Source organism: Onychostruthus taczanowskii, unplaced genomic scaffold (assembly GCF_017590055.1).
Source record: "Onychostruthus taczanowskii isolate IOZ18803 unplaced genomic scaffold, ASM1759005v1 scaffold105, whole genome shotgun sequence".
Lineage (NCBI taxonomy): Eukaryota > Metazoa > Chordata > Aves > Passeriformes > Passeridae > Onychostruthus > Onychostruthus taczanowskii.
The window spans coordinates 1586484-1730662 of record NW_024497078.1 but is presented as its reverse complement, the minus strand read 5'-3'; the positions used below and the strand labels follow the sequence as shown (position 1 = coordinate 1730662).

Below are 144179 nucleotides of genomic sequence, written 5' to 3'. Positions count from 1 at the left end.
ATAAAGATTAATCAGAGCTGCAACAAGAAGCGATTAATGTTGTCTCACCATACATAGAGCAGGTTTGATGCTGTGCAATTACCTGTGTGTAAGTTTTCACTGAAAACAGTCACTGTGAGAACAGGTCTGAAACTGAAATCATTCTCTAACGTGCATCACCCTCTTTCCTTCTTGATACAAAAATAACTGGTCTCACAAGGGAAAAATATGAATGTCCTGTTGGTGATGTCAATGGATTTCTCAAACTCAGTTGATGAATCTCTATATTCCTCCCACTGACCTTCAATTTTGTGAGTATAAATTAACACAAGAGGTATCCTGAGAGGTCTGGAGTCTAAATTTCCCCATCCTCTCCAGTTTACTTGTCTTAATTTATATATGTATATATATTAACCCTAAAGAAAGTAAGCCATTCCAGAAGGTTTCTTCATCCCAATATATTATTTGGATAGCTCTCTTTATAACAGCTTTCATTTTGTGCCAATGACAAGTCTCACTCCTTCAAGGTTTAGGCTGGTGCCTGGAGCTTTTGTCTTGAATATGCTTTAGACTGAATGCAGCTAGAATGCAGCTCTTCAGGTGCACGTATCATCTCCTTACACACATTACTACACATAATCCTATCCTACACATAGGATTCCATTCACAAAAGGTGCATTATCATTTTTGGAAACAGGTGTATTAATCAAATTCCTATTTTTCAAAATAAAAATATCCTTCAATATGAAAACTAGATTCCACATTTGCAGGCCCAATAAGTTACATGTTTTCCTGTGTCATTCAATGTCCACACAGCTCTCTCAGGAGTTATATTTTTCTTAATATTCCAGATCTTTCTTCCTTTCTTTTGAAATTAAGTTCAATTTCAGTCTGCTTTCCAGGGTAGGAATATCCTCATCACAGGCTAGATTAAAGGGAGATGCTTAAAATACCCTGTTGCACTGTGTAATTGCCCACTTGAAAATCTAAATCTAATTTAACACTTAAAGTTTGAGGCTTCTGTTTCACAATTTTTTTTATAATGTGAAATGAAATTGAAAGTCTTAACAGAGAAAGAAGTCAGAGGCAATCCAATTCCTCATCAAGTGGAAGTGTTGATTCTGTAGATGGCACTATGAACCAGTTTACACACAGCGTTGGTTGCAAGAGCCACCCCTCACAAGAGATGCGCAGTTGAGGTCCTGACAACTTCGTGAGTGTCAACGGCCTCAGAGTAATTGCTGCAAGAAGAAAATTGTTTACACAAGTGTCTTGTCCAAAGAGCATCAGCTAATAACCACTGGCAGACATCCAAGGGAATTCAAAGGGTCTTGTCCATCTACTATTGGGTGACCACGATATCTATCATATTTTTCTCAGAGCTACATCTGACAAGAACAAAACATAGCTCACACCACTTCTGTTCACTTTTTACATTGTGCAGATACTAACAAAGGACGATTTGTAAATATATAGATATAGAAATAGCATTGGGTAGTGAAGAAAATAAATTTATCTGGCACCTTCTAGTCTTTTTGCTATATCTGGAGTAGAGACTTCGAGTATACTCTATTTCCTTAGAGAAGATCAAGAACTGAGCTTTGGCAGTATACAAGATTTCCAATTTCTTTGAGAGTACTGCTTTTATAATCTCTGTGTCAAGAAGAAGAGATCTGTAGGAAACATAAGAGGTTACTGATGTTCCTGATCAGGGGCATCTGTCTGAAATAGTTCTGGCAGTTGACTTGGGAAAAAAAGACAAGAAAGCCTGTGTGGTATGAAAAAGCTGAGATTTCTGGGAAACATCACCCATTCTTATGGTGCTTACTTTTCTGTCTGGTTTTCCCAAATTGATTATTAATTTATTTATTATTTATCTGCTTGTTAATGGATGGCACTGAAGAGTGAGAGAATTATGCCTTTTTAGTAAAAGGAACTTGTGTTTTCTAGGGATTTTGAAGCAAAGTCATATATGTATAGCAAATTAACCTGGTATATACAAAACAAGCAGGTATTTGGTGACCAAGCTTGCCAACGGGAAGGTACAAGGGCATAATTTGGCCAGATTTTGGCCTTTTGCAGAATGAAAGTTAACAGTCATGTACAAATCAGCATGTCCTGTTACAGGTAAATGAAGAAAAGCAAATGCACCTAACACAGCCTCAGCTGTTTTTGACATATGTTTACTAAAGGAGGATTGAAGGCAGATTTAGGAAAAGTCAGAAGTACAGTCACACTTACTTCACTGAAAACTGTCACAAAGATTAAAAATTGAAAACTGCTGTCATTCCTCCTCAGAAAGACAAAGATTTAAAGAAAGGGATACTTCATCCAGTCTTGAAGGACTGGTTTGAGGTAGCTGTTTAAAACACACTGGGCTTTATGCACAGAGCACTTAAGTTAAAACTGAGGAATTTTCTGAATTCTTGGCATTTTACATGGCAGTATGTTCAGGGGATGCTGTGTGTTCTCAGTGGGGTGCCTTACACAGAGGAAAATCCCCAGAGGATGGCAGGAGTAGTGCTTGCCCCTGGATATGACCAGCAGAGAAAAGCTAATGAACTTTGGAGACTGACCATTAAAGAGACTCTACATTTGGGGGGTGGGGGCGGGGCGGGGGGGTGGAAATCTTGGTTCAGCATATAATTTGCTAAGAATTGGATTTTCACTAACTAGTCACTAATTGACTGTTCTGGTAGGGAGCAAGTCGCTTGATGAGAGATATTCAATAAATGGAAGCTGAGAAGGAGAGAAGAGCTGAGGGATCCACTTTTGCAGAAATGAGGTTATTTCCTCTGTGGAAACAGCAAAGGCGGGAGGAGATGGGCTGCAGGAGACATGTTGAGGAAGAAGCCATCTGCAGAAGTGCACTGTATTCCCCAGAGGACTCATGGAGGAGGAGGGAAATGAGGCATTGAATTGTGTACACGTGCTCTATAGTTGAGCCACAGTCTACACAACTCTGAGCTAAAAGCAAGACCAGTTTTTTGAAAGAGTCTACAAAGCTTGGGCACAGTTTGCTCTTATGCATCTGACCCTGGAGACTAAACTGTAAATTTCATCTGCTTATGATAGAATTTTTTAGGAAAAAATGGTATTTAAACGTTTGGCAGTCTGAAGACACAGCTTCAGTGCAGGTGGTCTGGGGCTGCTGGGCTGCAAACCTTCATCTCAAGAGAAGGAAACAGGCAAAGACCCTCTTCTGGGCAGAGAAGCCAAAAGGAGCAAACAAACCACAGTCCACTCAAATGAGGAAATACTAAGGGAATATGGATCCAGCCCGCTGTAACCCAAATGCAGCAGCTGAGGAAGATTTCCCCAGGAAAAATGGTTTTTCATTACCAAAAATTAAATGTTCCTAATGAATATGGACCTTTTCTTAGAAGTTTTGTGAAGCAATCCATAGAATCCATTACTTCTGAGTCACTTTTAGCCAGCTGATCATCTGTGATGTGTGCCAATGGATTTTTGGACTGTGTGATGGACCATGTAGGTCATGTGAAGCCAAACATGCTCTTCATGACACAAGGGGAAGGAGAAGAGTGAACAGTGATTTATGCATACAAAATAAGCAAATATTCTTCAAGAATAGGTTTTCTTACTTTCATAAAATGTACAAAGAACATACACAGATATGCTCTTTCAAAGCAATGTACAGCAATTTATTATGTTTCATGGAATATTATAAAGACCTAACAGCTGGGATCTACATTTCTTTGTCTACAGAAATACAGTAAAACTACCCACAATTTTTGATCTGTTCAATGCAAATTTAGATTAAATAAAAATATAAGAACTTCCACTCTAGGCCAGATCAAAGGTCCTTCTGGTCCACTAACTTGACAAAAATAGCAATATGCATTCAATAGCCTTTATATACTCTTCTGACTTCTAGTAGGACGTGAAGAATTTCTTTTCTGGATGATAGGTGATGACAGAAGTTTTGTCTTTCATTTCAATGCGAATTTTTAACTAAATGCTTTCATTTTGGAGAAAGAAAAGTAATGCTGAAGGCAAATATCTCTTTACTTGGAATTATTTGACTTTTATTTAGTTCTGCCCCTGGGTGCACTTAGGAAGTTATCAGGAGTGAAGAGCCAGACAGACCATGGTGAGATGGATATTCCAGAATGACAAGACGTGAAATAAAACATGGAATTTTCTGTTATGATTTTCTGTTAGAAGCTTTCTTATAAATGTTCTGTGCCAGTGACTGTTTTCTTCTCATGCGTCATATTCTGTAGATCATTAAATGTCCAGTTGTACTGCTTGGAAAGTAAAAGCAATGCTCAAGAGTATCTAAACTTTCCCTTCCAAAGAGGAAAAGAGCACAAAACTTGCAGAAACTAAATAGATTTTATTTCAAGTCAGTCAAATCCTTATAAGCAATCCTGTGCTCCTCCGAGGAATTCCTTCCCAAACCCAGTATTGGGGGAGGGGTGGTTGGAGGTTTTTTTTTAGGGAGCTCCCTTTTGGAGATTTCCCCTAATTTGTCCTAAACCAGGACACAATCCCATTTACAACAGACACGTTTTCACCCAGGTTTGGTAACCAGCCCCAGTGCCCATTCACAGTTGTAGGGAAAGAGTGCATGCTGGTTTGAACTAATTAATTGAATGCAGACTCATTTTAGCTTTTCATTGAGAAGACCTTGGCTGAGTCAGAAATGTGTACAACACTAGAAAATGCTTCTAAAAGAGAGACAGGGAACCAGTGTTTTTTGTCTTGATATTAACTGCCTAGATTTAAAAAAAATAATCATATAACTGTAAGGCAAAGGCAATCAAAAGTTGCCCAGCATCCAAAGGAAAGACCTTCCTATTGAACTTCTGTTAATACAAAAAAATTTGCACCCACAGCTGCTACCTGCTGTATTAACATCCTGTGATCTAGGAATCTAGTTTGCATTATCTTTGTTTCCTTCCTTCATTAAAAGCTCTTAAACTTCAGATCTCTGTTACATTATGCAATCAAATTATGAAACAAAGCTATTTTAATCAAAAGACACAGGACACAAATGGTTCATCTTTCAGGGTTTGCTGTGAGCTGACTTGGCATTCTATCCAAAGGTGTCTATGAGACATGCCAGTGTGCACAGTATTATACTTTAATGCATGAATGCTTGAATTCTGTGTGCTATTGATCATGATTTATTCAATCATGTATCCTTCCTTTTTCCCAATTGGAGCAATTGCCTGTTTTTCAACCAAAAGATCAAAGAAGTCCTTTCAAACTGAAGATCAAATAACTATACCCCAAATTTTGTACATTTACAACATTGAACTACCTTCTCCCCAGAGTGACGCTGATGCCTGCAAGAGAAGAATTTAGTGTTGGGTTTGCAATATATTTACCATTAATTAGGGATTTATTATCATTAGCAGTTGTATTGAGAAAATGCTTACTATTTGGGGGAATTTAATTTAATATTGTCCGTTACGTGTTCTCCATTTAAAAAGAAAATATTCTTTAAGAAAGCATAATAGGCACTCACTGTGCACATCTCAGGTCCTTCAATACCACATTCTTTTGGGGTGTGACAAACATGGGATCTTGATTCCAGCTGTATGAAAAGGCTTAAATAGCACCTCTGGACACCCAGCTAAGGATTCAAACCTGGACCAGCCTCCTGATATTCATATGTTAAGGTCAGGTCTGGAACAAATTTAAGTTTATTGCCTTTCTACCATTGTATCTAAGAGAGCCTCAGATGCATCTTCTGAAACAGACTTCTGCTCCCAAGTTGTTGCCTTTCTGCTGGGTACACAACACTGCCTCATTCCTTGTTTTTAGGCTGAAGGTGGTAGAAAAGGCTGGTGATCAGAGCAATCACCCAGGGAGGGGGAGACACAGATTTCAGTCTTCTTCAAGCTGGATGAATTGGATCTGATCACCCTCTTGTCAAGGGAATGCTGAAACCCCTGGGACAGCACCAGGGCTCCCACAAAATCATTTTTCACTCCTCTTGATGGCTCTGACCTCCCAGTTTTTAGGGTACATTTGAGGAATCAGAAAGCAAATGAACAAAGAGGAGCCTTTGTAGCCCAATAATTAAAGTAGAGAACACAGAGAGAAACCCAGATTTCAAGGTCTGATTCTTCAGAGATTTATCTGGCATTACCTTAAGCTACAGTAACTGAAACTCAAAATGAAGTGTTGGGAACAGTCAAACATTTAGCTCTGTATCTAGAGCAAGAGATGCAGTGTCCATGGTTTTTTGAAACACCAGGGACAAGGGGTCAAAATGGACAAACTTGAGAGCTGTGAGGTCTCACTGGGGATGGCAGGAGCAGCTCAAAGGAGCAGGCAGTTGTTGGCAGCTCAGATCATTCTTGTTTACAGAAATTGTTACTGGAATAATTTGTTCAACTCAAGGACCTGACCAAAAAATTGAGATTTTTTAAAATATTAAATTAAAATTATTTGAGGACTATGGAAAATACTTCATAAGGCTAAAGCATTCATTGTGGTTGCTTTACCAAAGAGGAGACTGGAGGGTGACCTGACTGCAGAGATGTTCAGTACCACATTCTTTCTTCATCTTGCAGAGAAAAACATTAGTTGCAGCAGCTAGAAACTGAAGTCAGATGCATTTAAATGAGAAATAAGGCATGCAATTATGAGAACAAAGACGGTTAACCAACAGAACACATGACCATGAAAAATGGTATGTTCTCTCCCCCTTTGTAGTGTCACGTGAAGGCTGGATGGCTTTTTTGAACATTATGTGTGGCAAAAGACAAGTCCTACTGTGATCAAATACAAACTGCTGGGTGCAAAGCAGAATGATAAGCCCTGTGGTTTGTAGAAGGTTGGGTGAAATATCGGTAGCACCTATTGAACAGCAACTTCTTCTAAGCATATATGTTGTTAAATGTATATAAGGAGATTTTTTCCAGTTTCCTTCTGAGCTAAGAGCACAGAGCACTATGCCTTGCTGCTGTGGTCAGGCTTTCTCCATAGGAAAATCAGGATGCAGTTGTGCTCACCCACCCCTGCCCTTGCCAAGGAGGTGGGGTGCAGGCCAAGCAAATGCCAGCACCCAGCAGTGTGCAAGTTTAAACTACAAATGTCCATGGCACAGTGAATTTGCAGGAGGCCTCGGGAGCTCCAGCCCTGTTTATTTTTGTATTTAATTACACCTCTTTGAAACAAGAAAGGGAAACCAAGCAGGGAATGAAGTGTCCTGTGGAATATTAATTTCTACATTTTCTCGGTCAGCTTTCATGTGGAAATGTCCCTTCTGTGGGGAGCGGCACAGTAAGTCTCTCTGGATACCTGCTGGCTAGTCAGAGTAGATGGGCTGAAGCAGGTGCTAGCAGGGAGAAGTGGTGCCCAAAAGAGGTAACATGGCATGGTGGTTGCACTCCTCCCCAATCCCAGTCCTCTTTCTTTATAAAGGCTGTGCTGTCACAGACAAAATTATGCCCATACCTCTTGGGGTTCAGGAGAAAAAAGAGCTATGCAGGTCCAAGGTTGTCCCACGGTGACTCTGGCAGCACACACCCCATCTGCCCCTAATCAGAAGGACATGGACAATCCATCCTTGTCAGCCCCTCTGGGACAAGTTGTCATGCAGATAGACCTTGGAACAAGTGTTTCAAGACTATTGCACATCTTCACAGTGACATCAAAACTGCGACAGAAAAAAAGAAACAGAAAAGGAAGATCCCACCTGGGTGTCTTCACAGCAAGAGCAGGAGAAAGGAGATGCTTAGCCATGGCTGTCATGTACAAAACGTAAGTTCTCCTTTGAGTATTCATAACATTATCTTTGGTCCCTATGAACTAAAAGCAATTAGTACATGCAGCAGTAGTTAAAATATAATAGAAGTAATCCATATGGGATATGCTGGCTTCTACCAGTTGCTCTGCTGCTTCTTAGCAAGCAGGAAGAAATAACTCATCATTATAATATTTACACCCCATTTTACAGTCTATCTTAATGCAGGCTCTCAGAACCATAAAAAATCCTCAGGCTCTCAAGACAGAAGTTCATATCATTGCTCTAATTTGCCTTGTTGAGAAATATAACAATGTGTCAACACACTAAAAAAAAAAAGTAATGCTTGCATTGCATAAAAGAGAGCTACTTAGTGTCACTATCCACAGGGTTTTATGAGTAGTTTGAAGAGACAACTTTGCATCCATGTTGGCAGCTGGTAGTCAAAGTTACGTGCATGCTTAGTCTCAGGGGCACATTTTCATCCCACGCTGTACTGGATTAATGCAGGTAATACAGACAAAGAGTAAGATGGAAATAATCTACAGCATGTACAGTCAGTTTGCAAAGAAAGAAAGGTGTTTCTTCCTCCTTGCTGTTAGGAAAGAAACTAACACAACGAGCTGATATTAGTCTCATCCTGGGCAGGCTGTGCCTTGCCAGGGGACTGTGCTGTGGCTGCAGTGTCACCTCCTAGCAGGAACACACAGGGAGGACAGGAAGCTGTCAGCCAGCTGGGAGTCTCTAGGGGAGCACAGCCTGCTGCCCTTCAGTGCACACACGGGGCTACATCTTAGGCAGGGAAGGGGTATGGGCCACTTCTCCTGTGTTGCAGGTAAAACAGCTGGAAGTAGGCCACCAAATAAATGAGAACAATTTATGGTAAGGCTCAAGTAGCAGGGACAGCACAGGCTGCCCACGGTCTCAGTTGGGTCAGGCTCAAGGCAATGAGAGTACTATGGAATGAAAAGCACCTTCTCAGTGGGAAAAGAGGAATAGCAACCACTATGTCTAAATCTTTGTAGATCCTTGAACTTTCAGGTTATGGTATTCTCCCAAGTGGGGCATTCAAAGAGAGTTTGGTATGTTTATACCCATCAATTTGGAGTGAAGCCAAGTGATCTGACATGTACAAACCTCTTGCTTGATCTGAAACTACCAACTTGAGTCTCCACAGGAGAAGGGAGCCATTCTAGTGAAGTCTAGGACAGTCTCACAGATTTCTGTGCTCTGCATTACATGTACCTCACAACAATTGAAAACATGGTCACTGACATCAAGGTGGGACGTGCCACTGACCTCACACACTGCCCCTGTGAGTACAGCCATACCTGGCATGGACATTTTCTCACTGGAACTGGGCAGCCAAGAGGGCCAACCCTGTCCTGGGGGCATCAGGCACAGCATGGCCAGCCGGGCAAGGGAGGGGATTGTCCTGCTCTGCTCTGCTCTGGGGCAGCCTCACCTCCAGTGCTGGGGCAGTTCTGGGTGACACCATATAAAAAAGAGACTAAACTATGGGAGAGTGTCCAAAGGAGGGTAATGATGTTGGTGAAGGTCATTGAGAGGAAGCCTTATGAGGAGCTGCTGAGGTTACTTTGTCTGTTCAGCCTGGAGAAGAGGAGACTGGGGAGAGACCTCCTTGCAGGCTACAGATTCCTCATGAAGGGGAGAGGAGAAGTAGGCACTGATCTCTTCACTCTCTTGACCAGCGCCAGGACCTGAGGGAATGTCCTAAAACTGTGTCAGGGAAGGTGTAGATTAGACCTCAGGAAAAGGTTCTCCGCCCAGAAAGGGAATGAGCACTGGAACAGGCTCTGCAGGGAAGTGATCACAGTACCAGCCTGACAGAGTTCAAGGAACATTTGGACAGTGCTCTCAGGCATCTGGTGTGAGATGGCTGGTCCTGTGCAGGGCCAGATCTTGGACACAGAGGAATACTGAATGAGTCCTGTCCAGCTCAGCATGTTCTATGATTCTGTGATTCTGTGAACTCAGAGAGAGATGTTTCACACTTCCAGGTCCCAGTGGTCCTGCAGTTCACGGGGTCTGACAGCCACCAAGCCCTCTCACAACAGGCTTTCTTCCAGAACATCACCAGATGAGTCACAGCTGTAATTCTGCCTGCTCTGCCACTTCTGACTTGCAGGGGTAAGAGCACAGTTGACCTGCAGGTCTATAGACTTGTTCCCAGCCACCACTTTCCAGCTGATCTCCTGAGAGGGACATATAATTTGGGGGGATATATTAATCATGCTGCAGCAGGATAGAAAGGAGCTTTTCTCCACCAACAAAGACGGACCTCCTCACCAACACAGATAGCTCCCAGTCACAGTTAGCTAAAATTTCCTGGTTCCAGCATATGCTGAAATGATCATGGCTGATTGATTACAGTTGTCATCTAATCTATTCTGGATTTTAGTAGTGAGGTTTTTATTGAAGAGTTCAACTAGTCCACTATGCTGGAGAAATTAACATGACTGGTCCATGCTCAGCAGCTCTTCAGTTCTTAATCAGTAACAGCAAAGCTCTCCTGGAATAATTTCATTTCCTTAAGTTGATGTGATCTGTCAATTATTCTCCTGCCTTTGTATCCTGTAATCAGTCAAATCAGTCACCTGCCCTTGATGAGCGCTCTGTCCTTGGCTCAGGTGATGAAGCTCAATGCCTTTCCTGCATCGCTCACACCAAAGTGGATTAAAAAATCAAATAAGCAACCCCTCTCCTGACTGTGCTTTGTGACACCTCTCATTTACTGAGTTGACTCTCACACAAAGTCAGCCAAGTCATGAACTTGCATAAGCTCATGGAAATTTGACTACAGTGAAAAGTGTTCTCCAATGAGTGATCCATGGCTATGCAAATTTCTTACAAAGTTCTATTTCCCAGCCTTGCAGGAACTGTACCTACTTCTGTGGCTAGACCTTTTTTTTTTTTTTTTTTTTTTTTTTTTTTCCCAGTCTAATGGCTAAGACTGCTTTTTGCTCTGGTGATTAATACCCTGTAAATAGGAAATAGAAGCATTTACCCTCTTGAGATTGGAAAGAGAGGTCATATCAGCTTGACGGGTTCTAACAAATGGCTTGAGAAAAGATGCTAGCTGGAAATTAGTTTCCATTTCTACTGACCAGGGTGAATTTCCAAGTGCTAAGCTCTTCATAGCAGCCTCCAAACACTTGCCCATAGTTTGAGCCATTCCATTTCTTCTGAGTATTGATTTTTTTCACCCCGAAATATTTCTATTCTGCACAAACATGTTATCCAGCGGCTGTTCCATAGAAAGAGTTTTTATTCTTACTTACAAACACTGAATTTCAGAATAAGTTCCAGAAATATTTAAATCAGAAGGAAGAACTTTGTATAATTGCAAATGTCTCCCTTGACATTTTGCCTATTTTCAGATTTCTTTTTCCTCCTCCTTACTCTTTCTTAGACAAGAATTTCACATCTGTGCCTCAGCAAGTTTGTGGGCTGTGCTAGTACAATAAAGAATTTTTTTCCCCTCAAACTGTAGCAGGCAGGAAAGAAAACATTGTCAAGAGCTACAGACCCCCCAAGGAGGTTTAAGTACCCTGCGGGTAATTTTGCCTGAAGAAAGGTATTGAGTAGCAAAGGCAATGCCTAAATACCAATTATTTGTTCATTGCTCATTTGAATAACATCAGCATAAACATCCCTCTTACGTGATCCTTTTCTCCCTTCTGAGAGACTGAGGGGGGTCTGGAGAGGCAGGAGGGAGCGCTGTGCTGCTTTACACTGTGCAGCATTCAGGCACACCACGGGACCCTTCCCTCTCAGCACAGCACTTAGCAATAAATAGCACCATGATTACCTTAGGGGAGTGAACAAGAGAGGGCTGCCTTTAGCCAGATCTTGGAAATGTGCATCCCCCACAATGGGCTTGTGGGAATCTCACAGCACAAAGAGCTCAAATAGCACTTGTCGGTCCTGGTGAGAGTGAGCCAGGTGGACTCCTTTCCTGAAGAGATTGCTGGGACTGAGAATGCAGCAGGAGAGCATTTTCTAGGCACAGAGCTGGGCTGCCACAGCATGCCTGATGCTTATGTCCACCAAAGGCTTTACAGGTTGATATAAGAAGAAAATGGATTTGGAGTGATTTCCCCTGTCTCTGAACCCAGCATGTTCAGCTATGTCCCTGAAGTTTCACACCCATCTTTTCCACCAAATCCCACAGAACACAGAATCTCTTTGTTCCTAGAAAGGCTGTTATCATGTAGGGGGTAAAACCTAATACATCTGCACTCATTCTTCACTGCTGCTTGCAGCAGCTATCAGCTCCCACTGTTGCCTTTTCAATTCTTCTAATCTTAGGTGCAAAAAGAATCCAAGCTCACAAGACAGCAAAAGTGTCCCTAAAGGGTTTGAGTGCTTCCATTACTCAAACAACCAATCTAGACAGATATTTTTTATATTTATGAAATGGAAGAAGCCACTTAGTGTCATTCAGCTGCAAGGATCCTCTTTGCTATTTGTTCAAATTACATGTTCAAACGAGAACTTTCTCCCATATAGCCAGATTCTTATGATTTCACCTTGTAAAGAAGTAATAATCCTTTGTTACAGTGGCTGGTCTTCTACCTTACATTCTGCTCAATTACAAGAAAAAGCAGCCTTCAGTACACCTCAGAGGAGTAAAAAGTGACTGCACTGCTCAAGGAGGAAAAGGCATGGCACAAACTCCTGCTCAGAGTGGTCATTTCACTGCAGCATGCATTTGACTCTGAAAATTAAGGGCATGTTCTGGGCAAAATTTGAGGGATTAATAATTTACCAATGATTCTTTTCAGAAAAGAGGCTGCTTTTGTTTTATGTAAATCATCATCCCCCAGCATAATAATTTTAAGATCAATAATATCACAGAAGCCAGCAATGGGTAATGTTCATACTGCAGTCTGTTAAATGCTCTTAAGGTACATCCACACCAGGGCTGCAGATCAGATGAAGAACGCACACTGCAGCCACACACTTTTTCTGGCCATCACAAAGGGTGTCTGAGGGGATATAAACTGAATCCTTTCAAATAAAAGTTAGCTAGAGGGCCGTGCCTGTCCCTCCCCACCACTGTCAGCACCAAAAGGACCAACACTGAAAGCAGCACTGGTGTCCATAAATGTCCTTAGCCTGCTGACCACAATTGTGTTTCTGCCCCACAGTTACTGGGATCAAAGTGTACTCCAGTAAGCACAAGGAGGGATAGGACTGTCCTTTGTCCTTGACATGGCCACAGCAGGGAGAGGTCCCCAAAGCTACTAACACGTCCAAACTGCTGTGTCTGTATTAGGAGAGATAAGTCCCACCTTCTTTCTCTGTCCTTGGGTTGCAGGAACAGACTGGCTCTCACACAGACATCTAGAACTAGACCAGATCATTTCTATCTTTCATGTCCAGGCACGTGCAAAGAGCAGAGGACAACTTAAGATTCAGACATACCTACAAAAAACACATGTTTCTCTGGAAAAGGCACGGGGTCTGGTAGACAGGGACAACCCCAGCCATGGAGCCAGTGCAGCTGGAGGTGCTCAGAGCCCCTGAGAGCCTGGGGCTCCCTGCATCACAGGATGGATAATGCCTGTGACTCGGGTGCTGTCTAGCATGGCGCAGGAGGTACCCTGACTGCAGGCCAGCAGTGACCATGTGAGCAGGAGGCTTCTGGCAGGAGCAGGCTTCAAGATAATCCATAGAAGTTCTGTTGAGGAAAAAGGGCAGATTGATTCAGCAGTATTGAAAATCGTGTGCGTCCTGGTGAATGTAAGATAGCACTGAAGCTGAGAGCTTGGCTCTGTCTGCCTCAAGTCATTAAATGTAATAGGCTTGATTTTAAAAAACAGCAGTGTGGTACAGCAGAAATCTTGGGCTGCTGGGCAGGAGGGCTCTTTGTGTTACTTTAAGCCTCTCAGTCAGACAGAGGTGCATCCTGGGAAAGTCCCTTATTGTTCTGTATTGCTTAGGATGACATGTTTAAATAGCAGAAAATGAAGTGGGTTTCATTTAAAGAAAGCTGTGAGCATCTGCCACAAATCCTCCCAGCAATGCAGCACCACTCAGAAATGGCAAATTTACCCCAGGATGTACTGGAGCAATTTTTTCCACTTTCCAATTATTTCTCTTTCAGATGTGTCACTGCTGGTCTGTGCTCACCTGTGCCTCTGCAGATGGCACCCACAAGGTGTCTCAAGTGAAGGACCCTCCCAAATGAAGGACCATTCTGTGATAGTCTGGGGCAGCTGGAGGGGCTGCCAGCAGCCAGGCTGCCTGCACAGGGACAGGGCAGAGCATCTCTGCTGCCATGGAGAGCTGTGGCACAGCTGAATGTTATCAGACAGTCACTTATTTTTCACCTAGTGCAAAAGGCTGTCACATACTTGTGTCAAGGTCACCGATGTCCCACTCCACCTGATGATACTCATCAGAGAGAGCTGAGGAATTCTGCTGTGATTAATAACCTTATCTATCCCCTTGAGCTTATTTTTTTCCCTCCATTTTTAATTTTATGTTCTGCTTACCAGCTGCTCTTGCTCATTAAAAAAACAAACCCTCTCTAGTTCTCATTAGCACCATATGTCTGCTGGTTATTTGAGAAATGAACGCAAAATATATTTAAAGGATTAGTCAAACCATGATAGGCAAAAGGACTGAAAGGCAAAAAGCTAAGGAGATGCCATTAGACTCTGTCTTCTTGCTGCTGCTCCTGCTGTCCCCAGCTAAACCCAGTATAACACCCCACCATAATCCTCCTTCCCTTCTCCACCAGTGCCTCCACAGCCACAAGGAAACTACAGCCATGTCTCTGGCTCTCATTTAATCCCCAACAGAGGGATTTTTTTTCTCCTCACTCTTTCTTCAGGGAAGTTGAAGTGACCCAGTGACCCAAAACCAGCTTTCAAATAGGAGCCAAGAACTAGTGTTCATTGGAGACAGTTTTTTCTAAAACTTACAAAGTTTCTCAGGGCTGCTCTGAAGCATTCAGAAACCTGTGCAGCACAAAACACAGCTGGCTGCTGTTCTCTGCTTCCCCCCGACAACCCTCAGCACGCGCTGTCTGGAGCACTCTTCTTCTGAAATCTCTCTATCGCTCCACAACCAAACATATTTATTTAATTTAAACTGTGAACATAGATAATCACTTTTCTTTGAGGCATAATAAGGCAAAAGGTCTAACCTATATGTCTCTCTCCAAGAGATTCTGTCATGCAACACATCCCATTCCAGTATTTATAAATTCAGTCTGCATCCTGATACCCTGATTGGTAAAGAAGAATATAAACAGCCGAGAATTTGGCTTAACGCCTCTGCACTTCTTCTGAGAGGGTGACATCTCATCTGATGTGCATTACCTCCAGCAACACACAATCCCTTGGCAAAATGAACGTGTCCAGATTTCTTAGACAATCTATTACCATCAGTCCCAGAAGCAACAGAGCTGCTGAGTGACGCTTTTACAGCACTGGCTTTGAAATTCTTTGTTGCAGACCTGCAAACGGCTGCGCTGACAGGAATGAAAATCTGTATGTTTATGTATAGATTCACAGGAAAATTTTAGTATGTCAAACTATATATTTCCTCTGGCAATTTAATCTCTAATATGAACAACATTACCAATGAGGATACTTTGGTTTTTTGTTTATTGTTTTTCCATAGGAAAAAAATAGTAAGCAATTAATAGCTTGAGAAGAGACTTCCTGCCCAGAGGATACAGGGAACAGTAATGGCTCTAACTGGATCTTCTGCAACAGAAAATCTTGTTTATGGTAATAACAAAAAACTTGCAGTTTCTCCTAAGAGGCTGAGCCTATGCTGGAGATGGGTTATTTTTGTTTTTCCCTAAAGCACACCTGGAAAAAACTGAACCATATGAGTCACTAAAGATAATGCATGAAAATGTTGAAAAGGAAGGAAAAAATCCAATTCTTCTGATCACTCAGAATGCTGCACAGAGGACTTCTTACAATCCATTACAGGAAATTCATGTAGTAGATGGATGGTAATAGTTTAAGAGACTGGACAAAAGCAGTACGGTGTAGAAATAGCTTGCAGTGGGTGCTGCATGATTAATACAATGTTCATACTGGCCATGGGGGAAATTATAATATCTGAGTTTAATGGTTTATAGCATCAAATCTTCCTAAGGTTCACATAAAAAATATTTAATAGCTGCCTAGATTGATGTAAGGGAAAACTCCAAGTGCAATTTAATTATATTCAAAATATTTCAGACCATGTATTTAATTTCTTAGATGTATGATTTTTTTGTTATTGCTCCTATTACTCTCAGCAATGCTTCACTAACCCTGCTTCAGCCCGAGGCTGGAGACCTCTGACTTCTGCAGCTGACAGTGGGTGCCAGACCCACGCAAATATCGGGATGCACCCAGGCTCCCCTTGCCACTGCACCAGGACCAGGTTTGCCTGGAGTGGATCCAGGGGAACAAGAAGCATCCCAGGACTGTGCTGCACATCCAATCACCCATCCCTGCTCCTGATTTCCTATTGATGCTGGGGCTCTCTGTGCATCCTGGGGAGCCAAACTCACCTGAACATCAGGCTCACCAGTCCGAAACCCAGCATCACCCATGGCTCCAGTAGAGCTCTGTGGGTGCTCTGGACTAACTAAGAATTTCATCTTGGGCAGAAAGGCCATGTATACTTTACCTTCTTGCTAAAATGATTGTTGCTTGTAAGAGGGAAAGCATTGCTATGTGGTGATGGTTGCTAGCTTTTTAAAAATAAATCTATTTGGGGATTGAATTTTAGAGACTGTAATTTGATCTGTTTTGGGAAAACTGATAGTTTGAAGAGTGTGAATAACTGCAGCATCAAGAACAGAAGCAGTTGAGTTATGGCTCTCAGTACCAAGAGATCTGTCTGCACTCTGCTGCTAACAAAAGTGCATCTGTTTCTTCCTCCATGGGCAAACTGTGATGCAAAAAAGAGTACATCTTCAGTTTTTTTGTTTCTCAAACCAGAATTTCAGGACCAGATTCTCAAGGGTGTCTAAGAATGACTGTTCTGGATCACAAGATCACTCCTGGGGACAAGGAGTCTGTGGTTTTGTATAGTTGAGACTCAGCATTTTATGACCAATCTAAGTTTCTGAGCAGTTGTCAATTAAGTGTCATCTCCCTTCCCTTCCCTTCCCTTCCCTTCCCTTCCCTTCCCTTCCCTTCCCTTCCCAATCCCTTTTGACACAACTGTTTTATTCTCCGAGAATAAAAACCTGCACCATGGTGCATTTCCAGACACTCACAGCTTAGACAAATTTTTCCTTTACCCATCTTTGAAAAATGAAGGGCACTTGGGATGAAATTGGCAATGAAAAGCACTGAGTGTACCAAACCAGTATAAATCTGATATTAGAACAAAGATTAAATACCACTATTACCATGTGTCAACAGATTTATAGGAGTTTGTGAATTAAGCTGGTGTAGCTGTAATTATGGAAATAACTGTTCTGCATTTTTAAAATGCTCTTTCAAATTGGCATGAACACTACAAAAATAATATTATTGAACACAAATAATGCATCTTCCAGGGGTTGCTGTACTCAGAGGTAGTGTGGGGTCTTTTCTAAAAAGCTGCCCACTTCTCATTAAGGACTTACTGTGGATTTCTGATGAGATTATTGCACAATTGCAAGCACCCAGGCAAGATGCTGTTATGATTCCATGTGTAGGACACTGATGGAAAGAGGGCATTAGCATTCCTTCGCAATGTAATGAAGAGCAGAGTGCCTCTTGGTATCCATACTAATAGATCAGTTCGGCATAACACTGGCAGTTTATTTTCTGAACTGGCTGGCCACCAAAAATACATTTATTATTTTTAGAAAAAAACAGAAAAAAACAGCTTTTCCTGAGAGAAAGTCAGACCAATTCAAAAGGGTTTTTTCATTATGGTCCTGCAAATTTTACTATTTCTTTCATATACTAAAATGATTGCATTTATCTTGTTAGTGTGAAAATTATGGCAAGAACCAAATCAATGTCTGAATGCACAGATATATGTTTTTCCACAGGTAATTTAATCCCTTACCTGGATTTGGTACTGCAGGGGAACCTGTGGCATAAAGCTGAAACTAGTTCATTCTACTAAGGTAGAGGTTAATGCTGTGGTGAATCTCAGAATGCAAATGTAAGGTCTCAGATTCTCCTGTGTCGTTCCTGTAAATCCCTGATGACCTTCCTTGCAGTGCACAGGCAAGGACGTGCCTTGTCTTTATGCAGCAGAGATCTCAGCACAGAGAATCTCTGGGTCAGGGACAGCAGGAGATTGATTTCAGCCTGCCTCTGATTAGGCTGCCCTATTTTCTGCATCTTCCACTCAAATCATTTCTTGGTATTTGTTGTACAAATGTGCTTACTGGCACATAATGGTTAATTTTAAAGGAAAATGGCACCTCTGGCAGCAAATCATCCTTCTGGAAAACTGACCAGTCTATCTATTGACACCTTAGTGGTACTAATTTAATTTAATAAGTAGATTTTGCATTTCTGTAGCTCCCATAGGTGTCAAGCTCAGTGCAGTGACAGGCAGTACACTCAACCAGCCTTTCTGCATGTGCCTCTGCTTGATGCATGTGTCTAAACTGGGTACTTTCAACACAACAATTGATGGCTGCAGCAAGATGAAATGAGATCCCATGCCTTTTGCTCACTGATCCAGAGAGTTTAAGTCCTTTTGGGAACAGTGGGTTCCCTCACCTCACCAGAGATGTCACAGCCAGTACAGGATATTCTGGTTCTCCTCCTAAGTCTGGCAATCTGTGTTCAGTCAGAGTCTTCCAGAGGCATATCCTGCGGATGTTGGGAGTCCTCCAGAGGTGGAGACCCTGCTCTTTCCCTGTCTGCCTGCTCTAACAGCTATTCATATCAAGTTCATATCAGCACCTTATTTTTTCCAACTCAAATTTTCCATCTTGAGCATCCAGCTGCTGTAATTCATTTTACATTCCTCTGTCCTGAGCTTAATGAGCCATTCACTAACTGATATTTGCTTCCTATCAGGGTTTTCCAGGTCACAGTCAAACAATGTTTCAGTTTTATTTCCAGCAGCCAAAACCTTTGAAGATCCCACATTTCAGCATTTCCTCTACATATTACATCCTCTTTTTTTTGTGCTTTCTGTGTTTTCAGCAGCCTTAGTGCATGCTTTATAAAGCCCATGCTTTAGGCTGCAGCATGTCCCCCCCCAAAAGCACCTTCAGAGACTGAAAGGACAGCAGAAGATCCTGGCTCAGATGACTACCACCTTCATAGTGAAGAATTCCTTCCTAACATCTAATCTAAACCTGCCCTCTTTCATTTTAAATCCATTACACATTGTCCTCTCACTGCATGCCCTTGTAAAGACTTTCTTTCCAGCTTTCTTGTAAGATTTTGCTATATTTGTGCAGTTAAGTTCTTTGAGCCAAATATTTAACTTAAAACAAGATGAGCACAATTGTTTACTGAGATAAATTAAAGTTTGAGATGTTAACGGACACATATTCCCACATGCTATTACAATTCCTGGATGGGATAATGTCTGGTAGAATGCCAGCAACTGAGGAGCAGGGCTGTGAAACACAGCCAGAGTATTCCCAATAGTTTTGGTTGCTCCACATCTTCACCTTTGATATGGGGACCATGCCTTGATATCCGATCTGTGGCAGGGATTTTCCTGCTGGCCTTGGTGTGGAGGGAAGTCTGAGCAGAGCAGATCACAGAAAATGTGAAGAGCAAAGGTGAAGAGCAGCAGTCCTGCAGTAGGACAGGAGAGGAGAGCACCAGTGTGGTTCAGCAGCCAGAGCTGTCTGGAGGAACAGGAGAGGGGCTGGGACACGGTTGTACACTCACTGGAGACCAGCAGCAGATGCCGAGTGTTAATGCAGATCTCCCTTGCTATCATTTTTGGCTGGAATGGCCAGAAGAGAAAATGGATCCTCATTTAAGGGAGAACGAGGTGAGAAGTGAAGCACTGAAAGAGTACCCAGTGTATTAATGACATGTAAGTGACAGTGCATTTTGCAGAGCTGAGTGTAGAGCACAGTCTATAAGATCCTTGCCTAGTGCTTATCAGTCCTCATCACATCCAAGTCACGTATTTTCATACAATTTGCATTCCTTCAACCTTTTTCCTGCAGCCCCATCTTACAGGCCTATTTCACAATCAGCATCCTTCTGCAGAAGAGCTCTGTATTGACAGACAGCCATAGCAATCTGCAGCACGTCATCCCTGATCGGAATCCCCCCCTGCACATACACAGTGTGGTAGTACACACTATAATATACAATATTGAGGAGAAACTGCTGCAGCACTTCCCTAGGAATTGTCCAACTGGTGAGCCCAGCAGGATGGCTGCTGCAGGGGTCACGCAATTTGTATGTGGTCGGTGTCTGTGATAGCACATGGCTCGTGCTATCAGCTAAAACACAGCAAACCACTTCAAGACAGGTCAGGGATTTTGAAGAATACTCTTTTCACACTGTGTTTGCACATCCTCTTTCATGATCCCCAACCCTAGCTGGAAGCACAACAGAGAGGAATCTCACTCTGGACTGGGAAGTTAGATGTTTGCTGCTTTTCTCCTGTCCATTTAGACAGCTGGCGTTTGCACACTGGCAAGGCAGCTCACAGGTCACAAGTGTGCGCTCTACTCAGAGTCACCGCTGACAAATTCAGCACATTCACAAGGGGACAGCTGTTGCCATTGGGGATCCAACACTCCTCTCCTCATAATGCCATTTAGTGGGGGTGAAGGCAACAAGCTGGCAGAGCCAAGATGTCACAGAGATGCTCCTGCAGGTAAGGCAGGTTTTCAGGAGGTTTCTTGCCCTTCCCAAGAATGCATTCTCCTCCTTCCCTGCAACAGCATGCAGAAGAAGACTTCTGCCTTTGGAGACCTTTTGCTTTTGCTGTACCTTGGTGAGTTCAGATGAATCTTATGGCCTCAGTGCTCCACAGGGTGACTAATGGCTGGACTGCTGCCTGTGTTGGCACCCAGCCATCATCTGCATGATTCACAGCTCCGAGAGATAAAGAGGGTGCAGGGTGAGTGAGACCATGGATGGCATACCTCAAAACTCCAGTGATGGGTAAATTTTTCCTTTTCTGCAAGTGCTTAAAAGGACTGTGAATGAGCCAACCAGTGCTTCTTTTGAAGATCACCTGGAGGTGATTGCCATGGTCCACAAGAAAAAAATTCTGTAGGAAGCACTTGGTACCCTCATGGTGACTGACAGAAAGAGCTTATGGAAAGAGCAGAGCTCCACTTCTCCTCAGTAGAAGTCCAGAAAAAATATCCAGGCTTTAAGGCATCCCCAAATCAAGCTCTAACCCTAATTTGTCCTTGGCTCACAGGTGTTTAACAAAGAGGCACTTTGGTGCCAAATCAAAATTTGGTCATAAAAGCGATATTCACTTCAGACTGCAACATCACAGTAAATAATCATCTAAGCTGCTGTAATGTGGCTCTAAGCAGTTCTTTCCCAAGATGTTGCATTCCTAGGGTCCTTTAATCTAAGCAGAAATTGTACTTATTTGTGGTTAATGTTGCTACAAGGAAGGAAAATATGAATCCTTAGCACTCTGGAAGTTTTTGATATGTTAGGTGTGCCCCAGTGTGTCTAGGGTCTTTAAGGAAGCTGACAAGTGCTGCAGGCACTTGGACTGTTTTGTCATAGCAACAGTGAATTTCCTTCTAAGGTGGATCAAGACTTTCCCTTGCTGTTCCACTCCTTTCCCATCTGGAAAATCTGACTAGGACTCCTCAGCAGGTCTGGAATGTCTCTGCAGTCCTATGTCTTGGGAGAGCTGGTGGCATTGCTTCACCTCAGATGAAATGAAGTGTCATCCAGCTTTGGCCATTTGGATCAGCCAAAGCATGAGATCTGACTTGCAGCTTGCCTGATTAATAGCTTTATCTTCATGGGTAGCTCTAAAACTTGAAAGGGAGACATTGGCATTTGCATGCCTCTGGTCTTTGGTAACGATTTAACTTCTGTTTTTCGAGTTTTGTGATGTTTTTTCCTTTCTCTCACAATCCCAGGAGGTGGCACGCACTTGCAGTAATGCTAGAGAAGCACTTTCTGTCCTGCTGAGCTTTCTGTTCCTTGTTTAATTGGGGTACATATCCTACATGACAGGGGATCCTCTTATTTCATGGTCTCTAGCAGAAATTGGGAGAAAGGTTCATAAGAATGTCTCAGAGACCCACTTTTCATCAGATATGTCACAAAGTCATCAAAATCCGTGGCTTTGGCCTGCATTTGCCTGCACCCAGAGGTGATGCTGTCAGGCAGTGCCATTCCTGTCTGGTGCATCCATCCAGCACAGCAGAGACCCTGGCTCTCCATATCACCAGCAGTTTGATGCTGCTCCTGCAGCATCACTGTCAGTGCTGACATCAAGGACACAGCTTCCAGGGCAAATGGAAACAGGACACTTGTCATGTTGTTGTATGAAATAATGCTCTAATTAAATTACTTCATTGTATTACTGTTTTTTATTCATCTCATGAAGTTTAGTCCCTTAAAGGACAATTATAATGCAGACTGAATACTATAAATGTCTATGCAAAAAAAACCCAAAGGTCTCCTTGGGAAGAGGAGTTTAACTATGATTTCCTATTCACTATGGGTTTTCCTGCAGTTTTTATGCCATAATTTCTTCCACTGCTTTTTTGAACATCATCAAAGACACTGCCTCACTACCCACCATTGCCTGTCCCTGTTTTTCCTGTGTTGATTGACTCTAGGCTATTTGAGTACAGGATGGTTTCTCCCAGTAGGAACACACATAACACATTTAACACAGCTACCTTCTGATACCTGCAGCTCAGGAACATGCATCCAGATTAGCTTCTTCTTAGGAAAGCCCAGTGCAAAGGAGCAGAAGCAGAACAGCAGGAAGCACTTTGGAAGTGACAAACACCACTTCAGAGGCTCACACTGCTCCAGAGTATGGATCAGGCTCAACCAGCTTAGACTCCTACCCCAATACAACCTCTCACCTGCTGAGGTCCTGCACAGGTGGTGAAGGAGCTTTTCTCCTGCTGCAGTAGCTCACAAGCATCCAATTGGTCCCACCACAGGAGTCCCCATCCTCTACTTGTTCAGGGATTAGTCTTTGCCATCCCTTCCTCCATGCAACACAGGGCTTGGGGTCTTGCCTCAAGGGACAGTTTCCCTTCATCCTACCTGATGCTCTGTAGTGGGTTCAGCTCCTCCATCAGTCCCTCCACCTGGAGGTTCAACAGTTTGACTGGAACATAACCCTGGCAGAGATGTGTAGATCATCCCTGCAGAGTTCCCAGATATCCAGCTCCTAGGATATCCTGGCCTTGCCAGAGCAAATCTGTATTAACTGCCAACCTGCCTGGGACTTTCTGACATTAAGCTATCTCGAACTACAGTTTAAATTAATTGATTTAAAAAAAAATAAAAACCCAAAATTTCAGGAAGTAACTCTTGGAGGTAAGTATGGGGACATGCAACAATAGCTCATCTTACAGCTGTTTCTCACTCTGTTTTATTTTCTTTAGTTTTTAGCTGTTTTAGTTTTGTGTCCCCTCTCAAGCCCCTCACTCACTCCTGTTTTGCAGAGTCCTCATGAGCTGGGTGCCACCCCAGGATGAAGGAGGACAGCTCTAACTAGAGCTGCTCAGCCCCTCCTTCTCTGCCCATGCCAGGAACATGAAAGGGACAGCTCTTCTCCCTCCCTGTCTGCTCTGCCCAAGGAAAGCGTGCAGGACAGCCAGGGAACCAGGGAGAGATTTTGCCTCATGGAAGCAGAGAGTCCCCAGAGCAGCTGCCATTCCTCGGGTCTCCACCAGCCAGTCCTGTTTTAGCCCAGCTGGGAAGGCACTGAGCTCACTCACAGGGATGTAATGAGAGCTGACAACTGTTCCATGCTCCCACATGAACTGGAGATGATGCAGAGTCTGGGAATTTTGTGTCCAGCCCTTGATACCCGCTGGCTTTCTGGCCGTGGACAAGCCCATCTGCTTTGCAGAAGGGACTGTGTGCACAGAGAGCCCCCAGTGTCTGGGGGGCTGTGACCAAAAATCAGTTGCCATTAACACCCGTTAGCCATCCACAGCCAGCAGTCCTGAATCAGCTCCTTGGAAGATTTTTCTTTCTCTGCCTGGATTGTGTAACCTAACTGCAAGCTGAAAGAACTGCATTTTACCCTTTAAACAGAGAACAAACAGGGTTAGGATATTGCTGAACATCAGACCTATATAACAGAAGCAGAAGATGAGGACATTGTCACTGATGGACTATAAATTACAGGTGTCCATATTCACTCAAGTAAATTCCACCTGAGGGCACTGCAGTTCATATATCTGTCATTCATAATAAATAATTCTAACAAGAAAATTCAGCCCAACACCTGCTTCTGTTTAAGTGTTGAAAGTGACAAAACTATCCATGCAGCTGCATTAAACTTCTGTTCAGTTGCTTACATGAATTGCAGCAGCACATTATTTAAATTTTAAAAAATTAAATAACTGCATACAGTGTTAATTAGATGAATCATTATTGTTTTGTCCAGATTTTATTTCAACTTGCTCTGCTCACATTCTTGAAGACACTGAAAGAGCAGGCAGGGTTAAACACAGATCTGTAAGAAGTCATCCTGCTAGTGAATTAGCAGAATCATTAATGTTGGAAAAGACCTCCAAGATCATCAAGTCCAACCTTCGACCAAGCACCATCATCCAAATAACCACAGCACTAAGTGCCACGTCCAGTCATTTCTTGTACACTTCCAGGACTGGTGACTCCACCACCTCCCTGTGTAGCCTGTTCCAGTGCCTGACCACCCTTTGGAAAAATTTCTTCCTGATGTTCAACCTGAACATCTCCTGGCACAACTTGAGGACATTTCCTCTTGTCCTGTCCCTGGCTGCCTGGGAGAAATGGCTGATCCCTACTTGGCTATAACCTCCTTCCAGAGAGCAATAAGCTCCCTCCTGAGCCTCCTTTTCTCCAAGCTAAAGGAAGTCTTCAGCCATGACCTAGGACAGTGAATGGGGTCCTAAACTGCTAAGAGAAGTGGGGTGAAACTACACAAGAAGAAACAGATTGTTAGGGAGAAATCCTTGTGCCCAGAGAATCCCTGCTACATGCTGGTAGTCCCAACTATGAAAGAGAATATTTAAAACTCATCGTGAAGAACACTTGAAAATGTACAACTGAAGGCAATACAGGCCTGGGGAGAGATCATCAGCATAATTATTGTTTCTGTTCTCGTGGGTTTTGCACTCACTGACATGCTTTGGGAACAAAATTAAGGTCTTTTCCACCTATAGCTCACACAGTTCTGTAAGGTTTCTCTAGAGGTTTTTAAAACTAAACTCGCAGGGAAATGGGATTCCAGAAAATGTCTGAATGCTGCAAGGCAATTCTGCTGTGTGGGATTTAAACTTATTTTGCCCCATGTGACAAACTTGACTGGGTGACAACTGTGGCATTCTTTTTGTCAGCATAAAAAATTATTTGACTATTCACTGTGTATTTTCCAGGTCTGTGAAAGCTTTTGGGGATTATGCTGAAGGAAAGATTTAGTTATGTTTCTATGGAAACCATAACACTTATATAAAAGCCTGCTTAACAAGCAAGAGTGTGACATTGTATCTCATTCAAGGTGAGCCACCTCTGAGGTAACCCATTGATAAACTTCCAGCTGGGTTTTAAAACCCAGGAGGACACCAGTGGATTTCTTACACCTCTAATAGGAGTGAGACTCAGCAGGTACTTCTGGATAACTACTTAGCACAATAGCATGGGTGTTATAATCTCACATGGAAAGTTGCAGTCATTTGGTTGGACTTGAAAGGAAATTTTTCATCAGGTTGTTTATACAGTAATGATTCCTAAGTTTATGTCTTTCTTACTTCTCCCTTACTTCAGAGATTTGCAACTTCACTAGCATGACCCAGAAGAGAAACCCAGTTACACTTTTGCCAAAAGCACTGGTGTGTTTCGAGGTATTTGTTTGAAAAAACTAGATATAGAAGTGATATTTTCGTCATTTAAGTACTATTTTTCCTGAGATGGAAGTCTCCTTTAAAATTAGAAAAGCTGTGTCCCCTTGACACTGCTTTTCCCAGCAAGCACACAGAAGTTGCTGTCACAGTGAAATGCAAACAATGTAGCTATCAGGAGACAGAATTTATTTTTGTCTTTTCTCCTTAGAAAAGAACATGTTCAAATCAACTTTTAGAATCTATTTCATGTTTTCAATTGACAGCACTTCTAAACATGTTGTGGATTCTATAGCAATAAACTAGAATTACTAAAGGTGGTCTTATTTGATAAATGGTAAAAGCTGAGAAAGAAAGTTGCTTTTAAATAACTTTTGGTTATCTCACTATAAAAACTTCACTGACATTAAAAAAATTGCTGGTGCAAGGATTGAAAGTCATTCTAGACACAACATCAGATTGGAGAATCAAGTTTTTAATCTACTTCTACTACTTGCAAAAGTGAAATTGGTTAAATTATTTTTGAATGCATGAAGAGACTCCTTTAGGGTAAGAGTGGCCCTTTCTGGATTTCAATGAAGCCACTTATGCACAGTTTTGTCCATGGACTTCCAAGTCATTAATGGGCAGCAGCTCCCCCTGAGAAAGAGAACAGCAGAAACACAAAGGGGATGTCTGGGGCCTGTTCAGGACCTGATCCTGAAATGACTCACACAGTAACCTGACTTCTCATACTGTCCTGTTCCCTTTGAAAGTTATTTTTCACAAACTGAATTAATAAACTCCTGCACTTGTTCCTGTGGCACTGTCGCTTTTTCCCTTTTTCCCTTTTCTACACAGCACTAAAGAGGTCATTGGTGTCCATTTTTCTCATTTGTGTTCATTAAGAAATGCACCAAACTACCACTACCCCATTGCTACTGTTGAACTGGTTTTGAGTGATCAAAAAGAAATCTCTGCTGGAGATTTAAAAATAGCCTCTCTGTTGGAGAGGCCCAGGTGCTAGTGGAGCCAAATGTCACCCAGCTAGGTGGCCTGCTGCCAAAGCCACCAAGCCTTATCAAGCAGGACAGAGTCAGTCTGTGTAGAATGTGGTTATGAGGTGACTGATGTCTACCAAGTTTTGCTCCAGTAGAACATGGAAAGCTCAGGAAACACACACCAAATGCAAAAGTCTCTAAGAAATATTCTACATTACCTGCTCAGGAGCAATATGTATTCTGTATATCTGGTGCTGCTGCCATGCTGCTAATCGTGTTTATGCATTGTCATACAGCACATGCGTTTCCCCCAGCTTTCAGAGCCAGCTACTCCTTCTTCCTTCCAGGACAGCAACTTCCAGCATTACTTGCTGGAGCCTGTACTGCCTTGGGAAGGCTCCCTTTCTGCAGAGATGAAGACAGAGGAGGCAGGTACAAACCACGCAACAACTCAGACAAAAAGTGTTCAAGCTCAATACCATAGGTATTCAGTCCTGCAGGACAAAGTCATGCCCACAGTGTTGTGGGGGAGCATGGAAGCCAGAATTCAATCCTTCATGAATCACCTCTCCAGAGTCCTGATGTTTTTCTTTTCATGATCCATAGGTTAATGTTCCTTGCTCCTCACATTCTGTAACAACATTTCCAAATAATGATATTCAGAAAATTCAAAACCAGATGGTTTTAGTTGTTTCTTCATTGGCAATCATACTAGTTAATTAGGATTGGTTTTATGGGGTTGGAAAACTTGCTAACTATGACAGGTTGAGCATGAGCTGCATGGTGCACTCATCATGTACAATATTATCAATGAAATGTAGCTAAAGCATCTTCAGGTGTTTCCCCTGCATCTCACAAAAACTAACAACTTAAGCTTCAAAGCACTTTTGATGGATGGAATATCTGTTTTCCTTGTGCAACAGGAACAACATGGCCATGAAGGCTGGGATTTCTATGGTCATCTTTTCCAGAGGCAGACTCAAAGCTTGGCTCACTGGAGCACCGCTAACAGCAGGGCTGGTCTTGGTCTGATTCAGTTTTATTCTATAATAGAATTGGCTTTTAAAAATCACTTGGGGAAAGCTGCAGGCCTGCTGCTTCTGCCAGTCTCCCTGGGAGCTGTACTACGTATGCACGGATCAGTGGAAAGCTCCTCCTTGCCTTCCCCAAGCCTACTCATGCTCCAGATCCAAAATGCCACGTCATCAGCAGATTCAGGGATAATTCTTGCTTGGTCCTTGGTGTTTCACTAGTCCCACCAACATTCCACAGGGACTATGTGTTAGCTCTTTAGCAACATATTCCTGACTTGTAGATGTGCCGGAGACACACAGTCACTTTTTTGAGTCATGCAGATGTAGCTACTCACAGATTCCAGCTATGCACACTTTCAGCCACACCAGCTCCAGCACACTTAGATGATGGTTTTATAACTTTATTTCTGGTATAAGAGTGATTTCTCCACTCTGAGTGAAGTAAATGCCTGAGACCTACTTTCAAGTTTGTGTATGACCCATGTTTTGCAAGTGGACCATCAGAGGAGACTCAGCTGGTCCATCAATATTCAGATGATAAAAAAATAGCCATTCAATTTTCAAGTTGCTGGTAAGTACATGAGAAAGTGTGGGAGGAGGATATGGTATTCTGTTTTCCAAACATTTCTTGGAACAGGTCTCATTTGGAGTGTCTATTCACACTCTATTAGGAAGCTGTTTTACACCTGGCATAACAGAGAGCACAGAAGGTCAGTTTTGCTGGCACTGTGAATAATTCTTCCCACAGTGAAACCTCAAAATTTAACTGAATCATTCATTTGCAAAGAAAGAGCAGATGATCAGAGTCATCCAGCCTGAATTACCCTCTGGAGAAGAAATGCACAATATGAAGCTTCAGTTTTCCATCATCTACATTTCCATGTGCATACACATATATAAGAAAACAGATACTGCTTCTTGAAAAAGTCACTCAAAAGAAATGCCATTCCTTCTTTCAAGCACTTTCAAGTGGCATTGGTCATTCCAAAATTAACTCTCTTAGAAACCTCCTCTACATGGAGATGATGAACTACCTGACTTTTTTTCCTCCCATAACTGGCTGCACACACAATTTATGTTAACTCAGTATATCTTTCAAAAAAACACAACTTACTCACATGCTAAAACAAAAGAACTTGCAATGTCCTGTTGTGAGATTTGCTGGTGGCACTGATCACACAGTGTCATGGTATTAATACTTGATGGTTTTTGCTTGTCCAATGTGCTCTGGTGGAAGGTGACCAGCATTTGGCCCTCTAAGACTTCTGTGAAGTGCATGGAGCTGCCTCTGCCTCAGCAAGGAGATTCCCCAGGCTTTGGAAGATGATGCAGATAATCATGTCATCACGATTCCTGCTCACTTTCATCAAATTAAGCCTGTTTTGCCTAGATCAGTGCAGCTATTTTTACTTTTATATCCTCAAATATTGCCTCACTAATTATACTGGATGTCAGCTTGCAAGCTGAAATTATTCCTGTTTCACAGGAAAATGAAAGCCAAACAACCAGATGCAAACTAAATTATGTCCTCTTGTGGGGCTTGAAAATAGTAATTTTGGAAGTTAAATATGGTGTGGACACTGCTAACTCCAGTTAACTGTGACAGCATCAGAATTTAGTCTTAGTTTAGTTTGGTTCCCCTTGTTAAAAAAAGGTTGTGATTTTGGGGTTGTTTGTTTTTGTTGAGGTTTTTTTGGCAGGGGGAGAGGTTTTTTTGCTTTTTTTTGGCTAATTACTAGAGCTGAGGAATTTATATGTTTAGAGAGAGCTGAATATATGATAAATAAGGATTTTTTCAAAAAGTCCTAAATTGAGATGGAAGCTACAAAACAGTTCCTTGAAGCTAATAATCAGCATTTCAAGTGATGACTGGGCTGGTTTTACAAAATAAGCATTTCTTTAATAAAGCATTTGCACACTTAAAATATCTGCAATCAAGAGGAAGACAGAAAGCAGTTAAAGGATCATTTAGAAATACCAAATGTTAAGAAATAAGTCAAATCCTGAGATTAAACAAATCAGAACTATGAAAAGTTGCAGAAGAAGGTCTGATTAGAAAATTTCATATTAATTTTTTTAAACTAACATCATTCAAATGCAGGAATTTTTCTGAGATTCTTCTTGCACTATGGAAGCTTTGCTGAAGTGCTTCAGTGGCAGGAAATACAGTTATTACTCAAGTACTTTTTGAGGTAAGCAACAGTACAAAAAATTTGTATGCCTGAAAAGCCAGAGTGGTGATGGCTACTATGTGTGTGCTAAGGAGAGGATGTGAACTGGCACAAAGAGCCTCCACCACCAGCTCTGAGCTGCTCCACGTGGTTGTGGTCCCGGACACAACATCCCCACAGCCCAACCCCAGCACTCACCTGGGGAATGCAAACATCATAGCCCTACCTTTTTCAAGCACAAAAAGATGCATAATCATTGCTTTGAGGAAAAAGTGACAACTACATTTCCTAAAAGGTGCCCAGAGAGGCATCAAGTCTTCTCAAATTCTTGCCAGAGAGGTTTGGTGGCTTGATTGAGCATGACAATGATCTCCAAACTTTATTTTACCCTGAACTGAGAGTACAATCTTTACATCTAGCATATCAGGACAACATAATAACTTCCAGTTTACCCAGCAAATTGGAGCATAAAAAATGGATGACTGACAGAGTTTATTTTTAGTTTGTATTCTCCCCCATGTGATTTAAAGCATGAAGCCCAGAGGCAACAAACAACATCCAAGTCCCATGAAAATATTTTGCACTAGCAGCCAGGTGAGCCAGCAGAGCACACTGCAAAGCAGCAGCTAGGGAGACCTGGGGAGCTGCAACCCACCCAGGCTGTTCAGTGCCACACAGATGAATGCACAGTGTAAACACACTTTCTAGCCATATTTCCTAAGTCAGGAACTCAGGCAGGAGCTAACAGATTGCTTGCAAAAAGCATGTACAAATCTTGAGGCAATTTAAGCTAGGGCTGGGCAATAACAACAAACCTTTGATGCTTCTCATGAGCCCACCCAAACTTCTCTTTCACCCTGCTCGTCTCTCATTAGTCATTTTGGCTTTGGTCAGAAGCTTCAAATAGACTCAAATACCCATTCTGCCCTGTTTGTCATATCGAGATATGTTTGTCATATCAACGGATCAAGTACTACTTCAAATAAGGGAAAAATGGGCAGACCAAACCTCAAACAAACTGGCCAGTCAGAGAAAAAGAAAGTTGAGAAGTCTCTCAGCTCTGAGCAATTGCTAGAGATTGAGCATTTTCACAGCAACATACCAGCAGTACAGGTTGCAATGATTTGGCTATGCTAACGTAGCAGTAGCTGTAAAAGGCATCATCGTCCAAGTCATTGGCTAAAACAGGAAGATGCAAGCAGTCAAACCATCATGGGCATGTCCCAGGATAAAGCTAGAGCAAAGCTTTACTGAGACTTCATTTGCTGTGGGATATGGGATATGTAGGTAGTGATGAAGGTGGAGCAAGTGCTCATTTGCAGCAGAAGAACTTCACATCGTTGAGTGCTGTGTCACCCTGGAGTCCCTGTGGGGGCTCTGCCTTGGTCTGGAGACCACATATCTTGCAGCTGTTGGTCCACGGGCCAAAGCTGCCCCAGGACAGTCCATCACCTACCAGCACAGCTTCGTCTGAGCATCTGAACTGGATGTTGTTGGCTGCTGTGTCATCACCTGCTCTTTGGGACTTCTCTGTTCTCAGTGAAAAGGAGATCAGGTAGTCTCCAGGGCAAACTTGGAAGCTGGTCCAGGAACCCCACATGACAAAAAGCAAATGGAAAAATGTCTGGGCTCTGTGAGCTGCTGGGAAATGCTCCTTCTCCTTGTCATGCTGCTCTGATTAACACTTCTCTGACACAGCATCCTGCTGCAGTCGGGGGCCCCTTACTTTCTCCTTTTGTTTGCCTTGCCTTCCAAAGATGTACTTTTCTCTTCATTGATATCTCATCAGAAAAACACCAGGAAGCCTGAGATTGGATAGTTATGGTTCTGGTGGAAACTCCGAGGGCAGCCTGAGCACATGTTTTATGATGCATCCCTGACATGTGTGACAGGTACACAGCAGGCAGCCGGGAGAGCAGCCAGAGGTGCAGTGCTGTTCCCTGCAGCATGGCCAGGGCTTGGACCTGGAAGTTTCTAAATGCATGGTTAGAAACCCTTCCAAAGAAATACTCTAACCCTGGGACAATAAGTCAGGCGTTCACAGTGCTCTACAGGAAATCCAAGGGCAAACAAAAAGTAATAAAGTGAGGTAACGCTGTTTAATAACCCTCAAAATTAATGAGAAACAGCGCCTAACCACTTGTTTAATTCACTATACTACAGCACCAAGTCAGAGAGAAGAGACCCTGCAAATAGTGACACCCATGAAGGTTTTGTGAGCTGGTGCATGACAAACAGGAGAGAAACCACAGTGTCACTTACTCCCCCACCAAGGACTCAATGGTTATTGAGTCATCCTGACAGTGCAAACGTATGCCATTCAGAGCCATGTCATCACTTCCAAACTGGTCAGGCTCCACCTGCAATGGTAGCCACACAGGGACAGAGGCAAAAGCAAGGGGAAAAAGACCCAGGAAAAGTCCTTTACATTCCTGTCATAAAAGGCCCCACCTCCTTTCTGTAATAGGAAAGAGAAAATGTCTTGAAAGCACATTGGAAAAGATGGCGGTCACTGGGAAACCACCTAACCCTTGTAACATGTTCTTTGTGTTTTTGAATTATTTCTGACCCAACACCTAAGGCAGAGTCTTAGAGTCTCAGGAGAGACACTGGTGGTGGATGCCTCTCCAGAATCCAGATTTTCACACCCACATGACTTCTCCTAGCAACATCAGCCACATGCGGACTTTTCTGGTGTAGCTACAGTGACAACACTTGCCAGAAGACTCATAGCTTTATATACAGAGTCTCATATTCAAGAAGAGGAAAAATCTGCAGAAAATCCTTAGGGACAGGCGATGGTAGGAAATGGAGAGAATTTTACCTTCAGCGCGAATCCATTGGCATAGCCATGATGGCAAAACTGCCGGCTGCCCCACTTGCCCCAGTGGCCTCCGTTGGGCACAGAGAGGACAGAGGTGTAATCACGCACCCCTGTGCCCGGGGGGCAGAGGAGGAGCAGGACGAGTGTGGCTGGCAGGAGGAACTCCATCCCTCATGCTCTGCAGCTGCTGAAGGAGAGCTGGTGGATGGACTGGGGAATTTATACCCTTCCAAGGCTGCTTGCCTTTCCCTACCAGCCCGTTGACGAACACCACTGGAACAATAGTTTCCACCCAGGCAGTGACACAGCACTTAGTGCCCTGCTCGCAGTGCCCATGAGGAGATCGATCCTCTGTGAGTTTGGCAGCTGACAAGCAGCAGATACTGTGGCCATAGGTGTATCCACCAGCACTGAAGGGCTATGGGAACACCTACGTGCTCTTTGCTGTGCTCCTGGTAGAAGCTCAATATCGATTTCTGCTTCTGTCTACGCAGATATTTGGCCATGGGAATGTTTGCCTTCCGAGAGGAACTGCCATAACCATTTTACCTCTTGCTGTTTGGCAAGGAAGGTCAGACTAGATGAAGAAATGTAAGGGAGGTGGTTTGGAACAAAAAGTAAACTCAAGCCCTGTGTCTCCCAATACATTCTGACGAATAGGATCCCTGGGAATCTCAAAAAATTAGGTAATTTATTATTTGAATATCCTTCTTTTCAACAGCCTTTTTAATCTCAATAAAAAACTGTTTGCTTTGCTTTTGCAACAAGCTTAACCAAAGTCAGATATGCTGGGATGAACACAATGATTCTCAGGGCTAAGTGCCACTGGGGGAAAGTAGAAAGGTGACACTGATCCTGTGGGCATCGTCTTTGAGAATGTCACGATGCAGAGAGAGGTGAATTCAAAACCCTGGAGCTGAGATTCCCTTAACAGAGAGTTAACCAATTCTTCAGAAAACCCTTAGTTGGTCTTGCAGCATCTGGCAGAAGCTTTCTCTCAGTTCAATAGGCAAAGAAGAGAGAATACATTTCAGAGAAGTATCTTGATCCTCAGGATGTTAAAGCAAGATGAGGTGCCAAACCTTGAACTAACAGAAGACAGAGAATTTCCCTCTTCTAGGTTTCTCTTCCAATTCCTGTTCTGCTCCATCTGTTTCTGTCCCACTAAATGGTGATGTTGCTTTTCCTGTTCTTGTCTCTGCATTCCCCTTACACTTGTCAGTGGTGTGTACAGGTGGCAATATATGCAAATTAAGATGATGGGAAGCTGGATGATCCTTTTAGTGAAAGGCACTAGAAGAACACAGCACGTGATGAAAGCACAACCTGTTTTCCTTTTTAAATCAGGACTTTTGTTTTACTTCTCCAAAGGGATATCAAAATCCAGAGGAGATGTGTTTTCTCCCACAAGAACTGTGCAATCACATCTGGCAAACCAGGTGTGTTTGTTCAGGCAATGTCACACAGTGGCAGCCAACGACACTCAGACCTGCTCTTGGCAGCAAATGGATGGAAAGGAGCAGGAGTCAGAAGGAAATGCCTGTGACCTGGTTAAGGCTAAAAAAGGAGAAGGATTCCCTCTCATTTCTCTTTTGCTGGCCCTAAATCATCATCCTTGATCACTTCACCTCTAGCAGCAGTGATGCAGGTCCACAACCCGGCAGAACCCATTCTCCCCCCTCAGATTCTGCTCAAATCATAAGATTCCTGCCTTTTCCCATCGCCAGAGGAGGATCCTGGGGCACAGTGAGCCCACAGTGTCCAGGGGAGCAGGATGAGGCAGGAGGTGAGGCCACCTTCAGGGATTTGGCCATGAGAAATTACTCCCGTGCAGAACTCACAGGTCCAGAAGAAAACTCAAGCCCAAGAGGAGAACTATTAGAGAACTATTAGTCCAGGACCTGGGAAGGATCGTTTTCCCATTTATGGGAAAAACCCATGTTTGGTTAACAGCTGGGCTGCCAAATGTGAGATGCCTTGGACTTGATTTCACAGTACATGGCTTAAATAGCACTTAACACGTGCAGAGCAGACACTGATTTTGCTACCACTTAACAGTGCCAATTTTGCTTGGATGCCTCAACCAGTTTCCAAAGGTCAGCTTACACAGACTAGCAAAATCAAAAAAAGTCTACAATGGTGAGATCCAGATCTCTTACTGACGTACCCACCCCTCTTTCTTGCTCCCTCTCCTGTATTTTAATTTCCTTGAAAATGTCAGAACACTTTTAAAGAAAATTGGAAAACTGATGAATTTGATTAATGAAACATGACTACAGCAAAATGATGATGATACAGAGTATTTCATCCTTTCATTATTCATCCAGCTTAATACAATTATTTTTGCAGGCAGAGAAGCATAAAAATTTTGCCACTACTTTTCAGCTTTTATAAAAACTTCTTTTTTTCATAAACAGATTAACATAATACTAATCAGTACATTGATTTTATAAAATTATTATTGTGATGTTATGACATTTAAAATCTATATGGAACATGGAAAAAAATTGTCTATAACATGCAGAAATATTTACCATGCAAAATTTGCTTATTTTATGATGTTATTGAAAAAATGATGTATTAGCTGCTCTTGAAAATTCATTAATTTCTGATTTTTACAACTGAAAATACCACACACTTAGCAATACAAACTTCGTTTGGCAGTGTTGTGTTGTCTTTCTCATATTCTCAGTTTCTCATATTCTTGTAAACCTGCTGCTGCACAAAGGATGGAGGTCATTCAAGATGCTGGACTCTTTTGAGTGAGCTGTAGGAAGGGTTGAAGGCAGCAGGTGCCCAGGAACTCCAAGAAGGAGGGGAAATAAACAGTATTCCCTAAAAGAGAAGTCGATAAATACAGGGTGATGGTTTTGATTGAAGGGCTGTGTGCTTCTGTGTGTTCTAGGCCGTTCTACACTCCTCCCACACTGTTACCAAGGCACTGGTTGCCACCCATCAGCTCTCAGTAGCCATGTTCCTCAGCAGCTCTGATGCCAAAACGGACCATCACAAGTTGGATGAATCCATTGTAAGTCACACAGCCTGGCTCTGCCAAACCTTCCTCACCTGCAGCTTGGGATGTAGATAAGACACTCCACAGCTAACTGCATCCTGCAAAAAACACACTATCTCATGGAATGGTGCATTAGCAAACCCAGAAATCACAGTGCCAAAGAAAGTGACAAAAAAAAACTTAAAAGGGCAACAAAGAATCTATTCTATTCCATGCAAATATGAATAAGCAAAGGGTTGTGTTATTTAGAAAGAAGAGGTGAGATCCTGAAGGAACACAGACATCAGTGCAGATGTCTCCATCTGAAATACCTGCAGTGGGCTCCTGTCATAGCTGCTGAGAGACAACATGACAACAATAGAGAGGAGCAGATACCTTCACATGAACCTCTCCCTAAAATCATCTGTTCCTCACCACTGGCTACAGCAAGGCATAATCCCATCTGAACTACTCTTATAACCTCAGACTCTGTTTAGGCTTCTGGAGGCTAAAAACGGTAGTGTTGAATGAGAATTAGTTTTCAGTAATAAGGGTAAATGTTTAAGAGAAAATGAATAATCAAATTATGTTCTATCTGGTCCTCATTTTCTCATTTGCTAAATTGACTCAGATTAATAGAAAATTGAATGGCAGGAAAAAATATAAGTGAGAGATACCAGAAATGAGATAAGAGCTGGGATTTTCTAGATGCGTGAGCAGAGAGAGAAGCTTTAAAGCAAATAACATAAGAATAGACATTTCTCAGATATAAGGGGAGATAATTTCTCCCCTTAGTTGAAATAATGGATGTAAAGATGACCTACATGTAGAGGTGGTGCTCCCCTTGTTGTGAAGTTATTTTCAGGTGGTTTCCCACTTGCCCACAATCTCCAGCTTTCACATAAAACTTTACCTTGAAAATTTAGACAGTTATCTAGTAGGCTGAGCATACATTATTGTTGTTAAAGCAGCAATTACAGTCTATAAATTTAATAAGCAAACTCTCTATTCTACTGTGCAATAAAATAAATAAAAATATCAGGTAATTTTAGACCTAGAATTGTCTCCTGTGGGACATGGCTTGATATGTGTTTTTACAGGCTTTCAATATTTTTTACTATTGATTCAAATTGCTAATTAACAAAAAAAACCCCACAAAGAAATGGAGAGGCAGACCCTCCTGCAGTGCAGATTTACTGACAACCAGAGAGCAAATGCCAATTTACACCCACTGCAAATCTTCAACTAGAGATCACATATGAAAACTTTAGCAACCTATTCTGAAAATTCAATGGGAAAAGTTGTCAGGAAACCTATCCTTAACCACAGCCACAGGGCTGTTCCACCCCCTTGAAACTGGGGCTCAAGAATGCCAAGACAAAAAAACAGATTAAGGTCTTCTGAGGGCTGGGGGAGGGAAGGAGAAAGAAGAGAGAGAAAGAAAGAAACAGCAAAAAGCTCTGAAAATAAAGCCGAATATTTGCAGATTATTTTGATAAGTACCAGATCATTCAAAGTTCCCTTTATTTTTTAAATAAAGGAATTTATTAACAGATCCTGAAAAGAGGCAAAGGGGAGGATGAAAAGAAAGAATAGGGCATATCTTTCTTTGATGTAAAAATGTCTGAAAATGTTTCATATATGTAAAAACCTTTCTCTTACTTCAAGATTTTTTTCCCTCCTAAGGCAATTCAGGTGTTGGTTGAAAATATTTCAGCCATCACTCCAAGCTGCATGCTGATAAACACCCTGATCTATGCCCAGAGCCAGGCAACATGATGGTGTAGACTATGCCTCCTGTTTTGACAAAAAGGAGTCTTGAGGCCATTACCCATGGAGGAGAGTTCATATTCTTCCAGGAAATCCATACATGGAGTTACAATCCTCTTCCAGTTCCAGAGCAAGGTAGAAATAAATGATGGTCACTGGGAACCTCCATGGCAATTACTGCTGGCCACTGCAATCTGAATGTTTGCACTTTGGGAAAAGACTCAAGCAAGAGTCTTTTTTCTCCCACAAGACCTCTTCGCAGACAGTCATGCTGATCCAGGGAATTTACTGTGGAATAGGTCCTCTTGTCTATAGTTATCTTCTCACCTCTGGAATTCATGCTGCAAAGCCTTTAGGCACTGCAATAATGTTCTGGATTTCATTTATATTCCTAAAGCTCACCAAGTGCTAATGAGCTTTGCTACACTTGATCTTGCAGCACCTTAAAAGCTCAGATCTTCAATTATCAGCCTTCAAATCCAGGTCCCAATGCCCTCACCACCAACCATGAAGTGATGACTTGGGAGGCAGCCCTGGTCCTGCCACAGCTTCAGCAGCTTTGCCTGAGGGGCTGCTCTGGGGTGTCTGTCAGGAACAGATGAATATGGGGGAAACACTGGTTAGGCACAGGTTAACCCAAGATTTCCTGTACCTGGGAGTAGTTTGGAGTGGAAACATGAAGGCTAGTCCTGCTGAGTTATGAATAGGTATTTCTGCTGTGGTTTTGAACCTGCTGCATGCTTGACTTCAGCTCCTGCAAAAAGACTGATCCAGACCTACGTCCCTCACCCAGCTTCCATCACAGCCTTCAAGAGCAAGAATTGGTCACCACCTACAAACAATGGTAGCTGCTCGGGGCATGATCCATTTATTATTTACACTCTGTTAGAGCCCTGATCTAGAAAGGTCCTGCTTGCTTGGTGAGTTTCCTTAGTGTTCTTCACTGAGGTATCCAAGGACTCCAGCATTGGCTTTCCTTGTGAATCAAGGGAGTGACATTTCTGCATGCAATAGTCCAGGCACCAAGGTGCACAGACTAAAGACAGAAGCACCCATTTACTCTGAGTGCTCCATTTCTTTGACTATATTTCAAAGTTTTGAGTATTACATCGGGTATAATAATTCAAGGCAAAGATACAACTGCTTGTAGAAAATGCTGGTCTAAGATTGAGACCATAGTGCCTCATTGCAAACAATTCAGACACCAATCAATTATGAGGGATTCAATTATGAGTAAGTGAAGTAATCAACCTTGAGCCACAAAGAGAGTTATGACAGAGATGGCTAAGGCAGCATTCACCATCAGGACACAGGTTTAGGTGCCCAGGCCCTGTCTTGATGACCTGTCAACCCAGACTCACCATATCTAGACCCTGACTCCCTGCACCTGATCCTGGTGCTGAGATCCAGTTCCCTTTGCAAAATTGTCTGCTTTGTCCCCTGCCCAAAGCCTTGGAAAGAAAAAGAGGAACAATTATCCCAGCATGATTAAAATTGTAGCACTAAATGGGGCAAGTGTGCCACATCCCACTAGCTCATGCTGTCATGGGTGATGTTGAGGGTTGCAGGGAGCAGAAAAGTCCTGAGGAGGTAGAAAAGGAGTTGGAAAGACAGACAGGGGAGGCAGAGCTCTCTGTCCTGGCACCAAGGTGTTGAACACGGACAAAGCAAGGCGAGGCCAGAACAGTCATGGGTAGAAGACAAGGGAGACACTGTCAGTCCAGGAGAGAGTATCACTCACGTGCTTGCAGTGAACTGTGGAACACAGGACTCTCTCCCACCTCTTCCTCCAGCCTTGTGAATTCATGGAAGCCCACCTGGAGAAGGCAATATTGGCTGGGACAGTGGGACCAAAGTGCTTGCTGGATAAAGGGAAGCTTCTCTTCCAATGGCTTACTATAGCTCCCCTGTCTCTTTACCTGAGGTGCTGCTGGTTTGCAGCCAACTGTTGGGGAGGGAAAAAAATTGCTATGGAAGAGATGTTGGACATGAGAGAATGCTGCATCCTAGAAAAGGCAATGCTTTTCCCTCACCCCAGCTCCTACCTCCTGTTCCATATATGCCTATTGTTCTCCATGCTCCCCATATTTGATTTCTTGATTTTATTAGGGAAGTTCTGAAGTTATACTGTGTACAGCTCAGGTAGCTTTCAGGAACAGGGAGGCTGTGTGTCTCCTTTCTGTCCTGCACCAAGACTGGTGAAGGTGTGCAACCATTGTTGCAGCAATACTCCTCCTCTGCTCAGGGCTGGAGTTTACCTAGCAGGGATGGAATAGCCATCCAATTAATGCAATTGCTGCCAAGGCTCATCTGCAGAGGTGAAAAATTTTTTTGTTGCATTCAATGTTCATGCCAATTAAACATGACAAATTATTGTGGAGAGGGAATTCATATGATGGATACAGTGCCACATTTCACATTGTTCCAAAAACACCTGTTGCTGAAATTTTGACAACATTGCAACATTGCAAAAGTCTCCTTCTAAGAAAGGCTGAACCCCAAGTTGAACAGACAAGTACACAGCACATGAAGTTTCACCACAAGCCTTTCCAATGTGACAAAGCTACAACCCACGGAAAATCATTGGAAAGGAACCTGGTCAGGACAGCTGTCATTCCTCCCCTCCACAATTTCCTCCTCTCTGCTGCTCTGCTCCTTGCCTCTCTCCTCCTCTCTGCTGCAGAATCCTCTACCGCTTCTGAAAGACTCAAACAATTTAGATATACAATTTTTATTTTTTTTTCAGAAGTCACTTTCCCTCATCCCTACCCACTGCAACTTGCACTGAATCCATGCTGGTTTGTATCACTCTCCTCCTAGCTGAGCCAATGGGCACAAAGCTCCTGATCCCTTCCTCTCCAGAGTCCCCTCAGAGCAGAGGTAAGCCCCACACTCATGGGAGCTGACAGTCTCTGAAAAGGCTTGAAATTTCTGTGGCAGTATCCACAAAAATCACCTGTCCTGAGAATTTCTCACAGGGTGCATGTAATGGCACCTCATCTTTTACATGTTTGTAAATTTATATGCATGTAATAAGAAAGGGTTAAATTCTTTAGCAAGTATGATATTTTTTGGTCCCCACCAAAGCCTGCCATTGCAGCTCACCCACAAGCAGGTCTCCTACAGGAAGCCCGTCCAACTCTTTGCTGTCACAAGCAGGTTTTCAGATAGCCACAAGAGCTCCTTCTTCTGGAAGAGCCACCAGAGATCCTTTTTCTGGAAGACTCATCATGACTATGCTGGGCTCTGCTTCATTATCTCACTGCTCCAAAGAGTCTGCCTAAATGCGCTTGCCAGTCATGCTGGTTTTGGCATGTCCTTGAAACTCTGACACTGCTGTGTCCACCTCTTCTCCCAGTGTTCATCCCTCATACATACTGGACAGGGGGGAGACCCTCACCTTGAGCACAAGGGCTGAGGGAATACCAGAGTTCTTGCAGGGTGGTCCCTGCCCCCTTGAGGAAGGACCTCAGGAATAGCAGAGAGAGAGGAGAAAGCAGGCAGCTTCTTTTTACTCTTTTTATGGCATCACCTGCAGGTCAAAGCCCTTTCTCAGTGGTTGTCTTCACTGCTTCAGGTTTGTGTGGGCTGCACTCAAGCAGCAGGTCTGGGTGTCCCTGGCTGCTTGTGAGTCACCCTGCCTGAGCAAACACCTGGTCCTTCAGCTTCTCTCTGGTGTTCTTGCTTGCTTTCTTATCTCAGGGGAAAAAAAAGTGAGTGCCTTGATGAAAAATCTCCCTCTCTCTGCTATTTTCTATGCTATGGTCCCTTTTCTTTTGCGCTGATAAAACTTTGTGACTTATTTCCTCCAGGGGAGGAAAATGCAGCTCTACACTGCTTGCAGGAAACTGTGCTTGCTTTGCCTCTGAGAGCTGCCTCTGTGCAACGTTCCAGGTTTCACAAGCACAGAAGCATTCCTTGGCAGAAGATTTTGTTCGCCAAGTACTTAATCCTCTGTTCATTTGGGGTTATCCCACGTTCCACCCCTCTTCAGAACTGCTGGAAGCCCCCACGGGGCTCCCCACTAGGGCTGCCAGGCAGTGCAGGGAGCAGAGGGAAGCTGCTGGTGGAAAACACTGCTCTGAAGCTGCCCACCCTTCCAGAGCGTGCTGTCGGTGCCAGCCAGGACAGGTCACCGCAGACCTGCTCAGCTCTGTCAAGGGACAATGGCTGTGCTGCCACCAGGCCAGAGCTCACAGATACCAGCACACCCAGGGGCTTGCTCTTCTTTTCTCCTGTTGCTTCCAGGGAGCAGGAGAACAAAGCACGTTTAAGGATGAGACCCTGGGGCAACTGGGGGAAACCCTCACTATCACTTTAGTAGATGCATTGGATTTGTGCTACAGGTAAAAGTCTTCTTTGCTGCCAGTAGTGTTTTATGCCAGCTTTCCACATGTCTTCAAAGCCCTCTGAAAACCCTCCTTGATCCCAGAACTTGACTTTCCACTGTACCACCACCTGCAGCGGCTGTAGCAGCTCACAGTTCCCAGGTTACATGCCAAAAAATATCTCATATTTAGATTTCCCTCAGAATGTCCAATTTTTCAGTAATTTTATTCAGCTACAATATGGATTTTTTCCCTGTCTTGAAAATTTATGGACATTTCTCAAGAAAATCTTTCACAAAAATGCCCTAGAGGTCAGCCTCTGTTTTCCTCATCTTTATCTATTCCTCCAAGTAGGATTGCACTCGGTCTTTGAAAAGCTTTGAACACTACAAATGGTATCTGTACACTTCACTTGAGTAACACTTGCTTTGGGGAATTTCCTCAATGCTTTGGTCGTTTTGTCCCTTTTTCACCCACAGTCAGGTACAGAAGAGCAAAGCCCATGAGTTCCTTGAAATTCAGGTCCAACCAGCTTGGCCACAGTAGCTTCACTAGTGAGGCTGATATCTTTTTTATTTTAACTGTATCCCTACATGAGATGCAATTACAAAAATTAAAAAACAAACCAAAAAATTTTCAAAAAAATACCACCACCGTTTTCTCTCCAGACTGGGTCAAGTCACTGCGGGAAAACACTCTATTAACCGCATGAGTCTCTTCTGTGGCCACATCTGCACAATTTTATTGTGTAATTAGACCTTGGCTCCGGCCAGTGAGGGATCTATTAGCTAAAAGTACCTCAGAAAAAAAGGAAGCCTTTGTGCATAAATTAATTCAAAACAAGCCTGGGCTCTTCCCTCCTGTGATGCTGGGAGCTGTTACGTTCTGTGTTGCTGCAAGAAATGAACACTCTGCTGTAGCCTGGGGACAACAAGCTGATGACGGGAGACAAGAGCAAGGCAGAAGACAAGATCAAGGACATCGGCTTTGAAGCTTGGATGAGAAAGAAATACTCAGAAAACAGTCAACTTTGTGGTTGGTATTGAAACCACACCAACCACGGTGTGTCCACTTGAGCATCACCTGGAGATAACACAGAATTCAAATGCTAGCCAGTGAAAATGTCTTCTCAGATACGTCAGGAAATGAACATGCCTTGACAAAATAAATCGGGGGTGGCTCAAATCTCCTTAGCAGCATAGCAAAGTTCATCTCCAAAACCCCAACAAGTCCCAGGTGGAATACAATTCACCTCTGCAGAGGAAAGCAGTGTTGATGAGTCTCAGCTGCTGCCATGGCTCTGGCTGCTGCTGGTGCATTGGAGATCTGCTGTCCCGCCTCTGCCACATCAGGCTTTCGCTGCTGCTACACCAGGGGGACTCAGACTGGAGAGGTTTCTGGTCTCACAAAACTGTTGCAAAAAAGTGAATATATCCCAAAGCACACAGTGAAAGTCCTGTTCCTTAAATCATTCACTTAAGCAGGTAGTCCATGCCTAGCAATAGCAGAGAAGTTCAAGGGGGATTGGTTTTTTAGGTCTGGGTTTTTTTGAGAGAGACAGAGTTTACTCAAGGAAACCACTGCTTCTACTCGCCTTTTCCCTGTTTGATCCACAAATGTCCTTTCACTATCCCATCCCTTCATTAAAAAAGAGCTGGTGCCAGTCTGAGGGGGTGTTTCCTAACCACAACCCAAGCCAGATCTGTGCCAGTGCTCAGGCAGGCTCACTTGGGCTTACCCAGCTCTATGAACAATGCTGTAGCTGGAGCAAAGTGCCAAGTATCCCAGAAAATTGGCTCCATGGTATTCCTTTTATGTCCATGCTAGGCAGGATTTATTTCTTTGTATTCTTCAGTGCTGCTTGGGGGACATTTACCCTTTGCTAGGCTTACATTGCTGGTCAGGAAAAGGACTCCCCAGGCAGCAGGAATTTGACGTCCCACAGTTTCTTATCTGCAGCTCTAGTCCAGCTTGTATTAATAAAAGTTGAAGATTATTTAGGACTTCCAGTCTGCTGGCCAGTTGCAGAGGGGATGGGAAATTCAGGATGGACTACTACTCACAGTAAAACATAACACATGCAATAACATGTGATTTAACAGATATTTTTATATACTTAATCTAATAAACACAGCATGTGCTGTAAGTATATGTGGCCCTGGTTACTTATGTTCTCTTTTAACAATTTGTGTAAATAGATCCCAGCTGTTCGGCTGCTTTTGCTCATTTCTCAATGTTTTCCCAATTTTATCCTGGAAATACAGAGAAAATAGACACTTTGTAATGATGTTTTTGGCAGCAGCCTTCACCCACTTACTGGTGTAGTCTCCTGTCACTTGACATTTCACACTCCCCTCTCTGAGGCACCGACGGAGGCTTGGGTACCTGGGAGCACAGCGGTGCAGGGGCTGAGGCAAGCAGCTGAGCAAGGCCCCAGGGAAAGCTTTCCCAGCAAGCCTACAGGCAAGTGTGACATGATCCTGCATGGCTGAGAGGGCGAACTGGCATCCCTCTCACATCCCTGTGCATTCACTCTCACTGTGGTGTTTGTGAGGGTGCCAGGATGAGGGAAGAGATGAATCTGACTCCATGCTCTCAGAAGGTTGATTTTTTATTTTATGATACTATATTAAACAATGCTGTACTAAAACTATACTAAAGAAAGAGAAAGGATACATCAGAAGCCTTAACAAGATTGAATAATAAAAACTCATGACTGACTCAGAGCCTTGCCACAGCTGGACCATGATTGGTCATTAAATTAAAACAATTCACATGAAACCAATGAAAGAATCGCCCACCACATTCCAAAGCAGCAAAACACAAGGAGAAGCAATCAGATAATTATTATTTACATTCCTCTCTGAGGCTTCTCAGCTTCTCAGGAAAAGAAATCCTAGTGAAGGGATTTTTCAGAAAACATCATAGTGACACTCTCACCTCCAGCAGCCAATACCTCAGCTGAGTGCCGTGGCTGCAGAGTCCCTGTGGTGTACACTGGCCATGCCCAAGAGAGCTGCACTGCTCCCCATGAGGCTGCTCCCACTTGGGTGCCCATCAGCCCCAGGAGAACACACATGCCCAGCGAGTCTCCAGAGCAGAGAACAGCTCCTGGGGGCTCTGCCACAGCTCAGCAGCTGAAGGTCAGCACGGGCTCTTGGCTTGCAGAATTAGTTGTTTGATTAGGGCAAATTGGTCTGGAAAAATTGCTAGAGCAATTGCTAGAGCAAATTGCTCAGGAGGTCTTCTGGTGCATTCCTGCTCCAAAGCAATCGCTGCACATTAGGCACCACTAATGAATTTCTGCTCAAACTTTCCCAGAAAATCCTCCAGGGATAATCTTGCAGCCTCCCTAGGCTTAATTATCTTTATTAAGGATACCCCTTGGCCAACCTTAGCCTGCTGCAGTACTCATCCACTAGTCTTTGTCTCAGACAGACAGAGTCCATACCATTCCCTTCCACTTTACAGCAGTACTCTGGGCTATTGCAGGCTCTTATGCTGTCCCTCTTCCACAGCAGCTGTGAGCTGTTTGCAATGCCTGGGGACTTGCTAACCTCCCTGCAGACCCCAGGTGGCTGCACTTCCACTGTGATATGGTTTCTAAGTCCTTGGAGCAACGTCTACCTCCCCAACCTACTCCCTGCATCTCCCCTTGAACCAGAGTGTCTGCACAGCCACCAGCCTCCCAGTCCTTTACAGCTGCCACCCAGCCTGGCTCTACATGGCATGGAGTGAGCCCAGCGAGGGAGAAGACAGAAAAACTTGGGTAGACTTTCTCCCCTGAGCTCCCTGCATTGTCCTTCCCACGTGCTCCCATGGCAGCTCTGGCTGCAGACGCCTGACTGAAGGGCCATTCCCAAGAATGCCTACAGCCCAGTTACACGGTCCCAGCTCTCAGTCTCGTTATGCACAGATCAGGTTTTCCAGACTATTGACCATTTTTGATCCTTTTTGTCGGAGTCTATCCAGCCAGGCCATATCCTGCTGGAAGTTCAGTGCCCTCAGTTGAGCAGAGCAGCCCCGATGGCGGCTCACACTTGCTGAGAAGAAAACTCACTCCATTTGTCTCGTAGGCTGTAATTGGGTTCCTATTTCTCAGCACGGAGACTGACTCACACATTGCTTTTGATCCTTTATGACCCCCAGACCCTTCTCTACAGAGTGATGTCAATGCAGGTGGTTTTCTTCATGCAGCTGCTTATTTCTGCAGAAGGTGGGAGCTCACCCTTGTCCCTAGAACAGAATTGTGACCTATTTTTCTCAAACTATTTCTCCAATTTGACAAGACCATTTGTCAAGCTCAAGCTATGTCTTCCAAAGTACTTGCAGCCTATTCCAGCTTGCCATGGCCTGCAAAGTTAATAAGCTTGTTATTTATTTTAGAGACCACCATTAATAATGACTTGGCCTGGCATTTCCCTGCTCGTGAATTTCTTCCCAGAGGCCACTCTGCTCATTCTTCATGAAAATTTTCTGTGGAAATTGGATTTGGCCAGGCACAAGAGAGTAGGAAACAAAGCTAAACTCAGACTATTACTTGTTCCCCATCTGAGGGGGGAAAAGTAATACATAATGCATGTCATCTTCTTCATTTAGCAGTCAGAGCCATAGCAAGTCACAAATGTGTGTCCCTATGCTGTGGGTGTGTCACACAGCAACGAAATCAAGATCACCTCCCATGTGCCAGCGTGTCCCAGGGAGGAGCTAAAAGGTGAAAGAGGAAGGTGCATGCAGGGGCTGGGGCAAAGATAATCAATGAGCCTGGGGGCACCGCCAAAGCAGGACACTGCTGAAAGCAGGGGTCAAAAGGGAAAAGCCATGGGACCATAGACAGGGCCATAAAACAAGCTCTCTGGCTGCACCTTTGCTTGGCCAGCTGAGGATGTCACTTAGGACCAGTCTCTCTGTTTCTCCTATCAACTCAAAAGAGCTGCCCACCTCTCCCAGGTCCTCAGCAATCACTGCCACTTTCCTGTCCTGCTGCTGCACTGAGCGGTGGCCGTCCCCACCCTGCCAGCATCCTCAGATGACACAGGAGCAGTCAGCAGCCATGACCACAGAGGCTGTATTACCCTGTGGTGCTGCAGTATAAACTCTCTCATTCCCAAAGCCAGGAGCTACCCAGGGACTGCTCTTTCCGTAGGCTCAGGATGAACTGTTCATGTGCAAACCTTCTGCTGGCTCAGTTCCTGTGTGCTCAGGAAAATGGGGCTCAGCAGCACAGCACTGTCCCTGCTGTGCCCCTGGAGGCTCCTGGGCTAACAAAGGGGTTGCTCCTCCTTGGTTGTACCAAGGGATTTGCAATGACAGTAAAGAACCTCTCTCCTTTCCCATGATCCACCTTCTGCCCTTGTACTTTCAATACCCTGTCTCACGAGGAGAATTCATTTGTGACTGAGGTATTTTTCTTATGAAGTGTTTTGGGTTTTTTTCTTCCCCTCTGTTTGCAATCAGCAAATGGGTCCTTGGAGTATAACAGCTACAAGAATATCTGAAACACAGGTTTTAGACTGGAGGGATGTTATTAAAGAAGAATTTTGAGACTCTGAAGACAAGAGTAATGGGGATTTAGCTATTCAAATATCCAAAGCTCCCAGACAACACACAAAATACCAGAAGGAAGTGCAAAGCAAGAGCTCAAAAGGATAAATCTGTGTGGTTTGGGAAAGAGAAGGGATGAGATAATGTCTGGAAATTGATTAAAGCAGTGAAGTGACTCTGTAAACTGTGAGGAAGAGCATAAATCAGGCAAGAAATGTGTTCAGAATTAACTCAGAGGACAAGTCCAGAGAAGAATTTTGCTGTCACAGTTATGGCAGTAACACTGCCATATATCTAGTTTTACACCAATTTGGTCCCAAAAAACATCTCAGCAGACATGGCTTTTTCACAGAAACTTGAGCCCTGCTCAGAGGAGGGACAAGTGAAAAGAAAGATAAAGATTCTGAAGGTCATATCCAGGCAAGATTTGAAGATTATTTTCCCCACCAAAAAAAAAAAAAATCTTTTGTCAAATTTGTTTATTTTCAGTCTTCAAAGTCAGCAAGAGCTGGCAGCAGTACATCATGCCAGGAGAGCTATGGCTTTGCTTGGAATGAAATACCAACAAAACTTGGCTAGTGATAAAGTTCCTAGGGCTCACCACCTGGAAGGAATTTCTTGGTAGATTTCATACACAAATAGAAGCACTTAATTCTCAGTTAATTTTAATTCACTTTTGCACACCCCTTGCATCCTCTCTTCAGATCTTCAGAAAAACTCTCCTAGTAATCTCTCCAGGCTGGCTGTGGGGCACCATCAGAGCTGCAGGATGGGCATCTCTCTCTATCTCAGGGCTGAGACAATGCTGTAGGTCTCTGTTTCCAGGTCCTCAGGAGTGCTTGGAGCAGCTCCTGGCTCTGTGTTCCCCTTGCTCACTGAAAAACCACAGATACCGACCCTGCACAGGGTCCTTCTCCATTCTTCCCATCCAAAGGTAAAGGAAACCCATGGCTTTGTAGACTGACTGGCAGCAGGAGCAGCCTGAAGGTTGTGGTGCTGGAAGTACAGGACCAGAAAACACAAGTAATTAAACTTTTACTTGGGAAAGGGTAAAAGATAATTGTCAGTGTTATACCATAAGGTAAAGGAAGCTGCAGGAGACAGTGAGTGCTAATATTGCAGCCAGATGGAAAAAACGTAAGTGACATATCTGGTGGTAGATTGCATGTGAAAACATGGCAGACAACAAGCACTTTGAGGAACAAATGACAAAGGGAATAAATGCTATTAATGTTTCTTCACATCAAAGATTCAGGACCTTGTCAGAAAATCTGTATGGCCAGCTGAAATTATAAAAGATCACAGAAGATATGACCATTTTAAAATTATTTATTTGCTCAGTGCTCCTAGGGGAAGAAACTTTGTGTTCAAATGGCTCCAACCATTCTCAGAGGTAAGGGTTCTTAAGAAAGATTAGGTAGAAATCAAAATTACTTCAGAAGAGAGACTAAAAAAGCCACAGAGTGAATAGCAATGAATGACTAAGACTGATAATAAGTACTCAGGAGATCTATGTCTCTAAACGGGAAGAGCTACAATCATAGCAGTGATGGATGTGTCATTTAAAATTACTGGAGAGTTAAACAGGGGCAAACAGGAGGTCAATTTTAAAACTTTGTTCCAAAGGTGATGGGAGTAACTACATGCCTCTTATTCCAGCTTAGATACTACAGTGGGATCTGCCAGTCTGTGCTGCATCTGTGTGCTGTGGCAAAGTCCTTGCTGGGAAATGACTAAGACTGATAATAAGTACTCAGGAGATCTATGTCTCTAAACGGGAAGAGCTACAATCATAGCAGTGATGGATGTGTCATTTAAAATTACTGGAGAGTTAAACAGGGGCAAACAGGAGGTCAATTTTAAAACTTTGTTCCAAAGGTGATGGGAGTAACTACATGCCTCTTATTCCAGCTTAGATACTACAGTGGGATCTGCCAGTCTGCGCTGCATCTGTGGCAAAGTCCTTGCTGGGAACCGCAGGGATGGCTTCCGTGAGGAGATGCCAGTGGTGCACCCATGTCAGACAGAGCCAGTGCCAACCAGCCCCAGGACACATTCATCAAAGCTGAGCCCATCAGTGATGCTGGTGGCACCTCTCTAAAACATATTCAAGGAAGGGTAAAAATCCTGCACAGCAGCTGGAGAGAGGAGTAAGAATGTGAGAGAGACAGCCCTGCTGACACGGAGGTCAGTGCAGAGGAGGGGCAGAAGGTGCTCCAGAAACTGAGCTGAGATTTCCCTGCAGGCTGAGGTGCAGCCCGTGGTGAAGAAGCTGTGCCCCTGCAACCCATGGAGAGACAGGGGGAGCAGAGACCTTTTGAGGCACTGCATCTGTTTTTAAACTGACATGACAGCAGCAGGAGTACAGTGTCAGTCAGCTTCAAAGGCAGCACTGAAGAATTCTTGATACTAGGTCTTTCATCAAAGAACTATCTTTAGTTTACAGGTGTGGGAAGAGTTTAACTGGTTTTATCTCCAATGACATTACAAAGGCCATTGCAGGAATGTTTTCAGCCCACACACAATGTAAAGTGGCTGTTTCTCACCACCATCTAAGAATGTTTATGTTGCTAGAGAAGGTCAGTTGAAAACACAGCTCCTGGAGAGCCCCATAATTTTATAAACGGGCAGTAAATTACAAAATACTTTCTGCTCTAGGGAAAGGGGGATTCACCTAACCTGCAACTAGCTCTCTACAATGTAAATGTGTACATGCAATGTCAAAAAGGCTCCTGCAAGCACTTCATTCTTTAATCTTGATGTTTTGGCTATGTGATTGCCTCTTACTGTTCTGCTGATTTCTGATTCTTTTTAATGCCTGTACTGTTTTCAAATATTTCGTCTTCATTGTAACTTCCTTCTTTTTTGTCATAGGATGGAGGACTTAAGTTGTCCAAAATATATATATATATATATATATATATCCTTTTGGTTTATATGCTTGCAAAATTACAGGCCTGATCTTCACTCTGCACTGGCCATCATGTCTTCAGTTGCTGAGTCTAATGGTATCATGGCCTTCCAAATAGCTTGATCAGAAGAAGAAAGGACATGTCACACATGACCCTATCACTAGCTGCCATAGCTTACCAGCAGAGAAGTTGCCAGACGGAGTTCAAACTCCAGCTTTCCAAAATTACATAATTAAAAACCCACCCATGCTAGGCTTGCAAGCTGGTACTTTTCCTGCCTGACTAGAAACCTGCAGGTTAACTGAAAAAGAAGCAGTGGGTGAAGAGCAAGAGCTTCCCCAGGTGATAAAATATTAATTAGCAGGGATGTTAGAGACATCATTGAATGCTCACGGAAGTTCAGTGTATCAGCAGGTCTACCCAAAAATACTCATTGGCCCTGCACTCCAGCAGCACAAATTCAGCTGCTGATACTGATCCCATCATTTTTATTTCGGTCCATTCCTTCCTCCTAGAGCTGGGAAAGTTTTCTATAGGGAAAGAGGTGAGAGAGAAGCGAAGGGAAAAGTTCTTTGACCCACAAAGATTTATCACTCTGGAAGAGTTAAAAATTAATGAGAGACAGGAGAGGAAATATAAAGCTGAGATTAGTTCCTTGTTTGTTTTCTTGCTCCCCACCGTGAAGTTATAGAAATGCACCTAGTGTTCACTTTCTCCCACAGGCATTTAATTACTTGTGTGAATAGTTTTCAGTGCTTCCTGCTGCAATATCACAGACCCACCGACCCAGTGTCACTGCCTCTGCCACCTCCTTCCCACACAGCCAAAAGCAACAACAAAAAATCAGCTTAGCAGGGTCTTTTTGCAACCAGGATCTCCCTTCTGTCACCTGCAGTGGCAGGACTGTTGGGGCTGGAGCTCAGACTGCTAGAGAGGAAATGGGAGAGGATGTGTGAAAGCAGAAGACAGAGATAACAGGCCCTGTCAATAAGTGGGACTCAAACAGAGAAAGATTCAGCTCTGTGAATGTAACTACAGACTGTAAAACATCTCTATTTTTTTGGCATCAGTCATCTTGGAGTTTCCTTCTCCACCTACATCCTCTTCTCTGACACTGCCCAACCCCAGCTTTCCACACATCCCAAAAGCCTGACCACGCAGCCAATGTGGTTAATGGAGAGGGCTGATAATATCACTTATTCACAGCTCTTCACTGGACTCAGAACCTGGCAACAGCCCATTGCTCTTGCTTGTGCTTGCAGCCACTCTTATGAATAAACCCAGTCAACACCTCAAGCTTAGAAAATTCTATGCCACCAGGAGTGGCAAAATATCCATGAGCTACCCATTCTCCTGAGCAGGACCCTCGTCACACAGCCCTTCATTTGTGTTCCTTTTCTTTCAGGCATGTTCCTGCTGCCCATGAGGTACAGTAGCACAGTAAGACATCTCTGTCTTCATCGGCTCCTCCTGGGTGCTGTCAGTACCTGAGGACCTTTACCATTCTACCAAGGGGTAACATCAGAGGGTTTCAGCTGAAATCAACATTTCCCCCTTCACCTGTACTAAGTGGCCCTTGCAGAAGAGGGCCACTCCATCCTTTGGTAATTGAAGCCTGGAATAACTTTCCTTCCTTCGCATCCTCAAGTTTTCAGAGCCCTGCAAGTCCCCAAGCAGGGCACCCCAGGAGGCCTCCCCAGAGAGGGCAGGCAGGCAGCAGGAGCAGAACAAAGCAACAAGGGGCGCTCCCCGGGAGCTTTGTTGACACTCCCCACTCTCCCACCCACTCTCCTGGCCGATAAATTCCCCTGTGCCAGCCCCTCTATGCGGAGAGGCCCCGAGCTGAGCCGGTTCCCTGCCATGCAGCTGCTCATCCCAGCCATCCTCTACCTGCTGGGCTCCTGCTGCCTCTGGGGCACGCAGGCATGGCAATACAAGTCTGTCCTCATGGTGCCAAATGGAGGTCCCTGGGGCTTGTGGGGACACAAGCAATTCTGCCCCAGAAGCTACGCAAAAGGATTTCAATTGAAGGTAAGATTTGACTCCTTCTTCAGCATGGGGAACAAATCCTGCTGTGAGACAATGTGATTTTGTTCTGACTGTAACAGGGCTGGCCACAGCACTTTGCCCCATCACAGCAGTTTGTGTTGTATCTGCAGTGTGCAGGCTTCTCAGCAAGAAATTTCTAGTGCAGAGTATCTCTCCATGCTCCTGCCAGTAGATGATTTCTTAGCAGAGGGATCTCTTGGGTAATGAAATTCCTGAGGTTGGTACAGCAGAGCCTGTTCCCAGGGGCAAGTCCCACCTGCCAGCACCCCAGCTCTGGGTATCACAGCACGTGGTGAGAGGGTGGGCATGGCCTGGGACAGCAGCCACCAAGCATTCCTGATTCCAGAGCATCTTCTCCACCACTTGGAGAAAAACAGAGGTGGGCAACAGCAAAATGGGCTTTCTGAGACATGTCATGGAGCTGCCTCCCAGCCCTGCTCAGCTCCACTGATGTTCTTGCTCTCTCCCCAAAGCCTCCTGCCATCCCTCGTCACCTCTTTAAAAAGGGTGACCTCTCTCTTTTTCTTCCAAGGTCCAGCCCTTCCAGGGATTTTGGCTGTTTGGTGATGACACGGCTCTGAACGGCGTCCGCCTGCACTGCATGGATGGCACGGTCATCGAGTCTTCCTTGGGGTGGTGAGCAGCCTTCCTTTCTCATCCTTCTCATCCTCCTCCAGGGCAGCAGCTTCGGGGGAGCTTGAAGGGAAACCAGTGCAATGGTTTCTCTGTAGGCAGCCACCCCCCCTGTGAAGGTGGCTCAACATCCCTCTTGGGGACATGGGTGAGTTCCCCCTGGCCACAAAGTGTGAAGGTTTCAGGGTAAAGGTCTGGTCCCAGGGAAAGGAACAGTGCTTTGGAAAATGAAGGAAAGATCAGAAATTACAGATATTAAAGCTATACTTTCTCCTTTTCCTCAAATGCTTACTTTGGAAAGTACACTGAGTAACAGGGACATAGCAAGCACCTGAAATTGCCAAGAGGTTCTGCAGGAACAGGGCAGACCGGAGCTGGTGGTGGCTGGGCATCCCGGGGATGATGGGGAAGGAGAGTGAAACAGTGCTCCTACAAACCTGCCACCCCATGTACGTCCCTTGCCCCAGGGCTGCCAGGGCAGGTCACGGTGTTGATTGCAGCACAGCAGAGGCTGGACAAGCCTTGATAAGTTGTTTTTTCCTCTGGCAGGTGGGGGAACTGGACCGAGGCCCAGCTCTGCTCCAGCAACAAGCTGGTGTCGTTCTCACTGCGCGTGGAAAGGTGGTGGTACCTGGGTGACAACACGGCCGTCAACAACGTGAGGTTCGCCTACTCCAACAGGACCAACCTGGAGGGCTGGGGACTTTCAGGGGGTCACTTCGGCCCATGGAGCAGCAACGGCACCTCTGGGGCCATCTGTGGGCTCCAAACAAAGATGGAGGAACCCCAGGGAATGTGGGATGACACAGCTCTCAATGACATGAGAGTGTTCTGCTGTGAGTAAGCCTGACTCCCCACCCTATGCTAGCATCCACACAGCATTAAACCTTGAATCTGTCCTTGCACCAAAAGAAGTGTACATTTTTTTTCCATCTTATTATGTCAAGGGTATTCAGGTCCCATGGCCACAGCACTTCACAGAAGGGTCTTTGTAATTATTGTGATTAAGCTTTGTAACAAATTTATAACCTACAAAATTCCTGTGAGGGAGCAGAGGGGATTCCCACACCTGTTGGTAAGGCAGGAGGTGGGACTATAAGGGCTGAACACTGAAGTAGAAGAGGGATCATCTGCCCTGGCAGAAACTGTGGTTTCAAAGGAGGGGAAGGGGAACTCTTCATCCTATTTCCATTATAATGCTTAGGATGTGCAGGGATCACTATCAGACATCCATCCATCCATCCATCCATCCATCCATCCATCCATCCACAAATAAGTTGAAATATACCATGCAGCTTGTGGTCTCAGCTCCATGCCTCTCCTTCCAGCCTTCTCAGCATGTCTCCAGGTGCCCTGTGCAGAAGAGGCACTCCAAGGATTTTTGTTTCAAAGGCTTCAGTACTTCACATGTATTGCAGTCAGAAATGTACCATTGCACAGGTATTTTTCCTGAACCCACCACCATTTCCTTCAGCATCCAAACCTCCTGCCCAGCTCTTCTCTGGAGTTCGTATTTTGTGCTGCTTCCTGGGGCTGTAGGCAATACCTTGAGGGTGAGGACATAACAAGTATGGGGCAGGGATTAGCCACAAACCTGGGGCTCACAGGGCATCATGCAGGAACTGGTTGATTGGAGAGCATTATGGTGCACGTGTGCAGGAAGGACTCAAGGAGGAAAGGAGCAAAGAGCGAAAATTAGGACAATTCCAGAGAGAATTGCAAAAATTTCAACAAACACTTTCCTCAGTCCCAGGAGTGCAAAAAGGACGCAGAAATCTGAGAAAGACATAGGAGGGAAGGAGAATATCCTCAACTCTGTAAAGTTCATAAACTTTGCCCATAGTGATGTATTTGAAATTTGTTAGCTAGAGTATTCTCTCTGATAAGTAAGAGTTCTTGCTTAGGAAGCCTGTGAATGGTCCTCAGTACCACCTGTGAGCCAAGGCTCAATCCCTGCTGGCATCCCAGATGTTCCAGAGGTTTCTGAAGTATTAACAGTACCATTGTGTGCCCTTATGCATCCAAAGGGAAGGCTTGCCACTTGGCATGCAGCCAGGAAAAGCCTTATAATAGGTACATTTGCAAAAATATTTAACCTTTTCTGCCAAGTTTTTGAAAACACAGGTTTGAAAGCCCAAGCAGTTATAATTTTATTGCCAGCTTGGTCAGTTTCCATATGCTTTTCTTATTCCACACCTAACTGGTAAGCCCCACAGAGCCACCTATTATATTAGGAGAGTACCAGATTTAAAATCAAAAGAGAAACACTGAATATGTGATCTGAAAACAAGGTCACACATCTTCATGGATGATTTCCAATTTTAAGAGGTAAAGGCACTCTGGAGACAGCTCAATTTTTGTTACAAGCATCTCTCTTTACAATTGGATATTGCAAGAAAATGCATAACTCAGCTTTTCTTCTGGAAAAAGGTTCCCCTAGGGCACGTTGAAATACACTGAGACAAAAAGGTGGAATTCTTGTCATGAATGTCTCAAGGGTTTTTATGTTATTTTTGCACTATTATATCACTTTCATATTACTCATTATTCATTCACTTAAGCAAGCTGCCGTACACAACACTTTACATGGCATTAAACATGAAAGAGTTTCTGTCAACAGGGAGGCAAGAAAACTACTCTTCAAAGTCATTTCATGACTTTCCCACTCAGGTCTTAGCCCTGTCCATCACAAAAAAAATAAAAAAAAATTGATTGGGTTGAATATAAATTCCCTGGCAGATCCTTTTGAATAATAACTATCCCATTTTCCAGGCAGAGAATATCTAACAGTGAAATGCTGGAAGAGATATCCCTGTCCATTACTCCTTCAAATTCATTATTTGACTAATATCAGATTTTCTACTGTGTGTGTCACTACTCCACAGCAGTGAAGGTCAGGGTTTGTCACAGCCCACCACAAAGTGGCAAGCCTCATGTCAAGCACTCACTTGCTGTGCACTCACACCAGCATGTGACCACTCTTCTCTCAGGAAAACCTGAATGGAACAGATGGAAAGCCAAGGCTCTTCCATAATCATCTTGCTTCTTGTGCAATTACTCACCTTGAGGCACCAGCAAGAGCTGGTGGAGATGTTTAATCTTACATCCCTCACTACGTACATGTTTTCCTTTAGGCACCTGTGGTGAAAAATAGCCAGCAGCACCCACCTTTCCCCCACGCACTGGGCAGAACAAGCACAGTGCTCAAAACTGCATGTAAAGATATTCACAGCCACACTTCCCCAAAAGACACAGGTGACGTGCAGCAACAGCTGTTAATGAAGAAACACCAGTTATTCACATATGGATGGGTTTGAGCATCTGGGGGGTGAGGACTAGCAATAAAATAACTCCCAGGGCTCACCTTGTACGCATTTTGTTGGGTAAGGGGAGGGATGGTGGTCTTGTTCTACCCAAAAAAAACAGGTTTCCTCCTCAGAAAGCCCTAGTTACTTGTCCAATATGGAGTTTCACTACAGTAAAGAAGTGCATCAGGGGATATCCTCAAGCTAAAATCTTTGGTAAGGGAGCAGGTAGTAAAGGCAATTCAGTGATGAAATCTACGCTCCAGTGAGTGAAACACAAACCATGAGGGTCTCTCCACAGCTTAGACATGCACCCAACAGGAGCATTCCTGTGATGGTGCTGGCATGTTGGCCTTAAGCAGACAGCTGATAGCCCCTGTTCTACCAGAGGGGCTCTGTCTCACTTTTACTGTCTGTTCTGGTGACAGACTTCATACATAAAAACCACAGTAATGATCCAGGGCTCCTGTGGCATTTGTCTTTGTGCAAGCAGGGAGCAGAAGGAAGGTCCATGCTCTAATCTTTGCTGCAACTCGAGCACACACATTAGCAGGCATCCTCTTCATGTGCTCAGTGAGGTGACAGTGCACTTCTTAGAAGCCACAGTCCCGTCCCCCAGCTGTCACAACACCTGCAGCACTCTTCCTGGAGTGAGAGAATAAATATGAGTAATGAAATAGAGCAGGATGAAAAACACCTTGGACATCTTGTTGTTTCTCCCAAGAGCACTGAAGGAAGACACAGAACGTTTGGATCTTCCCCATTCTCATTCCAAGGTTTGGTTGCCCTGGTGCATTAGCAGCCTTTGGACATCACTGTCACATGACAGCGCTGAAATAATGAATCTGGGAAATTGCAATATTCAAAGCTTTGAAAAATGTTCATGTCAGACATCAGGAACCCACCACTAGGCACTGAGCATTTCAAACAAACTACCTCTGTAACAGAGGTCAGCCCCAAAAGTCTCCTGGGAAAATTGTTTCCTCTCTAAAAGCAGCAAGGGTTGGACTCCACTCTAAACTGCATTGTGAGATGCTGCAGCCTAGGAGATCTCTGGTGCTTATCAGCATTCTCATCCTCTGAGACCACCACATTCCCTCCAGAAAAACTGCAAAATTTGAACTTGACTCTGCATTGCGCAACTGTCCCCAAAGTTCAGAACCCTTCCAAGCCAGCTTATTTCCTCTAGAACATCTTTAATGAAGTACTTATTTATATTTTCCTTGAAGTAGAAATACTGTATCTGATTTTATCTCCTGTTTTTTATTTTAGTAGGAGATTTGGTTTTGTTTCCACAACTGTGTCTTTGACCTGTAATAAAATCTGTACTGAAGTAATGGCTAATTCTGAACAAGTAACAATTCCAGTAAATCCAAGGAAGAGTACATCCCTCTGACCTTTCTGTGCCCCTTTCCATAACAAACATGTACTTTGAGCAAAAGAACAAAATTTCTTGTGCTATGGCTCTGCAGGGCCATAGCAGAGTGCTGCCTGTATCCAGATAATTAGAAGGAAGGTTAATGAATTGCTAAAGCACATATTTCCAGTGGATAATTCAGACAGAAAGCATATTTAGGTGGCCTAGCAGTTTATTAAATGAGATTATAATGGACACTTTGCTCTTTGGCAAGTGTCATTTCAAGATAAATTGATGTAACTCTTTACCTCTGGAAAGTCCATTAGTAAAAGGAGGGCTGTAATCTCTATTGATGCAAACCAGTGTCAGCCGTCATTTCTTTGGTATTAATGTTTTTCCCTTTTTTCTTTTCTATCCCTTCATATTTTATATCTTCTCTTTGATTTTCTAGCAAAAATAGCATTCATCCTCAGCCATGACTTTGGATACACAATTTCTAACACCTACTGCTGTACCGGAGATTTCCTTCTGCTCAGCTTCACCACAGTGCTTGCAGGGACATTTCCGTGGAGAGCAGCCCTCTTCCTTCTGTGGGATTCGGCAGCTGATGTAGGAACAGTCTGTCTGGTGACAGGAAAGAGGAGTGGGGACACCACACCATCCATGCATGCCACTTTGCCAATACCCACAGCAAGTCCCCTTGGGTGTCCATGAAGGACCCGATCCCCTGCCAAGGTGTGAAGGTGGCCTCGCTGAAGAAGAGGAAAGTCCACCTGTCCAGGGAGGTTTGCAGCCACCTGGACCTTTCACAACCAATTCAGTAATGCACTCTACCCAGAACATTTTGGCAAAGGAAGTGAGAGATTTTCTGCCTTAACTATGTTGTCTATGCAGCTGATTTTTCCGGTGAGGTTTCTCCTTAGTGTTTGAAGGGATAAGGACATCTTTTGAAAGCTTCCCAGTACCAGCCTGCAGTGGTGATACTGTAGGGGGAGTATCTTAATAGTAGGGGAAAAAAATCACCTCTCATTCTTCTTCTCTCTGGAATTATTTTCAACTATAGTTTAAAAAAAAACATAGAAAATTTATTATATGAACAGCACCTTTTGCTGTTCTCATGGTGCTTTCAAGTCTCACATCTACTTTTACAAGAACAAGACACCAAGGAGGAGCAATAATTTCATCATCTTGCTAATATCTGTGTCTTGTATTTGTGCACTTGTACTACATCTACCAGACTCTCATTATGCCGGAATTTTTTGCCATTTCATCACAGTGGCCTGGCAAAAAACAACTACTGTCTAAGCACCCAACTGCCCTTCTTCTCTAAATATTGCTTGTCTGCTTATACAACTTTATCTAAATGCACCTCTGTCATCTGTAATAACATAATGGACCTAAAAAGGACTTAGCATCATCTTGTGTCTTCCACTTCAGTACAGAACCTGTTTTAAACCTAAACTGATGCCTTTATTACAGATCTTCCTTTCTGCTCCTTGTTGCCATGTCCCACTAACTGCAATGGGGAGAAAGAACATAAAACAATTCTAGTGTCAATGTAATTTTCTTGGGCTGAAAAGTCATAAAATCACAGAATACCAGGTTGGAAAGGGGCCTTGAGGATCACCTGGTTCAACCTTTCCTAGCAAATTCAAGGTGTGGACAATATGGCCCAGCACCCTGTCCAACTTAAGATCTACAGTTGGGCAGGAAGCATTTGTCCTGTTATCCATAAATGTCAGTTTTCCCCAACTTTTTTTATCACTTTGGGCCTCATTTTCTTTGGGCTTTAAGCTGTTTGGGCCGAGCATAATCTTATTTTGTACATAAGGTGTCTACTGTAAGAGGACATCTAGACTGCAACAAAGGGTTTGCCTCCCTCCCCAAGGCTTCTCATGCAAACTCAGATAATGCCAAGAGGAAGAAATGTTGTGTCTCAGGAGAACCTGCCTTTGACTAAGGAATCTGCGTCTTTTTATACTCCTGGATAATTCTTCTAAGAAAATTAGGCAGCATCTTGAAGGTTGAACATTAAGGTGATGCAAATTTCAATAAGTGAGTTGGAAATCCCTCAAAAAATACAAGATCAATAATGGTAGAGAGAGAGACAAAGACCACAAAATTGGCTGCAGAGCAGCCATTACGGAGTCATATGTCTCCAGCATTAATTTTTATACAAAGTGAGTAATATACTTTTAGTCAGGCCCAACAGCTACAAAAACCTGAGTCATTCCTTTGCACAGGAGGAATAAATTTTCTTAGGGGTCAAATTGTGCTGAGGTTCCTCAAGAGAAAAACGTAATTAATCAATAAACACAAGTCCTTGTTGGGTGATGTTGTCCTGACAGCACAGAAAAAGCCAAGTCAAGAGCCAGTATTGTCCTTGGACTTGTCAGGAAATCTTTATTGCTGAGCTGCTGCCCATGTGTTGGGCAAGCCATACCAGTTTGGTTAAAAGGCTGGTGAAAGAGTCATCTCCAGCTCCTCGGGTTGAATGTGTTTCAGTTATTTCTTTTTGTATCCTAAATTTAATCATCTAAAGAAACTTCTTTTAGTACAGCTTCACAAAGAATAATTGGCTAAATGAAGATTTTTTTTAAAAGAAAATTAGATTTGATTTTCTTTCAGAAAAACACATTAAAGGAAGCTAGAGCAAATCCCCTGCCAGGGAAATGCAGACTTTTTTGTACCTAACCACGCTGTTAAAATCACTAATTAATGGAGAAAATGTATCTCAGAGACACTATGATCTGTAGGTCCAGATTAATTAGGATAAACTTTAATTATTCAGTGGTAATATATGCCACCTTTGAAACCAAAATCATCAAAAGTGGGTGCTTGCAAGCTCAGCAACTACCCCCAACACATTTCTTTCTGCTTGTACTAAGGCAGCAAGTAGATGTAATGCAATTCCAGTTTTCTCTGCAAGGCCTAAAACACTTCAGTTAGGGAGACTGATTCCCAGCAGCCTGAAGAGGAGAGAGGACTTTGCAGAATATTTCTACCCCACATTAGAAGAGATGACTCAGACCTCTTGAAAACACTTTTGTCTCTCCTAATTTTCATATTGATTGGGGTGAAGATAAGAGGGAAAATATTTGCTCCCAGCTTCTTCTCTCAATTGCTCTTCCAATGTTTTGTTTTCCTTGTTATTTTCAGAAACCATTTTTGTACTTTCTCCAAGCACCCTCAGCAACCTCACCCAGCATATTTTCAGGGCCAGCAGAGTTCCTCCTTTGTCCCCTCTGATCGACTTTGCCAGCATGCCTGGAGCAGCTTCCCCTTTTGTGCCGTGTCTCTCTTTCAGGATTAGCTTCTCTTCATGTTGGCAGGACTTCCTAGCACAGAAGCATTATCAGCACCAGTGCCATTAATCAAGGCTCTGCCACAGGTAGGAGCAGGCATTAGCAGAGTCTTTGGAGGATCTGCTGTTCCTTGTTAGAGGTCTGAAATCGATATTAACAGGAATGAGAAATACCACTGCCTATCATTCCTAAAGTCTTGAGCCATTCCACCAAAATAAAGTTATTAAAAAAAAAAAAACCAAACCAAAAAACAAACAAATGAAACAAAACAGAAGGATAGAGGAAACTTCTTCTGCTGCAATTGCAATCACAGTGGCAGTCAAGATCCACAAAACAATCATATAATCTTCTGAAGCTTAGGGAAATATCTGTGCTACTCTTTGCTTGGGGAACTTTGGAAGTCAGATGCCACTTTGTGGGCTGTTTAGTCTGGAGCCAGGGACTCTTCTCAGCCCCTCAAACAATAATTTTTTAAAAAGAAAGCCCTTTTTGCAAATGTAAGCTGTCATGGATCCATGTTGTTTAATCAAACTCTTGACCTTTACAGCTGTATGTTACTTTTACTAAATTTTCCATTTCCTGATGCTCCTGCAGTGCACCCAGAAACATGAGCCACAAGGAACAGCAGATCCTCCAAAGACACACGTCCTATCTGAAATAACAGGTTCACTGTCAGCATAAGAGCTCAGAGCTCTCATGCTGACACCAGCAGCTCCTCTTTGCTGCACTCAGCACAGGTACAGAGACCAGAGCAATTGTGCCTCTGGGATTTCTGATGATTTGAAAGTGCCATATTACCCACAATGGTGTGAAGTAAGAGATCTCACCTGTTCAAGGGCCTGTCCAAGGGAAAGCAAAAAAACTCCAAACAACTGAAATCATTAAAATAAAATGGTTCATAAAAGTCAGCAAAAAATTAAACACAGGGCCTTATCCAGTCAGAGGGAGAGGCAACTGATGTTACCTAGGGGAATATGTACCACCATTTGTGCAAGAAGAACTTGAGAACTGGAACCCAGCAGAACACAACTGGCATGTTTAAATTTGACCTAATTAGGGAAAGGAAAAAAAAAAATCATGCTCTTTTCTTTAAGGGCAGGGAGAGAATGAGAAGAGGCATCTGACTGCTTCTGTCCAAACTACATCCTTCATTATTTTCTATCACCTCTGCTATTTTACCATCTTGCTTTTATGTCAAAGGCAGCAAAACTACACTTCAGAAGCATCACGTGTTGCTACAATGCCTCATTTCATCTTGAGCAAAATGTTTTTAAGAAGTCCTTCATCTTGATTGTGGATTTGTGTATGAACTCAAAGTAATTCCCATTCTGCCAAAATAACCTCCTTGCTGTTCTTCACATTTTCAGGATTGTGCTAAAGCTATAAAAACCATATTTCCTAAACCTAACAACCACATGACATTTAACAGCATCACACTGATCATCTGGATCACAGTGCTATACAAGACCAAAAATGTGAATTGAATAGTAGAATGTACCAACATTTCCAGGGTTTCATTATCCTCCTAGGTTGACTATGGAAGAATCACACATGAGTTACAGAATCATAAAAATTCCAAATATATACCTACTGCTTTCTCTGTAGACCATTCAAACAAAAAACTGTCTTGAGGAATTTTCAAAATCCTTTTTGTTTGTTTTTTTCTTACCTGTGTACATCAACCATTAGTAGTTTACTTGCTCTTTTCCCAGTTCCAAGGTATGGGTTAAAAAAGTGCAGGTCTCTAGGTTCTCTTTAGTCTGTTTTTAGAAAAACGTTTTTCTTCTGCAAGTCCTTTGGGACCTTATCCAATTCCTTTGACTTCTGAAATACAACTACTGGTTTATATGAAAACTTACCCTAATTTTTTGGGAACTGACCTCAGTTAAGATCCTGTGGCTCTAGACAGAGGAGAGCTCATTTCTCCCTGCATACCCTATCCCTCATTAGAACATTAAAATATATTCCCAAACATCTAACATTCAATTTGTGAAACATATTAAACTTTCCCACCTTTAATAAGACACAATTTGCCTAACATCTCAGAGCAAGAAAATTCAATAGTGCTCTGATGGCTGCTGCAAGACTCCCAGGAGAGAAATTACTTTCTAAAGGATGTAACTCCTATATAGGAGTAAAAAATAATGGCAGTCATTTTCTACATAAAAATACAGGCTACAATCCACCCTTCTTGGATTTGGGTTTCTAAAATGCAGGTGTGTCTGTGTGAGGCAGGTGTCCAAGCTCCCATCACAGCCCATGGAGAGCCAGGCAGGACAGGACGGACCAGGCCTGGAGTCCACTGACTCATCCCAAGAACACCACCCACTCTGAGGAGCTGAATCACTCTCAGCTCTGCTCACTATGCTGACTGTAACAGGAGTTTAGACATCTTCCCCATACTGGTGGCAAATCACCCCCCCCCAAACTTAAGCTGAGATGTATTCTACTCTTTGCATCTCACTGCTGAGTAGCAAAAACCCTACACTTTTTAAAACATTTCTTAGTGAAACTGGAGAAGTAAATTCCAAGCAAATTCTGACTCATTACAGAAAAACTGAAGGCTGAGGATTACCTGCCAGCATTGGTAGCACTGCCTTTGGTGGCTTCTCAGAAGTTAAAAGGTAAATTGTTCAATGTAAAAACTGAATTCAAGAGAGATAAGGAGTCTTGCTCGAAATACATCTACAGTTTCACAGTTGCATATCAGGGTCTCCTCCAGGGGATACTGATGGACATTTGAAAGATATTTCTTTCCACATATGGACAAAGTATCAAGCAGGTCTGTGATTTAGCTGGGAACAAACCCAGGCAACCACTGAGGTACTCAGAATTTCACTACCTCTTGCTGATGTAAGAATACACAAACAGTGTCAGCACTTTCTCCTCTCAGGAAGGCTTGTCCCAACAGAAGGAAGAGATGCAGACATGGAATCACAGCTCATTATTTTTAATTCCCAAGGACCATTTTTCTGTGATGCTACAAAACTTGCCAAAGGTGACAAGAAAATGCTGCAGGACTCTGGCCTCCCTATGGCAGTTATTAAACATAAACAGAATGTCACATGTGAGATTTACCTTTTCTCCCCCAGCAGTGGTAGAGTACAGTGGAAAGAAGAAGAAAATGTTCATAAAAGCACAGAGTTAATGGAATATATCCTTTTGGAAACAGCTGTGGATTATTTGATTATAGGAAAAAAAGCACACAGATGGCTTTCAGAATCTGAACATTTTACTTCCTGCAGCAATGTGTTCTGTCTACTTCAGGGAATTTAGGACTAAAAAAGAAGCTTCACAGCCACTGGAGGGTGCAAAATTACCCAGCACAAAGAGCAGGTTTTATGCACTTCAAAACAACTTTTCTGCTGCACAAACCCCCAAGAGAAAAGTGAAAATTATACTCTCTTTCTTGGCAGTAAAGCTCTATCTGAAAGAAATTTTTCAAAGATGAATTTTATTTAGACTGCATAATGACAGAAAACTCAAAGTAGAAATACTGAAAATTTGCTTAGATGGAAAGGTAACTTTCAAAGGAATTGTGAAGATTCTCATGAGGAGAACATAAAAAAAATGTATTCTCTTTGAAAGCTTTCTTGCTTCTTCCCCCCCCCCCCCCCCCCCCAAAAGTCCTTGAGAACAGGAACAAAGCTATGGGATATAGGTCTAGGCAGCTTTATACATACCATATTTGAATGTATCTGTAAATATTTATTAATGGCATTTTCACATCTCCCCCAAATATTCTACAGCATCCAGATAGTTTATGGCTGATTTTTTAGACACTGACACACATGTAAGTTACTGAATATTTTGTTCTACCTCTTCTTTCCTTACTGCTGATACCTATTTTCCCCTTTGAAAACTTAATTGTATTTAGAGTCTGGTCAAAATTATTCTTTTTATAAAGTTAAAAGCCAAAACGAATTCATATCTCTTTTGCATCAGTTATTTGAGAGTCTTCCTAACTCATGAACAATGCCATGGTATCATGGCCTTCCTCTTAGTGCAGGTGTTAAACTTCTCTTCCTTGTCTTTCACAAGCCTAAAAGTCACTGGATCCACTTCACATTTTAGTTCTTTTGATTGTATCCCTACACATTCCTATAACGCCCTTACATAGCTCTCTAATAACTTCCCTTTCCCTAATTTTGAGTGGATGATCATCCCTCCCATCAAACACTGTCCTGTGCTGCCCACATCTGCCCAGCAGGGACTGCACACTGTGAAGTGGAACCCTGCCCCAGCTCTAACCCTCCTGTAGGCCATTCCTCATTAGCAGCACGAGAATGAAAATTATGAGCTTTCCTCTGCTCTGGGTGGGGTTTTGTATGACATGCATGGCCTAATGATGTGACTGGGCAGCAGCCAGCACAGCAGCTGACTTGGTCTGCAGCATGCAGATAGCAGTGCAATATTTGTAAATTCCAAATCATAACGTGGTCGTGGTATTTGACCACAAATAAATTTGACCACAAACAAAACTAACACTATTCCTTTCGCATTATGAGTAGGAAGATACATCAAACAGAGACCTATGATAGTATGATTTTGCTAACAAGTCTCTGTCTTCACTGCAGGCTGCAGATACCCAACTTTTCTAAGCCAAGCAAATATTCTGAAGGTCAAACACTATGAATATTTGCTAACTTCCAACTTGAAGACCTGATTGTTCAAAAGGATTCTTTTCCAGCTCCAAACTCTCTCTACACATCTTTATATTCTTTGTATATTTGTTTTAAATGATAATCCATCAGGAAGACACCCTTTGTACGGATCCACTCCCTCCTCATGACTAACTGTCTCATCGGCCATTCATGGCTGCTAGAGTGAAATACAGTCAACCTCTGGTCAATACAAGCAAAAAAGCAGGGAGTAGGCCTTCAAACACAAGGACCTGCACCACAGCATGGAAAAAACAAAGATTTTGCCCAGAATTGTGACTACATTTACCACAAAAGAGAACTCTCCAGCTTCAAATGGCGACTATGAATCAGTGGGAGAGTCAGACTTCCATATCTCCAAACAAAATAAAACTCTGAATTAATTCATTTCTTTAATCAAAGAATTGAAAGGATTCGAAATTTTCTGCCAGGCATGCTGTCAAACTGACGAAGTGACTCAGCCAGCAGAGTAATTGCCCTGTAATGTGATTATATTTGGGGATTCAGGTTGGGATTTAAACATGCTGTTAAAAAGTAAACTGAAATAACTGATTATTATGAAGTTGTCAGGCCTGCAGTTTTAAAAGGTCCTGCTGTCAGTCATTAAACAAGTGGGAACTCAGTGCAAAAAATAATTGGCTGCAGTGTCACCTTACTGGGGCTTCATTAGTAAATATCCTTAATAAGCTGATCCAGATGTGAAACACAGTTCCTGAGAAAGTGATAGTTTTTAGATTGTTCCCCAAGACCTGTCCTCTTGCACAACAGGCTCCTTTCATGAGGGCAAGACAATCAACCACGCAGCCCATCTCCAATAAACAAACCCTCTCTCCAAGACCCCAGCCCTTAGGAAAGGGAGTAGCACAGGTCTCCAAGAACTCCTCAGGATCAGGCAGTACCAGTCAACTTAGCTGAGAGCCAGTCATACACAGAGCAGCGAAGCACAATACCACACAGGAGAAGCACTCTGGTTGGCACTCTGAAAGACATACTGCAGTCAGTGTGTTACAGGGGAAAACAAAACCCAGCAAAACAAAAACCAAAAATATGCAATGAAAACTGCATAGCCACAAATCTTCTGAGAAGAGAAAACACATCAACCAGAAGTTGCACGAAGATGTCTGCATAAACCAAGTAATGCATGTAGGGTAATTTAAGAAAATGAAACATACAGTTTTATTGCCCACATAATGCAGACACACGAAACACCACAGGGCCAGCAGCATCAGAACTGAGGAATCACATTATGATAAAAACCAGAACAGAGCAGAGGGGCAGAATCACCTCCCTCACCCTGCTGGCCACACTGCTTTTGATACAACCCAGGATACAATTGGCTTTCTGGGATGTGAGCACACAATGACATATTGAATCCAGTTTGTCATCCACCAGCACCACCACATCCTTCTTGGGTAGGCTGCCCTCTGTGACTTCTTTTCCCAGTCTGTTCTCATGTCTGGGATTGCCCTGACCCAGAAGTAGCACTTAGACTTGTTGAACCTCATGAGGTTCTCATGGGCCACTTCTCAAGCTTGTCCAGCCCCACAGGATGGCATCCCATCCTTATGTTGTGCCAGCTGCATTACTGAGCTCACAATATCTTGTGAGTCCTCACAATCCTCTTGCATGTCCTCACATCCCAACATTAAAAAACAATCCAAGCTTTCTAGCAGTGCTGTTTGGTTAGGAAGACACTCACTGACCTTTTTAAAGTTAATTATTTAATATGCCAGAATTATATTACTGCTCTCCTCTACCTGTATTCCTGTTTGATTTGTGTAAAAAATACACTAAGGAAGACAACCACACAGTTTAACTGCAAGACTCTACTTGGTTTTCATTACTGGAAATGAAGACAATAAAATCATCACAGACAGCAGTTCCCATCAAGATTTGATTTGGAAGCTTTGCACAGAAGCTAAAAATAAAAGACTGTGCAGTCATAAAACACTTAAAACTGCATTCATGGACAAAGAGCACTTCAAGGATGATGTGTCCAACTGAAGTGGATGGGATCCTAAGGATGCAAAAGGAGCTGGAATCTGAGAGAATCTTCTAGGTGCCCTAAGCAACCCAAATTCCAGGTGCTGGGTTGGGGCAGGGCATGTGCAAAGGGTTGAGGGGAAATTCACTTGGTCCAAAGAGACAATAGATTCAGCAGCTGTCAGAGGAAGCTGTGTCTGTCAAAACTTTCAGAGCACAAAGTTCATGTTTGTAAGGAGCTCTGAAGATCAAGGTCCTGTGGATTAAGATTTCCTTAGAGGATGCTATTCTCTTTTTTTCTACTTTAAAACAAAGCTTTTAAAAGTTTTTTGTTTTTTTTTATTTGATAGGGAGTATAAAATGCTATTTACCCACAGTCTTGCTGACAGCTATAGACAGAAACAAGAACTACTCACACTGATGTCAGATGAATTCCATATCATCTGTTTCTGTTCTAATATTGGCCAAAGTATTTTTGATCTGAAGAGAAAATAATTTAAAAGCTTTCCACAGAAGATTACACTTCAATAAAATTGGGGAACTGGTGAACAGGAACCTCTCAAGAAGCTGTGTGCTGTTTGTTAAAAGAGATAATAGCCAAATTCTCTTTCCACTCTGCCTTCTAAAGCCTATCAAGTTGTTCAGGGCTTTTAATCTGAATCTATGTTTTCATTACAGACAATATTTTCCTCAGAGAAAATATTTTCAGGAATGACCAGTAGTATATACTTTTAAATTCAACCAACCTGACTGTAAATCACAGCAAGAACTCATGGCACATAATTTCAACCAAGCCTCTCAGAACTCCTGCTGAGCAGTGGCCCTGCCACTATCTGCCACTAGCACAGGGCACAGCTTGCTTGGTGCTGTGAACTAGACCTGTGACCAAAACAATGCTGATAGGACACTGAAGTTTCACATATTGCTGAGCAGTGTTTTCACAACATCAAGGCCTTTCCTGTTTCTCCCTCTGCCCCCTCAGTGCTCTGAATGTGCAAGACGCTGGGAAGGGACCCAGCCAAGCAGATAACCTGAATGAGAAAGGTATAACTGCAGTGTCTGAATTTCAGGCCATTTTTAACCTGTGGAAAACCAGAATAAAATCCTGGATAATAATTCATTTCCATCTCACCTTTTACAGATGATACTAGTTTCTGACTCTACTAAAGCAACCCTTCCTATTGCATTTGGTACTTGAGGTGCCCACAGCAGACACATCTGTAGCTAGAAAAATGGGATCAGAAGTTGCAGCAAGTCCATCAGCAACAGTCCAGGGGACAGCAGGGAAACAGTTTAGCCAGTGCACACAAATATTGCAGGGTGAACATGGATGTGGCACCAGCTGCTAGTTGTTGCAATACAACATTGCTCCTTCATTTTGCACATGACTCAAGAGGGTGTAAAAAATAATTTAAAAGCAGAAGTAGAACTCAAAATCATCTCATGAAAATAAAAAAGGTCTACAAAAAGGAAATGAAGTCAATAAGAGCAAGAACACAGACTTGGGTGTAATTTGCTATAATAGCAAACTGTTGACTTGAGAGCAGGAGAGGATCTGAAGATTGCAAGGAGTCATGGGCTTCACTATGTCATAGTCTCCTGAAATAGCCAAACTGCACTGGGGGGGTGTGTGACTAGGCAGCAACCTCTCATGTCAGACACAGTGATGACAACTCTCTGAGATATCATACCCACTCTTGAGACTTCCATCACATCCCATCTTAATGAACCAGAGAGACTCTAGAGCACCAAAGAATGAGAAGAAGAATAGAAAATAATAACCTACAGGAAAACATTGAAAGAAAATGCACCTGTTTTTAGCACCTTCAATTTAACCTGAAGACAAGAATTTGGAGACAGCCTAACTGCAGTCCTCAGATATGCAAAAGCAGCCTCTGAAGAACGAAATCATGTTTCACACATCTGTAACAGACAAGACAATAAATACTGAACTTGAATCATGGACAAATCAGATTAAAGATAAGAAACCAAATGTGTCATGATGAAAAACAGATCTAGGAATGCCAATGCCACAAATGTACCTGAATTTCTCTTTGGATTAGCTAGATAAAATTATCTCCTGTCCTCCCTCTCTGATTCTATGGATGCCACAAACCACTTATGAAAGGCTTAAGGCTTATTTAATACATTTTATAAATCCAGTATTAGCAGATGAAGTACATAAACAAGTAAAGAAGTAATTTCTTTTGCATACTTAAAACTACCTTTGCCTCATGATAAGGAACATACTCTGACATGTTTAATGCTGTACAGCCCAGTGTAACTCTAGTGAAATCCCATGAAGTCTCAGCACTTGTTCCCTAAATGTAATCAGTACATATCCCAACACACACAGGTACACAGAGACCTGGAGTGCTGGTGTATAACAAACAGTAGCCATACCAGGCTTTGCACCTTTTCCACTGCATAATACTAGCAAACCCTCACTGTCAGCCATGGGAAGGGGTGATTCAGGCAAAGACCCAGTACAGACTGGTCAGTCTTAGTGGCTAAGAGGCTGAACCAGCATTCCTAACAAGTTCTTACTAAGTCTTAGCAAGTGTTGCTAAGGAAAGTTATCTAAAATGGAAGGCTTGGATAAGATAATGAAAATCTAAGTCCTGCAATAGCAGCCAAGAAGAAGAGCGAGGGACTGAAAGATCATAATGTTACCTTTTCTAATTCAATTTGCCCATGCTAACTCTGAACTAAAAGCCTACATACAGAGTTCCACCTGGAGATGCCACTGTCCATAAAGCCATTATGACTGTTTGTTGCTGTCTTCCATCCCACTGGCCTCCTGAACTGTGGTCAAACACTCAAAGAATTGTTCTACACTAAAAGGGAGAATATTGGAAGAGTTGGAAGAGTTGTAATGCTTTCAAACAACTACAAAGCCCACAGCTTTGTAAAACCTGGCTGTAAAACCATCTAGAGACATAAGAGATCACTTGGCATTCCCAAATGAAGCCCTGCGACCTGTGATGACAGGCAAAGGGAAGCTGTACAGCAGCAACTGTGTATTTATGCTCCATTAAATATTTATCAGCTGTTCGCTGCTTATATCTTGTCTTACAATGCATTCCAAAACATTTTCACATAAAATATCAGAACCAAACAACATCTTAAAACCACAGCAGAAAGAGCTGGGAGAGACTTGGAAAAGTCATCTCATCTGGTCTCAAAACCAAACTGTATCTATCTCTCATTCCAGATTGGCAGGTGACCAACAGTTGTGCATCAATGGCCAGAAATTCCAAACCAGAAAATCTTGATTAAAAACACTACCTCAAAGATAGTGGCCCAAGAAGAATACTTTCAACTTTATTCTAAAATGTTAATTGTGCTCGTGGGTTTTCGCTAAATTTATTTTTACTGCATGTATGCTCTAGGGTACTTGCTTTACGAAAGCTAAAAATTTAAAAATAATTAATTGATGCATTTTCAGTTCAAACACAGAACTTAAAAATTGTCTCATCAGAGCAATTTCAGGCTGCCTGCTGCCCTCAGACCACATGTACAAAGGCACATGCTTGAGCACTGAGGAATGAACCTTTTACAACTACCCACACATCATGAGCTCAAACTCTGCTTTCTCTAACATAAGCAACGTCTGAGATGTGCCTCTGTACAGTGTTTGGGTCATACCCAGGAGCCAGGAAGGGGAAAGATGCTTGTAGGTAAAGATGTTTTGTACTCTAGTATCTAGTCCTAGTTTACCCAGGATATTAAAGATCCAGTTTACAAAACAGCTACACTTAAAGCAAGAGTATAGCAGCCTGTGTTTCCATGACTTTTCAACTGCAGTCAATTAGAAAAACATACTTTAATGATAAAATGACAAATGCAGAAAACAGGAAATGTTGAAGCAATTTCAACCTAAGAAAGAACTCTCAGGGGATGCAGAAAAAGTTTTCTTACTTCATGAGATTTCATGAAATTGGTGAACTGCCATGAGCATTACTGTTAATTTTAACATGTTTTCCTTTCAGAAAGAGTAGCACATATTACACCATCTTCTTGTAACACAGGGCAAGACATGGATACAATCCAATACTTGTTAAATCACACACGTAAATTCACTTGAAGAAAGAAGATCCTTCTCTTCCTTGGTCACACAAAAGAGTACATAGAAGCACATTTATAACAACGTAAGAAATCAAGCTTCCAATCCTGGCTTTCCCTAAAGACACCTGAATTAATATTTTCTAACTTACTGCTAAAGAACTTAATTATTGGGTATTCTTACTGATGAAAGAAGTCAATTTAAAATTTTTTAGTATTTATAAGGGTAAGGATGGAAGTCTAAGCATACCATGCCTTCTAAAAATGCCCTAACAAGCTGTGTTTACTGTCACAGCCTCATGAATATTTAGAGATACTTATGAGGAGGAACAGCTTAACCTGACAGTATGCTTTTCTGGTCTGTGACCAATTACAACAAGATACTATTCTTAGTGTATGTGGTAAACACAGTCTCCCATTTTGAAAACTTCTAACAGGGTAAGAAACATTTTCCTGTATCACTAGTTGGAGTTACTCTTATCCCATATTTCAGAGTCCTTTCCAAAGAATACCAGTAGTTTTGTAGTTTTGCTGAAAGCAGAATATTAAAATATGCATGGACCATGAGTCAGAGGACTTTTCTACACACAAGCTGGATATTCTTTGTGAAACATAGCACTTCCCTCGAGGAACACAAATTCTGAGAGAAGAGCTGTCAGATGAATTGCATTTCCAGCACAGCATTGGATAAAGACTTTTCCATGGCCTTAAAAGACAGTCACCTCTGCTGCTTCCAGCTATCATCCCAGGAGTCAGATGAGACTGGAGGCTACATATGCTTTCAGAGAAAGCAATTTTTAGTCATGCTTTACACCACCAAAGACTGTGCTTTAGCTAAATTTGGTTCAGTATTGCTACACTCTAAGCAGCTACTAGCAGCTACTATTCCACATCCTATTTGCTAAGCAATCTTCCCAACAGCCTAAGGAGAACAGTAGAACTGTCCCTTTATCCACACCTTGCTGGTGAACAGTGTAAATCAGACATTAGATCACTACAATCATCATCAAAGCTTACTTTTAAGTTACTTTTCTTGCAGTGGCACCAATTGACAAAGATCCTACAGAAAATAATTCACAACACAGCAGATTCCTATCTCTACCAGACTTATTTGCCAAAATGTGGGGTAGGAACAGGGAAAGCACCACATCTTCAGCAAAGCTGCAAAAGACCACCATATGAAATACTTATTGAACCCTGTAATATTTAGTGATCCATTTCTTAATCTGAGCAGCTCACAATAGTTAACAGAGCTGTATAGAGCCATGGTTCAGAAGGAAAAGAACAGGAAGCACATTGAGAGGCTTACACAATGCCTTAATCTATACTATGTCAAGGGCCTTCCACCTTCTACTGTTTGCAGCCTTCCCCAGGAGCACTGCAGTCCTCTGTTCACAAGTCTGCACCTTTCCCTTGTGCTGCTGTAATGTTTCTATCCATGTCCTTCTGTCCTTTCTCCTGTTCTCCTTGCTCTCACAGCTCCCTACCTGCAAAGTCCAAGCCTGCTATGTTAGGGTTTCCGCAGGAAGTGGTGGACACTGATGTAAGAATCATCTTTTCCCCACCTCACACTTCCCTACCCTCATTTCACATCTTTTACACACACAAAAAAAGCAAAATCTAGCAAATAAATGGTGGAAAGTGGTCCTTAAAACAGCATGCAGGCACTTCCTGGTGACATCGATGCTTAACAATCAATTAACACACAACTCTTGCCTCTGGTCAGAGTGTGCTTCCACCAGTATCACAAGCTGGAAAAACAAGCAGGGATTTTGAGCTGGTCTTGATGAAAACTATTAGGGCAAAGTATTACCAAAAACCACCTGTGGCATGAGAGGGGACATCCAGGGGAGAAGAGTCATCTGGGGAGATCCCTGTGATGATTTTCTTCTTTGCTGGCCATCAGAGAGCGTTTTCCCTTGAGATTCTTTTTTCACTGCTACCAAAGGTAACTGTTGCTATTAAAGCTGTCATTTGTCATCAGCTGTGGACTGTCTCATTATCCTTTGTGCTTGAAAAACACTACTTCATATTGAAAGAAAGTACAAAAAATTGTATTCATTCCTGTGCAGGGGGCCAACAGCAGGTTTATCAATCACATTCTTCGTGAATGTTTGTGTTGCTGCAATGACCTCCATTTAAAGACCACAAGGACACAAAATCAGAAGACTATTTTCTGTATAATTTCCTTCTGTGGCAATGTATTTGTATTAATCAAAATGTTCTTAAAATGTACACCATTTTTGACAAAAGTTCACCATGATAATTAAACACTGGCTTAATACAATATAAAAAATATCAGCTGTCTCAAAGATTATAAAAACTCCAAAAGCAAAAGTTACATTTTTAAGAACTCAAACGGCCACATGGATATTATCCTTTTGGCTCAGCTGAAAAAGGAAAAACTAAACTCACTGTACAAATCTGGTTTTTTATGCTTGCAGGTACATGTGATCCAATGTCCAAAACAGAAACAGATCATCAGCAATTAACAAATATCCTATATTTTAAAATATATTAGCCACACATAACACATTGGTGTTATTCCTAGCATTTGAAGTGTCCTTTAGAGTAATTAATGGCTTATATAGTCCTTGACTCCAGGTTGTTCTCATTCTTTCTTTTTGGTGAAGTCATATGGTTTCCACCACTGTGCAAACTGCAACACCTTTTTCCGCTGCTCCTCAAAGTTCTGTCTGATTCCTTTTCTCCAGAGCCGCGGTTCCAAGTCCAACATGCCACCAATAATTTCCTTTGCAAGTAAAAGTAAGACAGATAATGATAAATGCAAAATTACCATATTACTTAACACTTTCTTATCACAGAATAAAGAAATACGTATTTTCAAATTATGAGATTGTCCATTTTCAAGAGCTAATTAAAACTTGAAGTTCTGAAAAATATACTGATTTAAACATAGAACTGCAATTGTTAGATGGTTGCCTCAGCAAAATTCTTGTAAGCACAGCACACTGATGTACTGCTTAAATACCCTAACATTGCAAGAATGTTAAAGCATTAGTGCATTTGTGATTAAGGTAAGTTCAGAGAAGGAAGGTTGCTCACTTTGCTGTTTCCAGTGTTATATTTCTCCCCCAATTTCTCTCATTTTTTTGCAACACTGGCTCTTTCAAAGAAATGTTTTCTGTGACACAGTAAAGAAAGGAAGAGTTTATTACAGCTCTCCCTGTAATAAACTGTAATATACTATCCCTGTAATAAACATTTTACATTATACATACCATGAGTAGCAATTTAACCACACGAGGATTTTAGAAGGAGTTGTCTATAAGTCTGTATGTGTATGCACACTAATTTATACAAGCAGGTGTCAGTGCACCTATGTATCAATACTATGGCCATGAAAATTCTGAAGTAGATGCAAGTACCTTCCATCTAAAGATTATATACCCATAATTTCAAATATCAGCAGTTCTGATCAAATTGAAAGAAACACCAATTTAGAATCACAGTCTCAGTGTCAGCTAGTGAAAAAAATCAACTGCTTCTTTCAACAAGCCAAGTTACAATGACTCATCAAGAAAAGACAGATAATAAACTCAGATAGGGTACATCAAAGTAACTGTTCTGGCAGCATCTTGGTTTAATTACTTAAGTTTTCCAAAACAGACTATAATTGGTAAATTAATCTTTTACATAACAATACCTTTCCAAAGTAATGAGGGAAATTGTGTTGATCTTCAATCACGTGAGCAAATCCTCCCTGAAGGCCAAAGTCCACAGAAAAGTATGGCAACCCTTTAGGAACCTACATACAAAACCACATTTTCAGATATTTAGCAAACATTGCTGCCATTTAGTCAACCTCCCCACAGGAGAACTAATTTGAACATGGTTTTGGAGTTGACAGTATCACGTTTTATTTTAAACTACTTCCCAAACCAACTACATGTAGGATAAAACTGCAACAGAGAAACAGTAAAGCAAACAGGTAAAGGAAAAGAACAATATACAGCAACTGGACAAAGCCACTGAAGAGAGGGTGACTGGGTGGCAGAACCTCCAGAGGCCACAGCAGGAATAGCAGGTAAGAGATGGGGACACCAGGCAGCAGTGTGCACAGCGGGCAAATGCCTCCCTGACTCCACATCTCTGAATTACGTAAGTTGAACAGAAATTTTAAAACAACCACTAGCAAGCAAGCTACATTTATTAAAGATGTTGACTTTGGACAACATTCCTATGGTAATAGGAAATATTTACCCAGTGAAAAAAATTGACACTCAGGAGGAAGGACAAAAAATTACCAGAAACCCCCTCTAGGTGAATGGACAGATATCATCCTTAGCTTGCCAAATCAAACAATAATTCTGTCAGCCTGCAGGGGAGATGCTGGATATCTGCCACAACAAAAGACTCTCCATCTAACAGAAGTGGATCCATTTATTGCTACAGTACTGCAAGTAATTTCTGCTGTTTCACTGCGACAAGTTATTTTTCACTCCTTTAATTGCAGAAGACATTTCTGTACTGGTAAGATTTACAAAGCCTCCAATTCATAAGCATTTCCTCTGCTACAGTCCAAATAACCATACAATTTTCAGGAGGCGTGTTCCATATATTGCTTGAAATACTGACTTTAAAAATAATTAAGATTTAATACAGGGGGCAATGTAGCATAGCAAGAAACTTTTAACACTTTAAATGGACTTTTAAAAAATCATTAAATAAGGAAAAATGGGTTGGTGGGTGACATCTTAAAGAAAAGGTCAGCTTTGTCTTATTTCTCACAATTTCTGCACACAATCCACCCATTAGGTGATGTCTCAGCCATGTCTGACCTTCCAGCCAGGTACCACCATCTCCCAATACAACTCTCCAAATGCCCAAATCTCAGCTCAGTCTCTAAGCCACACTCTCTGATCTTCCTGAAGCCTACAGGCATTTCTTACCCAACAATAATGTTAAAATCACAGAACTATGTAACAATTTATGTTCAGATACATTGTATTAATGTAAAGAACTGTCCTGACTTAATCTGAAAACTGGCCTATCTTCAATAAATACATAATAGTCACAAAAATGTATGGCTATATAACACACATCTTCCACCTCAATATTAAAATGACAGAACAATCTCTGAACCTCACCGATCCAGCATTATTCCTTTAAGATTTGTTTATATAAAGATGTTTCATCTCAGTATCCAGGAGACAGAGAAGGTACTGTTCCCTTGTTTTACAAAAAAAAGATTCATAATGCTATTTATGTTTTCACTTCATAAACTTAGCAACGCAAACAGCTGTTATAGGTTAATGAAAAGGACAAATCATATTTGTTCCAGGAAAGTAATTTGCAAATCTTTGATCTACCTTAATTCTTAAAGTTAATCAAGAATATTATGCCAGTACATGTCCTCAAAGTGTCAGCTTTGTTCTCAACTAATGCTGGCAGCTTAGTCCACCAATTGTTGAAATAAATGGGAGTCTTTTCCCTCATGTCAGTTAAGAGTGCAGACTGGTAATTCTCCTCATACCTATGCCATCTTCTGATGCACTAATCTAATTGTGTTCCCTTTCTTCTCTCTTTGAAACAGTTAATAATGGAAAAATGTTAGAAGAATTTGATGATAAATTCAGGACACAAAATACTTTATTACTTACAGATTTCCGAATGTCTTTTGAAGAAAGATCAATTAACTTCTTGTTCATGGACCACTCTTCATCAGACTCCATTATAGCTTTCTGTAAAATTATTTTATCTAAAGGTCAAACAGTCCTTCATACAGCAAATAAAGAACTAACTGCAGTGAAGTACATTGTAGCAGGGCAAGTAACAATAACTTCCTAACAAAGTTACTGTATTTTTGGTAACCTGTCTCATTTTCACAAGCTACTTTATAAAGACATTATATAGTATCTTCAGACCCACACAATTCAGATTCTGTTTCTTTTTTATTTTAAGTTTTGCTTGACATAAGTTTCAAATAAAAGGTCACATTCTCTTTTTACTCACCCCATACAAAATCTCTTATGAATTCATTACACTAAATCAGCCGTCTTTCTATTTTAAACACTAAAAGAAGAATCCAGATTAGTAGGATGATTGCTCTTAAAAACCAAAGCCAACTCTCTTCCCCATAGTATGGAATTGGGTATATTGTAGGGTAGGTACCTTTAAATTTCATTTGCAGTGCATTTTAATGGTAGATACTTCCAAAATAAATGACATTGCATTAAATCTTGTTCTTTCTCTTTCCTTGAGTATTCAAAGAAAACACAAGTTTTACCAACACTTGAAGCACAGCAGTCAGATCTGACAGATGGAGGGTTTCAAATGTGGTAAAAGTTACTGTATTGTTGCTCACCATACTGCTGCCCCGCTTCATCAAAACCTAATCACATTATTTCCAGAAAGCATAAATAGTATTTCAAAAATCAAATAAAATAATTTACTTATAAAAGGCAAATAATGAGCCAGTTGCTGAAAGCTGAAAGGACTCAGTTCCAGTCAGAAGCCTCAATGAACGTTTTCTTAAAGAGTCAGGGCAAAGAGACCACAAAAGCTGCAGAAGAAATATTTATCCCGCTGTAGAATGTTCATCAGAGGCCTAAGACATGTGTAAAATTTGGGTTTACTGAAATAAAATGGCGATTAAACAATATCTACATTGATATTTCTTAAAATAGGTACCATTACTTTCTCATTTAATGCTTGCCAAGGCACAAGTATTGTGCTTTAAGTTCATACTACAGGACTCAAGTAAGAAGTACTGCAATCCTTAAAGCACTTCAAGAGACTAAAATTCTCTCATCTTCTTCTAGTATTTTCAGTGCAGTCAGACTTGGGACAAATGCACAGTGAAAAACAGCTCTTCTACTGGCAACTTGAAAAACTGAATTATATCACACCACTTATTTTACGATCAAGGAATACTAGCAAAGAATGGATCCAGAAGCAGAATCAAAGAATACATCTTTTCAAAAATAGCACTTGAATATCAAATTTTTTCAAGAAATAGATGAATTATGATATAATCATTAAAATGACTTCATAAACAAAACCATTTTTATGTACCTTAAAGTAGATTGGAGCCATATCTCCTACTTCTTTTGGAAGAGGAATGCATTCATACACCATATGATACCTCTTCTTCATACTCATGTTTGTTTCTAGGAACACACAGTCCAAGTCTTTAGCTTCAAACATTTTCACCAATGCATTTCGGAACGTCTGTTTAAAGGCAAAAATTGTGTTATTTAAACTGACTTTGCAGAACTTTCAGATATAATGTATTATTTCACTAGCATATTATATTGGTAATAAACTAACAATAAAATGGAAAATAGCAGCAATCATACCAGGAAAATTATGTATTATTTACTTTTAAGATTTAAAATATTTAAGATTAACTATATTTCCTATGACAAAAACATAGGAAATCTAGGAAACTATTTTGAAACACACAATGTAATTAACACTACAAACTTAGTTTTAATAAATACCACATATTTTTACAGCTGAAATTGAAACTGTGTTGAATTTCTTAACTGCAGTGCTCCATAAAACAACATGGCTTTAACAGTAGGTCCCAAGCTTGCAATTCCTAAGAAGGTAACGACCTTTTACTGACTATAGTTACAATTACCCTTTTACTACTCTTTCCAATTATACAGTTCAACCAAAAAAAAAAAAAAAGAAAAAAAAAATTAGAAAAGGGAAGTATTTTTACTAGGCATGCTTGATCTTTAAGTAAAATATTAATAATTGCCTCACAAAATAAATCCGCCATCTTCACTGTATGGAAGCAAACCAAATGTAATACTACATGTGGCCTCAAGCTACATTTACCGGTTCCCTGTCACAGGGAGGAGGTGCTGCACCTACTCAAAGTGTATTTCAGTTAACAATTATGCTAGTTCCAGCGTCAGGGTCCTGCACACACCCAAGAGGCACTGCAGGGGCTGGGCCAGACCTGCTGAGGCTCTGGCTGCCTATGTGGTGGGAAGCTCTGATGCACTTCAGTTGTGAACTGGATCGGGTCCAGCAGAAAGAGATGGAGTATTAAAGAGTTATTAAAGAGGCGAGAAGTGTGGACCTGGCCCCCTGTCACTCAGGAGCTGTAATTAAGTCCAGGTTGTCTGTTTTGGTCCTTGCCCAGCCAGGTACGTAGCAGTTCTTGGCCCTGACTTCATCTCAGACCTAAGTCATCACTGTAAACCTGCCTGGCATCAAGGAGCCATGGATGACCTTGCCTACTTCCACAGCAACACTCCTGGCCTGGTACCATGGGAGTGTACCTTGTCAATGAGATGACCTCCCCCACCTGCCTTGCCCACCACCTTGAACTTGCTTTCCTGCACAGCAGCTGGCTCTGGCTGTTCCCCGGCTCTTGACAGTTGGCAATTGCATCCAAGATATGCAAAAGCATCATTCTATAGCTTAAAATGTTCAGATGATGAACAAATTATCAAGAACAAGGGATGATTTCTGAGAGTCATTCAAATTCATTTTCAAGTGCACACAAGATCTAATTTTCTGATAGGGTGAATGTTTCTGAAATTATCTCAAGACCTGGAAAAATGCTTTTTAAAAATGAAGATTTTTGTCTTACATGTGCTTCTATAACAATTTCCAAGTGTAAGCCAAGAAATCACTGAAACTGTAGGAGCCTCATAGACCAAGGTACCATAACCCTAAGATAATTCATAGGTAGTCCTTTTTGCACTGGTATTTTTTCCCAATTAACAATGCTCAGAAGTACAAACAGCACCATTAAAATGCAAATCCCATCTAAAGGTTTAAGGTTCCTTATTTTAATGTAAATGGATACTTGATAATTCAAACATACATAAAAAAATACACATCAGAAACATCAGCAAGTACTGAAGTAAAATAAAAGGAAAACAAATCACTACCAGGTTTTCAATGCAACAGGACTACAAATTGAGCTCTCCATCCTTTTGCCATCTTGCTCAGTATTAATCAAACTAAAAGTCTAAGAAACATGGCCAAATATATATCTAAACTAGGCATTTAAGCTCTTCAAAGCAGGCCCTTGTGCCCTGAATTTTTCCTCACTAATGAGTTGCTCCGTGCTGTGACAGGAGAATGCTACCATCATTGCCCTAAAGAAACTGATGAATTACAGCCAGAAGACACTGCCCAGTGTTCCATGAGGCATATGGGACTCTCCAGTGCAGAGTGACAGGCTACTCTAGATTAACAGCTTTTGTCTTCTCCTTGTCACTCCAGCCATCAGAACACTACTTCTGAAACACACTGAAGCAAGCAATGTGGTGAGATAGCAAAAGCTGAGAAAGACTATGACTTACAGCTGCTACCCTGCAGTATCAGCTGAAATACAAATCCACCAAAAAAGCCTAGAGTATCAGCAGATGTTAGCTAACTTTCCCCCGTTGCATTTTCTTGTTTTAAAACACATTGGACTTTTCCTCCAAATTCTGAGCAGGCCAAAGCATCAAGAATAATTAACACTGGAAAGGAGAAAGCCATCCATAAGGGGAAATAAGAAGGCTTGGTTTATGCTTGGATGCACACAACATTAATACAAGCAACAGTTCAGTCAACACAGAATGTGTAAAGATTTGTATCTTTTCACACTAAAAATATTCCATGCATATTTGCTTTGGCAAGTGAGCACATCAGTGTCTAAACTACACAATACATTAAATTCAAGAGCTTGAAGGCATACAGCATAAAGGAACTCTTTTTGCTTTACTCCAATACATCCTAAAAAAAAAAAAAAAAGCCCGCAAAAATAGCTAGCTAAAACTCATACTTCACACAACATTTTGTGAATACTTAAAGTGTGGCAATTTTTTTTCCCTTCAAAAGTAATAAAAAATATTTCTCTTGCATCAGAAAGTTAGTTTAGTCATTGGCTGTCTGCTTATACTCTTCCTAACATTTTCCAGACTTCTTCCTTAGACATTTCACTGCAAAGAAATATCTAAGAATAACTATATTTTGTCTATGAATATATTCACAGGATCAAAGGATAATGGTTTTATCAACTAGATGCCTTTTCTAACAAGTAAAAGACTACTGTTGAAGACAGGGACTGCATTTGCTTATCTTTTCATTATGCTATTTTCTTTCTCATACAATTTAAAATTTGTAATTGTTTAGTTAAGAGTTTGGGGTAAATAGAAGATTGAGGATAAACACACTTATCACTTTTCCGCATGCTCTTTTGTTCCTCCTGATCCAACTTGTTGCACTTATTTGTTTCTTATCAACTTTCTTAAGCATTTCTGTCATATGCAAGAGAACTCCTTTTCTTTCTGGTTAGAAGGGAGCATAATTTACTATACGAAACAACATCAGACATGAGAATCAATGTGGGGGGCAAATTTGAAAAGTCAGAGAATCCATCTGCCAGACTTGAGGCAAGACCAAAGTTACATTATTACAAACTTATAAATTATGCTGGTTTTAAATCTCAGCAGCTACAACAATGAAACCTTTCTCTAGTCTGATATAGTCTCCAATATTTCAATATAAGCGGTGGCAAATTGTTTTCCCCTTGTAATAATCGTGATGGCAGGATAGGGTATTGAAAACACAGTCAATCTCTTAGGCAGAAGCTTGTTACATCCCTCCCTTGATTTTCCATCTCCAAAGAAAACAAAACTCAAAATCTTCAAAATGTCTTCATAAGAAACTTGTAAAGCACAACCCATCATGCTTGGTGCTTTATTTTAATAATTCTCTTCAAAAAAGACAGAAAATTTGACTTAAACAGGGATCTCATTGATTTTAAGAGTAAGGTATTACTCTTTTAATTAATATCTACCCAAAAACAGATTAAAAAACTGAAGATATGTAAACAACATATTTGTATTTAATTTTAAATGTTCTGCCTGCTCTGACAATTCTTTTCTTTTCCTTGGAACTCCCAAGAGAATCCTATAAAGCCAGTTATTCTATTTTCTGTAAGGGATCAGCTGTACCTTCTTCATTTCCAATAGACATTCCTCTAACATGGTTTCAAAGACCTCCAAGGATGCACATTCTGCAGCATTCCAGGAAACTTCTTCTACTGCTTATAAATTGAAAATTTGCTTCAGTATTTACCCTGCCTCTCTTTCCTGTTAATATTTGACCACTAATTTTCATCCCTAATGTGAGAAGGTTCTGCCCCTTAGTGGAATCAGAACAGAGCTGCCAGACTGCAAATTATGAAAATATGTACTTATGACAAGAATGTTATTATCCACAAGAAAATTATTTTAGAAAAGGGTTAGAACAGGAGACAGTTTCTCAGCAGACCTGGATTTCTTCCCAGATGTCTTCATCCAAAAGAGTGGCTGCAGTATGGTGCTGTAGAGGGGCTATCAGGCAGTGACCTTCCGTAAGGGACTGGCTGCTTGGTAGAGACAAGTACACCTAGGAAAAACAAACAAAAACTCAAGTGCCCAGTTTTCCAGTATTAAAAACCTTCCCATTGCTGAGGCTAAAAAATTCACCATTTGTTAAATTCAAACAAAAGAAGCCATTAGCTATTAACTACAGCAAGGTATTAGCAATTTTAGTGCTTTTTAAAAGGGCCCATTGTCCACCAGTAGATCAAACCAACCAGTAGTATCCAGAGAGCAGTTCCACCACCAAGGCATTAATATCACCCTTATAAAGCAACTGCTATCATAACTGCTATGCAATCACACTGTTTAGTGCAGTCCAGTATTTTTTAATATGGATACATGTCTGTATGCATTTTTAATAAAATGTACATGTATCTATATCTATATAGACATAGATATAGATCTAATGCATACTCCATGTCATAGTTTAACCTGGCAGGCAGCTAGACATCACACAATTGTTCACTCACTCCCTGTTCCCAGTGGGATAAGTGGGAGAGAATCAAGAAAAAACGTAGAATTTGTGGGTTGAGATAAAGACAGTTTAAAAGCATAGGAAATTAAATGACGATGATGATACTAACAACAACAACAACAATGTACAAACCAAGTGATGCACAATCAATTGCTCACCACCCACCCACTGTTGCCCAGCCACTTCCCAAGCACTGGCCCCTGGCCGACTTTCCCCCAAGTTTATCCACTGAGCATGGTATCATATGGTCTGGAATATCCCTAAAGCCAGTTAGGGCCAGCTGTCCTGCCATGTCCCCTCTCAACTCCTTGTGCCCCCACCACTTTCTCAATGGTTGGGCAGTATAAGAAGCAGAAAAGTTCCTGAGCACTACTTAGCGACAACTAAAAACATCAGTGTCTTTTTAACATTACACTCATCCTAAATCCAAAACACAGCACTGTATCAGCTGCATACCTCTCAGCTGTATAATTCTGTATACCTGTACCAGCTGTGTAACTCTTTACCTATAAAGAGTTTCAGATCAAATGAAATCATCACTTGTAAATGAAAACTGTAGTAAAAAAACCCTACAAAAAACGCTACATTTAAGCATTTCAGATGTTATAAATCCAAATATTTATGCAACTTTTAAAAGCATTAACAGAACCAGAAAGGTTTCCAAACCAAACTTCTTTCTATTTCAAAGAATTCTAAGCTTAAAAACTGAATTCCCCACTTAGTTTTCTTTGGTATCAAGACACAGTTCTTCACCAGTTCAAATTTCCTTCAGTGAAGTGTGATTTAATCTTCCTCAAATCCACCAACAGTCTAATCTCTGCGCTGAGATCTTTCATTATTACTCTTGTCTTCTACGAACATGAAGTCCTGACATCAAAGATTAGCTTTAAAATTCATGACAGATTTATATCTTTTTCCTCCTCACCCTTGATGAATTTGCGGAATCAACTGAAAGAGCAAGGAAAGTAAGATGCAGAACAATAAATCCTTCGATATAAGCAATTTTGTTCCTCATTTTAAACACTCTAACATAATTTCTTTTTTATTTCTACACTGGTGTTAAATTGCTATTTTCTTACCTTGGTGCCAATTGCAATAATAAGATGTTTAGAAAGTTCACTGCTATCAAAGCAGTAGGGGCACTTTTCCATGCATGCAGCAAGTTGCTGGTGCTCACGGATTGCTTTTCTTCTTTGTACTTCCTCCTCTTCCCCACTGCGTGCTCTCTTGGCTGCTTTGGAAACAAACATGTCATCCAGAGTGTAGTACTCTCTGTCTGTTTTTTCCATGAGCTGAAAAGATATATAGAAAAATTGCACTTATTTATAAAGTAGCAAGAAAAAATACTTAGCTCTTTGAAAAAGAGCTTCCTTCCTTGAAAAAAGCTCAAAATACATAAGCAGTAGCATTTCTTCTTTTCATATGGCATCTGCTGCAGACAGAATCATCAGGTACCTCTCCTGAGAGCAGTCATATACAGATATTAAAATACAGATATGTGACAGCAGTGAGAAGAGTATATTACTATATTCCATTTCAAATTAAGGGCTAGGTATTTCAACATTATCTTGACATAACTTCAGCTATCTTTAAAGAGATGCACAATTTCATATATCATTTATATCATATATTTTATCCCCTCCTGTCTCCTCCTCCTCTCCTTTTACAACTACCATTATATTATCTTTTGTGAAATAACTAGACCATGACTCTGCACTTCATATTCACATTCTGTGAAAATATGCCAACATTTATTCTTACCAAGGGAACAGGACTAAGCCATTTTGGGAAGAAACCAGTCTTTGCCTTCAATACTAAGTCTTTCTGAGTGCATCTGTTGCACACCACAACAAATCTTAATATATTTTAGGATACTGACTAGGGTAGCCCTAGAAAAGAACTAATGTTAACTGAAGGCATTTGGAAGGCAGGCTATCATAAATGAAGCACAGTCTCCAAATTAAAGAAATACTTCCAAATATCCCAGGCATAGTTTCTGTAGATAATATGATATTAAAAAAAAAAAAAGGACAGAGTACATAAGTAACTTTCCCCCAAAAAGAAAAAAGTTCTTGCTTCTCCCAAATACTGCAGTTCTCTAACACAGACCAAAACCTTGTTTTAATATGCTCAGTACTCTTCTTATCAAACAACTGAGGACGAGCCTCCTTAATATTACTTTATTCAGCTATAATACACTTAAGTTCTTATGTGCATTTCCTACTGGAAGCCACTGCAGACTAAAATCAACAGGTCAAGAGTTTAACTCCATTCTTCTTCTGTCTTGCTGCAATTCTACATTTAACAGAATAAGGAGATTTCTGAGATTTAGAAAAAATATGTAGTGGTTTGGCTGTCTAAAATCAAGTCTCTGTTCTTCTGTCATAAAAGCATTAATAAGGTAAAGTTAGACCTGCAGCCAAAGCACTGCTTAGAGAATAGCAGCATTTTGTTATTACTAAACATTAAGTTTGGGATTTTTATTTAAATAAAAATTCTGCCATGAGAATGAAAGTACACAGGAAACATGACAGTTGGCAGACTAGAAAGGAAAGGAAGAGTGGAAATCACAACATTCTGGCTACCAGGAGTATCATACATAACACAGAATACCATTACTACTCTGTTCTGCTTGCACTTAGAAGTCATCATGGAAATTCCTGGTTTGTTACAAACAACCTCCACAACTTCTTTTAAATAATAATACTTTTCAAAATACTCCACAGAATTCCTTGTGATAGAATTAATATTCATCTTATTAAACAGCCTGGAAGATGCCTCTCTTCAAGATGGATAAATTACTGTATACAACATGATATCTGAGATCCAAAGCAAAATTCTTACATATAAAGTAGCCAACTTTTATAAAGTAGGTGCTGTCTAAAATCCAGATTTTGTTTCTTCTGGTACAGTCATGACCAACAGATCATAGAACCATACAACGGTTTAGGTTGAAAGAGACTTTAAAGAGACACCTTCCTCTAAGCCAAGCTGCTCAGGGCCCCATCCAGCCTGGTCTTGGATGCTCTAGAGATGGGGGCATCCACAACTTCTCTGGGCAACCTGTCCTAGTGCCTGATTTCCCTCAGAGTAAGGAATTTCTTCCAAATAACTGAACTAAATCTACCCTCTTTCTGTTTGGGGCCATTAGCCCTTGCTGTATCTGCCTGTGTGAAAAGTTGCTCTCTGTCTCTTTTCTAATCCCCCTTTAGGTACTGGAAGGTTTTATAAGGTCTCCTTGGAGCCTTCTCTTCTCCAGGCTGAACGACCCCAACCCTCAGACTGTCTTCATAGGAGAGGTGCTCCATCCCTCTTTTAAAATATTTATACTTCTATTTGTACAACAAGGTGCCCAGTGAGTTCTGCCAACTGCATTATTTGGCTATAACTAAATCTCTCAAAAATAAGTTAAAGGGGAATCAAAAGAACAAGAAGAAATTGTTCTCTAAAATGCCAGAAGGAAAGCAAGTAATCATTTAAAAACCAATTTCTTTCATACATATATTCTTCCATACAAAAGACAGAGCTAGCACACACCCAAAGAAGGAACTGTGCTGATGTATTAGAGTTGCTGGAAAGCTGCTGTTCTGAATCATAGGTGCAACATCACACCTGCCAAATACGAAAGCCAATGCATTTTGGATGTTGTGTATTTAGTTCTTTCGCCATGATTGATATTGTTTGGTATTGCCCTTGCTGCTCAGGTGCTGCACAGAGATCAGAAAGATGCAGGAAGTCATTCTGATCTATTAGTTTACAGTTGGGATGTCCTACAATACATCACTGAATCACCTAAAGCTAACAAAGGAAATTCAGGTTCCTATAAGGCAATGCACCTGAAGTCCTTCTTTCTACCAGACACTAGCCAAAGCCCAGAGCTGTGCTAAGCTGACATGTTCCTAAGACAGCTCAGCTCTACAATCCCCATTCTTCTTTTTCCTGCTTCACTTTTCTTTATTCTGGGCTTATCTGCCACATTGTTCCTTCATATACACCCTCTTTTTTTCCAGCTTTCCCTTCTCTTTTGGCGAGCACCGATTAACCAGAGGACACAAAGGCAGCTTTAGGACTCAGCACCAGGCAAAATGACATGGCCTCCCACATCTCACAGCATAATTGTAAAACCACGTCATTGCTACCGTCCATCTGATTTCCCACAACCAGGATGCAGTTTTCATTTAACCAACAGAGAAAAATCAGAACTGTGCTTGCCCTGGCCAAGAGAGGGCTGTAATACACAAACATTTAAACAGCAGCCAGGGAAGGCATCCAAACTTCTCTCAGGAGCCCTCTGGGCTTTCATTTGGACAGCTCAAATACAGTGCAAAAGTGGCTAAAACACAAGAAAAGGGGTGAGATCTCTAACCATTCAGCACAGGAGTTTAGAAAGAAATCAACATCTGACTATGCATAAATTAGAATGATTTGAGAGAGGGAAAAATTACAGTGTTGTATTTTCTGATTAAATCCTTATCATGATAATTACCGTGAATAATATGAATAAATTACATGAATTATTTCATTATATAACATTCTGTTTACTAAATAATTGAAGCCCTTTTTAATTTGCTATGTTAGTGAAGCCATCAGGCACCATGGCATGGGGCTACTTCCTGAAGTAACTCTTGCAAATCTGTGCAAGGTACACTCCAGGGTCAGCCTCATTTTTCTGCCAACCTATGTTCAGGCCACTGGAACCATATCTCATAGCTTGATTTTAAACCAATTCTTTTTTTCTTATTCCACAGTAAAACCTCTGTAGTTTTATACACTGCTGGCTTCCTACACACTCCACCTTGAGCATACTGCACGTTGTGTCTCTTATTGCTCCCTCTGCTGCTACTACTTGCTTTTTGGGTGGCCCCTTTGAATAAAAAGCCCTGCTAAAGAATTTAGTATCATTGTGATACTGAAAGGAAACCTTAAGAGACAGAATTCCTAATGATGGAGATTATGCTTGTATAATATGCTTGTATACCTCAAGTATACTTTTTTCCCCCACTTCAAATTTCCTTTGAAATTTGTGGATGAAATGGGAAATTCTATTAAACACAATTAGCAGAGGAACAAAAGATACCTGCATGGTTCCAGTGTGGGTTATTTTCAGCTTTTTTGTACTGTTTCTTTTCTGCTTATTTTCTTGCTCCAATTTGTATGCAACTATTGAACTTCTGCTTTTCCCGTTTCCTTGCTAACACAATCATAGCTGGAGTTACTTCCATATAAGCTAATAAAAGTGCATCTGCTTGAAAAATTTGTCAAAAAAAAAGTCTATAGATTGTATAAAATGTATCAGTATGGGTTTAAATTGTCATGGCAACACTGACGTCTTTAAATGACAGAGCTAATATTTGTGGAATGTTGTATCATAATGTATTTCAGGAAGCTGCAACGAAGAATAATCTATTATTTTAGAATACAAACCTGAGTGACATAAGAATACACCTCATCACATTTAAATTTATTCAGCATTTAGCCCCTATTCTGAACAACAAAATCATCTCAGAAAAGTTCTTCGATCTCAAATAGTATTTGCTTAAGACAAACAAAGGCAGAATTTTATCATGTAAACCTTTTTACAATTCCAGTCCCCCTGTGAACACAGACATTTAAATTTGTAGGTTTAATTCATCATATAATTCAGTGAATAGGCATTTTCAAAACTTACCACCACACTGAATTAAAGAATACTTGAAACACATAGTATCAAAGGATTTTAATATATCAGTGCACAGAGTTCTTTTAAGGCCTGTGCCACTGACAAGAAAAGTCATGCTGGTGAGCAAGGTAGCTCAGGATTATCTTTGAGCAGCAGAAGTCAAGCAAAAAGATGACAGAGGACTGCTCAATGGCTAGGGACCAGCCTCCTTTTTGTTTCTGCTATATGAAATGAAAACTCTAGATTTTGCTATAAGTAGTTATTAGGACAGACAAAACTATATAAAGTCAGTGGCATAAAATGTAAACTAAACAAAAATACCTTCAGACATAGAATTCTGCTTGTAAAATTCTGATTAGCACTTCACTTTACAGTTATTCCTGGCCATAATTTTAATGTCTAGGAAAGACTGTCCTGCACAAGTCTTAAATTGCAACATATTGTGTAATTTTAACACAATTCTGGTAGAATCCTACATGCTTATGCAGTAATTTCATATGGGCTACATCTACACAGTTCTTACTCTTCCCTGGTTTTCTTTCCTAATACAGCTGTCACTGTTGTTGATTTGTTTCCAAATGCAGAAACAGGTTTAATTTTGTGTCCACACAACATACACAGAAGATTGTTTAGTGAATTGAATTGACATGTAGCAGAACAAAGTGCTGGAAATTATTTCTCTTGGGTTATCGCAATAATTTTTTACAACAAACCATGCACATAATCTTGAAGCAAATGTAAAAAGCAGCAGAGCACCAGAGCTTTGCTGGCTTTATCATGTCTATTAAATATTGTGCTAAAATTGCTTCACCATGTGAAGAAGGAGAAGAAAAAGCTTCATTACATAATAGCAGGAGCAGCAGCAGCAACATTTTGCATTTTTCACTTTAGCTTCCAAGGTTTTTTTCAAGACTATTATTTTGGTTTATGATGACAGAAATCCAAAAATGTGAACAGGTAGACTTGCACAGCAAGCAAAAATGATTAGGCTGAAAGTAATTTTCCATTTTACAGACTTTTAGAGAAGCAAGGAAAGCCAACATGCAAATTTCCTTTTTGCAAACCTATAATACCAGAATACCACTCAGCTAAATCCATAAAGGAAGGTCAGCATTACTAATAAAGCATTTTATTTTTCACTGCAGAATTCCTCTTAGGAATTACTGCACATATTTTAAAATAAAATTCATTTCTGGCAAAAACTAAAATCTCCTGATGAACTACTCAAATTAATTGTTCTCTCTTTCCTGAAGTAAAATATAAAAAGGAAAAAAAAGCTTTAGTAGAATTAATACATACAAATACAAGGTAATTTCTCTTGAGGTTATGTTCCAGGAATCAGTCTCTAAACACCCACAAGAATCTACTGACATGAGTGAAAGGATTACATAAGTCTTAACAGCATGAATTTGGGAAAACTGAACCACTTACAACAGTCAGAGGCTGAAGAAACTACAAACAGGGTACTTGAAGCTATCAGTAGTGAAAATCTAAGACTTCGCACATATTTTGTACTCTAGAAATGTCAGAAAAAAACAGCTTTCAAATGTTTTATTGACTTCTTTATATCCTCAAGTCATGCTTCTACAACAGTGAGAACCAAAACCACTTTCAAAGGTGAAGAAAATAAAAAGTAGAAATAGTGATTTAAATGGATGGTTTTGTCACTGAGCCATAACAGCAAAACATGAACAAATCAAACTCTAGGCCTGCTTTTTCTCCATATATCAAAAAGATTAGCGCTGGGTTTTAAAAAGGTTTTTTTTCAGCACTGTAAATTAAAGATTTTCTCATGGTATTCATAAATTTTACATGATAGCATGCATGGGACAGCTGTGGGAAAGGCAGCAATTCAAACTGCTGAGGTAAGTGACACCCACATCAGCCACCTTCAAACAGAGGCCGAAGGGGAATAGGAGGCAAAAGCCTCAAGCACTGCAGGGCTGTCTTAGCACCATGACTACAAAAATAAGAATGGACAAGAGGGCAATGATAAGTCAGAATCAAAATTTAAAACAAAGACACAACAGGTAAACAAATAGCAAGGAGACAGGAAAATGCCTCCATCTCATCTTGTTGATCTCTTGAGAAAAGGAGAGGTGGGAAAAAGATTTAATAAGTACAAGTATGGCTTGAACACTGCAGATGTTTATTCTGTCAATCTGAGTGGGAGCCTGGCACGAGATAATACACAGACTTTCATCTGCCAATGGGATTAGACAGAGGTTTCGTGAAGAGAGACTTTGGGTCTACGTACTGATATTTCTTCCAAGTCCCATTCAAGAAAATAAATCCTTTCATGAATTATACCCTTCTATTTCAACATCCCCATCTCTCTCTACAAAACTGCAATTATGTTATTATCTTCAATAACAACTAACCTGTATTTCATTTGAACTACTGTTAAAAGCAGTAAATATCAGGAAAGTAACACTGATCTAGAGCAGAGCATTCAGCTGTGTAAAAGCCAGAAAACATGCTGGTCTGTCGTTCTCATTCTGTTCCCATTTGTGAGAGCAGCACCTATTGCCTCCATCCTCAACAGCTGTGGGGCTGGAAGTTTCTTTTGGGCATAGTCTGGGAAAGTGACAGAAGCCCTGGGAAAATCTCTGAAGGAAATACTAGTGCCCTAGGTAATTCATAGTGATTAGATGACTGAAATTGTTGAACAGAATTTAAGGGACACAATCTCCCGTCTCCCATCCGAGGCAGGATATCATTTGTAGACTTGCAGCAGTTTCCTCCCACCACTCCTCTGCAATACGACAGATTAATTTTTGTTGATAATTTTTTCATTTCTCAAATGAAGGCAGAAAGAGAAAGTAATTTGTATGTGTCAAATTTGTGTACTATGTTATCAAACTAAAACTGGCAAAAGTGGTTTGTTTGCTACATTTCCTGCTGGAATAAAACACCTCGCTGAAACCACTGAGGAGAGCTGAAAGAATTTTGAAGACTAACTTACTGAGCACCAGATCATAATGCAGATGCTCCATGTAGTATAGGCTTATAAAGTACATAACCAGCTAGTATATGTGAGATCACACACAAATTTTTCAGACTGCTGCCAACACATGAGTGGTAACACTGATCTTGTACTGTGAATAAGAATGCATTCTACAGACATGGAAATACATGGAAACCTCAGGGAGGCCTAGGAGCCAGTTTCTTAACCTAAGATCAAGCAACAAACATCATCTGGCGAAGACCATCACATTTTGTGGTGACAGGATCTGGGAATCACCTGCACAGAACCTACCAAAAGCATTTAAGATCTTAATGGAGAAGAACAATTGGCATCTGAGATGCTTCTTTTTATGAAAGCCAAACAAAGATACCTTCAAAATCTAAATGTGACATTGCATAGGACTGAAAGACTACAGTACCATAAATCAAAATATGGACATTGCTTTGATAAAATATCTACTTTGAGCATATGCTCCAATACACTTAGCCAGTAAATATATAGTATGGCTGAATCTTAAAAGGTTAGTTAAGAAACTTGTTCTAATAAAACAAGTTGATGTAGTACGTCTTTGCCCAGTAACAAAAAAGAAACACATTACTTAGCATCTGATCCAAAGCTCACTGAAGTTAGTAGGAATTCAGAGCCTTCCAAAACTACGATAAAGTATTTGTATAGAGTAGGAAACACAATACATTCTTGTAACATTATTAACAAATTCTATCCTTCAAAAATCCAAACAAAAATAAAACAAGAAAACAAAAACAAAACAAAAAAGCAAACAAAAAAATTTTTTTTTAAAAAAAAAGGAAAAAACCCTTTGGAATGAAACAGCTGCTTTCTCACCCAGTGTGACTATTTTATGTTGCAAAATCAATCTCCAGCAAAGGCTAAGACATATGGGGGAGACAATAAAATTGACTCTTCTACACATTTGCAGCTCTCAGCACTTACTGTGGAAATCCTGAGCCAAAACCTATCTAGATCTCCCTATTTAATATTTAACAATGAAACTGTATTTCACTAAGTTGCTATGTCTTTTTTTGCTCCCACTCACAATCAAGGCCTCCACTGCATTTCATGCACTACAACACAAGTTCTACAATTACCTTCTTCACTGAAAAAAAATCTCAAACCACTCCTTCGTGTTATCTGTTCTGTGGCCACATCCCATATGTGAAACAAAAATAGTTGCGTTCTATTAAACTTTTATGCTAATTGTTCTAGTCTAGCACCTACCTTCCCTTATCCATCCACCCATTCCCCCCAAGCTGAAGAAATTTTGTTTACTTAGGTTTTCTTCAAATGGCCACTGCTCTGTGCTCCTGATTACAGGGTATGCTTTAACAGCTTGGGCAGCATTCAAGATATGGGCGCATGATGGGTTCACTACATGCTTTAAAATGTTAAATTCTCCTTTTTCATAACCTCCAAAATTCTGATTCTCCTTTTAATCACACCAGCACTGAGACAACGTTTGCAGACTCACAACAATTCTCAAATCAGGCATCAACAGCCTCTTGTATATGTACAGTCATGGCCTCACACAGCTTCAAGATTATCAACATTTTGCCTTCATCAGCCCTGTCTTTCATCTGAATTTATTGTCTCAATACCTGTGATGGGATCTCTTCCTTTTTGTTTGAGAGTTCTATGGAATAATGTCCTGTGTCTGAACTAGACTTTTAATTCCTTTTATACCCATAATGCCTTTCAGACACCATTTAAAATAGGACAGGTGACTCACATCACTAAAATATGTACGTCTCTCCAGCAACCCCCTAAAGTGGATCCTAAGAATCAGCTCAGATGTTTCACAATGTTAGAAAAATCCTCGCTTTGTACTTGGAAATTCTACAATTTACTATGTCCCCTATTTTTGACAGTCCTGCATAATTCTGTAACCATAAACAATTCTCATCTTCCTTCAGGCTTTCCCTTCACTCAGGCCTCATGCCCTCCCTGATATTTCTAATAATAATATGCTTAATTAAAAAGTCATACACACAGCACCTCACCTTTGAAGCCATACGCATGAACAGTGAGTTTTGATCCTCTGCTGTTCTCATCTTCTCATTTTTGACCAAATCCTTCAGGTTCATACTATCATCATCCTGAAAATACCTTACTCTCTCTTTATCTACATGAGTAGGCATCTGGAAGCAAAACACATTAAAAATAAATATTAACCTAATCAGAAACATCAGCTATAAAATTCAGACCCTAACAATTTCAACAAGTTTAAAGAATCATGAATCAAGCTAAGCAGATCCGAAACAACTGGGCTAACAGCTCTATTTTATTTAAGGAGAAAAACATCTTTCGATTTCTTCAATTGCATCAGAATGTCTAAATAAAAATATAGCCTCTTCCCAAAGTCACTATATCCTTAACACCCTTAAGGTATCAGAGCTACAACATTACCACTCAGGAAAGATAGACAGTACAGTTAATTAGCTCATAAAAATGAAATATCCTAAAAAGTAATTTTCATTATTGACAATTCTAAAGCTTTTGTAAAGTCACAGACATCACTGAAATACAGTAATCACAGACAGTGCTGAAAACTTGTGTGAATATGGTACCTCTGGGAAATGTTGCCACCTTAGAGTGCACAAGGGAACAGAAATGTCCCTTAGGATAGGAATAAACTACATTCCAAAGGAGTACAGGGAGTGGCCATTAACATAAAGCAGGACACCATTTTCCAAAGTGGAAACAACAGGACGACGACAAATTCCTCACCCTCTTGTGTCTTTTACTTCTCCATAGCAGTGTTGCAAGCTGATCTGTCCGACTAATCAAGAATGCTTGCTAGAATTATGAGCTAGTGTCACCTCCTCTTACCTCAAAAAGATCAAAGTGCTACTATGTTTACTGTTGGAAGCAATTATCCTAAGAATAAAACACTGCTCCAGCTTCCAAGTTTCTTATTGTTCCCCAAAGGACTTTGTTACAAAGATTAGGTCATAATTATTATTGTCATCAGTAGCCATATTTTTTGTTAGAACTAAAGTGAAATTAGCCCCTGAGACCTGAGTATCTCAGCAAAATCTTTCTTAATTTGGAAATATTGAGCTCCTGCTAATTTTTGTTATTTACATAATTTTATGTAATATAAACTAAAGAGACTGGGATAACTTTTCCTTAACATGCATTTAAATAAGCCCTAAAGTGATCCCCTGGGAAATGCAATCCGAAAATAAACTGAATATATGCTTAATAAATAAGTACTCTAATACTTAATTACAATCATCTTCCAAAAGGAACTTTTTAACTACCTATTGACTTTCTGATAAGACACTCATTAATTATGGCATCATAAAAGTAAAACTACAAAATCAGTTAAGAGTTACAGTTTAGTACTCAGATTTGTAAAACTTACCATCTGCTGCTTTCTTCGTCCTCCTTTTGGTTCCAGTGGCTCCGTTGGTCCCATCACAGGCCATGCCCTTCCACTTCCATCTGTTCTCACAAGGACCACTTGTTCATCTTCTTGACGGCTTGAAGCCTGTGTCAGGTTTTAAGGCATATTTTAAAACAGATGGTACAGACAAGCCAAAAGAAATACCTAATCCACATTAAATAAATGTTTAAAATCCTAAAGATGAAGTAACAGATTCTTTACATTTTGTGTAATTCAAAGTAGACAGTTTCACGTTAGTAAGGTATTCTTTTCACATTCAAAAAGAAAAAAAAGTATTAAAAATACATTAAATTAGTTTAATGCAGAGCTTTTCTTTCCAAAAGAACCAAGTTTGTATTCTTGCTTTTTTCACATAAAGCTTTATTTCCGGAAGACACACAATGCTTCTGAAAGAGTTAAAGAAATAATACTGAATTAATAAGCACCACCATCATTATAATGCTGTATTCCTGAAAATCATCTAAAAGGTTACAGCCCATTACCACTTCTTTTATGGATTGGGAGTGTGGAGAATAAACACCCTCACCTCTGTTCCCCAAAAAGGTATAGAACCTGTCTTCATGGAAAGTTCTTTACAGGGCCCCCACTTGATAGGGGGCCCCAATATAGACATCTATAGGGGATAGATGTACTATGTATACACACACGGTGGGGGAGGGGGGGAAAGGGATTAAATTCTTCACCAAAGAGTATGAATTTAACTTTCTAAAATATTAAGAACAATTTTTTAAATAATTTAAAAGCCTGTGAACTGCCTGATTATACTCCCAAGATGTTTAGGTAAATCAGTTGATTAAATTAGAGCACATAATGGGGTCACTACTTAATCAGATGATATTAGGACAGCCTCTGTCAAATCTTATAAACAATTTCATTAATCTCCATTTCAAGCTATTTTCTACCAAACTGCTTTCCACCTGCCATCCTTGCCTATGGAAAGCTTGTCCCAGAAACCCAAATAAAGTCTGGAAAACCTGTAGATACTGAAGTATACTTCAACAGCTTAATTACATTTTTCCAAAGAAAGTCATATGAAAGTAGAAGTTATGGACCAAAAAGCTGCCTGGGTAAACCAGACCTCTCTCTTCTGTAACACCAAAGGCAAATCTCATTTTGCAAACCAAACAAGGATGTCCAGCACCACTTTGGCTCCAGTAACAATACTGCTATTTTCAGAGAATACAACATGACTTATTTCCAGCATCAGCCAGATACATATTATCTTTGTGTAACCTGTACCTCAATTGTTCCTTTTTCACAAGGTAAGGACTTTTGTCCCCATTAGGAGGGGGAGAAAAGGTGTTCATTCCAATAGGAGAAAAAGGCTGTGTGCATTCACCCCACACATGTTATGTCATAAAAAGGTCACAGCTGACTGAGACACAAACAGCCATTCTGAGGGGACCAGGTTTTACTATGCCATAAAACCTTACTCACAGCAGATACAGAAAGCACAGGTGAAGTTAACATCAATAAGAATGTATCACAGCAAACTTCTCCAATGCCACAATTCCTTTAAAACTTGTGTGACTTTGCAAGTTTGGTGGTTGAGCATATAACCATAGATATTGCAGTGAAAGCTCAAAAATAAAGAGCATTGCTAATTATTTTGAAATAATACAGACCTTGGTAGAGGAAGAAACCCCGCCTTGTTCTAAACTCACCATACCCGCATGGCCAAGTAGGGATATAAAGCTCTGCCAAGAGGACTAGTCAAATCCACACAGCAGACCCTTTACAGTTTTCAGTGAATAATCTACCAGTAGCCACTTCTGAAGGGTCCTGTTTATGTGAAATCCTATGCCAGGAGCATCTTTCCAGTTATTCAGCTCCTTTCACCTGCTGCCCATATAACACCTCCAAAAGGATGCTAACTTCACGTCTCTCCTTCCCCACACCTTTGTGTTACTGAGACAAGAAAAGGATGAACTTTTCCATTCCCAGTCTCTAAACTTTAACCTCACTGTATACAAGACTTTTAAAAAATACAAATCACTAAAACCAACAGTCATTACAACAGCACTTGCTTCAACAACTGCAAAGAACAGTAAATACCAGATTCTATATCAACTTATAACCATTTAGTTCCTTTTAAAGACATCCATCCCAAACTTTGTCTTCATTAAAATTCTTGATACAGACATTTCACTGAAATTCTTAATACAGACATTTCAAAAAGGATGTCATTCATGTGCAGGCTGTAATTTTCCCAAAAGTTAATGGAATTGGCAAGGTGTTCTTTGTGTTAGACCTCCTTCGCTTTTGAAGAAGGGCTGTAAAATGTTAGATCCAAGCAACTTTCTTTTTTCTTCCCATTTCTTCCCAATCCTTACACACTAACATACAAGCAGCAGAAGAGTATCTTCTGAATCTGAACCATGGAATGGGTTAGGACAGGGACAGAGAATGGAGAGGGGAGCAATAGATATAATACATACTGAATTCTTTGGGTCAGAACCCTACAGCTGGCAAGGCTTTGTCTGCTTTATGGGGCTTTGAGGTTTTTTCTCCCTAATTTCCAAGACTCCTGAGTCCTGACACAAAGCATGTAATAGTGACTAAAATGTATTCAGATTTAATATTCCAGAGGGGGGAAAAAAGGGCAAAAAATGACAGTAATTTTTAGCTTTAGAATACAAAGTACAAAAAAATTTGAAGTGGTCCTTCAAAGAGAGATTAAAGGAAGCAGATAAAAGGATAAAATAATTATGGACAGTGCGAAGACTAATGTGAAGTCATATTAGAGACTAACAGCAAATGCATACTAGGAACCAAAATGAATCCAATGGATGCAAGCCAAACATGATTATTCAGAAGATTAAAGATGTTATTAGAGGTAAAGACATCCTTCAGAACTCAAAACCCTATCTACATAGAACTAACTTAAAAATACAGCATAACAGAAAGTTAATTGTATTCACACAAAAAATGGATTTTTTAGTAGACTCTTACCAACAATAATTAGTAAAGCTATTTCTAAACACATCAGAAGCAAAAAGCTTTCTGGTAGAAAAAGATGCTCAAGTGGTTACAGCATTATCAGAAGGTGCCATTTGAATAATATATTAATTAATTGTATTTTATTCAACAGCACTTTTTGAAATAAAAAAGAAAGAAAACTCTAGAACTTTAGAAATCATCTTTAAACTGAAATATCCGTAAAAGGAGTTTTTTAAGTAAGCTGTCATGAAGTAATGATTTTTACTAGATCTTCCAAAAAAGAATTCCAATATAATGTCCACATCCTTCAGCATATACTATATCCCTTAAACAGGTCTCAGTACAAAAATAATAGAAAGCAGCCAATATAATAAAAATCTTTAAAATGTGCCAAAGGCTGATCCTGGGAATTCTGGGGCAACGTATCTAACATTTGTAATAGACAAGTTCACACAAGTAATAAAAACTAGACTTCCTCTACACTTGAACAATTACACCATACTGAGAAAGAGCCTTTGCAGGAAAAATCCACCACTCACAGAAGTAAGAGACTTTTTCAAAGGAGTGTGGATATCAATCTAACTGCAAGAGTTACTTAATGTTCTCTTTTTATTTATTGATATTTTCTTTACACTTGTATTCCCATGACTATATGAAAAGGTATATGATAACACAGTGTGGTCACTGTGATATAATAAATACTCATTAATAATTTTGATCAGATAAATAATATTTCTATTAAGTACAACAATAAGTTTAAAAACATATTGAAGTACTTTTAACATACCTATTGTGAAATGTTAAAATTGAAACTGGAGAAGAGGCTCAGTCACTATCCCTACATCTTGTGATGATTGCTAAACAAACAATATAATTTACAGTCTGAATTGAATAAAAATAGGGTCTATTTCCAGAATGAGAGGGAATTATTTGTTGCCATTAATTAAGGAACATGACTTTTTACTTCAGGCCAATTAAATATGCAAAGTACACAGTTGCTCTCACCAAATGTACAAACTGCTATACAGCAATTAACACTCAGCTGAACAAAAGAAGCAGACAAGTCTGGTTCTGAAAGATAAAAGCTTTAAACACATAAATAAATAAATAAGATACAGATCTGAATAAGAATTTTGAACTCCACAGAGATTATCCCTGTTCCATAATCCAGCAGGAGGAAGTGGAAATCCTCTACCACATCAGGTGCACAGCTTAATTTGAGGAACAGACACTGGAGCAGGTGAACAAATGAAGTAGTCAGGCCAAGCATCTGAGCCAAGATCCACTCAGAACTGTTTTTCAATGCTAATAGCTATAGGGAATAAAATATATTTTAGTAGTCAGTGTATTGTAGGGTAGGGAACAACTAAAGTTAAAAAAAATTTAATTACTAAGCCAACAAAAAGCTGGATGCTGCATGATCTGAAAGCTTTCTGCACATGTTTACTGAGAGCTGCATTCAAGTGGTACAAGCACAGTGTAATGAAGGAATAACAAAGGAACAGTCTTTAGCAAGGAACCAGCCTCTACAACCACATGCTGGCTTTGTCAAATCAGATGCTGCATTAAGCATGCCACCTGTTTCCTTTCCCCTACAATCTCTGGCAAATGGAAATGCTTTGAATATTGTCTTATTCCTCTACTGGAAAAGTCTGTCCTTACGTTATAGTATCAGTAAGTGCCTAAAAGATATCTAGTACTTCTCAGAGTGCTGGACTCAGCTGTTTCTCCCATCCACTCTCTCCTCTTCGCCTCCATTGCTTCTTCTCTTCCCATTCCAGTAACCTTTCTCTTAGGCTCCCAGCTTGCATTCACGCATAATCACCAGTTACCAGAAGGATGGGTAAATCCCATGCAGGAAGAACATCTGCCTCCTTCAGTGCTGGCTGTTCCTAAGGGCACCATGTCTCATATTCAGGAGTCATTTTATTCCCAATCTGGAGTCCCCAAGTAACACATTTCAAAGCATCTAAGCTCCCCTTCAGGCTCTAACATTTGCTGTGAATAGCGGCACTGTAGCCTTCAGTGTAATGCTTATAAAAATCAGTAGGTTAGCCATTCTCTATGGCAAGACTGAGGTTTGCATCTCACAGGAAGATGAAATTAAAATGGTCAGAGGCCTATAACAGCAGTCCACTGTATACATGCTGCATCTTTGATTTGGGTTTCTTCAAGCAGAAAAAGGATAAGAATAAGAGAATTAACAGCATGAGGAAGGAAAGCAAAAGCAAACTTCTAAAAACTAGGTTAAAAATTTAGTATTTCAGGAAAGACTTCATGAATATATTAATATTCACTATTACACATTCAAAAGGTGCTAACACAGTAATGGGATTTTTAAAAGGTTTTACAAGATCAGAAAGTTGGACTGCCATAATTAGGCCCATTGGGTTTAACAGCAAAGAGAAGCATTATAAAACCTAATGCAGGCTGCAACACAGAGGTGAACTATTCTACAGAAGAGCATCTGTATCAGGCAGTGCCTGGTTTGGGAGTAAAGCACTGCACTAAAAAAAATCCTCATGGAAAAGGATTAGGTCTCTATCCTTTTTTTCCTTTTTTTTCTGCCAGTGACACTGGTTAATAACACAGTAAGTAAAAAACTTCATTTGTTCTAATTAATATAAAGTCAATTGCCCTTCAAATTCAGCAATTCTTTGTCGTTATATTACAAAAAGGTTATTTTGGCTAAACTGTTTATTACTCAGAATAAGCAGTTTATTAACCTTCATTAATCTCCTCTTTACAATTAATGTCTCTGACCTCAGCCCTGCAGGCAGAAATACTTCTATTTCTGCTCAGTACTTATTTTCTTAGAGCACCTTTAAGATAGGGCGATCAGAATATTATCTCTTGAGTAGAATGGCCACAAACACAAATCCAGAGTCAAATTCATTAAGTCAGATTGCCAGCCTGTGGAAGTAAAACTGGAACTAGTAACATATAACTTACAGCAGCTTGTAATGTGTCTGTCCATTTATGCACCTAGAAATGGGGAAAACTAAAGCAATTAAGTCTAACTTTAAAATAATATCCTGGATATCAGGAAGCCTTGAAAATGCAACTTTAAAAAAAGCTCGAAATATTCAGTTTGATACTCTAAACTGTTAGCTACACTTTGAAATGGTTAGTCACTTAGCCACATCAATGAGCCACTGCAGGTATGAGGTGTAAGAAAATTTGTAAAATCTGTAAGGCCTGTTTTTACAGCAAGAATATCTGACACAGAACATATATACTCAGACCACAAAAAAAAAGAGAAGTATTGCAGCATGTGGGTTCTTAAATCCACAGATTTCTATTTCATCTTATCAACTGATTTAACACAGTGAAAGGGTACATACAGCAGTAAAAATATGTAGAAATTTAACACGGTGTTGGGAGAAAAACACAGCCAGAAAAAGAGATACCATCAGTTACAAGTGCTGCATCACACTTGGATATGGTTTTTGCCTCTGGTGTTAAAGCATACTTGGAAGTTTTCGTATTCTCAGTTTGAATTCTAAGAAGTTTTAGCCATTCTGCCCTTTTATACTTTTTAGAAGCGCTGAAATGGTAAGATATTTTACATCATTTACTTACTGATACAATTTTTCCAACATGTTTTAACTGCAAAAGCCAATTTCCTATAAATTACATTTAGGAAGATAAACCACTTTGTCTTATTATGTCTTTGTCTTAAATAACTGTGTAATCCACTCTTACTGACATCAACAAGAATGTTCAGGAAATAAACTGATCAATAACAGCATACACCTATTATTTTTTAAAAGTGTGCACTAATTATATGAAAGCTGTTCTGAAGAAGTATGCCCCCTTTATTATTCTGTGTTACATTTAGAGCTAGTCAAGTCTGTAGGGAAAACACAAACTTTTGCTTAAGAAAGAATGGCACAACCATCTTGGAGACAAGATTCAGGTGTGATGGAACAGCAGGAATCAAGAATTATGATGAGCTGAAAGCATCTGAGAGTAAACAGGCCATGAGCCATCTGTTGCTGTATCTCCCCACCATCTGAAGTTCCAAATAAAATCTCAGATTTTTACTGTGCATTTAGTGAGGATCGTTAATCCCCAGCCTTCTAATTTTTTCACAAGTGTCTCAGCTATACTTCTACGCCAAGCAATTTAAAATAATTTTTAAAGGATTCTTTATATATGGTAAGTCTACCCTACAGCTGTATTTAGGTTCTGCATTGGTTAAGTCAGAATGAAAGTTATGAAAACATATTATAGGTAAATTTTGACAACAAAATATTTTCATTTCAGAAAAATATCTGTGTTTATAGTCTCAATTCCCAAACTTAAAATTTAACAACCTGGCACACCTGCAATTTTGAACATTAATTTTCAGGGTCATTTGGCTTTTGCTTTCTTTGTGTTTGTTTAGAATTGGCTTGGTTTCTTTTTAAATAAAAACCCCCACACATCAGAAGCATTCTTTTCCTTCTTTCTTTCACTTCCTACTCTGAAGTACTAATCACTATCTAAATTTTACATGTATACATACATATACACACACACCACATGCACACACACACCCCACCTGACTTTGAGATAACTGTCTCTTTCTCCAAGGAATCACTGCCATTTTTAAGCTATTTGTGAACAGGTCAATCTTGAAAACATATGAAAAATAATACATTCTTGTTTTCCCCATTATCATTACAGGAACCAAGAGAACATAATTTCAGGTTTGTTCCACATCTGATTCCTCTCAGCTATTCACTCCTAATGTCACATGGTTTACTTGTCTCAAGATAGTAACTGTGCAGCAAATCATTTCTCTGGGTAAAGATCCAGCATGTTCCATCCTGTCTCTCCTAAGGCAGAACTGTATACAATGGGATGCAATTTTATAGAATCAGAGAATACGAAGTGTTTGGAAGGGACATTAAAGATCATCTAGTCCCATCCTCCTGCCATAGGCAGGACCTCCCACTGGGAGGACTGGGGGATCCACAACCTCACTGGGCAGCCTGTTCCAGTGCCTCTCCACCCTCTCAGTAAAAAATTCTTTCTAATATCTAACCTAAATTTTACCTCTTTCAATTTGCACCCATTACTCCTTGTCCTGTCACTACAGCTCCTAACAAAGAGTCCCTCTCTGGCTTCTCTGTAGGCCCCCATCAGACAAGTAGGATTTGAGATTTAAGCCAAGCTGTTTTATTCAGTTTCTTTTCTAAAAACCAGCGTTATTCCTTCAAAAAGAATTTTTAAAATATTATTTATATTGAGCTAGTTTCCCTAGAATTCTTCCTCAGTCTGGAGTCTAATGAACCTCAGGAATGCAAATTAAACATCAGAACTTCAATACATCAAAATTTGTGTTCAGATAGGAGGTGTTGGAAACATAATCAATCTTATTATTTATACTCAAGAAGAATAATTAAATAAAAATAGGAGAAGCTCTTGAAGTACATGGAGTTCTTAATACTATGAAGGTTTTCACTAAAAATGAGCCCCACTTATGCCATGAAACTCACCAAATTAACTTTTCCTTGCACAATAAATCTTCTTCACCTGAGATGCACAAGCAATGGCCTGGAGTCTGTTACTCTCACAGATGCAACACGTAGCCTAGAAAAGGTTTTCTCCTTTAAAGCAGCATCATGTCAGCCACTGTAAAGTGAAACGCTGTGCCTGTCAAAATTCAAGTCTTACTCTATGGATAGCTTCTATGCCCAAGAGGCTTCACAGAAGCACTGAATACTCTTCAGTAGAAAAACAGTCATACTAGACCAAAGGCTGAAGGACTTCCACAGAAAATTCAGTTATTCAAATGAAGATTTTCTGTGATTAAATAATTCATATTTTCCCTACATATTCTCAAATGCATAGCAGAAAAGCCTATAGCTGTTTCTATTTTCCAGAACTCTCTTCTTTTAAATAATCAGTGACACTACACCCTACCATGTTATTCTGCTTAAAGCACCACCTTCCAGCTTTCATTCAATTTTGTATTGATTTTCTCTTTCAAATGCAATTCATCATTATTGAAAACTGTCTCTAGCATTTGCTCAGCAGAGACTACTTTCTGTTTCCTGCATACTAATTATGTTCTATGGAATACAGAAAAAAGCTTAGGGTTGAGAAGCTTTTCTTCTAAGCCATACTTCATTTGGGATTGAAAACAGTTTTAGAAGATGCATACTCTTATACTATATTCATCCACCACCACGTTGTTGGACCAGATGTTCATGGTAAGTCCCTTCCAAAGGATATATTTTGTATTCTGCTTCTTCCTCATTTAAATTTATACATTCCAATTTTTGTAGTAGCAAAACCCACTACAAATTATGTGCCCCATAGATGTGCTAACGTTCCAGATACAGTTTGTTAAATAAAAATAGTGAATAAAAGTATAAATTACATCAGTTGTGACTGGTACAGACAATGGCAGAGGTGACATCCTCATAATCAGTGTAATAAAATCTAGGGTTGTGTAGCACTCTCAGAACAGAAATACAAACTCTATTTAAGAGGTAAACTATGAACACATGGAAGTTGTTTTCTAAATGCTGAATTCTCCACAATTTTCTGCTGTCTCCTTACATTCAATAGGTATAATTTTCATCACCTATCCCAACTTAGAAACCCTATGGTCTAAACCTTCTCTTTACACAGTTTCACTAGGACTCAAAGTGCAGCCTTGCTTTCTCAAAATACCCATGACAAATCAGATAATAAGCATCTGAAAATACACATCATTTCATTCCATCCCAAATGAAATCAAAAGTTTTTTTGATTTACATAGACCCTGGAGGTTGCCTCCTGCTCAAACTTAAAGACAAAACAAGCACAATCTAAATGTGGCTCAAGCATTTAACTACAGTACCTATTAAGACCCCAAATTCCATTAACAGACAATTTAACTATGTTCATACTAAAATTTATAGGGCTACACACTCAAGGCAGCCTGCAGTGAACAACACAGAGATTCTACCCAAGCTGAGACTTGGTGAAATAATCAGCTGAGAAACACAATGTTTTTAAACTCCAAACATCAGTTTTTGAAAACTGTACTTCACAACCACATTTTTGAGATTGCTTGGGATAGAATTCTTGTCTAAGTCAAAAAAATTACAAAACTAGTCACTAAGTCCCATTGTAAAAGCTATATTTGCCTCTACCTACACTTAAAAACAAAATAAAATGATATAAAGTTGAAATAGGATTTAAGCTAGCACTTTATAGTCCCTTCAGTCTGTAGTTTCTTAATCACTTTAAGGCAGAATAAACCAGCACCACTATCAAAAGAATTGATCCTGTCCTCTGTACAAACCCCAGCCATTCATACACCCCCTTATACCAGCATAAGTCTTCATTCAGTCACACAGGGAACAGAATTGGAAAATTGATCTGTGTCCAATTAATTAAGAAAAAAAACTTCCTAGGGGGATGCATCCAAAATTGCCTTCACTACTTACTGATTTATCTCCCCAGCTCTCCCAACAGAAACTGAAAAAAGGCAAAGCCACACTTTAGGACCACCCAGCATGACACTGGCCATGCTGCTCCTCAGAAGCAGAGACAGACCTGCCTGAAATAAAATGCTTCATGCTTGTTACTGGTAATGGAGGCACAGCTGTCAAGCTTTGGGATCAGTAGGATATCTATCTGGAAAACCATTTCTGTGGCAACTGCTTCAGGTCCCTCACTTGGAGTACACCTGTCTGAAGTGGCTGAGCCTGGCACTTGGGTGGTCTGTGCCACATAAAGGCTGAGTCATGCAGAGCCAACGTGCTCTTTACTTCTCAGTTTTAAAATCTGAATGGATTTTTTCCTGTGCAATTATACAACTCCAGTCTGCTTTATTTAGGCTTTTTTTTACAGATATGAAAAACACACCACAGAACTGCACTGCAATGAAGCAGAATCTACCTACACAGAGCTTTTGTAATTTTGAATTGTTGTGAATTCAGGTGTGAGACTTAAATACTATCAAGGTAATCAGGCAGAGACCACACATTGTAATTCAGTTTAGTTTGTCTCCTAAAGACTGGACAAATACTAGTTGGTGTATGAGGTCTGACGTGACGCCTTTCAGGACAGAAAAATTCAGTGGCTTTTCAAACTCAACTCACTAGCACCTGAGTTTTTACTGTGGAATTGGGGTCAAACTGAACAAGAACATTAGTTTTTGTCCTAAAGTTTCCTCTCCATCATGAGGATAGAGCTCATAACTTAAGGTATCAGATAGCCCTGTTTCCTTATATCATATCAGTGTTGGTACAGAAGAAGCTTTCTTAACATTTCTTAAATACCACCCTTCAAAAGGAATAACATTTGAAGTGCCAGCTTCTTCAGAGACAGCAGTCATGCAACAGCCAGCACATATCAGTTTCATTTTTAATGGAAGATATGTTTCCTTGCTGAGGAAATACTATGAGTAAAAAAAACCCATTGAATTTGCTGAAGTACCATGGACAAAGTTTTGTTTACCAACAAAAACTACAATTCAATTTGGACAGTCACTCACCTGAAGTCACACTTTCTAATGTTCCTAAGTACATCTGATCTCTAATTCAGCTGCTACCTGTATCATACATATAACTGTGTTAGTGCAAAGAAAAGAGAAATATTTTTGCACTTACCTCTCTGCCAGTCTTTGCTGGAATCTGTCCCTGAGTCTCTCTCAACTTGCGAGCACTGTCAAGTTTTGCTTGAAGTTCTGAAGCTAACTCCTTCAATGAAAGTGATAGTACTCCATTAGTTTAACTATCTTAAACTTTCAGGATATTTTTATATCGAAATGAACTATTAATTTCATTTTTTGTGTTTTGATTTAAAATTTTAAACTCTAATGACACAAAATACTAAAGAAAACATCAATATAATTCACACAACTCTTTATAGAATATAACATGAAAAAAATGTTCAGAATAGAGGCATCTGAAGTATAAGAACAAGTATTGCCATAAAGTGACCAGAAAATGTATAATAAAGTATTATTAAGTTCTAATAATAAATGCCTTGCATAACTAAGCACAGATATTACTTTATGTATAGGAAGCTAAATAACAAAGCCTGAACACATCCTATCCTTTTTTTTTTCTTGTACACACACACACATATGCACATCTTTACACACATATAAAAGCTCTCTGGATCTATGAGGGAAATATCTCTCAGAAATTTTTGCTATTAAGTTTCACATCTCTCTACACTCCATGTCCAACTTCTGCTCTTCAGACTTTAAATTGAGAATTAAAATTTTCTACCTCTACAAGAGGTAGAAAATAAGAACAGTTTACAGTCTTGTGCAAATTGGTTTTGATGCTCCTGTACTCCCTTAACCATCTGACTATTAACTAAAAAGAAGTATTTCAGAATATCTTACATTGCTTAGAATTGCCAGCCTATCAACCTGTAAAGAACAGAAGCATCTATACTCTAACCTCTCTGTCAGTTTCACTGACTGGACTCCAACCATCATGCCCATACTTGCCACCTAAAATTAAGTAATTTGATCAACACCAGGCAGCAAATCAGTAACAAAAATAGATTCAGAATTCATTTGGCCCACATGGCCAACCTCAAGCTCCAGCCACCAGAACATGCTGTTACATAACCATCTGTTCTGGTGTGCGAGGATGAACTTGCTTAAACAAGCTGCATTTTCAATCTGATTAGAGAAAGACCATGAAAAATATTTAAAATGCCACAAGGCTATTATATATATTATATTAGCTATTTTATTATTTAAATTGTTGTTGTTTGGTTTTAGTTTTGTTGGGTTTTTTTAACTAGGTTGATTCAGAGTGCATATATAGAAAACTGTATATATATAAATAATAATAAAATTGTAGTACTGGTTTCTGCCACATGATTTGGGTCAAAACAAACCAAAATGATAGAATATGAAATGAATTACAGAGTCCCCACAAAATACATGTATATTTTTCATCAAATCACTTGCATTCAGTTCCCATCAGGTTGAAAAGAAAAATACAAGATTTGTGCCCAAAGTTTTGTTTAGGCAATGAAACTGAAGCTGAGCAGTATCAAAAAAAAAAAGTTTAGAAATTTTTGCTGCTTTCCATCAGTTTTTGGAAAACTTTCCCCTCCACAGTACTTTAGCAACTAGTGTATAGATAGCTTACACTACACCAGTCCCTCACAAACCTATCATAATTACTTTGATATTTTTCCTCATTAATGTATGTTTTTAGTATTAACTAATAAAACTAGAGATTAATATATTAATACATCTATTTAAATCATTAACACTATACCTTAGTAGGAAATACATTGCTTCAAGTTACTTTTAATTCACCTTTGAAGCTAATAACATTTAAAATGGACATGATTTCTAAATAAGGTATTACTGTTCAAATTTTTAAAGTTACATACCCATATCTATGTCTAAAGTCTGTGAAAAAAGAATTCATAACACAAAATTGGTTGGAAAAGAAAATATTTGTAAAATGGATATTTTCTCCTAACAAAATTTGAATTATATGATAGGGGCTTTAACAAGGATCAACACCATGTCCTAGTCCAGCAATAATGACAAAATATACTAAAACTTTCCACAAATCAAAGAATCAATAGCTCTTGAGAAATATTAATTTATCACTTGGAGACATAACATGTTTTATACATTACTATAAATAAATATTTATTATTTCTTAAAGATGCAGATTTTTGTGCAAATACTATGTCACAAGAGGCAAACTAAACAGGTGCAGTAAAAATTAAGCTTAAAAAATAAATACAAAAGCCCACAGTGATAGCATTTGCTTCTAAAAAATATGAAAATATTTCCTTAAGAGCAGCTATTCAGAGCCAAGCACTTGAAAAACACAGCTTAAAAACTAGCAGGCTCTGACCTTGTTATAACTGAAGTTTCCAGACGTACTACTGAAAGGAATTAACTCATTATAGCCATGTTTAATGTAATAAATAAAACACATAAACCTCCAAATTTAATGTTGCAGAAGAGTGAAATACTTGTTCCTTCAGGTAGCTGGCTGAAACAAGCCACATTAAATATGCAGCTGTTTCTCCCAGCTCCCCAGACCAACCTCAACCAGAGCAGGACCACAAAGCATTCCACAGTTGTTCTCAGAGCGGGCTGCAATATGCTATTCCTTTCAGTTTTACAATTTCCATATCACAATTAATAAGCCCTCTTATACAGCAGAGCTGTGGACCACAAGCACCCACTTGTGACAAAGCTGATGAAATAAGTAAAGCTCCAGACACTGTTTACCTTGTAACAAAGACCGGGAGCTTTGTAGTTTTCACCTGCTCCCTTTTTTATAAAAAGAGAATAAATACTATAAAAAGGGCAGAGAACAACTGGTTTAGATATGCTGCTTATCTTAAAAAGCCTGGGGTCCTGAATTCTCTACTCAAGTCTATGAACTACTGCGTTTAAAGCAGAAATTACTGTAAAAGCAGTATCTTCAAATCCTACCAAATTTTGCCAGCCTTTATTTGCTTGAATCTTTTAAAAAACACAACCAAACAATTAAATTGCTGTGAGCTTTGAAGAAAAACTGCAGTAAATCATGACAGTTTTTCACAGCCATTACCGTGTCTCCCATGAGTTCTGCTTTCACAATCCTTGCTCCCAGTCTGTTCATCTCCTCTTCACTAAGGACCTGAGGCGGCTCATCCTTTGATGATCTGTAAAACAGCAGCTGCACTAAAGCCACAGAAAAACAGTGCAGTATTCACCTGTGTAATTCAGTATAATAAGCCTACTGTACTTGTACAGATGTGTCTACTGGCAAAATAATTAAAAACAATGTATTAGAAAAGGGTATTTGCAGACTGAAGTTGCCAAGGACTCTGAAACCAAAGACCTTGAATCATATTTTTATGAGGTTTGTTTCCTTTAACTTTTGAGAAGAACTCAGATGAAAAGCACTATCTATGAACATTCTCCCAGCATGAATAAACAATCAAGAATCTGTAGCAAGCATAAGCAGGAAAAAAACAAGGAAAAGAGAAACAGAATGTGTTATTTTAACCTACTCTAATTCTTCTTTCTGGCTTTGGCCATGCTTTTAACTTCTCAGCTTCTGCAAAATCACCCATTTCTGAGTTCTTATGTTTGTCACACGGCCTTCCACCTCTTGAAGATTACTTATTTTCCCATATTTATCTGCTCACAAAACAATCTTAGCATCTGAATATTTTATGGCTGATACAGAAGAGTTTCCATGGAAAATTAACTGGTACCATTTTAAAAATATGAAGTCCCCCTAGAGAAGCCACAGCTGGTAGTAAAGAGTATTGTACCTTAATGTTAGTATTAAAAACTTAGCATATGACTTTTTATGATATTTATTAAATACAGATTCCAAGAAATACTGCAAAGAGGCATCAAATAAGTTTGGCTCTTGTTCTCTGACCCTAGGAAAGACTAAAACACATTAATTCTAAAAGTAAAATACCTAACACAAAAGATACATAAGAGTACAGTCATGATATTGGCTCCTGCTGTCAGAGACAGAATTCACTCAGTAATTGATACAGCTAAACCCTGTAGGATTTGAAGAAGGGGAAATCTTTGAAGATGGTGTCTTCTTTGAGCACTAGATCTCCCCAGTCCTGAGAAAATTACTAAAGTTGCTTATCTTCATTTTCAAGATGCCGAATCCAAACCCTCAAAGTTCAGCAGAATTTACTTTAATTTCACCAGAAACAAAATATGCAAAGATTAAGTTCCCTCTGTTCCTTAAGCAGTACCCTTCAAAGCAAGGCAGACTACTTCAGAAAAGGGAACAAAAGGTGTTTGTTAATTCATATATGCTTTTTTTAATGCTGCTAGTGCTTGAATCATTGTCTGAACTTTTTGAGACTTGAGACATTGCTTTGATTTGCTTTTTATCTTGTCTCAAATTAAACTCTGAAGCAGACACATTATTAAGTGTGACTTCCAGCAAACACTAGCTGATGGACTTTTCCTCTGGGGAGATCCCTTGGACGTCAAATCAGCACTTTTAATTAACCTGTGTCATAACTGTCCAAAACACTTTGATTTATAGGCTGAAGAGACTTCCTCTGTGCTTTAGAAAAGATAAAATTTAAAAGCCATACTTTTAGCATGAGAGATGAGGAACTGAACCAGCAACACCTATTAATTCAAGCCTTCACCTCAAAGATTTACTTTCTGTGACTGACACACTACCAAGAGAGTACATTTATTACAAGTCTTGAAACTTTAAGAAGAAAAAGAAAGCAGCAGCTTATAAATTACTCTCAACAGGTACCTACTGCATAAATCCAAACCTGAAACATTCCAAAAGCCAGAATTTTCTACAAAATACAATACCAAAAAAAAAAAATTACTTCTTACTGCTAGAAACAGAAAGACAGGTTATTCACTACTTCAAAACACAGAGTCTCGGGAGTTAAGAAGTCATCTTAGAAGAACTTGGAAATAAGTTATGTCAATAAGCAGAGGCTATATGGCTTTGCAGCCCTAAGTAATCCCCACTTTACTAATAAGTCAGCTTAGTAATTGCATTGGCTAAGAAATAGAATTAAAATATCAAAGAAGATACACAATTGGGTTTAACAGCACCAGAAAGGAAAACACATGGAAAAGAAAATATCAGCAGAACAGTTTCTACATCTAGTTCTCTTCTGTGAGGAAAAGAACTATCTTTTCTATCATAATAATTGAATTCTTTGAACTTGAGCAAGTAAACCACTTCCACACACAATCTCATTTCCCAAAATTTTCAGCTTTGTCCAGTTACAATTAGTAAATGTGGCAGTTAAGAAAGGTACTGTTTTTGTACCTGCAACTAAAAAAAGTGAATAATCATTATTTCACAAAAAAAAAAAAAAAAAAAATTTTTCCAAAAAAAAAAAAAAAAAAAAAAAAAAAGACTGAAAAGAGTACCTGTTTCTTCAAAGAAAACAATACTGAGGCAATGTTCTACTAGGTCTGGCTGGATAGGATGGAATTTATTTTGTCCACAGCGATGTGGTGCTGCATTTTCCTCCACATTGTGCCTAGCCCTCCCCTTCCCAGGCCATTCTGCAATCCCAGGAATTCCCATTATGCTTTGGCCTTTGAGGACCAATGAAGCATCCCTTGACTGCAGCAGGAACTCTTGCCAGGCTAAGATGGGAGCACACTGTCTGCACCCAGAACTCCTGGTGCCTGCCACAGTGGGGAACAAAGGCAGAAACACTCAGTCAGCCCCTGGCAGCCTCTGATCATTACTCACCTGAACCACAACCTGAGTGGAACTGTACCATTGCTACTGGAATTTTCAAAATTCCAGTGACTGTGACGGACTGTGGCCAGGACGTAAATTTACTGATGACTACAGCCCAGCATGCTGCTACCCCACCAACAGCAGAGCTGTGTGAGGCCCTCTGAGACCACAGCAAGCTGTGCCTGTATTGCACTGAGTGGGACACCTCTCAGAACTCACCAACTCCCCGGTTTGCAAAGATTAGAGCGCTGTCATAGAAAGCTGAAACCCTCCACTCCTTGAGGCTCAACTCCTGCTTGTTGATACAATACATTTGAAGTATTTCACTGAACTCAAGAGGAACTCTTAACAGGCTTTCTTATATATATTCACATATTTTTATACATTTATATACTTCTATCCCTATATATCTCTTTTCATCCATGTGCATGCATATGTGAATTATTGGGACAATCAATCTGAAAGAGAAGATTCATAGTAACAACCACACTAGTCAGATCAGTGGAAGAACAACTAAGCTGCTAGTACTGGAGAACAGGAGGCCATGAGCAGAGCAAAAGGTCAGTTCTCTACAACTTGTCTGATCACCTCTCCTTACAACTCTCCAAAAGCAAGACATAGAAAACTAAATTCCTGCTGCCTATTAAGTTTGTGTTTCCTTTCGCACTCCTATTAATGCTTCCTCTTTACCACAGAAAACACACTTTCTATTAAACACCTTCTACTATTTTTCATATGCTAATACTTTAGCATATGAGCTCATCTCACAAGTGGCAAACCTATCCCTGCTGTATTAATTATTTCAGTTTTTAGTCAGCATTTTCTAACATTTCAAGATTGTATTTTATAAATTCAATGACCATTGAGATATTTTTGGAGGTTTTTTTGCCTAAGAGGCCAATTTTACCACAGTGTGAACTAACATTAGAAAGAAATAACCTATCATTAGCAATTCTCAAATGTGCTGAGGAGACAGATCAGGTAGGGGATGTTCACTACTTCTGCTGAACTTACTTCTTCTAGCTGTCCTTAGGTGGAGGCTGACGACTCCTCCAAACTAAAGAGATCTGATATAATCAGTGTTTATAATGTCAAAAAGGAGATAGAGCTTTTGTCATATTTTGCCATGGAAAACACAGCAAATAAAAACCAAGTAAAGATGTTCATAAAATACCTAGAGGATGATGTTTTACTGTCAGATAAAATCTGTTTCTTGTCAGGTGCATCACTTGCGTGTTCCTGTCGCGACTTCTCTTTTTCACTTGGAGTTCTTTTCCAGCTTTTGCCATCAATTTGTTCCCTAGTACCTGATGATTTTTGATCAGACTTTAATTTCTCATTGCTATCTTCTGTGTGTGTTTTGGTCCACAGTGCAGTATCCTCACCGGGTTTCTGGAAACGGCTGCTCAAAGAGCTGTGAGCTGAGTCATCCTTGGAAGAGAACTGCTTTAACTTGGAGTCTCTGGGTACACTGTAAGACGTTAAATCATCTTCAGAGGGTTTCAAAAATTTGTGTTTCAAGTTGCTTAGAGATGAACTCCTCTCCTGATTTCGTTTTTCACTGGAGTATTTTTCTGCTTTGGAGCTGTAGCCCCTTGATACTGAGTCCATGCTGCTGTGCCCACATTCCTGGTCTGCTCTTGATACATCTCTTTTGTAATCCCTGTCTTCCTGCGCCCACCCCTTGCCATACTTCTCCCTGGAATAGCCCCCAAATTTGTGTCTGTCTCTATCATCTTCATCTCGTGTCACCTTTTCAATATGCTGCTCTTTCTTGTCTTTCTTCTCTTTCTCACATTCTGAATAGTCAGTCTTCTTCCATCTTCCACTTCTATGATAATTTTCCTTTTTAGATGCAGCTTTTTCAGCTTCTTCTAATCGTGACTGAAATACCTCCACTGACTAAAAGAAAAAACAAAAATAGTCATACCACTTTTAAGGCCATGGGGTATTGTTGAAGTATTTCAAATTTGCTATAAGATTCCCATATATTGAAAACATTTAACAAGAAAAATATATAAAAGGCTGGGTAGCTCTAAATCCATCATCACTTGAGAGAAGCTTCAGGGACTGTTTTTTCTGGCTTCTTTTCACGTCTTACTTTATACATTAAGTACTTGTTCCTTTATATGAAAGTAATCTTTTCCAAGCATCTATTAGCATTAAGAAAATTTAGCTGAAGATCCTTACCCCATATCTCTCAGCTACAATTTCGTCAAAATTTCGCTTCTCTCTCTCAGCCTGCTCCTTCATCCTTTGGTATGATTTTCTCAGCCAACTTAATCCAGCATCTTCTACCACTGTAACTAAAGTAGAAAACAATGAGGTTGTAGTTTTACATCTCAAGTAACTACTCCTATTTTACCTTATTCTGTATGTGACATTAAAGCTTCACCTAAACTTATTGTAAAAATTGAAGGAGTGCAAAAGAAAAACAGAATTAATATACAAATACAATTACATATTTTCATAAGTTAATGCTGATTATACCTCAGCAATATGACTCACTTAATTTAAGCTTCTCTAGTTTATCACAAGCAGTTTCCAATACAGGAGTGGCATATGAGAAGCTGTAGAGTTTCTTTATGACATTAAAGAACGTTCCTGTCATTCCCACATCCTGTGTCCATTCTTAGGCATACCCCTTACACATGGACAAGTGAATTCCCTTTCTCAGAAATTGAATGAGTAACCCACTGCTTCCCATGTGAGAAGCTAGCAGTGGTCTTGACATTCTGAACACACACTCGCTGACACCTGCCAACTCTTTCAGATCTCTAATCTCTGTGACTCCTAAAAGTAGGCATGAGCCTAATGGTTTCTGGGACAGACTGTCCACAGGGAAAGGCTCTCAAAAAGCAGACCCGACTCTTCTCTGTTGACAGAATCATTCTCTGTGACAAGGATCATTCTCACCACATAATAAATGTTTCATGACATTATGAAAAATGGTTTTGTTACTGTGTTTGCTGGAAGTGAGCAGGATAACCCTGGGTAAGGAAAAAAGTGAAAAGGCTACAGAAATACTATTTTTCACAAACTGCATCTGTAATGCACTTCATTTTGATGTGACTCAGACTTCTGTGGGTGAATACTTTAAAACTGCAATTTGTGCAATGGAATGAAAGGAACCAAATGAGTTGACAACCATTTATCTTGTCTTGGTTAAATCATGCTTTTCTTTAATTAGTTCAAAATGGAGAATTTCGTAAGGATATTGAAGGTCAAACCACTCAAGATTAAAACCCAGTGAAGATAAATTCTGCAAAACACATACTATGACACTAACCCAATATTCACGATGGAATTTTCATACAAATTTTACTTTTTTACCTATATTATTAATAATATATATATATATTATTCATAATCCTGTTACAACAACATTAGGAGTAATTTGTTAGCAACAGAGTCCAGAAATTTGAAAGAGAAATTTAAGATTATTACTTAAAGTTGCTCTTAACCTTTCTTAAGTGAAGCCTCTTCATCCTTCTCTGGTGGCAAACCAGTACCACCATCTTTCCAATAGGGATTGAGTTCTCTTTCAGACAGCATGGCCTAAAACAGAAATAATTTAGATGTTTGCATAGCATATGGTTTGTATTTTATAGAAGATTACTAAATTTTGAGAGACTTGTGTGTGAAGTCACACAATTCACCACTGCCACTTTCATGGTCTAAGCATCTGTTGTACACATTGTTTTGACTACCAAAGAAAAAGCAGACACTCTGGTGGAGAAAACAATGGAGTATAAACCTACATGGACAGCAAGTAGTTGGGCGGGAGAGTCTATAAAAATCATTCTTTTCTAAGACTAAGAATACATATAAATTGTCATTAACCATATAACACATGCTGACATCCTGGTGATTTAAGATGTCCACATTAAATGGTCCTCCATCAGCTCTTGAAATGATGTTCAGGAAAAAAATTGTGGAGAAAAAATTTTTAAAATATTACTCCCTTGTCTAAAGACAATAACTAAGGCACTGCATACTACACAAAAACAGTGATCCAGGTCAGTCTGGTTCCCAAGCACAACACAGCTAACTGGGAAACTTAATGGCAAGAAAGAGCCTGCTGTGAGAGGTGGGGACAAAATTAGCTAGTGATCCATCACTATGTTTTCAGATCAGACTACACAGCATTTAACAAGGTAAATGAGCAAATGAAGGCACCATCAACTGTATGTAAAAAGAGTTAATTCAATGACAGCAACCCTTTTTCTAGCCAGACCCTGAGTCACCCATGTGTTCACCAACAACTGAGACATGAAAGGCACAACAACTGCTCTGAGTTCTTTCTTTAGGAAAAAACAAGCCTCTGTACCCCACATTTACATACAGTAACGTAAGTAAGCTTTTACCACACTTAACAATGGTGCTCCTTTGACACACCATGGAGAAGGCCAGACCAACAGTCTGTCATTGCTACTCACAGAACTTAGTACTAACAAAAGTAGCTTTCTCCTTAACAAAAGCCTAGAAGTTAAAAGGCTTTTCTCCACAAGCCTGATGTATTAAGCCTTCCATCCAAACAGAGCAATTTAATTAAAATCATTATCACATCAGGCATTCATTTAAACAATATTAGTTTTAATAACTTACATATTTGAACCAACTAATTACTTTATTCATCACACAAAATTTAGTAAAAGGCATAAAAAATTAAGATATTAATTCCTCCTACCTGCTCAAGTTCTTGAGCTTTCTGCCGTTCCAATACTTTTTCTTTGTGCCTTTCACCTTTGACAGCTGCTACTGATGTTGTTTTCAATGACATGAAGTTTAAGTTCATCCATTCTTCTCTCTTTAAAATAAACACAAAGAATCAGTGTTGATAATTCTAACAAAAAACATGGCTTATGTGACAAACCAAAGCAGTGCAACTACTGACAAATGTTGCTGACAATAAACAGTACAGGCTCTACAAACACATGAAATACTTCAATGAAAAGCAAATATGATTTTAAGAACTCTAATCTTCCAATTTTTTAATACTTAAACAAATTTCATGTCTCCCTGTAATATGAAATACATATTTACAATGGTATTTAAGACATTAGTAAACATACATATTGTACAGACTGCTGATCATTAGAACAAACAAATACTGTACATCTCATTTAGCTAACTCTAATCTCATGATCTCTTACATCTCTTCTAGTGTATACAAAATCTGCAATCAGTATCTGAGCATAGTTTATACCTCAGATATCCGGGCACTAACTGCACCTTTACACTTAACAGTTATAAATCTAAATTCTGTGAACTGTACCCACAATAACAGCTAGAATACTGCATTAACAGAACCTAAGCCAGACAAAGGAGATTTTAAAAATAAGGACAAGACTAAAGAAAAGCAGCTTACTAAAAGCCTAGATATATCTACTGCCTTTATGTAGGTTAAAATGTGAAGCCTCTAAAGCAAGCAGTGACATACACATTGTAAGCAATTACTCTATAAAGGCAAGTGTTTAGAGCAATTCTGTAATTCTAGTATAGCAACCAAAATGACCAGATAACATTGTCTCTCTTATTTAAAAATTATGTTAGGCAACATGCCAGAGAATTTCAGAGGTGAAACACAACATTCCATTTCTCAGATCTCTTCCAAGAAAGAGGAGGAACTGAAAAATTATCTATCTCCAAGTGATTCCATAATATCCATGTCCACATCAGCAAGCAATGTGCATCAACAAATGTGGATGTACACAGGACCTCTGGTGGTCATCTGGCCCAAACCCCATTCAAGCAGGGTCACCTAGGGCCAGCTGCCAATTTATTCAATTGTAGAACAGCCACCAAAATTGTGAAGAAAAAAGTAACATGTCTAGGTAAGACCTTTGAGATGATGTCTTCAAGAAAATCAAACTAACTTGTAAGAGCCTCAAAGCCTGATAGGAGTTGGTGCTGGGCAACATAAAGAGTAATGCCTTGTTAAACACTCAGAACTATTAGGTAGAAAAGTCTTCCAATCAATGAAAAGTAGCATCACCCAGCTAAACAAACACATTTGTCTGTAATATAGGTTTTTCTCAACACACTGCAAAATAGCTCCCAAGAAACCAAAGCATGTTTCACAAGCTGCATTTATCTCTGGAGTAGCTGTGAGCCTGCCCACCTGCAGGGAAGGTTCTTTCTCAGCATCTGGTTGCTTGTTGACCTTCCAAGCCTCTTCTGTGTCATCTGGCTGTGACACATTTGACTCAACCCATTCAACTGAAGAATCCTAAAAAGAGAGTTTAATGTAAAGAATAAAAATAATATCTCAACACACTACTTGATAACATGCAATACTTAGCAATTATATTGATAATCAAAATTAATGCTGATTTGCATTACTAATATAATACTGTTTAATATTTAAAAATACTGATAATAAAACCAGAATATTAACATTCCCATATGAGACTGCTCCATCATGATCAAAACATGAGCACATTACAGTATGCAACATTACATCATACTGGCAGCTTATTTGCATAACTCTACTAAAAGTAAAACAGTCAGAATAAAAACAAAACCAACTGGATTTATGGCATAACAAAACCAAAATATTTTAAAATCTACATGCATTACTAAGTATGTTTCACATTTAAAAAGTTAGATCAGTTACACAGCACAATATAAAGCATGGTACATGCTATCACCTGCTACTTTTGTATCCAGCTTCCCACACTTGCATTTGCAAACAGTGTACAGAGTTTTTTCACTTGAATCCAACAGGACTGCATTGAACAGATTTTCTCTGCTATTCACATGAAACTGTATTAGGAGTGAAAGACTTTGAATGGAAGCTACAGCCAGGACTGTGCTGCATCCTATGAGTCTCTGTTGTGATCTAAAGGGTTTTGGTGACTCCCAGCAAATGAGGGACATTTGTGCCTTTGGTTACTTCCCACACTGATATAATAGTTTATCTGTGGTATTAACCCCTGAAAAGTAAGTCTCATTATAATGGATGTTCCTTCACTCCATAAAAGTGACTCTGAAAATTAAAACTAACAGTGCCACCTGACTTGCACCAAAAATGCTGGGAAGATGTTTTCCACAATGTGACCAGAAATCAGCACCCAGATTTCAAATGCAGTGTCTGCATTGTTTTGCCAGAGTGTTTTTCCATGTGAAGGCATGTCCTTACAGATTCAAATGTACAAGTCCTTCAGACCCATGTACAACTCCCATGTTGTTAGGAGTGTACATGGTTGAACATCTGTGGAAAAAGGCAGAGGTAACTCATGCTTAAAATCAAAGTCAATTATTTGCAATTGTAGACACAACTTTCTATCATATACCACACACTACAGGGTTTCTATGAAATTTTCTTCTCTATAGCAGAAAGAGGGTTTTGTTTTTCATTTTCTCTCTGCTGAAAAACTATAAATCCCTTAGTTCCTAATGAGTGAATTTAATATCATAAAATTCACAAGCACTCATGTAACAGCCTATTTTAAATTGATTAAATACTCAGTATATTAAAACTGATAAATTTTGCTGCATTTTTCCCAACAGAAAATTATAAGAATGAGCCTTAATTTTACTAACCATGCATACCCACAGGGACTAAAATGGTTCAAGTTTTAAGACTGATTTGAATTTGAACTATTTTAAAATTTCTTACTTACAGAAGAACTATCAAGTAAGTCATCCTTCTTTTCAGATTTCTGTTTCTTACTTTTCTTCTTTTCCTTCTTAGCTTTTTTGGAATGTTTGTCCTTTTTCTTTTTTTTGTGCACAGAATGTTCCTACAAGGAAATGTTTGTAAATGAGATTCAGTAAACCAAATCATCCATACAAAAAAAAAAATCAAAACCTACTTACCAAACCTCACTCAAGAAAGGTGAAATACACATAAATACCCTTTATTTTTACTACCCTCTCTCTCTTCTATGGCAGAAGGGCTGGGGTGGTAGGGGCAGGGAGGGCATACCTCACATCCATGATCAATTTTTCTTCCCCCTCTCAGTATCTTTTTCATTGGAACTAAGGAACTACAACGAAATAGATAATACCTACTACACTACATTTATTTTGGTCAAACCTATTTCTTCAGGTATCCCCACATTATCAATACACATCTTTCCACTGTTGAAACATCTGCACATCACATTAAAAGAATGTGATATTCACAGGCTTCATTAAGGCTTCTCCTGTGAATGAACACAAATTAGATTGTTATGAAGCCTTGAATCCTCCAGATTTCTTCCCATGGGACTATCATTGCCTGATAGCACCTCCTTTTCTGCATTTGGTAGAAATTAAAGCTGGGATTGAATGACAGAATTTTTCCTCTTTGTGAATAAAAGACAATGTCTACCTTAAAAAAAAGCTAATATCAAAGCATAAAGAAATCACAAACTGGGATGTGTTTAAACATTCTCTTCAAGCCCACCAAGTCTTCTGTTCATAGAAACATTCTGTAGAGGTAACAACCCAATTTAATTATTTACAGTTTTGTCACCTTTTCCAGTGGTTCCACACGTTCATTCACATCAGCAGGCATCCATGTATCTTCACATGGCAAATCCTTTAGCAGCTTGCAGCTCTCCTTCTTTTCGTAACTAATTTTGGCCTAAGATGAAGAAGGAATATAAGAGAAGAAAAATAATCAGATGGAGCTCAGTAGCATTTCCACACACAATGTTGAGAACTGCATTTCAGGCTTAAGAATGTTCCTCCATTTCTAGTTATGTGGATAAATGTAGAAATACTTTGACTTCTGAAAAAATAACCACCACTGCAAACAGTTTCAGTTCCTAAAAAATTATTTTTATAAGCCACATCAAAAAAAAAATTAATTTTTTCAACCTCTGAAGTTCACTCTGTAATGTTCAGCACAAACATGACTTTCAGAAGCAAGTTTACTTAAGTATAACTTGTCTTCAGTAAATTCTTTATCTCATATATCATATGCCATATATCATCCTACCCTGATTAAACAGGAGGAAAGTTATTTTATATCGTTACAGCCCTAATTTTGTGTTAGATAAGTCTTGCAAATTTCAACATGCTTTTGGGTTTTTATTTATTTGAGGGGCTTCTTTTAAAATAACTAAAATCAAAACAAAAACTAAAGGTAGAGTTTGAAATTCTTATCCTAAAACACCAACTTTTACCAGAAAGTGTTGTCAAACATAAGCCAAGAGAACACATACAAGTTTAAGAAAGACCAGTATTTAAAACAAACAAATAAAACAGTCTCAGGAGATTGAACAACAGTTGAGGTCTTTCCTCCTGGCCAGCTATTAGTTCTCCAGATCCAAGCCTGTGCATTGCACAAGAGAGTAACCACCCCACCACAGGGCAGTATCTCTGTTTTTTTGATATAGCCAAGAAGGAAATCTGCAGCTTTCGTCCTGATAGGAAACAATGCTTACAGAAAGATGACACTCTAAGGGTTCAAAAGAACAGAAACACATGCTAAAAAAATAAGATTAAAAGGGGATTTTTTAAAAGTGCCAGCTCACAAGATAGGACTGCTGTTGTGTTTTTGAAAGTGGAATAACACAATGAACTCAAAAAAAAAAAAAAGCCCACTACATATCTGTGCCCAAACAAAACACCCTTTTAAACTTTTCACTGCCTATTTTCTTAGCAGTTTATCCATGTTTATCCACGTGATAAACTTTACAATGCACTTAAATGCAAGCAAAGCAAGGCTGCTACCCAGACTTCTTGATTTTAAACAAAGGAATATTGTAAAACAAACAAAATATAGTATAAATCAGCTTGAAAAAAGAGGCAAAGACTGAGACTTCCATCTCTAGAATGAAGCTGACAGTCTACAAAGGTGAATGCTATCTCTTAAAACTCAAAAGGCAGGCATAAAGAAAGAGTTAGGAACACATTCAGACATCTATTCCAACATCAAAACATTTTCTAGTTTACAAGTAAACAAAGTAACAAAAGAATGAGCAGGACTACAATTCAGTGAGAGTGAAATAGCTGTTAAGTATAACATAGCATCACTAAAACCACCCAGGACTCAAAAAAATGCAGGTGTGTTTCCTGCAACTTCTCCATCATACAGAGAGGTAACCCTGGCGACCCTAAGACAACACCCTTGAAAATTCATGCAGAAATATATCAAATTTATATATTATCTTATAGTCTATGGAGACAATGATGGCTCTTTTGTCTTAAAAATATGCTCATCTGACTAAAACAAAGTAACTAAATATGCCACATTTTTGGACAAGTGAAGGATAATAACCTCAGCTGTGCAACTCACAAAATGTCTACAAGCCACAGACTCCCAAACTTAAGCTTATAACTGGTCAGAGATGAAAAAGTGGCTATAAAGGGAACCTGAATATTGTTCTAGATGGAAAAAAAAAAAAAAAAAAAAACCAAAACCAAAAAAACCTAACTCCAAGCTTGTTCACTCCACAAGCAAACACAAAACAAGTTGCCAAGATGTAGATTGAAAAAAAAGGCAGGCTTTTCTGCATATTCCGTTTCACTTTTGGTTAAGAAAGAACTGCAGCTGGAGTCAACAGTTCCCCTCCACTCTTTTTGCAGTTCTCCAGCCCATAAATCTATAAATGCCACAAATAAAGGCCACTCAAGATCAGCTTGTCAACATTTTTTCATTGTAGATGTTCTCTGCCTGTCATGGAAGATTTAGCCTCTTATCATGTCCTATAATAACAAGTATATTTTAAATAACATTACTATTTTCTTCATGTTGCCAAAGTTACAAATAAAATGAGGTAATGTTATAAGTAAGGCACAAACTGAGCTTTTATATTTTTTATTAGACCTAAAACTAAACAGAATAAATGAAGGCAGGTATTTAAGTAATTGAGATACATCATTCTAATGAAAGAGGTGGATCATCATTTTGGCTGAAGTACACAAATACTCATTTAGAACACAGATTGACTAGAAATCATCATCAGACCACAGACTGCTGTCTCCTGAATACTAAATGAAACAGGATTGGGCAAGCTTAATGTGTAGTGGCAGATTGACCACCAGGCTGTTAAAAAGAGAAAGACAGAAACAAAAGCGATGGAAGTTTGTCCATATTTTGTATCCTACACAAGGATACAAAATATAGATTCTTAACAATGTATCTATGCAAGATAAAAAAAAAAAAAAGAAAGAAAAAAATAGAAAAAAGAAAAAAAGAAAAACACTGCCTAGACATCTAAAAATATGAAAGAAGTTGTAATTTCACCTAAATTATCATTTTAACACAACACTAGAAAGTTATCAGCAATACCCTCTAAATCTTTCTGTCTCAAAAATCTAGCTCCCTCAAATCACATTATTCCATTTTTATTGTTCGTGATACTTTCCCCTCACACACACACAATTATTTCAAGTAGAAGTGAGCCGGAAAATCTGCCTACACTGCTTTATTAGCTTCAAAACTTACCTTCATATTCTATTTTTCTTTTCAAAAGCTGCAGGGCTTACTAGCATGTCATAAAATGTAAAAAAGAAAGAAAAATTAATTAATTCTCCTGTCAAATTTACCATTCTATCTATGAGGACCAACTCCAATAGTTTCACATTTGTCAACCCACAAGAGTCCAAGCATTTAATTCAAATTAAGGTTCATTAATACTCACAATACCATAGGAATATACAAAAATTTATACTTTTCCCCTTCAAAAAGGAGGTACATTTTAGGTCACCACAGCAATATTTTTCAGTTTTTTCTCCATAAATAGTGGATTATACATTTCTGAAATACCTCTGTTTCAAAAGTAATGCTTTAATTATGCAAATGCCTGTGCATGTACACATGAACACATTACAAGCAACAACCTGTCAAAGAAGGACAAGAGTCATGCTACACTACACACTTCTGCAATACCCTAATAAAATTGCTAATGGTCTCCTTTGCAACAAAAAAAGTGAAGTGTAAGGCTGGCAAGGCACTCTGCAAGGTCTGTTGTTATGGTGCTACAAAAACAGCAATTACTCTACAGCACTATGTCAGCAATGTTTGCCATGGTTGAAGAGAGCCAAATTTCACAGACTTTACCACAAGTAGGTGAAAGGGGTTTGAATTTCACAGATCCAGCTGAATGTGGGAGGAAACCAAGTTCAAGGAAAGTGCTTTCTGGTTTCCATCAAGTGGGTCATTAAGGCCAGCCTGCCCAGTAGCTGACAACATGATCTACTAAATGAATAAAATTTGCTCCAAAGCAGCCTATAATACACTGCAGATGCAAAACCCAAAAGCTATAAAAAGTACATCATGCTACCCCAGGAAGAAGCAGAAAAGATCAAAGACACTGCTAACAGCCAAGTTATAGGTCACACAATAAAATGAGCTTGTTACACAGTGGTCCCTCAAGGATGTCCAGAAGGGATGGAGGGATGAGGTAAAAGTTCCCTCCCCAGCTCACAGAAACCCTGACCCGACTCCTTTCCTACCTCAACTCTATTTACTGTTTCAGCTCTCATGAAGGCCAGGGAAACTTTTCCATACCATTAGAAAGACCTTACAATTTTCCACCTATAACTGTGGTCAACCTCTAGTTCTTTAAATGATAATCCCCATGACTCAATAGTCAACGTCTTCATCCAAAAGAAGAAAGATTCCCTTTTCCTCCACAAGCAATCAGAAGAAAATCTAAAGCACATCAGATCATTAGAGTATGACAAAAACATTCAACAGAGAGAGCACCAGCTAAGCTGCTGTCCTGGCCACCTGCCACGGAAGGGCAGGGCTCCATCCCACACCACTCCTCTCTGCACTGCCTCTCACCATGTTCCCTCCACCTCACCCACACAGGCCTGTTCCTGCACTCCAGTCTCAGGAAAGCCACTTACAGGACCACCCTGACACAAAATAAATCCCACCAAAAGGATGGTGCAGATTCCTGCAGAACAAGCTTACAAGTTGCCACTCTAGCAAGGTCATCAAGGCTCAAGGACCAAAGAGAGCAAAGTACACGTAGGGGAAAAGAAGTGTGGCAAAAACTTCTTTTCAGCAACAGCCTTCTGTTAAGAAAGTTCAAAAAATCTAACACATAACCAGTCCTTCAGACACCAAGATAAGGCATTCAAAATATCTACAATGAGATTTTCTCTCTAATTTCAGGATCATCTTCCATGCTATCATACAAACTACCCCACTATTTTAACTGTTTTGATTATCAAGTATCAGAAAGGTTGCTATGCCATGTATTACCACGCCATTACTTTCCATCATCCCAAAGCTCAGGGACAGAGACCCCTGGTTACATGAGTGCTTAGGGAACTTGAACACACCCTTCTTTGCAGCTCTGATGCTTTTATACCAATTCTGTCTGAATAACACACTTAATTTGGCGAATGCTTAGATTATTTTTCGAGTCTCAATATTCCAATTATTGCTACATCCACAAAGACTTTCCAAGGAGGACAACAGTGGAAACACAAGAAAGAGCTTAGCTTCCAGCCCAACTTGGGAACTTGCAACTTGAGTCAGACAGTTGCCTGCATCACCACCTCCTCCAGACACAGCTTTGCCAACTGGAAACGTCACCACTCTTGCCATTTTCACCTGCCAAAAGGCACAGAAGAAAGGTCACCAAAGCGACTATCACTTCAGTCATTTAAGCTTCTTGTGATCAATAATCAAAAGTCAGATGTGATTTAAAGAGCAGGCTACAGGAGATGTCAGCCTTCAGTCAGAAACATCTGGGAGGCAGCAGAGGTTCAGCTGGTACACATGCAGACACAACAGATAAGTAGAAGCCATTACCGCTAGAAAAGCATAAATAGGTATTTCTTGCTATGTGACATCTGTCTTCATCACTGACCTTCAAAAATTACCTGGCTGTTCAAAGATGTTGCTTGCAAAAATGCATAGAGGTGCTTTGACAAAAATCAAAAAATCTTTTGTGAAAAGGCAGTATTTATTTCTCAGTACCATTACTCTTCCAATACCAAAGATTGAAGTGCTGAAGTGCTTATTTCCTTCAGCAGATAGAGCTGGGGATTTAACACTTCATGAAGGATTTAAAAGGGAAAGAACAAAAAGGAGGTGCTTACTATTACAGCACAGAAGCAACTATAACCCCTAACAGAGACATGTTTTGCTACTAATTTCTGCCTAAGGAGAGATTTCTGTAATTTTCCACTGCAATGTAAAATACTGCCAAGCACTCCATCACCTCAGCAAATACTGATCACTGCAAAAAGACAACTGTTAGGCTTTTAGGAGGAAATACCTGATCGTACTTCACCAGCAAAACCTGCTGATTTCACAGGTTCTTTAGAGCTCTAATACTGTGAACTCAGTGATACTGTTATACACTGTTTGTTGTTTGCTTTTCTTTAAGTAGTATTTTTAAAGACAATAAAACAAAAAACATAAACCAAAAATTAAAGGGAGAAGTTTAATCAAAAGCTTCAAACGCTTCCAAACATAATGGCTTGTAAATCTCAAATCAATTTTTTTCATAAATATAAATAATTCTCAGAAATATAAATAAACAAAACTAAACCTGCAATTTCTTGTTTTATTTATATGCAATGAAATTATTTTATTGTATCAATTTATTTTCATTGATTCAATAACATACATTATTTGACTGAGGTCTTATTTATCTACACTCAACTTCTGATCTGTCAGCAATCCATAACAATTAAAAGGCAGGATTTTCTGCACAAGGAATGGCCAAATCACATCATCCCTCTGAGGCCAAAGAGTGCAAGACTCAAAGTCTGTGGAAAAAACCCCAAGTAAGAGAAGAGCAACCCTAAAATACAAAAATACTGTATGAAACAACAGATGCAAAAATAATCCAAAATTTGAAGTCTTGATAAGAAGTGTTCATGTCTAGGAAAATACATCTCTGCACTTACCACAACACCCAGATTATTTTCTTGCTGTAAACTTGTAAACCAAAATAGCAGTGTCATGAACTATCATGCTCACCAAAACAAGATGCTATTTCTGAAGCTTTCTAATGATTTGCATGTCAACACTTAATTATTTGATTACTGATCATTATCATAAACACTCTCAGCCGCTGGGTTTTATCAGCGCAGTTTGGAAGAGAGACTACACAAATAAAAGAATACACTTACAAGATTTAAAAGAAAAATCTTGATCAATGAATTGTGTGGCATTTTGGTTCATCAAAACAACTGCAAGTTGAATATTTCATAAGAAAAAGCTCCTTAAGGTGAGTTGGCTGAATATCTCATCTTTCCAGATGAGATCAGATCTACCAAAGTACAGTTATTTCTGCAAATTTCTCAGATTACCAGAAGCAAAGACTACACAGCTTTGCAACTGTCTTTCCCAAAATAAAGGGATTCCAGAATTACAGTCACCAAGTAACTGTCTTGACTGCGTTAGCCAGCTGTGATAAATTCCTGCTAATCTCTTGCTGCCTTTCTAAGCAAGACAAACAAAACACATTGAGAAAAAGTGTCGCAGTAGTCTATTCCCAGTTCTGTCCATAGAATCATCAAATATCCTGAGATGGAAGGGACTCACAAGGATCATCAATGTGCAACTCCTGCCCCTGCAAAGGACACCCCAAGAGTCACACCATGTGCTTGAGAGCATTGTCCTAACACATCTTGAACTCTGCCAGGCCAGTGCTGTGACCTCTTCCCAGGGGAACCTGTTCCAGTGCTAAACCACTCTTTGGGTGAAGAACCTTTTCAGAATATCCCACCTAAACCTCCCCTGACTCAACGTCAGGCCATTCCCTCAGGTCCTGTCACTGGTCACCAGAAAAATCAGTGCCTGCCCCTCCTCTTCCCCTCACAAGGAAGCTGCAGACCATGACAAGGTCTCCCCTCAATCTCCTCTTCTCTACACCAAACCAGCCAAGTGACCTCAGTCAGTCCTCACACGCCTGCAACCACTAAGCCATTCACTGTATTTGTTGCCCTCCTCTGGACACTCTCCCATAGTTTAATGTCTTTTTTTATATGGTGGCACCCAGAACTGCCCCCAGCACTGGAGGTGAGGCCGCCCCAGTGCAGAGCAGAGCAGGACAATCCCCTCCCTGAACTGCCTGGCTGTTCCACTGCAGCAGGCAGACCAACCATAATCAAAGTAAAGCAGAGAAAGTCAATACACTTAGGACATTAATCTGTTCTCACACAGGCAGCAACAAGTCCATTTCTGAAAAGCAGACAGCAGAGTATTGACATGGCAACTATGACATCCTCACACTTTCACATTATAAAATGCTAAATTGACTTTTCACAGAAATAACAGAGTATTTACAGAAGGAGTCTTTAAAAAGTTGCCATTTTCCATAGCTATATTAGGTTATTTGGTCCATAAATGGGAAAAGGAAACATGAAATGAGTTTTTTAAAAAAAAAAAAAAGTTTCATTTCTAAATTTCCCTATCATCCAAATAAGCAATAAAGGAATCTCTACAGCTTCCTTTGGCCCACATGGATTTGTATACAATAAAATGCTTATTATACACTTCTGCTAACACATTCCAAAACTTTGGTATAGAAAAGGAGGCGGGGGGGAAAACTCCTAACCTTCAATAGTCTCTCCTTACTTCAACTTTTTATTGTTACTGCAAGGAAAAGCAATAGTTCAAGGACATTCATAAGGTGATGAAGAGCAATTCCACAAGCAACAGCAAAGAAAACCATAGAATCTGACTTAGCTTTAGATTGCCTGGAAGTGAAAACATAACAATGTGGAAATATAACACAGACTCTATACTGTCACTTTCAGTAAGAAGCTGAAAAGTCACATTGGGAAGGTTTCTCATCAGCCACATAGGGACCAAGCATCTCTAATGGGTAACTTCTGTAGAAAACAACGTCATTGTCTCCAGATCCATGCCTACACACCACGAAAAATGGACTTGAAGAATCATAGTGGTTAGTATCTCACAAACTATACTCCATTCTGTTTCCCTGTACTGGACTTCTGGTGCTCTGACATACTCAGAACTGAGAATCTAAACTAGTATCCCAACTAAAAAATGTCCAGCAATGCCCAGGAAAGCTGAAGTGTATACACGCTTAAGTTCAAAGTGAGCCATCTCCAAAATATTCCTGAATCCTCCAGCAATTTGAGGCTCAACAACTTTTCAATCAACAGCTTCCAACATATACTTTACATTTTACGCTATTCTTGTTTGGATGGAAGTGCAGTGCTGGTATCTGCAACATGCTGTTCAAGAGACCATACAATTTCTCTGTGCATCATCTGAAAGTTCACTTCTTTTTTCTGCTTTAAGCTGGCTACCTGAAAATCCTTAATACAACCTAATTCTTAACCTGAAAGATCAGCAGATAGCACCTTCTATTCCCTTTTCCATATCATTTAACAATTTTATAGAACTCTTCTTGAATTAACTTTATTTTCAGCCTACCTTTTCTTGTCTCAAAACCTCTGGAGTCCTTGGCCAGTCTGCACCATGATCATCTCTGTACCTTTCTTTCCACCTTCTCCAAGGTTGTTTGGTTCTTCTTGAGATGCTGGGACCAGGGCTGCATAAGCTATTTGATATTACACAGAAATGGGTAACATGTCTGTGCAAGCACTTCCTTTGTTCTTTATTCATCTCACAGTAATTCTAACACTTGATCAGCTTTTGTCTAAGCAATGATGTAGCATCTTTATAGAGCTATTTATTCCCCAGTTGTGAGTTTTGAATGGTAAAAGCCAATGCTGAGCCCACTGCTGTACAAAGAAAATCAGCGTTTGCCTTACTCCAGAAAATCAGGGTTGTACACTGGGTTTTCTTTAGTATCACACAATTATTGCAGATACAATGTTAAGACATTGTGGGGTGACAGCCTTTATCCCAATATCGTGTGTTGTGTCTGGCAACTGCGCCTTTTCCTCCCCCGGCCGTCTTGCCGCGGCGGGGCGGGGAGGGAGGGGTGTGAGTGTGACCAGGCACCTTGGCTTTTGCTTTTGGCTGCTTGGCTTGGCTGGCTTGCTTGCTTGCTTGCTCCTGCCTCGGCTGCTAGCTGCTTTTTGCCGCTTTCTGCTTTCTACGCTGTTTTTTTCTTTTTCTTTTGTTCTCTCTTTCTTATCCTCCCCTGAAGATATTGGACCGGCTCCGGACCTGACCTGGGACGTCCAGGACCCCCAGAGTCTGCGAGAGAAGCTCAGCGCCCTCCACAGCACTGCCTGGTTTTCTTTTCTTTTCTTGTGTTGGGGAGTGTTCTTTTGTTATTTGTTAATAAATAGGTTTTGTTTTCCACTGTGCTCCTCCGAGGAATTCCTTCCTGAACCCGGTATTGGGGGAGGGGTGGTTGGAAGTTTTTTTTTAGGGGGCTCCCTTTTGGAGATTTCCCCTAATTTGTCCTAAAACAGGACCGATATTCATGTAGGAGTAAATTGTATTCATGGCATTTAAAAAATATGCTGATCAATACAATTTCTTGCTCAAGTCAAAGAAAATTATGAAATTCAACAAAGATCCTACATGCATACCTTTTAACACACTACAGCTCAGCAATAAGAAAAAAATATCAGATTTGGTTTCATTCTAAAAACTCCAAACCACTTTTTCTAATATTCTTTAGCAAGGCTGATGAGCAGAATCTAAACCTACAAGAACATATTAAGACTAAGAGTTAGGACCTATGAAGCCACAGAATCATCAAAGAACTCTTGAGGCATATCCTAACAGCGTAGCCCGGGTGCTGAAGCAGCAACTCTTTGAGACATATCCTAAGAGTGCAGTGACAAGTGTAACCCCCTGCTCAAAACACCAAACTTCCTAGCAACTACTGGAACTGTGCCAAAAACGAGCTGTGCCCCAGGAAAAAAGGCTGTGAACTGGTGTTGCCCCTTTGCACACTTCAGGGGCCAGCCAGGAGAGCAGGCACTCAGAGACCCTGCAGGAGCCAAGGACTCAGCAGGAGGAGCCCAGACCATGGCACACTTAGGCTGCAAGGGTATAAAAGCTCAGGGATTCAGTTTTTCAGGGTCCCTCCTTGGAGGCACCCAGCTTGAGCTGGCTTTGTGTTTTGCACCATGATTAAATTGCTGTAAGGATCCAGATGTCTCTGATTCTTCCATAGAAAAACTGGGGTCAAGCTGGTAAGGGAAACTTGTCTGACTGACTGTGAGTGCTGAGTACAGGGAATCAAGCAGAGCACACGTTGGCTCACTGGAGCTGCCCTCCACAAAGGGGCTTCAGTGCCAGCAGTGACTCCCACTTGGGTGGTGGGGGTGCATCCCGGGTGGGAGACTGTGCTCCCTGAATGGTCAGCCAGGAGAATTTCCTTAACCCCATCACAGCAGTTTTTCAAGACATGACTGAACAGAGGACTAAATAATCTCACCTAGGCTGCCTTTCCCACAAGGGGTTGGACCAAGTGATCTTTCAAGGTATTTCCAGCCAGGGCTGTTCCAGGATTCTAAGCCAGCAGCACTGGCCCAGGCAGCTTGCTGTCCAAGTGGCACCAGCTGAGAAGGAAAGGCAAAGTAGGATAATAGTGCCCTACATAAGCTTTGCTTGCTGTTAAATGTATTTTCTGAACATCCAAGAGGCTGAACTGAGCAAAGGAGAAGTTTAAGTAAATCAACAGACATCTTAACAACACCAACAAACTTTTGCAGGGTAGTGTGATTCACTATTACTAAGTTGAACAAATTTCCCTTCAAGTGCTTGTCAAAAGGAGGTAAATCACTGAAGGGAACTTTTATTGCCAAGAAATGATTCCGTAACTGTACAAAGGAGATGTCCACCGTGATATATAACATAAAATCCTCTTTCTTTCTGCTTGGCCTTGAGAAAAGGCATCACTGTTGTGTAAGCACCAGGCTATCCAGGCCATTTTCCCACTACTTTTTTTCCGGAAAAATCTTTGCCCAGGAAGATTCGGCTGCTGCTTACTCTGGCCTTCCTCTTGTCAAAAGCCCATCTTCACAACCTCATTCTTTTACGCTTCTCTAGTTATCCTCCCTTAAACCCCAAAACAAGCCTTCTCACTTAAGTGATGTGCCATTTGTGACTACAGCATTCACTGTACCTACAAGTCACAAGAATCACCACAAATACCAAAACCAGGCAGGTTCTGAACAAAATGCATCAGGATTAGCACGGGGTCTCCAAGTCACAGAAGTTCTATCAAAGCACCTGTGAGTGGGAGACTCCTAATTCCTGTCTTACAGTACAGCAACATATCACCAGGCAAGTAATTGATCCCACAAAATCAGGCTCCCACTTCTTAACACATGCACACAACTTCAAGTTGTCACTATTCCACCACCAGGATGTTACAATGGGGGGATACAGGCTCTTTAGGAAAGACAGCCCATAAGTCAAGGGGGAGTCGCCTTTTATGTCTCATTTAAGGAAAGGCTGAGAGCTGGGCCTGTTCAGCCTAGAGAAGGCCGGGAAGTGAGGGTGGTGCCATCTTATCGATGTATAAAAAAATCTGAAGAGAGAATGCAAAGACTCCGGCTCTTTCCAAAGGTGTAAGCACAGAAATACATAATGAGTGAAACACCAAGAGGATCAATACCACAAGCGGCAAAACGCACGAAGTCAGGCGGCTGTCAGGCAGAAACTCCAGACTGCGCCCTGCCACTGTCGGTGCCGCAGCCCAGCTCCCCTGGGCACTGAAGGGGCTCTCCCCACTCCCCACGGCGTCCCCGTGGCCCCGCCGCGGCCGGGGCAGCTTCAGGAGCGCACCGACCCCGCAGAGCACCCAGCGCCAAGCCTGAGGAACGGGGCAAGGCTGGGCCAGGCCGGTCACCGCACCTGTGCCAGCAGCGCCTCCCGCTCCCGCTGCTCCCGCTGCTCCCGGCTCCGCTCGCTCCCCGGCCCGGACGCCATCTGCAAAGCCCGCCGCAAGCCGCGCAGCGGCCGTACGGCAGTCCCGCCGCGACACTGTCGTGAACAGCGTCCCGGGGAATGGCGGGGTGGGGGGACCGGCTGCGGCTCCTCCCGAGGGGGCTGCGGGGCACGGCGGGGACAGCGGGGACAGCCTGGCACGAGGGCACGGCGGGGACAGCGGGGACAGCCTGGCACGAGGGCACGGCGGGGACAGCGGGGACAGCCTGGCACGAGGGCACGGCGGGGACAGCGGGGACAGCCTGGCACGAGGGCACGGCGGGGACAGCGGGGACAGCCGGGCACGGGGGCACCGCGGGGACAGCGGGGCACGGCGGAGACCTCCCCGGAGCCGGGTTCTGGTGCCGGCTCGGTCCCTCAGCCCCTCTGTTCTCGCCGGCGTCTGTCGCGAAGGGCTCGGCTCATGACAGGGTTATAGAATCATCGAATATTTGAGTTGGAAGGGACCTACAGGGATCACCAGTGTCCAGCTCCTGCACAGCACCATCCCCAAGAATCACACCGTGTGCCTCAGAGCGTTGTCCAAGTGCTCCTTGAGCTCTGCCAGGCTGGTGCTGTGACCACTTCCCTGGGGAGCCTGTTCCAGTGCCCAAACACCCTCTGGGTGAAGAACCTTTCCTCAATATCCAACTTAAACTTCCCCTGACTGAGCTGCATGCCACTTTCCTCGGGTCTGGCACTGGTCACCACAGAGCAGAGATCAGTGCCTGCCCCTTCTCTTCCCCTCACAAGGAAGCTGCAGACTGCAGTGAGGTCTCCCCTCAGACTCCTCTTCTCCAGGCTGAACACAGCAGGTGATCTCAAATGGTTTCCGCAGTCCCTTCATCTTCATTGCCCTCCTCTGGACACTCTCCCGTAGTTTAGTCTCTTTTTTATGTGGTGGCACCCAGAACTGTCCCAGCACTGGTCTCGAAGCTGCCCCAGAGCAGAGCAGAGCAGGACAATCCCCTCCCTTGCCCGGCTGGCCATGCTGTGCCTGATGCCCCCAGGACAAGGTCGGCCCTCCTGGCTACCAGGGCACTGCTGGCTCATGTCCAGCTTGTCACAGACCAGGACCCCCAGGTCCCTTTCTGTGGTGCTACTTTCCATCCTCTCATTCCCCAGTCTGTCGGCACACCCAGGGTTGTCCCATCCCACGCCTTGCTCAGAGCTCACCAGCCTCACAGGTGGAGGTCACAGCAAGCAACACCATGTCATGGCACAGCAGCTTATTGGAGCCCTGTGTTGCTTGACCAACAGGACCACACAGCCCTGCAATGGGCATTAGGGAAACTTCCCTGCCCAACCACCCAGAAGCCTCTCCATCAGTCACACTCATACCACCTGAGCTGCCCTGGCAGCTCCACACCCCACAGTCAGACAAGGTTTCCTTACCGGGTGGACCCCAGGTTTCCCATAACAAAGTCTCTGACGTCTCAATCCTTAAAATAGTTTAATCACAATACCACAACAAAATAACAATTTGAGTTGGGTGCCTTTGAGGAGGGACCCCAAGTGAAGAAACCTCAGGGTTCTTATACCCTCACAAGCACAGTCCAAGCAGAATCATGTCTGGAACCCTTGGCTCCTTCTTGTCCCTGGGTGTCTGGGCACCTGGCTGGCACCAGCCATCCCTGTGCCCTTCAGCAGGTTCACAGTCTCTTGCCTCAGGCTTCTCCCCAGAGCTCAGCCTGCAGCTGCACACCGAGCACTCAGTGTAATCCTCAACACTGTGGATACTGAGGTCCAGGCTCATCCCTCCTGCCGGGCCGAAATTCCCATGCACAGACCCTGGCCTGCTTGTTCAGACCGGCATTAATGAGAGTAAACAAGGGAATGTGGCCCAAAAGATGCTCACAGGTTCCAGTTCCATGCAGTGCCCAGTGCTCCCCATTGCTGTGAACACCTCCAGGTGATCTTCCAGACACTTTCTTGCCCGTTTGCAGCCGGTTCAGTGCATCCATGCTAGACCTCTGTAATGTCAGGGTGCTGGCTGCTTGGAATGTGCCTGGGTGAGCAGAGGGAAATTCAAAAGCAGATGTGTTCAAGCACTTGAAAGTTACAGTTGGCCAACAGTATTTGACAGGGTTTCTATGCCTCTGGTGCAACAAATGTTTATCTGGGACATAATTTCTTTGGGATGAGATCAGAGCATTATTAATGTGTCTGACACCAAATGTGTCCACAGATGCCAAGTAATAACATTCTTTAGGCCAAGGTCTGACTGAAGATTTTGGGTAATTTGTTAGCTATTTGCATGGGATAGTATGTTTTCAAAGTGATAACAGTAATTTAATCATCATCTCCATGGTGGTATTAAATGTGTAAATTGAATTTGCATATTTGTTCAATTTATGCTGACAGTTAACAGCGTCTCAAGAAAAACCTGTTGTAGATCACCACTAGGTGTAGAATGAAAACTGGTAGGCTTTCATAGGCACCATTTGGAAAAGCAGCATGTGAAGCCTCTTCAGGGAGCCATTTACAGAGCAAACAGATGGATACAGAAGATGATCCAGCAGGATTGACTAATGCTACTTCCAGTCCCTGGCTATATGCAGCAAAGTACACTGCTTGAGAGAGGAGAAGCAAGAAAAGAGCATGTTTGTACCATTAAGGAAAGCCTCTTCTCTGATTGTGATGTGCTCTTCTCACAAACAAATTGGTTTCTTTCCATCCCAGTGCTACCACTTGTTCCAGGCAGCCAGCAGAGTATCTCAAATGGGTGCTCTCTAACTCACTCAGCACACAGCTAGGCATATGGGCTTAATAGATTTGTATTAAACCTAAACAGAAAATTGATAGCCCATGAGCTGAGCCAACTACTTGAGACTGAATCAGTTTAGGAAGTATTTGAGAATGAGAACAGAAAGTCTGGAAACTGTGACATAGCGTGAATAGTGACAGATGTGGACATTTTGGGCGTGAGAACAGCAAATGTATTTTCTACAGCAGAAGGTTACAGACAAAGGAGAGGATTCAAAGCACGGGGTGAGCTCTTTCAGTGTTAGGTGCTATTCTTCATACCTGTAACGCTCCATGTCATTAACAGGATGGTTCTATAAGTTTTAATTTAAAACCATTTTCTAATACTCCTGGTTTTAGGAAAGAAACTATGACACAAATACACTCTAGAATCTCAAAAACTGAAGAACAGTAAAACCTAGAAAGTTATATTTGAGAGCTGCCTTTAATTTTGAAGTCAGCAGTTCGGGGAATGGTGGCATAATTTAGTTTTGTTTCCTCTCCTTGTTCAAGGAAAGTATTTTCTCAAAGGAAGCAGGTAAAAATTAAAGTTTAGCCTTATTTCTTTCAAGATATTAGTATGTATGAGAGCTCCTCACATGCTCAGAAATCTTCAGTGGCCTAGAGAACTACTTCTTGGTATACCACTTTTAATGGTCAGCTGAGCACCTTGCTTCATTCTCTGTGCCAAAATTAAAAGGCTAATAAAACAGTAATGCCTTGGAGATGCTGATTTTTGATGAACTTCAGGGAGGAACTGACTTTTCCTAGTGAAGTATTATTTTCCATTTAATGGCACATTTTACACTTTCTCTGAAAGAAACTGGTGATTTTCTGATTGACCTGTGTTATAAACCTTCATGCTTCTAACTTTCACTACGTGTCTTCAACTCTCAGTTTGATGTTTTATTTTTATTTCAAAAAGGTTAAAAAATCCTCTCTACTCAGTGTGATCCTGTGCAGTTTTCTTTAAACAAGAGGCAAGGTTTCACTAAGGGAAAAGAGGTTCTTTTATCCTGAGAATACAAAATTTTTATCCACTGTGATGCTGGAGATAATTTCTTTAGTTATAATATATTATGAAGTCCTCATACTAAAGAAAAACAATATCCAGTAAGATGCTGGTAAGAGGACAGAAAGGGGACACAGTCAAAATGTACTTTGTTTCAGTTAGTTCTCATTCTGTTAATTTTTAAAACCACCTAGTCTCAGGATCTCCTCTGATCAAGATGACACCAAGAGTATTAAAAGTCTCTTTTCCTCAACCTGGCTGTCGAAAAAGGAGTCAGAAGTCTTCAGCTGTCGTTCCCAATGTTGTTTATTATTTCGTATCTAAAACATTTTCTGTCTGGCCTGCTGAGATCTGTTCAGCAGGTCAGGCTGAGGCACACTGCCCTCCCACTGGGCCGACATTGTCTTTTATACTATAAACTACGTATTCGGTATTTACAGTTATGTTCCAATACCTATCACCTATGTTAGACAGTGACTTTCTACTTTAAACCAGAGTGACACCATCACCAAGAAGATGGAGGCTAGGAAGAAGAAGGAAGAAAAACAGGACAAAGCCCAAATCCCTCCATCTTGCCTCCTAGACCCCCATAGTAAAACCTCCAAAATTTCTCTTTTCACCCTATAACTACTACTATTATGCTATCTAAACTTTTGTGACCTTTAATTCTTCATACAAAGGTGGTAATTTGTTCCATGAGTCGAACTCAAAGCTGCAGGGGTCTTTGGCTGCATGCCAGGGTCTCCGACTCCCCTGCCAGGATCTTGAGCCATCCAGGGCACACAGAGGGATGTCCTGGGTTCTTACAACCTAGTTTTCAGTTGTCATTGATACTATCGAGCAGTTCTTTACATTCAGTTCTGAGGGATTACTTAGACTCAGATGGGAATTTTCATTGTCTTGTCTCAGAAATAAAAGTGTCAGTCCTTGGAGAAATTGCAGCGGAAAAAAAACCAAACACAGGACGATGCAATTACAGGGAAAAACATATTGCTTTCATAGAAATTTCATTATGTTTACTCAGGAGTAAATTAAAGCAACTGTGCCTAAATTCAGTGCCATAAAATGATAGAACACCTCACCCAAAGTCAATGCAGCAGCAATGCCCAGGTTATTAGTTGCTGTTGACTGAATTGTGCTGTTGACTGAATTATGCTGTGAGTGCTGTGCAGTGAGCACCTCAATTGTGCAGTGAGCGCCCGAAGTGAAAAACCAGATGATTTTCTACTGTCCATCAAGAAGAGTGCTCCTGGCAGCAGCAAAAGAGCCCCAGTGACATTGAGGCTCCTGACAGCCTCACTTGGAAAGGAGAGCTCAGGCTGCAGTGAGAACAAATGAGGAGGCTGTGGTGGATCGAACAATGATATACCCATTGTTCCACATTCAATAGCAAATTGCAAGTTGTCTGCCCCTGAGCAATAGTTATTTTGTTAATTTCTTCAGCTTCTTTGAAAAGAGATTATAATTTTGGCTGTAACTCAGCAGACCAGGGGGGTGGGGTTTAGAAACATCCATTTTCAATCTCCCCACCCAAGTGTCATGACTGTAATAAAGTGAATCCTTCAATCACTCGGTGATCTTGGATTTGAGGTCTTGTCCAATCTAAATGATTCTATTATTCTACTAATAAATGTTTTGTGAGGTAGCTACCACACATGTGAAATAACTCTTTCAGTTCATTTCTTGGGAAACGTTCACATGCTTTGTTTGGCTTCTTTTCCCTTGAGAAGTTGAAAACATTTTTATCACACAGGAAGCTCATAGCAGGGCTAACACTCATCCTGTCTGTGATTTGCTGAGACCAGTAACACACCTTTGGGGAGAAATGACTACATCTTCTCATGCCTGCTCATCTTGGAGAGGTCCAGAGCTGCACATGTCAGGGAGCTTCAGATCAGCTACTTTGAAAGTGAGACACAAATACTGACTCAAGATCATGTGGCTGGGGCAGTGGATTAAAGCCCTGGGGCTTTCATTTAGCAGTCCCTCTCCATCAGGCCAGTGCAATAGTATCTAAAATACTCTTAGACAGAGTTTCAATGCAGTGCAATTGGTTGGTTTTGGTTTTATGTGAGATTAAAGCACATTTTTGGCTCTTAAAGGTAGGCCAGCTCCAGAGGCCAAGTTGTAGCCTAGTCATACAGAGTTGTATCAACCTATTTGTTACAAGAGCAGCAATACCTTAAACTGATACTGGAGACACTTACAGAGTAACCACAGACTTTGGCTGCTCCCTAGACCTTGTCTTTGTCCTTTTCTCCTGCAGTGCTGTAGCTCAGTCAAGCACATGCTCACATGGGGAGCACACAGCAAACTGAAGGGAGCTGGGAAACCATCCCAGCTGGACTGTACACGTGGAGTAGTGCAGGAGAGTCTCCTCCTTTCACTGCAATACAGAGAATAAAAAAAGTTGGGACCATGTCTTTTTCTTATGAAAAGGTGAACACTCGTGGGAAAAAATTGTTGAGACCAGTGAAGTCTTGCTCCATGGAAATGGCTCCAAGGCACTACAGCACTGTGACGATAATTGTACAGAGAATTTGACTGCCACACAGAGTGTTCATAATTGTCTCTTTCAGCAGCAACTTGAACAATTTACTCCTCTCCAATTTTCACCCCACAATTCCTGAAATTGCTTTTCATTTTCCTTTGTGTTATACTACTCTGTTTAGAGAGAAGGGCAATTTCATATCCAATTCTTGTCTTAGCCCTTGACCCAGAAATAGCTGTAAATACTGAGTAATATTCCTGACATCCCAAGTCACTGTCTTTGTCACTGTTCTTGACAGGAAACCCTCTGACAAGTGCGACACTGCCTGCTTCTCTTGCCACTCACCTCATTTTGAAACACAAAGGTGCCTCCAGGCCCCTGTTGATGCTGACACACAGACTACACTAAGCAAGCATATCTCCAAGCATATGCCACCATGCTGGGTACCACTGAGCTGGAAACGAGACCATAAGTGGAAGGACACTGGATTTCTTTTAGTGTGCTTTTTAGGCTCTTCTGTCCTAGAAGTTTCAGAATGGAAGAGACCATAGTATGGCCCGTAGTCAAGTTCCATTTAATATTTCCCCATGTGGTTTGAAGCCCTTAACACTCAACAGTTGGGCCAGAGGAAATATGGAAATATATCCTCTCATTGTGGTAGCTTGGTGAGAGGCATTGATGAATGCTAAATGAAACCCCCTCTGAACCTTCCTCAGAAAAAAAAAAAAAAAAAAAAAATTCAAAAAAAAAAAAAAATTCTCAAAGAAACCAAGCTCTCTTGATGGGCATAACCCCTTAACAAAAGAGTCACATAGAAACTGCTAGAGATTGGTTCTTATGATAAATTAAAACCAGCATCAGGTTACTTACCAGATGGGCTACTTACTAAAGGGCTTTATGTAAAAATTTCCCAATCTGAGATGCCTATAAGAAGCCCAAAGATAAATAACCCAAGGAGAGGTTTTGAATGGGAAATATAAAGTATTAGGATTTTCAAGGACTCAAGCATGCCATTACTTATGAGTCAAGGAGTTATTTCTGTATTGGTAAATTAGGAAATCTAATGTGGGTGAGAATTCAGAGGCCATGAGACCAGAGAGGAAATACATACATAAAAAAAAGTGAAAAGATGGATGGCACACATAAAAAAGTCCTCACAAAGGAATGTTGTGCACAAAAAATTGATTTGCAAAGGAAGAAAGAGGGAAAGGAAAACCCAGCAGATTTGTGTTAATAGAGAGGACAGAAGAATGTGTAAAGACCATGTACTGTGCACACTCCTTCTGGAAACTACGCAAGAGGCAAGCAGAAAAAAAAAGAATGAACAACCTCTTCTCTGTTTCTTATCCTTGCCATCTTTAACTAGAAGAATAAGGCAGTTTGAAAAGCTGGGCAGCTTTGAAGTTGGAACTGAAGGCAGGATTTGCTTTCTAATAGCAAGGACATGGGATTCACTGTAATTGTTCTAGCAGAGCTTCAAGATATTGCCAGATTGTAACTTGAAATTTTGCCAGAGAGAGCTGCAGCATACTGTAAAAGACTCTGCCTCCCTGAGACGAGTGCTTTAGCAATTCCCTGGTTGCAATTTTATGCTTTGAATTTATGTATGTGTATGAGGAACCTAACATTATGGACTGATGTGTGTTTGAGCAGCTGTATGTGATGAGAAACATGCTGCTTCATTTTCTGCTCTGCACAAGGCATCAAAGATGAACTATCTGAGGAGACAGGATGGCTCAGCAATACACTATGAGCTACTTTCATTATTAGTAATTTCTAAACTCTCTCTAGGCCTTGGAATCACAGTTTCAATTTGATCTAGAGTCTGAACAAGACATCACATGAAGAAGCACAAAATCATTTGTAAAAATAAATTCATCACACTGATTTATTCTACTGACTTGTGTTTTGGTTCAATAGTTTTCCTTTTAATTAAATTTCAGTAGGAACATAAGACAAAGACATAGCTAAGAAAGAATACATCTATATAGTTGATTGTTGTGATTGAAGACTGGTTTTCTTTTTTTTTTTATTTTTTCAGATAAAGGGCATCAGTTTTTAACAAAAGTAAGCGTGTGATCATGTTAAAGTAATAATACAGAACATTTCTGCATTTCAGGGAGAAAATTCATTACTCACATTGCACTGACATATCTCTCCACCTCATTTGCTTGTGAATTGGAAATTTCCTGGTATCACTTTCATAAAATCAAAGGAAAAATACTGCTGTCACTGGGGTTGCTGTTTTGCAATGGTAAAGCACAGGCATAGCCTGCTTAAGGGGTAGAGAACAGTTGCATGTCAGAGCACTCTCTCTGTGTCCCTGATCCAATTTAAACAAGGATACCTTTAAAATAGCTTACAATACTGGCAAAGTTTCTGAGAATTCTACAGTATTTGCACACCAGTGATGGCTTGCTGCAAGAGCAGAAATGTGACAGGGATACTGTGCAAAATTGTATCAGCCAGGTAAAAACAATCCACAGTCTTGCTGTTGACCTAAGTTGTAGACTTCAACACCGGTGTCTTACAGTTCAGTGAGGTGGCTTGGCCAAGAAATGTGTGGATGAGAGCACCATCAGGCACAGGAACACACTGCCTGCATTCAACAAGCAGCTCCATAGCAAATATCTGTTAAGGAGGCAGGTGAGAGAAGGAAAGTGTTTCATTTGCAGCCACTTGAGGCATGGTCTTTTATGGTTTACACACAACAATGCAATTCTAATTCTGCCCCAAGAGGACATATACTAGTTAAGGCAGAGCAAGTTATCTGCATAAAAATTAGGGTAATGCTGTTGTTGTCTGTATAATCACTTCATATAAAGCACATTAACACACCTAAAAGAGATTTGTAATAATGAATGTCTTTCCCTCTTTTCTCCACAATAAATTATAGAAAACCATAGTGACACACAAAAAGTGATAATGACAAGACTTAATTATAGCAACAAGAAGAATGCACAAAACAAAGCACACTGGAGACAGTAGCTATTGATCTTCTTTAGTATTTTAATTTATAATTTCTTTATAATTTTCACTTTGCAAGTGGGAAGTGTTTCTGTGATATTTAGAGGTGTAACAGAACTGGAATTCTGAAATTAAAAGGTTTTTTTACATTCTGGTAAACATGAAAATTTTGTAATGTACGGAAAATGTTTTCACTCTAAATCTATCATAATTTAAGTGTTTGGGAAGACTCCTCATACACCTAGTACTGTTAGGGGAATAGTTTGCAAAACTCAGAACATTTGCTGTATGCAGTGACAGCTGCATGACATTTATTTCTGGCACACGGTTCCCCAAACATGCTCACTGATGTTCACTTTATACGGAGACTGTCTGACATCTGTGTTTGTACTTACATGATTAGAAATTTCATATTCATAATGCTTCTGTGAGAGGAAGAAGATTCCTAATCCCGGTATGAGAACAGGAAGCAGCTGCAGAAACGTGATGAAGTGACCATAATTTCCATTCCCCATCTCTGTGTGTCACTGCAAGGCATTGTTAGGGACTGGGAAAAAGGTGGGGGGGGGGGCGAAAAAGGGGGGGGGGGGGGGCAGGGGGGGAAGGTGTTTTTAAGATTTAGTTTTACTTCTCCTTTTTCTGCAAGTGATCTCTCCCCAATGATATCCCAGCTCATGAGCCTTTCATTAAATTTTCTTTCCCCAGTCCAGCTGAGGAAGTGCATGATTGTGTGATTTTTGGGCACTAGAGAGTACAAGAGCTCATCTTTTGTTCATGGTGCCAAGGCCAGTCTTTCAAGCTCTCTTAAGAGAAGCTGTGGTCCCCATTCAGCTTTTTGTGGCTCCCATTCAGCAAAGCAATCCAATCAGCATGTTGTCCCTTGCCATCTGCTATCCTACACCTCTCCCAGCTAAGCTTAAGTTGAACACTTCCAGGGAAATCCAGCCTCTCTGAAGTCTGAAGGAGTTTTTGTCACAGGCTTGGCTGCACCATGACATCAGTCTGAAGAACCTCTATGAAGTTAAAAGAAGTCCTCCATGTTTTGCAGGCTTCATTTTTTGCCTGTCCCAGAACAAGAAATCACCTCATTGTGTCCTTTGCTTTAAGCCCAGCGATGCTCTGAAGTCCTTGTTTTGTCAGGGCAGGACAGTGCAACACAAAATCTGTAACATTTAAACCCAACTGCTGACCTTAAAAAGTTTCATCTCATTACCACTTCCAGGAGGTAAAAAGGGACTAGTGAGTACTGCAGAGGGCAGCTGTGGTTGCATGTAATTCTGAGTTGTAAATCTCTGCAATACATTTTGTTAACATCTACCTGCCCTCCTCCCTTGTCATTTTCTTCTTCACCACTTCATTCTTCTTGGAGCATCTGAAGAGACTCTCTGACTTTAACCAAGTAAATATTTCATAACATTTCCAGGTCTCTGAGGATTTCAGAGTACCTTTAACTTTTATACTGCTTTTGAAGAGATAGTGCGCCACTGGGACCATCCTCTGGCTCACAGCCTTTAGAAATGGCAGGAAAAGCCTCTTTGGTAAGGAATTATGTTCAACCCAGTGTGTCTGTCCAAGCAGTGTTGCCCAAGCTGGTGTTCCCCATGCCAGAACCTC

The 144179-nt window shown here is 40.6% G+C and overlaps 3 protein-coding genes across 4 annotated transcripts; 1 reads left to right on the top strand and 2 right to left on the bottom strand.

The window, feature by feature from the left end:
- Positions 1–31185: 31185 nt before the first annotated feature.
- Positions 31186–32865, bottom strand: LOC121341218 (vitelline membrane outer layer protein 1-like). Its single transcript, XM_041414565.1, has 3 exons — positions 32698–32865; positions 32136–32233; positions 31186–31471 (listed from the first exon to the last, which is right to left on the bottom strand). The coding sequence occupies exons 1-3, from the start codon at positions 32863–32865 to the stop codon at positions 31186–31188; spliced, it is 552 nt and encodes a 183-aa protein (XP_041270499.1).
- A 19238-nt stretch (positions 32866–52103) lies between these two features.
- LOC121341315 (vitelline membrane outer layer protein 1-like) lies at positions 52104–53769 on the top strand. Its single transcript, XM_041414747.1, has 3 exons — positions 52104–52274; positions 52825–52928; positions 53475–53769. The coding sequence occupies exons 1-3, from the start codon at positions 52104–52106 to the stop codon at positions 53767–53769; spliced, it is 570 nt and encodes a 189-aa protein (XP_041270681.1).
- Positions 53770–73502: 19733 nt separating this feature from the next.
- CWF19L2 (CWF19 like cell cycle control factor 2) lies at positions 73503–133367 on the bottom strand. Of its 2 annotated transcripts, none has more exons than XM_041414727.1 (18): positions 133279–133367; positions 121069–121179; positions 120233–120352; positions 118729–118836; positions 117295–117414; positions 116069–116162; positions 114795–114910; positions 113779–114506; positions 109959–110052; positions 107013–107102; positions 95434–95559; positions 94067–94204; positions 84504–84716; positions 82858–82974; positions 78640–78795; positions 77226–77306; positions 75269–75370; positions 73503–74353 (listed from the first exon to the last, which is right to left on the bottom strand). In XM_041414727.1, exons 1-18 carry the CDS (start codon positions 133351–133353, stop codon positions 74213–74215), a joined length of 2730 nt encoding a protein of 909 aa, XP_041270661.1. In that variant the 5' UTR covers positions 133354–133367; the 3' UTR covers positions 73503–74212. The 2 variants fall into 2 exon arrangements, with proteins under 2 accessions (XP_041270661.1, XP_041270671.1); XM_041414737.1 differs by lacking the exon at positions 133279–133367 and adding an exon at positions 129925–129977.
- Between the last annotated feature and the right edge of the window lie 10812 nt (positions 133368–144179).

What these genes read in the sequence shown, in the direction of transcription:
- LOC121341315 (XM_041414747.1), top strand. Translation starts at nt 52,104, where the DNA reads ATGCAGCTGCTCATCCCAGCCATCCTCTACCTGCTGGGCTCCTGCTGC. An exon ending in CAAAAGGATTTCAATTGAAG is followed by an intron (nt 52,275 to 52,824) that starts GTAAGATTTGAC and finishes TTTTCTTCCAAG; the next exon opens with GTCCAGCCCTTCCAGGGATT. An exon ending in ATCGAGTCTTCCTTGGGGTG is followed by an intron (nt 52,929 to 53,474) that starts GTGAGCAGCCTT and finishes TTCCTCTGGCAG; the next exon opens with GTGGGGGAACTGGACCGAGG.
- CWF19L2 (XM_041414727.1), bottom strand. Translation starts at nt 133,353, where the DNA reads ATGGCGTCCGGGCCGGGGAGCGAGCGGAGCCGGGAGCAGCGGGAGCAG. An exon ending in CAAAAGACATTCGGAAATCT is followed by an intron (nt 75,371 to 77,225) that starts GTAAGTAATAAA and finishes TTTTGTATGTAG; the next exon opens with GTTCCTAAAGGGTTGCCATA. An exon ending in TCCCTCATTACTTTGGAAAG is followed by an intron (nt 74,354 to 75,268) that starts GTATTGTTATGT and finishes TTACTTGCAAAG; the next exon opens with GAAATTATTGGTGGCATGTT.
- LOC121341218 (XM_041414565.1), bottom strand. Translation starts at nt 32,865, where the DNA reads ATGGAGTTCCTCCTGCCAGCCACACTCGTCCTGCTCCTCCTCTGCCCC. An exon ending in CCAATGGATTCGCGCTGAAG is followed by an intron (nt 32,234 to 32,697) that starts GTAAAATTCTCT and finishes CTACCATTGCAG; the next exon opens with GTGGAGCCTGACCAGTTTGG. An exon ending in ATTGAGTCCTTGGTGGGGGA is followed by an intron (nt 31,472 to 32,135) that starts GTAAGTGACACT and finishes GCTTTTTGTCAT; the next exon opens with GTGGGGTTCCTGGACCAGCT.